At 33.2% G+C, this 144,179-nt stretch overlaps 1 protein-coding gene and 1 non-coding gene across 2 annotated transcripts; both read left to right on the top strand.

Moving 5' to 3' along the window:
• The first annotated feature begins 32,838 nt into the window (after positions 1 to 32,838).
• Positions 32,839 to 99,729, top strand: LOC124354902. The gene is made up of 7 exons (XM_046805703.1): positions 32,839 to 32,996; positions 33,196 to 33,354; positions 41,801 to 41,906; positions 44,738 to 44,880; positions 91,936 to 92,084; positions 92,941 to 93,098; positions 94,092 to 99,729. The coding sequence occupies exons 1-7, from the start codon at positions 32,839 to 32,841 to the stop codon at positions 94,518 to 94,520; spliced, it is 1,302 nt and encodes a 433-aa protein (XP_046661659.1). The 3' UTR covers positions 94,521 to 99,729.
• Positions 73,391 to 73,464, top strand: Trnai-aau. Its single transcript has one exon. It is a non-coding gene; the product is annotated as a tRNA-Ile (tRNA).
• Positions 99,730 to 144,179: the final 44,450 nt, after the last annotated feature.

Below are 144,179 nucleotides of genomic sequence, written 5' to 3'. Positions count from 1 at the left end.
AAATTATATACCAGAAAAATTACATAGTTAAAACATACAAACAAGTTTAAGGTTATCCTTGTGTCGACTACGCAAACTCTGATCGCTAGATCACAGGAGTGTTGTGTTTTACTGTGTTCTGGCGTCGCCGATATGACAACTTGCTGCTCCTCCCACAAGTTAAATTTACTGTTTACAAGAAAATACCTGTTTTTTATCATCCACCTGTTCTATCTATGAACCCTCCTCACTTTGTCCGCTTACATCGCACGACTCCGTTATCAGCTAGCAGGGATCACTTCTGGCTGGTTTCTACCTTTCAGTTTAACATACCACTCACTGGGCATAACAAAAACCAATGTGTCACGTTATGGATGTCCAGGAGGGGCACATCACTAACGATAATCACTAAGGGTAATTCGATAAGTCTAGTCTACTGCAGGAGATTACTGTTGGAGTTGGTGGGGTTCGTTCCCTAAGTGTCAAAGGTTCTTGCTAGCCTCAACAAGGGTGTGCTACCCTTTGCCTGTTTTAACTGGAGAGGCTGGTTCAGAGCTGGCTTCCCCTTCTTCCGTGGGGACATGACTAAAATTAGTGGCCTAAATTCTTCTTCATGGATCTCGGTAGTAGGCGTCTTCTACCCTCAACCTAACCCATCCAGAATATCATGTCACTCCGGAAGAAGCGCAAGGTCCTTTTAGGACTAAGAATGATTTCTTGTCCTAAAAGAACAAAACATGCATTAGAGTTACAATAAAAAGTGTGGAAATACTCATAAATTAACCTTACAACAACATTAGATGTAGCATGTTTGTTAGTTTGTTTATCAGGGCGAAAAATACTAACAATTTGAAATAAGTTTGTTAGTAAAAAAGTAAAAGAAATATTAAAAAAATTAGTATAGGGTCCGAGCATTCACAAACTAAACCCACGCTGCGTATTTGGTAGTTTTTCGAACGAGCTGAAGTGAAATTTAAAACAATTCTGGCTGTGTGCTTAATACTATATACAGATAACGAGTTTACATTTGATCTAATCAGCAGAGTATAATTCTAACAGTTTTACTATAGAAAAAGTTAAGAGTAGGTCTCAATTTCCAAGAGACATATTTTTAAGGGTCTAAATAGTACACAAATAGTTTAGCCTGCTGAATAACAGAAATATGCAATTTGGTAGCAATGCTGCGTGCAGATTGTCATAATATATTTGTAAAATTAAAACACTGAGCTCATTATAAAATCTTGTCTAGGGGACCCTATCCAATCCAACTTAAACACCACCCTAATCTTTATACTTTACTTTCTATTCTTTCTTCACCAACTTAGACTCGGAAGATAAGCTGAATTCACTAATGTTGAAGTAATTATATGTTATTGTCAGATAATAAAAATGAATCAGAATATGATGGTTTCTAATGTAAAATGCTTCTGATGAATCGAAAAGGAAACTCTCAATTCTCTTCTCAAGAGAATCAATACAAAATCATCAACTTTCTGCAAACGCTAGTAAGACCCAGATCTTATCTGTGACCAGTATCAGTACTATCAACCTTGTATTGTAGGACTTGTTCCTCTTGCTTCTACGTAGTAAGATGAACAGCCGTGAGAACAGTAGGAATGGGGCTAATGATAAAAATAATCCGTCTTTAAACATCCACAACAAAAAAACTGTAATGGTTCAAAAAAAAAAAAAAAAAAAAAAAAAAAAAAAAAAAAAAAAAAAAAAAAAAAAAAAAAAGAAAGAAATCGTAACATATTTCTTTCATTTCCAAATGAATATGGGAGACACACAAGGATGACACATGAGGGTGGTGTAAATGGATAAGACCAATTAAAAGATATGGAAATCCGACAATTTTCAGAAAAATATAACTCACATGTCCTGCAAACAATGAATTGCCTATTGAAATTTGAAACTTTTATCAATCCTTGCATGTGTAGATTGAAAATTTACCCAATTCTAAGTTTAAAACTGCATAATTTGATGTAGTTTGTTATTTGATCACATAAAATATTTGTATTCCTTTAGTCAGACCAAGAAGAGAAAGAGTTCGGAGACCCGCAACTCATGTGGGGGATCGTCTTATCCACTATCAACCTTCACTACATGGACAGAGCGTGATGTCTGAGAGCAACTTGGCTTATGATAGTTCTAATTTTTGACTGAGTGTTTATAAACCAGTACCTCGGGGACACAACTTCCATTTTCAGCAATTTTAATATACGTACAGTAAGTATCTCACAGTACCCTGAGTGAAGCTATGTTCCAATGTTCCCTAGCCGATTAGTAAATCTCTCAAAGCTCCAAAATTATATAATTCGGCCACTGAACTGAGCCATTGTATTTTTATTACAACAACAACCAAACTTAGCCATTAGTAACAGACCATAGCATTCTGTAACGAGTGACACCTGTACCACATCATAAAGTCCTTACTTTTGAGGGCCCACAATTCTCTTTTGAGGAAATTTTTCGAAAAGAAAAGGAGCTGTGGTTACGGCACCTCTCGGTCACCGAGTCCAGGGGGATGATGTAAGACCCCATAAGGAACCATGCTTCCTGCAGCATGTCTTCTGGCACCGGTAGTAGGGGCTGCATCATTTGTCTCTTCGCTTGGATCTTCGCTATTGTGTCATCTGATGTTCCCTGAAACATGAATTATTGAATTTCCTAATCCTTTTGAATCATTAATTCATTGCTGTGTCATGAGTCATGCTTTATCTTTACCACTATGTTAATAAAATTTCTACGTCATCTTGCTTTTTCTCTTTTTGGGAAACAATAGTTGTAAACATGTATATAGGAACAAATAAACATATTTATATGGCTACGAAGCGGATTGAAAAAACGGAAGATCACGAGAACATCTTTAGAACATCAGTCTATCCACAAACCGAAATGAAACGTTTGAAAAAACTCATAAAGAATGTATACAAACTGTAGATCATTTAAATTGTATAAAAGTGATTTAAAAATTGTTTTTGGCGTATTCATGAATGCTTATATATTAAAATTATAAAACAATTTACATGAATTAAATATAAATTAAATATAAATTGTATTTTAATGTTTTATTTTGGCCGTAAAATGTTAGAAATTGAGAATTAAATTACACTAATTACGTAACAATCTTTTGGTCCATGAGTTTTATTGGTATAATAAGTAGATCTTATCACCTGAAAAATAATTCCGTTAAGATTATGTAATCGGAACTTATGGGTTTATTACTGCACTAGTTATGTAAATAGTAAATACTTAGTTGGGATCAAAGTACAAACTAACAGGTCAACATTAATTGTGATAGGGATTTACAGGTCTCCCAGTGGAAATGAAGATAGTTTTTTTCAAAATTCGAAGCGTTACTCACTGACCTGACTAACCATCAATACGATTACGTCTTGATGGGAGATCTCAACGTGGATGCGATGGACAGCAACCATCCATCCACCAAGCGACTAGTCGATCTGCTGAGGTCATTTGGCCTTGAGCTGTTGGTCAAAACTCCAACGAGAGTGACGGCCACAACACAGTCGGCTATTGATAATATCATTACGAACATTGAAAATGTCACAGTGTCGGTGGTCAACACAGCTATCTCGGACCACTATGGCCAAGAGGCTGTCATTAGTGGAAAACAAATCGCGAGAGAGCCAAAAACTATCAAAACAATAAGAGACACAAGGCCAGAAAATATCGCTCTCCTCAACGCTTCCCTTTCAAAAGAAAAGTGGAATTTCTAAATTTGTCACATCCCGTAGAGCAGCAGTTCCAAACTTTCAATGAATGTTTGAGTTTCCACCTCAACACCTGTTGCCCTACAAAAACGGTTAAAGTTCGTCCAAAGAAGATAAAAAATACTTGGATCAAAGGTATTCTGGTTTCGAGAGAAAAACTCAAGTTTTTCTCCGAAATAAACAAAAATTCAGCCAATGAACAGTTCAAAATCTTTTTTCGAAAGTATAAAAAAAATTACAGAAAGGTGACCCAAGCTGCAAAAGCGTATGATGTCTCAAAATCAATTATTTCTTCAAAAAACATTTCCAAAAATGTATGGGGCATCATTAACAATAAACATCAAGAATTCAAGCAAATCACAGTCAAAATTGGGGACACACTTGTGAGTGATGCTTCTAGGGTTGCCGACGAGTTTAACGGCTTCTTTGCGTCTGTTGCTTGTGGACGGGGCCCTCTTCCATCAATGCCACAGGGGAACCCCACGCGTAGACAGAGTCCAATAGCCTCAATGGCTCTGACTCCCGTAGTTGAGGAAAAATCAAATGATCTAGAATTGAGGTCCATGTGGTTAATTAAAAAATGCTCAAGGCATATTGTAAAACCACTGACTCAATTAGACAATTTGTCTTTTAACTCAGGAGTTTTTCCCTCACTCCTAAAAATTGCAAAAGTGCATCCGATTTTCAAGAAAGAATACCCCTGTTCAATAAACTATCGGCCCGTCTCAATTTTCCTATTTTAAGCAAAATATTTGAAAAACTTTTTCTAGCGACAATGCTTTACTTCTTAAATAAAAACAACCAGCTTTCTGAACACCAATTTGGATTCAGGAAAAATAAATCGACAATAGACGCAGTGGTGAGTCTGGTTGATATGGTTGTAGAGGGGCTAGAACGTCAGGATCACACATTAAGTGTGTTCCTTGACCTATCTAAAGCATTCGACTGCGTTGACTATGAAATACTGCTTGGCAAACTACAATCTCATGGCATCAGAGGCGTGCCGCTCTTATGGCTTAAATCATTTTTAAGTCAGAGAGCTCAAGTGGTCCTATCTCAAACCAATTTTCCAAACCAATGCAACTGAGCTATGGAGTTCCCCAGGGATCTATACTCAGCCCAATCCTGTTTTTGTTGTATGTCAACGACGTACATTCATCGCTGCTGCATGGCAAAATCGTGCAGTATGCTGATGACACGACTCTCTGTTTCAGAGATAACTCACAAGAAGGTTTGGAACTACAAACATTTGTCGATATCAACAACTGTGTTCAATATTTCAACAGCCTCAACCTTCAAACAAATTCTTCTAAATCCAACGTGCTAAATTTCGCGCTGCGCCCAGTGGACTCCCAATGTGGGTCAGCTGTCATGTTGGCAGATTCCATATTGGAAGATGTCTACACCGCTAAATTCCTTGGAATACTCCTCGATCGAGGGTTGACATGGAACAACCACATTGACCATGTGTGTACCAAACTGTCCTCAGGAATATATGTTTTGAGGTCCTTGGCCCTGTATTGCCCCAGTCAGGTATTGATTGCGGCATATTATGGGCTAATTCACTCCCACCTTTCCTATGGGGTGGTGTTGTGGGGGCCTGTGCAGGCAACAATTTCCTGAGGGTGTTCAAATTACAAAAAAAAGCGATTCGTATTATCGCAAAGTTGAATTTCAGAGAGTCGTGCAGGACAGCATTCAAAAATTTGAAACTGTTGACTTTGCCCAGTCTCTACATTTTAGAAACATCTTTGTTCTGTTTGTCTAAATGTGCCCTTACCAGGGGACGTGACATACACGGGTATGAGACTAGAGGCAGAGATAACTACCGAACTGGAAGACACAGAACGGTAGTTTATGAGCACTTGCCTTCGCAGGCAGGTGTTCAATTCATCAACAGATTGCCAAATTCTATGAAAAACGCCCAAACGCCCAAGGCGTCAAAAACTCGTCTTAAGCGTTTTCTGGTGTCAAAGGCATTCTATGGCGTTGACGAGTTTCTGGCGTTTAACTGGGAGACCGCCCAATTCGATAACTGACTCCAGCGCTGTAAGTGGGTTGAAATTGGCGTAGGATGAAAGAGACTGGAATGTATGAAAATTATGTAAGTTTGAATGTAGTAGTTGTGTGGTATGAGAGTTTAAAAGTTAGAAATAATTATGACGTTTGCCATACAATGTGAAGAAATTGTTGCGAGCAATAAAAGATTTGATTTGAAATAGGAGTATTACATGATTGGAAGGGTGTCGATATTAGCATGTGAGATTGATCAGCTGAAAATTTCTCGAATAGGGTTATCTGGTCGGAACATATAGATTTATTACACTACTTTTGATGTAGACAGGAACATTACGATATAAGTAAGTACGATATATTAGCATGAGGTATTATGTGAAATTTTTGTTTTAAAATAACTGTGACTGCTTGTGTAAATATAGTGAACTCAAAGTTTACAGACAGAGTAAATAATTCAGAAGGTAATCTACTCTGTAAACTTGCGACACAATACACTCTCATTCAAACAGACTTTCACAATCGAGTGAATGTCGAAACTCATTCGTGTCTTTCCCTAGTGGAAAGTTACATTCTGAGAGTTAATCCCATATCACTTTGATCTATAGAGTGTTTTGTGTCACAAGTGTTTCACAGTAAATCTGCTATTTAATCCTGGAACACAAACACTCACTCACGTGCAAACATACTGTGCACAATCATTCTGTTCATTTATACATCGCGCATCCAACCTTTACTGTATTTACTTCGAGCAAGAAGGGTTATTTGAAAGCAGAAGTATTTACTTTACACTATCTGCTAATATGTCTCTTCCCACCAGTGTTGTAATGACCATCATTAAATTACCATTGAAGAAATTAACGTTTCGATTACATAAGCCTCAATGAACGTGCTTATCGGGTGACTTTTGAGCTGATGAAGCACACTTGTTACAATGAGAGCCTGTTACATGAGAATGAACCTACAGATTTATAATCTGACATCTGATGAGATTAACTGAGATAACGACTCAAACTTGGAATTGTCAAATCCGTTGATAATCTTGCTTTTAAAGTTGTCACAAAAGAAATTACGTTACCAGATATACACTCGAATCGATCATACTTCTTTAAGGTATTAATTCACAATTCCATTCAATTGTGACAGATATTCATAATAACAATCCGCAGATCATTTATCACTGGCATCTGAAGAAGGGTTCTAGAATCAATCCTTAGACAGCAGTCATATTTCCATTTAACAAAAATAAAAAACCTAGGGAGTGTCAAATGCCTTAGTTTTAATAGTGCTCACCTGTAAAGAATTATGTAATAATCACCCAGGATAAAATTTGGGGAGGAATGCCCACAAAGAAAACTTTTAAAGAGAGTAAAATCATCTCTTATAACATTTCAACGCGGGACTGAACATTCTATAGAAGCTACTGGTTGTAAGGGGCACCTCTGAACCAAAACGGATAAGACGTTATCAACCACAAAAAAATACATACATAAAATAGAGTCTTATGTGTTTCATATCAATTTTTGCAGAGGTGTACAGTATGAAATTGTTACATTTCTGGTTCTTAACTGGGAATTGAGAGATGCTTCACTTAAAAAATCAGCGTTAGTATTATCTGTTTAGTAAAATAACTGTTAATGGTTCAAAATAAGTGAATTAGTTTTCAACGATTTGTAGTTATCGTTCATAATAAATGCAGATATTAAGCAGTTTTTCTTCTATGTCTAGCAGATCATAAAGAAGTATGAAAAACCAAGAATGCTAAACTGGCAGGCGACATTCAGCTCACGGGTCGCGACGCGAAGGTTTGTTCAATCAGGAGTCGGTTCACCAATTTACCCGGCTCATTTCATCATATGATCTGACTGATCTTAAATCTTTTTGTGACCCGGATCAGACGCAGTTTCAGTCATGATCTGCACATCACTAACTTCAGTCGTTTAGAGTTGTCCTTCCATCATAAACCCGTGCTGATCACATTAAAAGTGAAATTTACCTACCTTTACTATAAAAATTGAATTGATACAAAGTGTAACTGGTTACTCAGGCTGATAGCCAACGGCCATTGTTAGTCACGTAACTCGAGTCTAATCGGCCGAATATGACGTCTAACCTCTTTTACACGCCTGTCTTAACGCCTTGTCCACCACGAACAGAAAAAATAATATTACGTATTAAATGATTGATTTTTGCGTTGTGCAGGAAAATTTAACTTTTTCCAAAAGGCGTGCCGAATCACTAAGAGTGCCCAACTATATGAGACCGGATTAATGGAATTTTACTGTACATACAAAAGACGTCCTCTTGACCGTCCCCGGATAAACCGTCTCTCGCCGTATCCGTCACCATTCCAGCAGATTTACTCACGTTTAATCTTAGTTGTACTCAGTGCAATAACAATGAGTAGGCCAGTGTAAGTAAAAATTTCTACTGCATTAGTTCTAAGTTCCATTTGTACAGAAAAATCGTGTACAATATTACTTATAGTTTGTTATGAACCTCTTGTACGAGTGAAGTGCATTGTGTTTTGTACAATTAAGTCATATGAGTGAGTTGACACGTAAAAGAGTTCTAGAGACTATGAAATAAATCTTATAATTAATATTAGGTTTAATATTTGATCTAATCTATTAGGCTTTGAAAACGTTTCGTTTCTGTTTAACTCTCTCTGTCATGATAATTATCAAACGAAATCAAACGAACATGTAGAGGCATGGACTTGAAATTTTGCAAGAAGCTTAATTTCCATGCAGAGAACATTGAGTGCGATGATGGTGCAAGTCGCTAGTGAATATTGTTACATTGGTATTAACGGCAACCGTAATGAGGACGATAAAATAATAGAATAAATCAATTTGTAACTCAGCTGATGTTTCATTTATATTCCATTTTAACTCGTGGTATTCGGAGGATGTATTGGTAAGACGCTCGTTGCAATCAATCGGGTCTTTCAGTAACTCTGTTGTACCCGTTTATTTGGATATAAAGTTCGAAGATGGTGCAGGTCTTCTCTATAAGATTTGGTTGTAATTCCTATATTACAGGGTAATATCTCGAAAATTAATTGAGTTGCAAACTCACCATTTTCTTTGTATTGTTTTAGCTAATCAGAATGGAACCTTTCCTACTTTTATTTAATAACATAAACAAAAAGTATATTCTTGGAGTATTTGTTTTTGAAATGTATTATATATTTTAAGGATTCTGTTAAAAATCCTTATCTGACTGTTTTCTGTCTATCTGCCTGTGTGTCTGATTTCTTTTAGATTCCTGAAGAAAGAATTGAACTATGGAGTTGAAATTTTGCATGCTATGTCATTTCGACATAGCCAAAGTAGTTTTTGATGACGTGAACGAGGTATAGTAGCTTGACAGATTTTCCCTTCTGTCTGTCTGGAGACTAAAAATTTCTTTCTGCCTGTCCAGAGGGCATCTCGAGAATAAAATACACTATAGACTAGAGTGAAGCTTATTACGCCACATTTAGTGTGGCTTTACTATTTCGGAATATTGTATAGAATAGTAATTTCAGAATTTTGAGTTTTGTCTCGATGGTGGTCAGTTGACGGAATCTACTGTGTATAAATATTTTTTAAAATACTGCTTATAAGTGGAATGGGTGTATTATAAATAAAAAACACAATACTCGAATTGTGCATCGTATTGTATTGCATAACACAGAACACTGTATTGTTTTGGATTAAATCACTGCAGATTATAACTGTATATTAAACTGAGCAATAACTCACGTGTTGAAGTCCGCTCTGACATTACAGTGCTCCACTCATGAGTAAATGATAGGGGCTGGGGCAGAACAATCATAGCACTAAAATACAATGTCCACCAATTCAAACCGAGGTTGTTTGTGGCACTGGAAACGTTATTTGATCGTGGTTCACAATTTCAGAAGCAACCATTGTTTAAATTGTGACCTTGCAATGAATTGAATAGATCAGATTTATTATTCAACTCAGCTTCAAATACCGCCAGGCGTAAAAGCTTTTGTGCCAACGAATGCCAGAGTCGTTACTTTTGTCAGCACCTCAAACTGCTTTTCTTATTTTATTCATATCATATTGAAACGGATTATGTTTTATATGATAACATCTCTTATATAAAATAGGGCACAACATTTGGAGACTGATTTTTCATGTAAGACTTGTTACGTTTGTATCTATTTTATGAGACTTTCGTAATTCGGTGTCCTTTATTCCTGGGAAATTGATAAGTGTTACATGGGATCAATTGTTTTCCTAATAACCTGTTAGTAAATAAATTTAAACAATTATTCGTCGTATAAAGAACCTTGAAAACAAAGAACAAAAATTGTATTTTAAACCCAGAAGAAAGCTCCTGGAAGGCTGTGTCGCATAGAACAAATATCGGTTTGCTATAAAGTACCGGTGGTGGGAAACAATATTGGTTTGCTAAGCTCTGATCTGAAATCAAATACTTCCTGAACCGGACCACTGGGTTTAGTTTTGTGATTGTTTATTTTGTATTATTATTTTGTATTTGCTATTGTGAAATGTAAAATACATTTTATTGAATTTTATAAAATATGGCTGAGCGTTAATAAAGCCTACCAATCGAGGGGCTGAAAAAATTAGTTTCTGTCTGTCTGTTCTGTCCGCGCAATATTTCAAACTTGAACTTACATAAATATAGACTTTTTTTATGAAGTTTCATTTTTATATAGGTAACACTGAGTTCGTGCATGTCATTCCCTGGGACTTTGCTGAGAGTTACCAAATATTTTTACATTCTTCTTATGACCTAACCACGATGGCAATTAATAGCAGAATAAATAATTGTTTAAATAAGCTGAGCACTGTTTGAGATTTTAACGTTTGCCATATTAAAAACATTTATCGTCTAATAGAATAGAACGTCAATGTTACAATTCAACAGCAATATTCTTGCGTTGTAGTGTATTTTAGAAAAATTCTAATTTTGTGCATTAAAAAGGATTAAAAGGTCGCCATGCTGGAATGAAAACCAGTATATATGTTATAACTCTTATATAAGTTATCATACATAGTTATATAAAATTATAACTCGATAAAAAATTGAGGTTTCTAATATTTTAAACATTAGTATAACTAATTCATCTTAAATATAAATATATAAAATAAATATAAATATAAACTTATTCATTCTAAATATCATATAGTTAGGAACGGTCTAAAATGAATTTAAAAAATAATATTTGGAGTGGTGGGGTTTCAAATCTTTCCTACAGATAATCCGTCTAATAGTTATTCTGATCTAACAGTAAGTTCAATCTCAGTAAAATCAAGGTAGAAATGGAGGATTGTTGATACAATAACCACACATAGCGCCTAATGTATTACAGGTTTAAAATATTGAAAGTCTGTCCTCAACCTAAACTAGAGAAGAAAGCAACGACAATGTAACAGATCTCTGAGACGGGAATGTCTCTGATTACAAGAGTACACGCGCGAGTGTTAGCCAGTAATTTATTCTTGCTGCCAGAACACGTTCTTTTACCACCTCACCTCTGACACTAATTTTCTTTTTACGATTCATTTACTTTTTATTCTAATTCATAATTATAAAGATAAGTGTTCTGTTGTATTTACAAACAATCATATGTTCTGAACTACGGGAACATTTTCAAACTAACAATAAAATTACGTTTTGATTAGTTCTACAACAGAGAACTGCCACCAAGCAATGAAAAGTAAAAGATTATAAAAGTTGATAAGATATGGTTACGGCATATAAGTGCTATTATAACATTTCACGCTTTTAAATTCGAGAACCAATCAAAATGTCTATTTCATATTAAATTTTATGGACTCTAATAAAAATGGTGGGCTTAGCACACCAAGAATGTGCTAAATGCTAATTTCCTTTTCTCAGAAATGAAAGCTTGAAAGACAGTAATTAAAAGCATGACACATTTCTCACAAGTTCTCCGAATACAGCAACTTAGGTGAATGAATTTCTAACATCGTTTCCAATCGGGCATCGTATACATTTTTGCCACCTTTTCACAAGAAATATGGCATTATAAAATATCTTCGTCTTGTAAAACCCATGATTTGAAATAGCGGTATATAATGTGACTCCATACCTACTTCTCAAAAGCTTTCTTACAGGCGGTGTGACGCCTTTCACGCCGCCTCTCACTGAGCGTCCATCCATCCACTGGATGGATTTTATGTCTTGGGACGTCCACAGGGTACTACACCGCAAACGTACATCCGATGGACGGTCGATTTTTTTGCATCTCGTTTTTCAGTTGAGTTGCGATCTCCGCCAGGGAAACATCGAAATTTGAAATTCAGTGTAGTGCCTTGGTGTAACAGTGAGTTTGTGCACCATGGACAGTTGCTGACAGTTCCATCACTGATGACGAAAATACAGACCTGATGTATTCAATTAGTAGACGAAAGGTTCATACGGTATTTTAGAATAATTAAAGAACATTATAAAGAAGTTTTAGTATTTATAGAGAATTTAAGTCTTTTGTGATGTGTCTGACGAAGATAGCCCTTGCTTGCTATCGAAAGGCCTCACAAAAATAAAAGTTTTCAATATTGGTTTACGTGTTTCAATGTAAATAAGTAGCCAGTACAAGCTCCATCTTCAAAAATTTATAGAGAATGATATAAATAGTTAAGACAAGAAGGCAAATGTCCGAAATCCTGTTATCCTTTATATCCTTACTGTTGCAGCGAATAGTTTCCTTTTTCAGGTAACCACTAAAACTTTGTTATACACACTAAAAATCCAACATACTTGTTATAAGAGAAACGCAAAAAAGGTATTTGTAATTCAAGTAAACATAAAAGTCAGTGTTGTTTTGTTTAAATCGCTTTTATCTACACCGTTTTATTTCTAATGTTTCTTGAAATATGGGCAGCAAAGTAAATCATGCCCCCACCAAAGTTCCCCTCTCAACTATAGATATCAACCACGCTGGTAACGGGGGTGGTAACATCCTATTTCATTATCACTATATAGTGCGTTTACCAAGAATAAAATAGCGTGAGGCTTTCAGTGTATGCTTAACCCTATTGGCTTCTGGACTAATTTAACTGGATGAGTTCATCAACCCTTAAAAGAAAGTTTTTTTTATATAATATAAATTCGTGTTGTTGCCCTGTTAAAAAAGTAAAATTAACTGTTTTTAAATCGTTAAAAATCATTTAGATTTTAAAAATTAAATTGTATTTTTAAATGTGTAAAAAGAACTTGGCGATATATTTTATTTATAAAATTAAACATAAATATCATAGAAACATAAGTAATGGTTACACCGATCGACTCCTCCTGCTGAACAATCCAACAGAACAAGCCAATAAGTTCGCAGTAAATATGACACAGAGCTGCAGGATTGTTGCCTATTGAAACCGTGTGCAGGCTAAAGGTCTGCTACCTAATCCACCGCGTCCTGTCTTCAAGAAACGTGGTACATGGTAGAGAGACTCCTGTACCGTGGCGAGGTTGAAGATCGCAGAACCCGGACAGGACGATAAATTAGGGAAGAGAGTCTTTTCGTACTTCTAGCCAAGCAAGACAAATTTTAGCGATTGACAATTAGGTTAGTTTCTTTATATTGTTTAAATTTAATTAAATAAATTTTCAATAGTTTTTAAATGACTGGAGTTGTTCTGCAACACTGCATGTTCAGAGAAACACTATACTACTAAAGGCATTTTTGATTTGATTTGATTCTAGGATTGTCAAAATATTTCCATTGTTTTTAACTGAGAGGCGAGTGAATTATTTTTTCGACGTATGCGGCAGCGTGATTATTATTAAATTCTTAAATGAGTTCACCAAAACAGTTTAATAATCGGCTTGCCCCGCAATTAGTACTTCAACCGGTTTGTTACAAATTAGGTTAATTAATATTCCTGTTTTGACATTACTAGATTCATGACTTCACATGACAAACGGTTTATTTTTCGGATTAGAAAAGTGAAATCTGTGGATGATAGAGGTATCTGAATTTTCAGATGATTTGTCTAAGTGTTATAAACAAAAATTCTGTTTAAAAAGTTCACAGTTACACAGGAGGGCTGGCCTCACCTCGCGTGGGTGTATTCCCTTTAGTGTGTCGAATATTGCATGAACTACCTGTCTCTTTTACAGGAACAACTTCGCATTTGTGTTGTGTTAAAAAATTTTATTTATTTATTGTATTATTTTCTCCCTGAAATCATGGTTACCCATAAGACTAATGAAAAACTATTCACTAATACTCAGCCAAATCCCATATAGAGACATTTCTGTTTTTGAAACGATTATTATATTATATATCGTACAGACAGACTAGTAGAAATATACATTTTTCAACTCAAGAGTGATAGGTTTCGCAAAAGCTCAAATTAAATACTTGAAATTGCTGTTTACAACATATCACACCCAATATAAAAACTAAAGAGCTCCATAAGTCAAATTCGAAATTGTTTGGTTAAGAATACCTTATATGAATAAGATGGTACCTTAACAAATAATTTTTTTTCATATAATTATACAAATATACATAGTACACATCTAAAAGTAAATTTTCAACTAGTTTTTTATACATATTTTGCTTTAATAAACACCACAAGTCTCCGGATTATAGATGTTCAATGTAAAAGTTTGCTTATTAAAGTGCCAAAAACTTTTCTTGATTTATCAACATAAACTAGAAGTTTAGTTTGTAAATTGTATGCTACATATTTCTAATTGCATAGGTAAATAAACCAAAAGTTAATATTATTCATTAAATTTCAAAGTTAGGTATCTAAACTTTAATGGGCCGTTGAAACAAGTAATATAAGGGATATTCGCGGTGTACAGATGTTCTTTTACAAGTCAACCTTGGTGTTCTATGACAAGTACAGCTATACCAATACTAAATTGGTCTTTGAGAACATCGGGATGCTATGACCGGTAGTCAGTATAACTGCCCTACTTTCGTTTTTACTTACTTAGTGAAAGATTAGATTTTTATAGGAAGCTATCATGAGAGGTTTAAAAGCGGTTTCCAAACTATTTTTGGAGGTACAGTTTCTAGTCTTTTCCCCTAGGCAAGATGTTTAAATGAGATTCTCATCTCAGAAACACTTGTTTTTACAAGTTGGTCCTGGAAGGGTACAAACCCTCCACCTAGCAAAAAGTGATGCCCCACTTATTTCCTAGGATCTTCGATGGTCTGAAAGCCCATCTCACTTCAAGATTCCATGCAAAACTGTAGGCAGTTAAATCACACACCCCTACACAAGTTCGAAGGACTTTTGCAAGAGTTTAACTGCTTTTGGCACCCCTTGTGTGTCTGAGAAGATAAAGTTGTAAAGTTATATGTAATATAATTATTATCAATTGCAGGTTTTTAACGTTCCTATAGGTTCCTTCGGATATCATGTCAACAAGTCTCAATTCCAATAAAACTCCGGTTTCAAACCACTTTGAAAATTTCTCATATAGGTGGGTAGATTCTCTATTCTTCTGCGGTCACTCAAAATCTTAGAAGACGCTAATAATAACCTACGTAACTTAGTGAGAAGTTATATTTGTGATCAAAATCAAATTGTATCGTTCAATCTGTACCTAAACATACAATCTGATGTAGTGATAAATATGTAATCTATGTTATGTGTCAACAGTTTATAGTCTGGAGACAGAATATTGACAGTTCGAGAGCCCGACAAGTGGCGCCGAGTTGCGGGGGCCGTCTGTTTTGTTTACGTTTGGAAATGTTGCCACCACAACAAACAGAAATATCCCAGAAAAAATATTAAAATGGGGTGGGGGGGGGGGGGGGTGGGGGGGGGGGGGGGTGGGGGGGGGGGGGGGTGGGGGGGGGGGGGGGTGGGGGGGGGGGGGGGTGGGGGGGGGGGGGGAACCTTTTTAAATAACATTGTTTTTTGGTAATATATAAATTACTGTGAGAAAATAATCGTCATAAGTGTCTACAGTGCTTTTTTGCTCTTATGCACGTAGATTTATTTTTTTATTTATTTCCAGCTGATAATGTTCTATATATCTAACCTGTATCATGTAATATATATTACTTTAACAGTATTGTTCGTAACTTCTTTTTGTGGTTTTTTCCCTTCGTTCGTTCTTTCTACAAGTAATATTGATAAATTAACAATTAACCCGAATCTTAATAACATATTAATGGGTTGTTTTAGGATAATACCGTTATCAGCTACAAATCAGAAAACATGAACAAATAGGAAATGTAACTGGGAAAAAAGGAACAGAGAAGATAAACAGGAAAAAATATGCACAGGAAAATGTAACTATGTATCTCAATTTTAGCCTAATTATACAGTTAAATAAGCTTTTAATAATCAACTCCATATGGGTTTCAAAGATATGGAATAATCAAACGAGAATATGATATCATACATTCATGGGCTTATTTTATCTATATATTTGTTTTTGTAGTACATGTATATCGTATAACTTGAGGTAATTTGTTTAAAGTTGTCTAGTAAAGCAATTTGCAGTATGAATATGTATCTACTGGTTTAAATTAAAAACATAGAAATATACTAAACGGTGGTACATGTTTCATTTGCTTTTTATCATAACTGTATAAACCAACAGAATAAAAAGATATTTAAAGGAATGGCCTAAAATTACGAAATCAGCCTTGGCGTAATTTTAAAATTTACTCAATTAGCCAGAGCTCTTTTGGGCGGTCTCCTTGTCAAAAGACATTCAAGAGCAATCAATTTGCTTCCATTGAAGATATTGTTTATGTAACTCCTCTTCAATTGTCCTCGCCCTTAATTTTTCCTCATATATTTTTATCGATTGTCTAAGGTAGTTTATAAATTCTGTGGACAATTTAGTTTTATTGTTTGGGGCCAAACATATTTTTCATCGATTATTAGCTATTTTAACATTTTCCTCCAACAAAACGATAATGTAATGGATTTATTGAATATATTGAATGAAATATATTGAATGAAATACAATCCAACACTTCATGAAACAACATGTGATCTTTTAGAATGGCCGAATGATCCACACACTTAGATGCACCACCCTATAGGTTAATTATTTGTTATTTTTGAGGGGATCTGTCTTATTAAATTCCACTGTTTATATGTAAATTAATAACGGTATTACACATTACTAAGTATTGCTTAGAGTTTTTAATTTCAAGGTTATACATTTAAAAATCAACTTACGACACTTTGTATAATTGATTCATTTTTATTTATTTATCTAAAAAAAAGACATTTTTAAATTTAGCATGTTATATAATATATAAAATATAATACAATATATTTGATTAAAATAGATCGTGTTTATATATCTATTTTGATGTTATAGCGATGTTAAAAAGCGATACTTTAATAATTTAGCTAAACATTATATGAAAGATGATTTATCGGAATATTGGAGTTAAAATGGTTTTTTTAACAAGTTTTAAATTATAACCTTTTAAACACGCTTATTTAAGTTTTTACAGTTATATATTTTGTTACGAAAAATAGAGGGAAATATTTATTGGCTGAGCATTAGCGAAGCCTATACTTAGAAAGGCTGAATAATTTGAACTCTGTACGATATCTCAAGAATGAAATGACTTTATAGAGTTGATATTTTTGAATGACGCTTTAATCTATTTATAGGTTCCAACGTGATGGTGTTTGTCCCTCCATACCGTTGAGTGTTAGTGACAATTTTTTACGTTGGTATCTGGAGGAACCATGATGTCAATAAGAAAATTAAGAGTAAAGAAATTTGTGAAAAGCTTCATAAAATCATATGACGTTTTAAAGTTTGACCTTGTAATACATGTCGCTGTAGACTTTACATTTTGTATGCAGCCTCATTCGAAGTCTGCTACGAAACATGTGTGCGGTTAACTCCTACCTTGTTTATTTTACAAAAGTTTTGACCGATGCAGTTCTTGCGTATATTCTAGAAGAAAAAAAAATTGGAAAGATGAGTGTAACGTTATCTGACAAACAACAGTACCACTTACAATCTCTGTCATGTTACTCTAATGCAAAGATCTCCAGAGACAGGGGCCAAGCTACTGTTACAGTGACAGGACAATAATCCATGTTGAAGTGAATTAGATCTTCTCTTATTATACTTATACAGCAGTCACCGCTTTTTTGTACTTTGGTTTATTATATTCCAACGTTTTATGATGCATTCCTTACCTTTATATTACTTATTTGAGAATTCTTGTTTCATATATATTTAGATCCTAAGTTATATCTGACGTTGATACAGTGTGCTTTAGATGTTGAAGGCAACAATATGAAAGAGAATATTACCACGAGTAAACTAGCTTATAATTATATTAGAGGGTTAAAATACTATTATAAAAAATAATAAAAGTGTTGTGGGCTTCCACAAGATTTCATATACAAAAACTAGATTAGGCACTTCATATTTTAGTACGCTTTATGTTTTTTATATTTTCATAATGTTATAGTACATAAAATGTAAAGATGAATATTATCTGGCAACATAGTATAATTAATACATAGATTCTCAAAACCGGAAAGCTTGTCGTTAGGAAACAGAAAAGATTCAACCATATATGTATACCTGTATTATTCATATTACTTATTTACGTTTATTTCTTTAATTTTTGATTATAGTTTGATAACAAATTATAGTTTTACGTGAAACGTACTTAAAAACAAATTACATTAAGTGTTTTTGTAAATGGTAAGCTCAACATTTACTTTTGTATCCAACACATTTTCATACAAAAAACTGATTCTCTCATATGAAGCAAACGTCAATTTAACGTTTGTCTTCGAAACGGCAAAGCGTCAAACAAGTCATTCTAATAATAAGTGACTAGAACAAAAAACGCTAGGCACCAAGACTAAAACCAAGATAGGACCACCCTTTTTTGTAATGTTTTCTCCAGTTTGCGGAATTTAAACCAGTTGTACTAAACGTTTTTGAGGGAAAAACGGTCCAACACCCTTAGAAAATATTTACATACCTCTCTGGGAATCGAACCCGTGACCTCTCGGTTAGATTCCCGGAGCCTTACCTCTGCGCTAAGTTGAAGGTCCTATCTGACTAGTTACTTCCCAAAGTAGCAAGTCCATTTTCGGTGTTATACACTTCCACATAAGGCCTTGGAAGAAAAATGACTAAGAGGTTTTTTTAATTACAGAATAAGATTATTTATTTTTAATCTATGAACACGTGTTTTTTTATAAGGTTTTGATTTGGATTTCTTTATAATTTTCTGAAACAATTTATTGGTCCTTTACTCATTTGGAATTAATTTTCAAATCCACGACATGAATAAACTGTATATTTCGAATACTCATTGGAATTTATAAATACATCGAATGAATGAAACACAAAACTCCGGTACTCAGAGCCGCTGCAAAGGTAAAAGAAGGTAAAAGGAGCGAGCGAGCCGAGCGTAACATGAACGGAAAATGATCAAAGTGAGATTTATTTTATTAGGCTTACATCAACGTTTCGGCGTGTCTTTGTAATTCGAAGCGCGGCGGAAACGATATTTTTCTGTCAGGACAGAGGTAGAAGAGGAGTAAATAATTATTCCAAGCTGTCATGTTTATTACTGAACATTTACAACTGATGTCTTGCATGTTGAAACGTGTCGCGGAATATTGGTCAGAGGTTCATGCCTGTTCATGCCTGAGAGTAATAATTATTCCAAGCTGTCATGTTTATTACTGAACATTTACAACTGATGTCTTGCATGTTGAAACGTGGTCGCGGAATATTGGTCAGAGGTTCATGCTGTTCATGCCTGAGAGTAATAATTATTCCAAGCTGTCATGTTTATTACTGAACATTTACAACTGATGTCTTGCATGTTGAAACGTGTCGCGGAAATTGGTCAGAGGTTCATGCCTGTTCATGCCTGAGAGTAATAATTATTCCAAGCTGTCATGTTTATTACTGAACATTTACAACTGATGTCTTGCATGTTGAAACGTGTCGCGGAATATTGGTCAGAGGTTCATGCCTGTTTCATGCCTGAGAGTAATAATTATTCCAAGCTGTCATGTTTATTACTGAACATTTACAAACTGATGTCTTGCATGTTGAAACGTGTCGCGGAATATTGGTCAGAGGTTCATGCCTGTTCATTGCCTGAGAGTAATAATTATTCCAAGCTGTCATGTTTATTACTGAACATTTACAACTGATGTCTTGCATGTGAAACGTGTCGCGGAATATTGGTCAGAGGTTCATGCCTGTTTCATGCCTGAGAGTAATAATTATATTCTCTAACCTCGACTACATTTCCACTCCACTGATAGAAGAGAGTAAATTGTGCGTGTGCGCCCATCATTGGATCGTTTGTGACGACTATATCTATATTTAGCCTTTTCAACATAACTCGATATAACGATGCTTACAGTTTTGATAAGGCAGGAGCATGTGTTACATAAAGGGCTTAGCTGAGATTGCAACCAAAGTTTCAAGTTTATAACATTTTTCTAGTAGGGTACATGCAATATTCTCGTTGCCATCATGGTTACCCAAAATAACAGAGTAATGATGTTCGATAACGCTTAGCCAAATAACTAAATTCGATGTTTTGCATATAGATGTGAAGTTTTTTGAAAATGCATCAGTTCGTTTAAAGATATCGAACGGACAGACAGACTGAAATGAAGTTTTTCTATCCCCACAAGCTTCATTAACGCTCAGATAACAACTTGTGAGATTTCCCACACATAAAAACTAACTAAACTTGTATTATAAGTTTGGTTTTGTAAGTTCACATTTACAGGAAGTATACTGCAAAGGTAAAGTAGGGTACATGCACGTACTTTTAAAAACAACCTTCTAAGTTAACCCTGACACTTTGGTTTTGAAGTTTATACAGCAGTTTGATACCTAATTCGGCCCAAGTTCTGCCAAAGTATTAAAATTTATTGTTTCTCAAGTAAAATGAATTACACTGACTTTAATTATACCAAGCTATTACAAATGTACCTAGCTGATTTTGGTGTCCGGTTTAAATATTCATAACAATATCATCCTAAAACTGGTACTTAAGTATCTATTGCCAATTAATACCGAAGTATTACAATCACTACCACTAAGAGACATGGATTTATACCGCACTCTTGTGGGATTTGTAGTTGAAAATCATCCGATTATTAAAACTTCGTTGTTATCAACTAATGCGAAAAGTATGCTATTTTAAATGACCAAAGAACGAATAAGATATTTCCGTTAATAAACACTGTAAATTTAAATATTTAAGGTTTCATTCTGAAATTTGAGCTGCAATTTACTCAATATTTTGTCTTATTTGTTATTACTACTAAAATTTAAAATAATTCAAGTCTGGTTATAAGTTTTCATAAGAGTGAGCAATTCCATCAAGCCATAGTATAATGTTGACAAAGTAAGTAAATTAGTTTGAAGAAAAGTGTTCTCATACAGCTTGGATTAGCTTAGGAGATAAATAACTCATACGGACGAGGTGCGGTGAGGTCCGTGGAGTTATTTCAGTTAGTTCTGAGGTCCGACACTAGGGCTGCGCCACGTATCTTTGATTGTCACCGTTCAAACGATTTACTAACTGACTTCTATTTCCATAGATTGCACTCCGAGCGCTCACTTTGGGCTTGTCTCAATTTATAACGTTGGATAAGTTATCACTTGATCTACTAGTGCAATAAAAGCTCATAATCTAGACACATTAACATATTGTGTATTCAATATGAAATACATTAACGCAAAAATGTCTTTTTTCTAAAAAAAAGGATACTTTGCAGTACAGCTCACTTAAACAAAATTACTATAGTTGTATTTAAGACATAATTCAATAATTTATCTAATCCATTCATTAAATTACTTAATAAATAATAACACTCAGAAAGGTTAAGACGGAAAAGAGTAATGATTAACTTCTGTAAACGATTTATAATTTTATCCTGATTAGAAACGTTAAGCATAAGATGGTTAAGGGGAAGCTTTAATGATGCAATTAGCTTCGGGTATTTAATTACTAATTAGCAAAGCTCTTTTGACGGTCCTCTTCAAATGACATTCAACAACGACATTGTGCTCTTTGAAATGTATTTTGAGCTTTCAATGAGAAATTGTTTAACAAAGCTCTTCAGGTCCTCTTTATGTTTCCTCATAACATTTACTCATAAAATTTTTTGTGATGTGTTTTCAATAGGCACTTTTACTCCAACAAAAGTTATATTATGGTTTTATTTAGTCTGCCCGACAATAGAGTGTAATCTTGGTAAAGCTTCAGAGCGCCACAACTCTGTTGCAGTGCCTGGGTTATTGCTAAGAGGATTTCTGTTATTAAATTGTCTAGTTTAATAAAAAATAGTAATAAACTACCATTTTTACGTTTTATTACAAAATCAAACAGACACTAACAATTTTTCAGTATTAGTTCTCTTTCAGTTTTTTACTGATTCATGAAATGTAAATTCGAAACTTTTTACTTTTTGTGTGATAGAGTAATACAGTTTGTATTATTGGTACAGTTATCAAACAATTCATAACAATTATCAAAGCATTTGCTGCTTTATAAGTAAAAATGGCAATGTAAAATAAGGTGCTTGTTCATTGTTTTTGTAACGTATTGTAGATATATACAAGAATATATATATACATATATATATATATATAATATATATATATATATATCATATATATATATATATCATACCCTATTCACTTCGGGTGATATAAAATGCAGAATTGCTCTATTTATATATATTATATATCTCGGTATATGATATTTCCTTTAATATTTTGGCATTTGCCGCTTTCAAAAATGTAGAATCAAATATAACACAGCAAACAAAATTAACATAAGTTATATTTTATTATACCTTTTTGAAAACGGCAAATGCTGAAATATTAAAGGAAATTTTATACCGAGAAGTCTAATAATTGTTATATACATATAGAATGGTTTTTTATCAAGTGCGGTAATAATTGCACAATAGTTAATGGCAACAAACATTTTCTAGGAAAGATAAGAGTAACTATTTGATCACTTAAAATCTTCTTCATGTTAGACAAATACAAAGATATAAAGATTGAGGAAGACAAACTACTGGTACAATGGCAGGACAATATCCATGTTGAAATAAATTAGATCCTCTCTATTTTACACACCAGTCAATCTCAGCTGTAGGATAATTTATTTCAGTGTAAAAGAATATATTCTTCATTTAAGTTAAAGTTTGTTATATATTTTTGGCCTTGTATAATTAACCAAATTAAATACGGTTTCACATTAATTTATAACTATGTTTTATACTAGTCCAATACAATGGACCCAAGTTTAAAAGACACATTTGAGGTTCGACAGTACAATGTAACTCAGAAGCTGAACTAAAATAGTAATATTTTATCATAATACATTAATTTATAACACAATTTCCAGAAAAAATTCAGACTGCCTTTATTATTTTCGTTACTTGATTCATTGGAATTGCTTAACTTTAAAGTTTATCTAACATAAGTAAGAATATTATTAGGTTTAGGTTTAAACAATAGTAGCTCTAGTAATAGCTTTCGACAGCTATATTTATATTTATCAAGATTTTAATTATTACTATTTGTAAGCGAATGTTCAGCTCAGCCCCATTTCATCGTTCGCTTAGTTTGATGATGTCAGTCTATTGGATTTGGTTGAGCGTTAGCGAACATGGGAGTTTCGGGTAACAGTTATGGCTACGAAAGAATCACACAATTTGTAAGAAAAGATTTGTGATTAGTAACATAATGTCCTATAAGACCTATAAGAATGAAATACGATATAAACATGAAATTTTAAATGCAACTTCAGCAAAACCTGTTACTCTACATGTGGTGTGGCGTACCCCTACCTTGTATTATATTGCAGAGTATGAAATGCAAAATTATTGTTCTTCTAGTGCTGTTGAAATCTTATGTAGTATTTAATAATTATTACCTGATTTTTGTTGTAAAATGAGCATTGTCTTTTTGAAATTAAATATTTGAATTTTAAACTTGAAATCAATAACTTTTAATATACTCTATGACTGTATTTTATACAAATCATAAATGATTCACGGTTTTTATTTTTTTGTCACGAGAATAGCTTCGTCTTTAAATCAAGTTGGGGAATTTCAAATTATTTATGCAGGTACAAATTATTTATGCTTCTCAATGAATACAGTAATTATAGTTTAGATTAATAATTCTTCTATGCTTATATCAAACGTATAAAGCATAAAAGTTCTGGCACACGAAGGTTGCTGTAGAGGGAAAATAAGGTAAAAGGAGTAAAAGAAGAGCGTGTAATATAGACGCAAAATGATCAAAGTGAGATGTATTTATTAGGTTTACAGCATGTTACGGCCTATCTGTAATCAAAGAACGGTGAAAAACCAATATTTTTTAAGGCCAGGAATAGAAATTCTTCATAATAATAATTGTGATGGTTGTAAAGAGTAGCTTGCATGTCATTAAAAGTTTATGATTAGGTTAAAATACGATGTCAGAGCATCTCCTTAAACTCATTATTAACATTTTAATATAATATAGAGTAATACAATATTTTATGGTGCTTAAAATAAATAATCACTAGAGTTGACACTAAATTTATACGAAGTTTTATTCAACAAACTAACCTTCTTTAGGTAACTACAACGAAATATTATGTCGGTTATAATAACAGTTACTCTCGATTGTCCTTATATATTTTAAGCGGTGATTGTTCAAATTCTGTGAAATAATTATTTATTTGAAAGACAGAAGTCCGAATAAAAGTAACATCTAAAATATTTCAGTCATTTACTGAAAGCAACAATCAGAGAACAATATTCACCTATTGAACAGTCTAGAGTAAATTTAGCTAAAGCAAATGTATAATACAGTTGACTGGTTTCATTCATTTAACCACCGAATAAAACAACTGATAGAACTAAATCAATCAACTTAAACTGCTTCCGCTCATATCCTAAAGCATTAAATAAAAAAATCAACCGATGGATAGAACTCTAACCAATCAAATCTACTTAATTAAACAATCGAATGAATGAATTGTTTTCAATCGGTTATTTATATTATTTATTAGGTACGAGTACCGGAATGGAACACGTATTAATTTGATTCTTAAGGTTGGACTGTTGTGTAGCCAGAAATTTTAAATCAATAATCGTAATATATATTTTTTTCCTTGATAATATAAAGTCTTTTCAGAAGTTGAATTCACAATTTACTAGAAGCGATGGTAATTTAAGTTATTATCAGGTGATATTACCTCGAAAAAGCATGTAGGAAACTGTGCTGGCGGGAGTTAGGTTTGTCAAATGAGCTGGAACACTGGAACTGGAGGAGGGTTGGCCAGAAACAAACACAGTTTAGTACACACAGTTTGCTGCTGAACATTATAACCTCATCAGATGTGCAGACCACGTTTAACAGATCATGCTACAACTCTCCTGTCGTCTCTGCTCCCTCAATTTGCGTTTGATTTCACAGTTTTCCTTATCCTGATGTTTATCTATTGCAATTGAATAATTAAGAACGCAAACTGTACTGGCGGGAGTTAATTGTTAAATGAGCTGGAACACTGGAAACTGGAAGAGGGGTTGGCCAGAAACAACCACGGTTTAGTACACAGAGATTGCTGCTGAACATTATAACCTCATCAGATGTGCAGACACGTTTAACAGATCCTGCGGCACTCTCCTGTCGTCTCTGCTTACTCAATTTGCGTTGCTTTCACAGTCTCCGTATCCTGATGTTTATCTATTGCAATTGAATAATTAAGAACGCAAACTGTACTGGTGGGAGTTAACTGTTAAAATGAGCTGGAAACACTGGAACTGGAGGAGGGTTGGCCAGAAACAAACACACGGTTTAGTACACACAGTTTGCTGCTGAACATTATAACCTCATCAGATGTGCAGACACGTTTAACAGATCCTGCGGCACTCTCCTGTCGTCATCTGCTCACTCAATTTGCGTTGCTTTCACAGTCTCCGTATCCTGATGTTCATCTTTTACAATTGAATAATTTGGAACGGACGTAATATTTCATGTATGATAATAAGTGCATATAATTCTAAGGAAAATGTTGACAGAATGAAATACTCTGATGATGTTTCAAGTATAAATTAATTGAGCATATTATCGTTTTACCAGGCATTTCCTTTATCAAATAACTGTAAAAGCTTCTCTTAGAGTGATATAAATTTGGCTCAAAATGTAATGGTTTAAACACTTATACTCATCCTTTCAATTTCCTATCAATACGGATTTTGAAGTTCATATTTTATTACTTTTACATTGAATGAAATATGGCTTTATTCTAACCGTGACTTGATTATTACGTTTTTCCTATTTTAATATAATTTTGTGGAATTATATTCTATTGTGTATAACATAATTATGGATATTAAATTTAACAATTTGTTTATATTCTGTTCTGCGTATAGTACGTTAATCTATATATAAAGTAGAATTAAATTATTTTGAAGTAGAACAAATCAATAATGCAATAACCACTATTTTTTATTATATGCCCATATAGTTAGATGGTCATCTTGGAAACGAAAGAAAATAAACATATAAATAAAGGAATGGAAACTGGATAGATAGGAAAATAGCATGCAAAGATTGTATGGCCGGGAAAAGAAACTATAGGTAATTCTTATAGTTAATTACATATTTACATTTGTGAGTTCAAGAGTTATTGGACATGCAATGAATAAATGAGAAATTTATTTAATGACATTCAGTTTGTTAAGTATGAGATTTACCAAACAAATTAAATGCAAAGGATTTCATGAGAAGCACTAAAGAAGGTAAATATGGATGTTTTATGACAGTTAATTTATATTTAAATTGAATTATTATCGTAAATTATTGTTTGGAAAACATGTGGAATATATTTCCTTCCCAGCTCATACATTTGCAAAGTATTAGAATAATCCCAGATATTATTAACCCTGGTAAATGACTAATAATTTTTTTAATGATTAGAAACGTTGCTGATAAGATGTTTAAAGGAAAGCTTAAATGACGTAATTAGCTTCGGGTATTTACTTACTAATTAGCAAAGCACTTTTGGCGGTCCTCTTCAAACGACAATCAACAGCGACATGGGGCTCTTTGAAATGTTTTGAGAGCTTTCAATTAGAAATTGTTTAAATAAACTCTTTAAGTCTTCTTCATGTTTCGTCATAACGTTTACTTAATCAATTTTGTAAAGGAGTGTCTGTATTCGTGAGTTTGTTAAAATGTTTTCTGCTTTCGATTTGTTGTGAGAATTTCTTCAGAGTTTTTAGCAAACATTTTCCTTCAATAAGGGTTTTATGGTTTTATGTATCCACTCCACCTACGATTCTGTAGCTTTCTACTGCACCTACTGGTAAATCGACGGAGCTTTAAAATGGATTGAAGCTATTTAGATTGGTATTGTTATTGTTGAGGGAACTTTTGTTATTTACTTCCCCATTTGACAAAAACAATTTTAGTAAATTATCATTTGGGAGTTTCACTACAGTGCCCAAAAAATAAACAGATAAAAAGCATGAAATATTGCTAAAATAATTTAATTTTTCATATGAGTAATGTTAATATCAAAACTTCAAAGTACTATCATAAAGCCTAATTTAGGAAACCGCTTTACAGACTTAATAACGTGTTTTTAATGTTTCGTAAATTTAGTAAAAATATAAAAATCTATTCCAATAACTAGCAATTTGGTTTTGAACAGGACATAATTTAAACTGACAGTTTGAGTTTTTAAAGGAGTACATAAAGAAACGTACTTTCCGTAAGGGCGAAGAAGGGAATTACTTATAGATTTTTAATACTGGTATTGTAATAATGAATATTAGTTTAAAATATCACAATACATTCTATAAGACAGAATAATATATCGCTCTGATTGATCACTGTAGTTTTTTTATAACCATGTGTTATTTTCAATCTTCATTTACGAAGAACTTAGACGGCAGATCTTCAATCGATCTTGTCAGCAGCGCTCCTCGTACATTTCTGGAAGATCGTCTGTGATTTCTGATCCTTGTGGCGCACTCTTAAGACCTACAGTGACAAAGCAATATCCGAGCTCAACCAGATTAGATGTGGATAGTTTGTATTGAATGTTTGTATCTTGAATAGTGCTCGTGAGTAATAGGTATGTCACACCACGTGACGCATAACAGGATACACTGAGACAGTTGGAGTAATTCGAAAGCTATAGCTCATTTTATTCAAGGAGATATTCTGCGGACAGATAGGCAGGGAGGCAATCATACAGAAAAAAGAAATGTTTATATCTCCCGGCTGATAAAAGAGGACATATGTCATTGGTAGGCTTTAATGACGTTCATCCATAATGGTTAGTTTTACATGCATCACCATAGTATCTGTTCTTGCACATGCGGGAATGAAGTTATATTCGAAATTCAGTGTCTGCAGGTTTTATGACAGATACATACATTAAAATTTTTATCATTGAGTTAGTTTAAAGTGCTGTCAAATAATAAAAGGTTCTGGTGAGCTAGAGAGGTACAACAATGCAAGAGTTCTCTGAATTAAATCTTGTGACCCAAATTTAACTTTGGCTTTCCACATTAGAATCTGATTGCACATATCATATGACTGTAATAAGCTTGTTTACAAATTTGTTTATTCTGCTGGTTTCTCGTTGCCATCATGTTTACCCATAAAACCAATGTAAAAATATTAACTAACGCTCAGCCAAATCTCAGTGAGGTGACATACGCCATCTTCAAAATTGATGTTGTCTATATAAAAATGAAACGTAAAAGAAAATGTCAAGTTTTTTGAAAATTCGTTTTTGAAATAAGGCAGGGACAGACAGGCAGACAGATTTGAAAATTTTCCAGCCCCTTGAGTTATAGGTTTTACCAATTACATATAAATAATAAAAGATGAAATGTTAAATTAACTTTATGAGGTAAGTTTATTTAAAAAAGTTATTTTTAGAATATCCAAAACCAAGTCCTATTTTTGGTTGTGTATTAAATAACTATTTAATAAATAAATAAATCTTTTAAACTATTTTCTGTGTTTAATTGGGGAACAAGGATGTGCTGTAAACTGCTGCTGGCCAATTGAAAGTAAGGACAACAAATATGTAGTTAAGTTCATGCACTTTTGAATTTGCATATTAGTAAATGTGAGATAACCTCACGTCATATATCTATAAAAAATGAAAGAAGCACGACACATTTCTTATTTAATTACCTCCAAAGTTATATATGTACATTTAATCTTTTATTTCAAGATGGTAGTTATTTCACATTCAACATGTGGTTACTACAATAGAACGCGCAATGTGTTATTAAGTAGAAAACTATCAGATGACTCAATTTATTATTTAATTGGTATAATAACAATGCTTACCTATCTTTGTGTATTGAAAGTAACGTAGGAATATGAACTCTTTGTCTGGTTTAAACACAATGGCGGCTTTCCCCAGATTAAAGCCACAGATGGTCACAATCAACTTCTTGAATAAACTTGGTTTTTGGTGGGAATAAATTGTCAAAGTCGTTGGAAGAGACAGAAACCTCATTTCAATAATTGCTTCGCGACAAATCTTCACGCATAGGTGCGCTTGATTTGATTAAATTTACTGTAAGATTTCACAAGAAACAAGAATTTCCGTTTAATTTATTACAATTGGTAAATAGGTCTTATTTGCGTTTAATTTAAATAATTTATATGTAAACTCATAAGTAATCTTTAACTTATGATACGAATAAAATTTGATTACCTGTTCAGCTCTCAGGAAATTAATGGCTATTATACAGTGATCCCGATGAGAAAACCTGAAATTAAAGCTGGTTAAGTTAAAAAAGTTAAGTTTGAATCTCACAATTCATGTATGTAACCAAAATAAAAGACTATGTTGTAGACAGGTATTCCCTATAAATAGTGGGCGAGGTAACTTAGTGAGCCTTCTATAAAAAGTGGCTTATATGTGAGGAACAAAATATCTAAGAGAGGGCAGGGATGTTTACAGCAGCAGTAGTTCTTATATAGTTATGGCACTTTATTTACTACTATTTTTATGATTAAAATTAGGAAAATAGTATTCGGACATTTGTTATTGTTATGTGCTAAAAGGATACAACGTAACGTTTCGAGTGCCGGTGTCTATATTCTTCTTCAGGTAGAAAAAGGATTCTACATTAATACATCTAAGATGTATGAATCTTTTACACCTGATGAAGGGCTAGTTTTTAAAACGTAGTGATCCTTCTAAGACATAACGATAAAAAATATTAGAAATCCTATTTTCTTTTCAAATCGACCATCGTACATAATTCATAATTAAGTAAGATTTATTATTACATCACTCTGAAAGAAATTGGGAAAGTTTGTCAAAATTCAGCTGATATTATTTTAAAAGAGTTTTGAAATTTTGTTTTATCCCAAGAAGGAACAAAGTTGGTCTGCGTATTCCCATCTCGTGTAACATGAAAATATAAACTTTGAGCAAATGAGGAAAACTTGGTATTTAAGTTTACCCAAAGTAGAGGATTAATACAGATGAGCGGTCTCTGCTACTTAGGGTGGGCTTAAATGTTATTAGACTCTACCATGTAATAACAAGAGCGTATGGTTGTGCAATTGTCGGAGATAATTTCTCATATGATTTCCAACATATCGAAATGTTTTGAGTACGTTTTTCTCTATAATATTATAAACTCATTGTTTCTGTGTGAATTAATTCCTCCTAAACTGTGATATGTCTAATAAATTATTTAAATAAATAAACTTTGATTATTTGTTTAAAGTTGGATCAAAAACATTTACCTGGATCTTTATCAGGGGAAATTTCATGATCTGTAATTGATAATTATACAGAGAATATTGAAAGGAGCGCTACGTAATTTTATAACTATAGCATACAAAAATATCTGTTATGGCAAAATCGAAAATAACAGCGATTCCTTGTGTGCTTGTTTTTTTTTTTAAATATAAAATTAATATTATATTATTAGCTTAATTGTACAAATGGGTACTTCTTTCAAATATAAGTTCAAATAGATTTTTCTTAAACATGTTCCTAAAGATGAATTTTACTAGCTGCTACAGTTCAAAATAAAAAAAAGTTATCAGGATGGCACTTTTATCCCTTTTGCATAAAGAAAAACCAACATAAATTAAACACCAAAGGTTTCATTGATGCCTATAAATTTTATTAATATCCAACAAATTGCCAGAAATGTATTTTCCAAACTAAAATTTAATTACATAAAAAGCATACAAATGAAATCACTAATGTGTCAATGGAAGCAATGACAGGTACGGTAATAGTTTTATAGCTTACTCATAAATATTTCTGCGTTGTGCACCCTTAAGGTGTACACTTCCGTTGTAATTACCGGATACGTCAGTTTCGCAGGAAATGACGTCATCAAGAGCCCACAGAGGAGGCTTTGTGGAGCTCTCATTACGTCAAGTAGCCGTTCTTCAGCGGCCGTGTTCACTTGAAGAAGTCTTTATGTGTTTTAATAGCCTCTTTGTAAACATTCCTCCTTCTTTAAGGACAGCCTGTTTGATCCATAGTCTAAAACACCTAGATCTTGATATTGAAACTGTGACTATTTTATCCGTACACTTTGATACTGTAACTAAGACATGTTTTATCCGCCCTCGTACACACCTACATCTTAATACTGAAGCCGCGACTGTTTTATCGATACCTATATTTTGATATTGTATCTGCTGCTGTTTATCCCTACTTGTATATAATACAATAACATCTTGATACTGTTACTGTTACTTTTTAACGTACTCGTACATAAGTATACCTAATAATGTAACTGTGATTGCTTTATTCATAATTTCATAACAAATCATCATTCAAAATAACATATAATTTTCTTAAATTAAAATTTGATATTTATAAAAAAATATTGTTATTTCTACAATACATACTATCACATAACCTACTAAATGTTTATTAATAAATAACAGATGGCAAAATTATATTTTTTAATCACTAATAAATTGGATCCTTGTTTTTAAATAACATAATTACTCGAGGGGTTAGTATATAATTTTAAAATGATAGTACTATTTATTATTAATTAAATTAATTAAATACATTGTTATGGTTTGTATTAGCAATCAATACGTATTATTATTATTATTATATAGTATGTAACAATGTAATTTCAATTTAGTAATAATAATTGTATGATTTTTATGTTTGTTTTATTTATAAAACACTTTTAAAGCGTTTATGGAAATAAAACTGAGATTTATTCCGTAATGGCTAGAGAAATGATTTGCTTTCTTTCTCTCTCTAAATGACGTTATCCATTTAATACGTTATTATTCCTGACTGGGTAATTTTACAGTAATTCTGTGATAGTTTCAAGAAAATGAGTTAGGAAATCGGGTTTCCCCACCTAACCCAATCAGGTTTTAGAGTTTTAAGTGAATTCACAAGTAGGTGCTTCCTTTCCAATTATTTATGTTTAATTAGTATTTTAGATTCTGTAAGTTATTCACATCGTAGAGTATTTTAGAATTAAATATATAAATAGGTACAGTAAGTCGTCGAATTAATGAAATGATTTTATTATATGTACAAAGAAACAACACCCTACTTATAATCAATTTTGGTTGTGAATATATTTTTTTTTCTATTAAGTTGATAGCTCTTTAAGGAAACTTACCTAGATGCAAAAGATGTGGAACACATTTTTTACCACTCACAAAATTAAAAATGTGAAACTTGTACAGTATGTGCATAAGTTATATTTAGGAAGTAATTTTTTTAAATATTAAACTAATTCCGTTAAGAATGAATATATTCACACACACACACACACACACACACACACACACACACACACACACACACACACACACACACACACACACACACACACACACACACACACACACACACACACACACACACACACACACACACACACACACACACACACACACACACACACACGCACGCACGCACGCACGCACGCACGCACACACACTCACACATCTGGGCGGATGCCCTTGAAGTCCAAGAGACAAGAAGAAAAGTCGCATCCATCTATCGACTAAGCGCCTTGAGAGTGTGCAGTGCCTTCCGCACAGTATCAGAAGAAGCGGCGGGCGGGCGTGCGTTATTGCCGGAATGCTGCCTGTCCGAGTGCTAGTCCAAGAAAGGCGAGCCCTCTATCAACGACGAAAATCATCTGCGTCGAGTATTGATGAACTTAGGACCGAAGAACGGCAGTATAGTATACGCCGTTGGCAAGCGCAGTGGGATGCCGCGGAGAAAGGTAGGTGGACGTACCGCCTAATACGACAACTGGATGCCTGGCTGAATAGAAGTCACGGAGAGGTCAATTACTATATGACACAAATACTATCAGGACACGGTTGCTTCCGAGCATAATCTCTATCGCTTTAAGCACGATAATTCGCCGGAGTGTCCGTCCTGTCCTGGAGTCTCCGAAGATGCAGAACACGTATTCTTTATGTGCCCTAGATTCAGTTTGCAGCGTGACAACCTGGAAACTATTCTTAACCGGACACTGCATCCAGAAACACTAGTAGAAGCTATGCTGTCATCGAAAGCTACATGGGACGCCACCAGCACATTCGCCATGGAGGTGCTGAAAGAACTAAGGTCTATTGAAAGACAGAGGTACAAACTCCGCAATAACTAGACGAGAAGAAATGACTTCAACCACCTGATGAAAGAGCAGAAATGCTAGATTCTCTCCCTGCGATGTAATGCCTAACGGCGGTTTCCACAGGGATTCAGAGACTGGAGTATAGGGGAAGTTATAGTCGGTATTAGCATTGGCTACAGTCACCAGCCAATGTTCGAGTCCGACATACCCAGGCAAAACGCCTAAGCCTGGCATGCGGAAATGCATTTTTTCACAACCCCTAAAAAAAAAAACACACACACACACATTACCAATGGTCTAATCTGCATACTTTAATCCCAGTACTTTAACGTGGAGTGATAAAAAATATTTTCCATATTTTTTTAATTCAGGGAAGTTATCTTAAAGTGCTGTAGAATGAACATGAAAAGTATTTACAAACACAAAATCGATTTAAACATATTATAATATGCACAACGCGACCTAAGACGCCAATAACATTCTTCGCGTGTACAAGACTCCTGTCATTGTAATGTTTCAAATCCTGAAAAATCATAAATATTAATATGGAATAAAAGACTTTCGGGAACAGCAGCAAAAGTAATTTTTGGTATAACATTTAATGGTTTTAAATATTACAAAAAATCACTGTTCTTCTACCAAAGGCTCACTTCTAAATAGAGAGAACTTCTAAGTATGGAGAAATGGACGAAACATTTTTATTGATGTATGACTCAGTTGATCAGTTGTTAAAAGAGTAAAATAATACAAATTACGATAAAATATTAAGAGGATTTTGTGACCTCACAATAAAGCTATAAAGACAATGTTATTGGCTTTTAATTTATGTTAAATTTTTGAAATATACCAAACAGAGAAATAACTGATACACATGTATGACTAAAACCCATAAAAATAAGAAATACAAAAAATATATTATAGGTCTATTTATAAAAAAGCAAATTCTATAGTTATAGTATTACTAATACGGTTAAAATATTTAATGTAGTTATAATTTGAACCGTAAGTATGAAAAACGGCTTTTAAAAGTAAGGGAATTTTGGGAACGAGTGTGATAGTGTTGAAAATATATAAAGTAAGTAAATGTAATTGTAATACATTACAATTATTTTAAAAACTTCAATACCTTTTAATATGAGTAATAAGTTAAAAGTAGCCAATAATAAAAGTTGCATATACGTATTACAAAATTAGTGCACCCCTATGTACGGTCAGGCTGCGCTCATACCGCTGTAGTGCTAGAGTTTACGATGTATAGGCGCTGATGACGTAGTCACTTAGCCCTCCCTGTGTCCACCACGCGGTAATCTCTCACCCTCACTCTCCCTCTTCGATTTACACAGATCATCATTTTGTGCCATGAAAATTGGTAATCTCTACGCTATAACTAAAATTGAGGGTAATAAGTTTGGTACTTTAACAGATAACACATTATATTTCATAAGTACATTCCATCTATCCATCTTAAAAAAATATTAAAAAATTACAGAATAAATTTCATATATTACCTATTGTTAAAGTACTGAAGACAGGGAACTGCTTAGTATAACTAAAATGAGTTAGGAATCGTATGAAAAATCTGGGATATTAATTTCTACCATATATCTCTGTTAATAGTACACGTTAATGTTATAATCACACATGACTTTTGTACGTATTTACAATATTACATGTTACTGAACTGTCCCATGGCATTCACGGTAAGAATGAAGTGAACGTATGGTAATGTGTAGCCTATGGTTTACGGTGAGGTTGGGAATTCTAGGAACTATGACAGAACTAAAGTTCTAAAAACATCCTCGTTGAAAGAATCGACTTTGACTTTTAATTCAGGAGGTACCGAGTTTTTTGTTTCGAAGACACTCACAACAAATGTTATAAGATTTATTTAACATGTTGGGTAAACTTATCCATACTTAGTTTGTCCGTAAATTGGGAGTTACTTTGGATAAGTATATATTAGTGTAAGTGGGACACTCAGAAGTAAAGTTTAAGGTGGTATTAAACTGTATAAGAGGAGTAAAACGTCTAGAAATGAGACCAGTACCAAATATATTACAACATAATATAAAAGTAGCCGTTAAGACTAGTGACGACCTACCTTAGCTGCCGAGGCGCTCAAACTAAATCTCTAAAACCATGTTTCATAAAAGTTTACGATGAACGGTAAGCACCGGATAGCCCGACCCGTAATGTCGACAGCATCGTCACAGAGCCTACTATCCGCTATCTGTAGCTGAGTGTACTCTGTAATATCAGGTAGTAACCCTGCTGAGTTACTGATTGTACATTCTATTCACAGAATTACTCTAGAAGTAAAATTGTATTTTATGCCATGAAAGTGAATGTTAGTGTTCAGAATAGAAATACTCATGCTCAGCATTCAATATTCTTTCAAGACTGTTTTATACATTACTAGCAGTTACCCGCGGCTTCACATGCAATTTAGTAGGCTTTGCAATTTTGAAAGAGATTTATTGATATCAACAAAGTATCTGATGGCACTGGATGCTTAATTAAGTTCACGTAAAATTCCTACCACAATCACTACCAATGAGGTTTTTCAATTTTTCCATTCTTTCTTTTGAAAACCTACCTCATGTAAGAAGGCTTAATCCAAGACTGCTGTCGGAGACCATATTTCTGATAATGAGTTCATTGATGGTTACATGTGACTGTATTTAATTCTCTTCTTTCCTCTTCACACCTGCATAGGCAGGTAATGTGCTTGCTAGCGTTATCAAGCACTGAGTCCAAGTATTTCAAGTTCCTCAAGTTATCTATTTTAAAGCACGTAAAATCTGCCACGAGCAGTTAGAAACCAAATTTGATATTGTCAGTAGTTTAGTTAACATCAAAATCTGCCATGAGCAGTTAGAAACCAGATTTGATATTGTCAGTGGTTTAGTTAACCTCAAAATCTGCCATGATCAGTTAGAAACCAGATTTGATATTGTCCATGATTTAGTTACAGAATTGGCTGACACGACACCATAATTGGTGAACATGTCACCCGAACTGAGAAACCCCAATAAGGCCATTAACAGCAGCTATATATTTTGTTGCTACCCTAATAAATTGATAATCGTAGAGATTTAATTGCAAATGTATTAAGTGTTACTAGTAACTGCTCATATTATAAACCAATAGTAATTTTGTTGAAGTAAAGTAAACTCCAACTTAATGATGTGGTAACCCAATGGAAATTTGACAGAAGGTAATATCTTGCTAATCAATCCATTGGTCATACAATATTACCTTTTATATCACCAAAGTCAGTAATGGAGTACTAGCAAAATAAGGAAATGTCATCAATACCGGCGATGACAATGTACAGGATCAACTATGAGTCATTTCAATCAACACCACCAAACATACATTTCTTAAAGCAACTGAAATTATCCGTACGAAATAACGTATATAACTTCAATCAATATTCATTAAAAAAACTTGTTTGTTTCTTTGAAATACGTCCTTCGAAAATACGTCCTTTATCTAGGCAAGTTGTAAACTGCAATGTTTTTATGTAGCAATTTCAACCCAGAGCCTTTAGTTGTAGTGTACTATACCTGTTTTACTTGTTATATAGAACTGGAAAATATATTTTAAAATTTATATTAAGACTCGAGAGGCTGCAAAAATTGAATTTATTTCACGTTTTTTTTTTGCCGTGGATTAGTAAACGACTCTGTCTTTTAAATTTGATAACGATCGTGACGTGATACAAATGATTGCAATGGCACTGTTTATAAAGCACGAGGGATCAAAGTGTTAACTGATTTTGGTTGTGACACCTTTAATCTGAACTGTCAGAAGGTAAATCAGCTGGGTTTTGCTGCTGTAATGATTACAGTAGCACTGTTTATAAAGCACGAGGGATCAAAGTGTTAACTGATTTTGGTTATGACACCTTTAATCTGAACTGTCAGAAGGCAAATCAGCTGGGTTTTGCTGCTGTAAAAGCTATTGACAGGGCGACATGTTTGAGTGGGACGATTCGATCATTAGAAACATCACGAAATATTTCGCAGCAAAATATCATGATGCTGGTAGACTGTGTGTGCCGATATTCCCCTAGTTAAGTGATTTGCATTTCATATGCAATCACAAACTGGTCTTACAGGCCGTAATTATAAAAAATACTCAAACATTAAGAAGGCACGCTTTATCTGACAAAAACAGTTTTGGTTTTTGACAAATCTTCCTCAAATCTAGATGGTGTCATTCAGATTCCATAAAAAATGTAATTATATAAATATGAACTAGGATATTTTGGATAAATAATAGAACTTTAGAAAATTAAATTTTAATGCCCAGTAATGTATTGTGTCTAAACTTATTTTCTTTCTAGTTTACGGTTGGTACTTTATTTTAACTGTGTACATTTTAAATATTCTAAGAACAGTATTTAGAATCCAATGAGGAACATTATCTTGCACATGTAGCAAAATAATAATAGTAAATTGTGTTACATTTCAGAAACAAGGAGACAATTACTATTACAATACCTACTAAATGAGGTTTGTGACATGTAAATAACTAACTGATCAGTTTTAGCGTATTCAAGTTCAAACTGCATAATTTTATTTTTGCTAAGTAACATAGCATGTTATTTAAATAAGCTGTACACGAAGGAAACACATACATCCACATATATACAGGGTGCAAATTTAGTCCTGATACGCCTGAATATATATCAGTTGTAGAGTATAAAACTTAAAAAAAAAAAACTAAATTTTAATTTTGTTGAATAACACAACATGCTCTATTAAAGAACATTGTAATAACGAATTTAATAATAAACACCACACACACACACACACACACACACACACACACACACACACACACACACACACACACACACACACACAAACACACACGTCCTTAAAGCAAAATTACTGACAGACATGGTGGCTATAATTAAGGCATTATTGTGTTTTAGAGATGATTCAGGAAGTATTCTTATAATCTTCTGACTACGCGAGGGTCGCCTTAATAACATGGAGTAATTATGGAAAATATCACATCAATCAGTCTATGGTTGTAGGACCGAAGAACACACGTTTCGTACGTGGCAATAGTTTTGAAATAAAGATTTCACTTTTTGGGTAAAAAAATCCTGTATAAATTGACATATCGGTATCAAGTAGAACTTGAATCTAGAAATTATGATAGAGGGGTTAACTCAGGGACCTTGTAATTTACTGGTATGTTCACGCTGTTGCCAGTAAAACCGAATTATAATAATGAATGGCTCTCCAAAACCCGATGAAATCCTGTTTTCAATACATGAATATTGTATGAAGTGTTATTACTTATAAGTGTATTACTTATTTACAAAGCATCTACTCCCTTTATGTAGGTGTAAAAGATTAATATGCTGAGTGTTCCGAAATTCTTTTGACCACCCAAGAAAAGAGTCTTTATTATAAGTGGCGGTAACTTTTTATGTCAACAGCATAAAAGTGACAAGTTCTACGACAAAGCACAAACAACAAGGTCCATATTTACGTCAAAAATGACTTTTGTAAACAAGTACAACACGACTAAAAGAACCCAATGTTAGGAGCTGTCACCTCTACTGTCACCTCTACTGTCATCTCATCTGGAGAGAGTATAGCGAAACACAGGCTCAACGTATGAAGGGTAGAACTAATACTGGCTATGCATGAGTTGTGAGAGAATATTCACTTTGTCTTGGTACACTCTGTTTAACCATCTCACTTTGGGCCGGTGTCAGTGATACTGAGTTGAGTCTGTCTGTGGCGGGATACATTTTATAGACAATATTGACTTATCTTGGTGTCAAAGCACTTCGCACAAAGAATTTCATTGTTTTCAATGTACTTTATTCTGAAATTATGTAAAACTTGAACAATTCTGTCGGTTTTAAATTTCTCTGAGTTTAAATATGTAGTAAAATGTATTGACACATATCAGACCGTCTAAATCCAGCACAATATGTCTCTAAGAATGTTAATGAAGCGCGGTGTCCTACAAGGACCTATACTCGGTCCGATCCTATTTTTTCTATATGTTAACTAATTAAATAAACCCATCTAAAAATATCTATTTGTGTAAGTAGATAACAAGACTCTCTCTGTGAGACAAAGATCAAAACTTATTAACCTGTCTCTGTTGCAAGCACCCGGAGAAATCAAAATTAAAAAAGTTTATAATAGTAGCAGTAAAACGCGTGTCTTCGCCGGATGGTTATCATCAATCCATTGTTGTTAGTTGGTTCGTTACTTTGACGTAACATCCCAAAAATACCAACTAGTATAAACATAACATTTGTTAGATCCGATTAGTAATATTCCTGGGAATGGATGTGTAGGAAGATTAGGACACGGTTTATACGTGATGGAAAACTGACCGTGTTGAATGGCATTAAATGTTTAATTAGAAATTCCTCAACAAAATGTCATGAAGGTTTTAAAATACTCTCATATTCCTTTTCGACTAGGTGAGCCCAAAAAATTATTAGCTTTCAAGTTTCAGGCCGGGCCATTGCCCATGCGCATTAAACATTAGAAAGTAGTTCAAAAAAATGGAGATCCTGGAATTGACCGGTCAAGAACGTTTAGAGGTTATTTCAAACCGAGTAAAATTAGTCTAATAATGCTGGAAGAGAATACCCCGTTATTTAATACGAACTCGCATGTAAACCGATAATGAAATTATAGACGAAGCTTTGAGAACTGATCAGACAAAGACGCTGGATTTCCTAATGAGCAAATAGAGCAACATTGTACGGCATCTATAAGCCGATCTTTGTTAGTAACTGTAATTTAGAATTTTCTGATGAATTAAAAAAATAAACTATATGGTATAATTAAACTAAATTAATGATTATAAAACCACTGATTTGATTATTTTTGAATTCTCAATTTTTAAGGTTAATAATTTAGGTAAAAAATTTTAATAGAAGAACTTTTGAGTATGTCAGAAAATTTTTATTTGTGGTAAGAAAATAAATCCGATGGAATGGTGATTATGCACTTTGCCAACAAGGCAGATTATAAATAAGGAAAATTTTATATCTACGATTGTTTCGTGCGATTTGAGCCCAATTTAAGCCGAAAGTATCAATAAAAGATAGTCCGGTGACAGACAGAGTATTTAACTCAGACATAAAAGCTGAAGTTTTGGAATTTAGACCATGCCAATAATCGGCCTAACTAATAAATCTAATTCGTTTTGGTTAGTCATGATTTTAGGAGGGCTACTAAATTAGTGAAAACTAATGTATTAGTATAGCATCTCTCTTGTACATGCAATGTTTTATTTTAAACGTAAAAAGCATCTTTAAAGGCAGTTTTCGATTTTATTTTGAATTTTACTAAATTAATGAATGTTTTTTGATTTGACATTTACATGTCAAACATAATTATGTTGGTAACTTAGAACTTAAAGTAAAACTTTAAATCTGAAAACAGGTAGCAATAGTCATTAATATCAAACAATTCAAAATCATAAATGTAATAACGTAACACGATATAACAGGACAAAGTGAGGTTCTTTCTTTGAATATTCACTCATCGCCCAGTCATAGCCAGGAGTGGCTTTATCCTTCATAAGCTGGGCCTGTGTTTGGCTAATCTCTCCAGGCGAGATGGCAGCAGAGTGGAGATCTCCTAACATTCTGTTTTTGTAATCGTTTTACTTGTTATGCGCGTGAAGGTTTTAGGGACATCCTACAGGAAAAACGATTATTGTGTAGGAAATATAGTAGTAATAATATCACCAGGGAAGATGTGTTGTGTACCGATGTAATAATTGTAGCCACAACATATTTCTTTATGAATTATCCTAATTAGTTCCTATCATTTTCGGATGTGAGTGAGACAAACCTTTGATTAAGCATTTAACCAAGCAGGGATGATCGATAATAATACAATATTCTTACACAAAATAAATTAAACTAAAAAGTTGAAACTTTGTACATTTATTTCTCACTTGAAGTCAGTATTATTAATATGATATGTTTCTTGATATTGACTGGCGAGTATTGTAAATAATCTTATAGAAAACCTGTAATTTTTATATTAATAAACATAATTTACTATAAAATTTTATTGCAAATAAAAAATACTTGGTAAAAATTAGATAATGAACAACGGATTATCGCCATTTAGCATTACGTCTTTTGTAAAAATCGCTAACCTGTGCTGAGTAGCAGTAATGTATCTTTAATGTGCTAATTGTGGAAACCAATTACTTAAAATACATAAAATCTGTGGATATTCTACAATAGCTCATTTTATATCTAAAATATTGCATTACTTTAACTATTTACATTGATCTTTATTTTCAATTCTTACCCTTTTAATTCTTTAATATTGATTTGTCATTATATTTTACATCAATACAATAATCATGAATTCAGAACAAAACATTTACAAACTCAGAACAGACTGATGTGTACCTGTATATTATTGACTTTTGCTTTAGATATGAAGATAAAGGACTGTGCCAAATCAAGTTCTGCCAGCTAACACAATGTCTGCAGCCATTTGTCAACGGTTCAGGGAGAGAAGACATTTACATCCACGGCAAGGTGAGAAATTCCAGACAACCTCTTACGATAACTAACTGTATGACTTTGAACAGTTTTGCTAGAATAAATGAGCAACCCCTTTCCAATGTAGCAGACGACGCCGATTACATTTTAATATAAGCAATCAATCAGTCAATCATCTGTCACTCTCGTTGACATGAGTTGAGTTACATGCATGGCGTGGATCCTTTTAAAATATATACATTATATGCAATAAATGTATTATAATGATCGAATAGTAAAGTAAAAGATTAAAAACAATAGAACACATTACCTGAAAAAATAGAATACAACGCACACATCCGAAAAAATAGTATCTTAAGGGGAATTAATTGTTTCACACCTGACTAGGAGGGTAAATTTTAGCCCTCGGAACGCCGTGTTATACATTTTGTAACATATAACTATGGCAAATGTCCGAAACAGTATTATACTATATAGTTCTTAATTAAGGCATACGTCATGTACTTTTCTTGACTAATAGTCTTGGAAGTCAACTTGTTAATATTCGCCCAAACATACGCAACTTTGTTTCCTATATGCTTCACAGAAAGCTTTCAAACTTTTAATTACTACTTCGATACCTGGGTGTAATAGCTAGGGCCAATTTTAAATGTGCCCCAACTTTTTAAAATGTCTTCAGAATTCGTCTCCGAACTTTGTATTTTTGCCTAAATAGTTTTTAACGGATTTAAAGAATGATTTATTGTTTGCTTGTTACCAGATTTCCAGTTGCATGCTGAATCAAATAGGGAATAACATATTTTTATATACGTGGTATTTATTATTAACTAAGAAGATGCCATACTCGTGTCAATTGCAATACGTGCAAATAACCATAAATAGAACACAGATAATATTCACTTTTAAAGATAACAAATTTATAGCCTATTGTAACAGTTCATAAACCAGAACCGCGCAATTGTAACTACCAGATGAAATAGTGCGGATGACATTTATTATCTTAAATTACGAGTAAGGAGATCAGTTTTACCACAACTATTATGCAAGCTATGAGGCTTCAACTACTCTTAGTTTTGTTTGTTTATTTCAGCAACTGCCAGATATACTTTGGTCCAGTATGCGTTTTTTGGACATTGCCCGTAAGTAGTTTTTATATAAACATGTTACGTTTAAAAATATATTTATATTCTGTATTTGTCTACTATAATAATTTTTATTTGCATTTGGAGTCTGTACTGTATAACTGATGACAGTTATTGATCACCAATACTTAAGTCTATATTATTGCACCAACAAGATGATCTTTAGTGAAACCACTAACAAAGGATTATCGAATGATCGTGTCCGTATGCCTGAATGTTTTGGGAACCGTTTGTAGTAGTGATGAAAACAGAACTTTGCTACTATGTGTTTTCCATATCATATAGAAATAGAGCCATACTTATATGTGTAGAGTGTCAATACACTCTATAGAATGTACACATCGTCAGATGGCTTTTATAGTATAGGAGCCGAGAGCGATTTTGCAGTATATAAACACACCATCTGGCTTTTTATGTTATCTGTAGATACATTTCTCCCTTCAAATACAACATAAATCATTGACTAAACAGGAGTCTTGCTTTAAACAGCTCTTCATGGCAATAAAAATGTAAAAAAATTCACCAGGAGAAATTAGGACTAAGAAGCTAGGGCCAACGACTTAAAGGTAAATTTCGAACTTCACCAATGGCCGCATGCATTATTAAGATTAGTTTATGTTTAAATCCAAATACCTAAATATCTCTAATAGACGTGGGAAATGGTCCAGCAGCCGAGAGCGACTTTCCCTAAGAGCCTGATTTTCGTGAAATCGATAGAAAGATATCCTATAAGACAGAAATCGGTTGTGAGTCGCGATAGTTTTGGCGGAGGTCGGATGGGGATGGCATCGAATGGGTTAAAATTACGAAACGATATTTTTTCTCATTCCATAATTTTCCAAACTTAACACACTTTACACCGATTGTTTAACACACAATTAATATGCCACTTTTATGTAATAATACAAAGAGACTTAAAGTTGCCACTTTAAAGATTTTTATATGGTTACCTAAAGCTCAATTAATATCAGCAATTTTTTTCATCGCCCCGTATATTAATGTTATACTTTTCAATGCAGCTGACATCTGCGAAAGTTATCGCTTCCTTCGTAGCTAGGTCAGCTGACTTTCCCTCTCCCAAAAATTACTTCCCTATGTCAACGATTCTTTCCCATTTTCAAACATCTCTTTTATTTTGACAGTCCTATGTTAAAACATATGAGTTTAAAACACCAAAATCAATTAAGCAATATTGTTAAGTTTCTTATTCAGGAATAAATTATTAAACTATGAAATGTTCTAAAATCTTTTAATAGATTTCCTGTACTTTTTTACATCGTGTTAAAAAGTATCGTTCAATAATCGTCTCTGAAGTTCTAGTGTGGGGCTAGAAATGAATGGGCTATTCTTTTGTCCTTAGAAATACAATATGATCGACGTACACTTCGTATATGAGAAATGGAATTTAATCTAAAATGTCCAGTCTATACTAGCTCGCCTTTGAGATATCCTCTTTTGCTAACGCTCTGCCGATTCCATGTATTATCATCGAACTTTATGTTGTCCTATAGAAATTAAACTTCATGCCAAATTTCAAATCTCTATCTTAATTAGTTTTGAAATATCGTGTGGACAAATAGACAGACAAACAGAAAGGAAAGTTTCCTAGTCTCTCGAGTCTTTCCAATGCTCTACCAAAGCCAAAAGGTCTTTACAGACAACCTTACTCATATCTTTAGACTCTACATTTATGAGTTAATGAGTAATTATTGATGAATTGTTCAGTGCAGACTGCCCGAGCTGCCGTGTTGTGGCTACTACCATTGTGTTGACGGTTTCTGTACCCACCCGGACTACGTGCCTCACGTCAAGTTTCCTGTCCCCACCAGGAATAGAACAGATGACAAACTGCGAAGAATATTTTACTGGTAAAAGAAATGTTTATAGTAAATTATCATGTTTGATACTAAATGCATGCTTTAATAAATTTATTAAATGGCTTTAAAGTACCTTTGGAGTCTTATTTTAAAAATAGGTTAAAAGTAGTATCATCAAGACGCTAGAATTGTACTGTGAGGCTGCAGCTGAAGTTAACTACCGCTATAAAGTCTTATAGCTCTGCCGCGAAATGTCCAGCAGGTACGTTTTAGTTATTATTGTTTATAATTTATAGCTTTTGTAAACCTGGAGACAATAAATATATGTTTTTTGGTTTTTGTATTGAAATTGATATAACAAAACGGGTTTAATTATCATATGTTGTAAAATTAAGTGAAGTCGTTATTTTTATCATAAAATAATCATTGAATGTAATCACTAAAAGGTGTAATTTATTGGTGAAAATTACATCTAACAATATTGTAAATTTAGTAAATCGTGGATCTAGAAAATTCAATAAAGTTTGTTTGGTTCCAAAAAAGTATTGTACTATTTTTATGATAAAAATATTTATTAAATTTCTTATGGAACATCATATAATCAAATGCATTGATTTGGAATTGAATTTTGTGGTTAAAAGTGTTATTAAAACATTGGAAGGAAAAACACTTACAAAAAAGGTGTAAGTCAATTACCGCTTCAAATAACATCTGTTTTGTTAAAATATGAGAAGACATCCCCTTTAATTGGTAAAGTTACAGCATTATAAAGTTATGTGATGCTCATTATGATTTAATGTATCAGTTAAAAATTAAATGAAATAATATGCAGGGTTAATATACTTATAATATGTTTTGGAAATGATATTACAAAAATACAGTAATCAATGATGGATTAAATGTAACATTTTACAGGTTTTTTTAAATCATATTAATGTAATTTAGATAACAGTTTGGTTTATTTTTATTTAAAAAGTAAATACCAATTTAGATGTTATATTATTTATTAGAATTTGACAAACATATAACATAATATTTTGCAAGTTTATTCCTCACGATTTTTATACTCTAAACTCTGTTTGGTTGCTGTTTTAGGGAAACTAGACCAAATATGTACTTTAAATATAAAACAGTGGTATTATGGCATTCTTTATTTGGAAGTGTAATTAGATTACTACGCAATAATACATTTACCAATCAAAAATATGGTAAAAAATCTTCTAAATAATAAATGGATGCTCTCAATACCAACACTGACATTGATGCATTTAACATTAATGTTCTAAAGTAATGAGCAAAATTAAACAGTTTGGACTTCATAATTTGAAATTTCATCGTATAAAGTAACATTTTACTTGTTCAACGGGAGGATGTTATAACAAAGCTGGGATAGCTCAGCTTTGGACACAAGCCGAGTGCGTTGTTATTTGAACTGTTTTACTTTACCACTTTTGTATTCTATTCATGAGTTGTGGGGTTTATTATTCTATTTAAGCATGAGAGGGAAATTTGCTCAGCGATAAAAAACAACATTTAATTAACAAAGTGTTTTACATTAAGACTTATGTATTTACCTAAAATAATGTTCAAAGTAGCCTATTAAGGGGTTCGGACACTCCTATGTTCCCCATGTTAGTTTTCAAATGTTCATGTACCTGTTTCTTAGGCCCTGTAAGAGCTATGATCATGAAATTTTGCACATATACTCATTAACTTATGTAGCGCTCACTGAGTATAAATGGAAAGAAAACAATAATTAGAAAGGAAAATAACATTTTTTTTACTTTTAAAGATTTTTTTAATTTGTACATAAAATTATGATTTTTTTGCAAACATGCAATACCTTTGCAACTTACTCAGATTTTTTATAGTACACACATGAAGATTTGGTAAAAATTTCAGCTTAATATCTCTTATAGTTATTGATAAATAGGTACATAAGTGTAGAATTTCGTTAATTATGTCTACCATTATGACTACCACTAGGTAGTCAATAAATGGTTGTGCAGAACTTCAATTAAATATTTTTTGACGTGACAATGTCTTAAATTAGGTTGCGGCTCGGAGTCACTCATGAAAAAGTGTAACGCCCGGTAACGTTACGATGCCCGTCCAGTGGGTCCGTCGCACGGGATCCGCACGGGATAAAGCAGATAACTGTGGGTCCGCCGCACGGGATAAAGCAGATAACTATGTTTATTCGTGAAAATGTGGAGTGCTTAGATTCGTCATTTACAACAACTACAACAATAAAGGTAAATAATTGTACACTGGTATTTCATTATCGTAAACTATGATTGATTGATTAATTGTTAGATTGACACAAAAGTTGAGAAACTGAGTTTATAGGTTATGTCATACTATTGACAAATGTTGATAGTGTTAAGTAAATTATTAGTTTGAATCACTCTGCAATCAATCGTAATTCAGTCGATTGAGAAGAAACAGCGCGTATTGCTAGTCAAACATTTAAAATAACAAATTATAACCTCTAACCTGTCATAACAGTGCGACCAAACAAACGAACTAAACCGACCAATCACCACGCGCGGAGTTAGAATTTAACTGTGTTTAGCAAGAATTTCAAATTCCAATTTTAGTAAATGCTTTATTCAACTTTACCATTTACAATAACAAATTTTAATTAATTTCAAATTATGTACAATGTTTTAGTAAACAAAATATATTTCTATAGTTAAAATTTGTGCAATTCTTATTTTCATTCAATTCCTTGTTCCTATTGTGCAATTTAATAATATTCATATCAATAAATATTCTACCGAGAAAAAGACGTTGTCACGTAAAATCTTCGCCCGTAAAACCGACTTTACAGGCAACCATAATTGTTTTTTAACAATGAAATATCTATAGAAGCTATACGTGTTATATATCAAATGAAAGAGAAAGAAACGTAGAATATAAATAGTTAAAAGAACGAAATTGGCAAAAATACAATTCTTTGCTGTCCGAACCCCCTTAAAAATACATACTGTAATTCTGTTCCTGCATTAAACTATTCCATTATTAGGACAATGTAATAAGGTACCACTAAAATTTAGTTAGATTGGTTTCTTAGTATGACCTAACCATACTTCATATATTATATATACTTTTTAATTCCAAAAGTATTTATTTGCCCTTTTCACTGATAGACCCTGAAGTGGCGTAACTGTTCTGCATTAAAGGGTCTTATAGGACAGAAAGATTTAATGCACTGGGTTAGGTAAGAATATAAATAACGATCGTTCGTGTATCAAATATTGTGCCTGTGTAGTTAAGGTGTTGCCTGGGAGGTAATAGAAGCCACTTGATATATTCGCAACCCCTTGAATTACCCTGGATCACAAATATGTCAATGCTCGACACTGATTTGAACTTACTTTATATATTAAAAGTAATTCATTGTTTAGTTCTTCTTTATTTCTGGCGATTTTTCTTAAAAACTGAACGCTTCTTCCATGCCTACTACGACATACGCTGTTTTGATTTCTAGCTTACCACAGATACCTTTTACCGTTCAATTTTCTACAGTCACATTTTTATCGCAGCCGAACTTTTTATACTGCTTTTAACCTAGGTTTGACGTAATGCTTGAGCTTGAGGAACGTGTTTATGTGATTTATTGAGTTTTTTTATGCTAACACGAAAAAGTAAATTAATTTGTATTTACTGTCATTTAACACATTGAAAACCAGAAAATAAATAAAAGCAAACAAAAATTTGTACAAGATACATTCTGCTTGAATGTTTCACCAAATGAAATTTGTGTTGATTTATTTTGTAGTTATTTCTTTAATATTCAACCTGTAACACAATGTGCAAAAACGCAAAACCACAATAATACATATATTCACTGTCATTATGTATTTAAAAAGTGTGTGTTGTTGAAATTCCATTGGGTGAAAGTAAAACCCTCTTTTATCCACACAATCACAAGAATCTCACATTAGACATTCTCTTTCCCCAGCTCTGAGCACCGCACACAAATCACTTTGGTCCCACAAGACAAAAGGGCCTTGGTTTGTTTTCCGCCGGCAATGTTTACCTACCAACCTAATTTGTTTCTCTGTTTCAGTGTCTGAAAATTTACATGTCAAGACTGAAAATGTGTCTCTGTCACAGTGTGATTAATCAGTCGTTATGAGTATATATGGTATGTATGGTTATTATGCATAATGACTAAATTGAATAGCCAAAGTGATAAATTATTAAAAAATAATAACTAAAACCATGTGGCTAAAGGCATGATCTGAGCTTGAGATAAGGAACTATATCGGGATGTTTTTTCTTCTTCACGCCAGAAATGAAGGTTGGGGTTTGTTCCGTGGCATTTATGTTCGGAATTTTCCGTTTCAAATCTTCTAACATGATCTGAGCATGGGAAAGTACTGATTGGAAATACCCCAGGCCAGAAGTGCGAGCTTCGGTGGAGCGATCGGCGAAAATTAAAACCATCCTTCAAGATACCACATACAGGTAAATTGTAGTAACACGTAACCACTACCGTACAAACAATGCAGACACCTATTAACTATCCAAACTAATAGTATAATGTCATTTTATCCTTTAAAAAGCAATGCGTCTTTATAATTAACAAGTACCGACAAAGTAATAAATAAAGCACAATTAATTACTTTGACCATCTTCAGTGAGATTATATGTGTAATGGTAGCATAAAGTAATAAATTAAGCATGATTAATCACTTTGAACATATTCAGTGAGATAATATGTATAATGGGTGGATGAAGTATTAAATAGAGCATTATTAATCACTTTGAGTAAAATCACTATATATTATACATAATGAATGGACATTATGTAGAATAGCTGAATTAATCAATTTGGCTGCAACATTTTCACAATAAAATGTTTTAAATTTAATTTCATAATACAAACACTTATACGTTTGCTATTTCTTATACCGTTGAAATTTTCTTCCTCATAACTTAATACCATACAATTATTAAAATTATATTATTTATTAAATTTATTATTGATTATATACTTATCAGAAATTTGTTATGATGAAATTAAGGCGGACTAACACTTTGTTATATAGTCTATAATTTTCTGTTAGTATTTAAATTTCATTAATCTATATCATAATTGTACAGTTTACAAACAAATTATAATAATATACAAACTTATAAAAGATAACAATTTTATTGTAAACTAGGTATTGTAGAAGTAGTTTCACTTATGTTCATTATTTCAGCAACATCATCAGCCAAAAATAAATTCGTGTAAAACAAAAATGTCATTTAAAAAGCATTTTGGTTTTCAAATGGAAGAAATGTTAGTTTTTAATTTACCCAGCTTGTACAGTATATGTAGTAAAACTTGTCACAACTACTGTACATCTAATAACAATAATATAGTACAGTGATGGTTAGGACTTTATAGTCCTAACTTCGCCTTTAATAAAGGCATTTAATTCATCTAATTTAATGTATAAGTAGTAGTAAGAAGTATAGATTCATTTCTAATAAAAAAAAGAAAACATCAATGTATATAAATAGTTAAAAAATACTTTTTTACAATTATTGCTTGTAAAATAAACATAAAATTTTTTGAATATTAAGAGTATGAAATGTTGAGATATACACATATGTATATTAGTAGTCTATACACAAAAGTAGGGAATTGTTTTTCCTTAAAGGTTTGCATTCATGTGATCTTAGGTTGCGTTCGATCGGTTGTTTGTATACAATACCTAATGTCAATATTTGGGCGAGTTTTAAAGTTTACAATATTTGTATTACAGGAATGAGTACAGTCACAACATTACAACATCAATACTTGGTGCGCATCCACGTGATGTTTGTTTTAGCGTGTGAGAGATTAGTGAGATCCAGCGACTGTAGCAACGACGGCCATCACAGTCAGAGAGTCATTAATGCCAACGTTACTACACTGGCCCTAGAAATGTGGCATGCTTTAGCCAAGTAATGACTAGTGTCATTACTTACACTGTGTACACAACGTAAATGGTGTCCATGTCGAGAGTAACAATGAGCCTTGAATAGTCACCAGTATATTATTTTCAAAATGTAACATTCAGCCGTCTATGAATCTCTAAATATTAGTGGGTTTTCAAAAGAAATTATTAGAAACAACATAATATTAAGTATTGTCCAAATAAAAAAAATAGTATTTATAATGCATTAAAACACGAGCTGCAGAAATAGTGATATTTTATTTTTGGAACGTACAAAAAGGCACATCCTCCCATTAGTTTTTACCACTCTTTATCTTTAATGAGTAATTAAGATGGGTTAGAATTAAAGATTAAAAAAATACGCAAGATTAACTCTATATTTTAAAGTTCTTAATAACATAAGGAGACTGGTATAATTGTTTTTGTTTCTAAGTGGAATGTAACGTAGCATTGAACTGAAGGTACAGTTTTTCAGTTATTTACTCAAATTTTACCAATTTGAAGGGTAAAAAAAGTTGTCTTTGCGTCGTTGGTTTTGCCACCTTTATTTCAAAGTCCTTAGTGAGATGTTATTTATCTCCTCTGATAATGTTTATGATCAAAACGCCAACTTATTGGGGTGAGTAACATGAGGAGGAAACACAACATTGAGTAAACGGCAGTTTCTAGGTCTTGTTTATAGCGCTATCATCTATGTTCCATTGAGACTTTTGCAATTTAAATGTTCTATGGGTGGAATTTTCTTCGAGCAGGTGATATTTATGTAAACACGTAGGTATTTTCAAATACATTTTTTAACAAGGATGCAACTGATGAGGGTCTACACGTGGAAGTCTCGTCCATACATGTAAACTCTGCAAAATTATCTGATTTTTAATTTTCGTAACTTACCTCAAAATTGACCGTCACATACCTCACCACTGAGTCATCCCTATTGACATACTGTTACTGTGAAACCTTCACCGACGAACTCATGGCCTACTAGGAGGTTCTTTTCTCAGCAGATAACACTGAAAGTAGGTTCTAACTCAACACTATACTCGTCTCTACAATAATTCCTCCCCTTTTCTAATCTATCATCCTTCTGGATGAGGTTTCACTTCTTTTCCAAAACACGTTTCATGTACATTGTACAAATTTGTAATGGATAGTTATAATTTGTTTCCAATGAAACAGAAACATGGTTTCTGTAATACGCTTTAATATTTCTCTGAAAACTATTTATAAATAATGTAGATTTCTTTTGGGTTTAATTCAATATTTCCAAAAGTCCAGTACGTATAATGTCATTTCGCCATTCTTCTTACAGTATTGAGAAAATAAGTATGTTTTATTTACTCCACCTTACACTTATTTATAGATAATACCAATATGAATTTTGTGGGAGTCTAATACTTTATTGTCTGAACGTTTAGCGAAGCCTCTCCCGCCCGTGGTTCATGGGGAAAGACGATTTCTGTCTGTGTGTACGCAAGATTAGTATCCAACCAGTTAACTTAGAGGGTTGAAATTTGTTGTGAAATTTCATCTCTACAACTTCTACATCGGTATTAAAAGTGGTAAACATTGGCCCTCCGAGAGTCTCTACTTTTGTACGCCAAAAAGCGACTCTAGTCTTGTAGGTAATGATGTCGACAACGAAGAAGCACAGAATAAACAATTTAGTAAACAAACAGAGTTTACTGATTGGTAAAATAACTTACATTCTACGGAAAGGAATACGTAATAAATTCTTCAAAAATTTTCCACCGCTTCTATAGTGTTTATTCAAGTAGCAATAGCGTCCAGTTTAATTTAATAAAATGCCCTTTTAAATTGAGCGTGTTCACCTAAAACATACTCCAGAAAACTACTGTGCGGATTTTTTTTAAACGGAGCTTATGGTGGGAAAAACATTACATTATTTTAATTGCTTTGGTCCTTTTGCCATTATTGAGACTTCTGCTTCTGAGCAGTCCAATTTTGGCTCCATCACCTGGCCATATTAAGGATTTAAGGACCCATACTAATCAGGATTAAATTATCTTTAGGGAACTAGAAATTTACACGTCCTAATTTATAATATAGGTCTACTTTACAAATCGTTTATGAACTTTCTCATAAATCTTTAAAAATCATTTAGTTCTATATATATATATATATATATGTTTTATATATACATAATTTCTTTTATATATATATATATATATATATATATATATATATATATATTACATGAACTTAATTCAACATTTCAGCATCCAGCTAAATTTTATTTCGTCATTCTTCTTTCACTATTAAGGAATTGGTTATGTCTTATTTACTCTTCCTTCCACTTATTAATGGATAATACCATTATACATTTTGGGAGAGTTAAGTAGTTTACTGTCTGATTTGGCTAATGTCCTCAAAAAGAGAGAAAGTTCTCCACTAAACATTCGAGTACTAAAATCGAAATAACTGAACTCGTGTGATGTGATATACACCACCTTAAAACCATTTATAAACACAACTCAACGGAAGTTTGAAGGCCTGGTACAAGTCCGGAACAAAACAGTCACAGATAAAATTATTAATAATTGTTTCCACCAGGGAAGTGATTAAGATCAGACAAACGATAATCTAACAGCTGTTAAACAGAAACAGTATTAAAGTTAAACAAACTTTGACACGTCTCGATCTTAGGATTGCTTTTAAAGTCTGGTTAACTTCATGAACTAAGATGTTCCCTGACTTCTCCTTGGAAAGTTGAGTTTTAAGCTTTGCTATTAGTATTTTACATAATTAAGAATTCTCTTAAAATGAGATTTTAAACTTGTAATGTGTGATTGCTGTTTTAATGGTTAGATTTTCTTTAAATTGTTAAATTAGAACACATATTAGATTAGTAATCATATTTTAAAGTTTTTTGCCGGAAATTTAAGAAAGCCATTCTCGGTATGGGTTTAGGTTAGGTTTAGTTTTGGAGGTTAAACATTTCTTTTATTTTGACTCTGCTTTAGAACGTGATAGGATAATGGCACAAGGAAACCCTCACTGTATAAAGTACTCTAAAGTTAAGAATTTTGATGTATTTTTTATATAAATATTCGGATTTTATGTATCCTGCTCGTTTTCGTTATGAAGAAAAACTCTATAAAAGGAACCATAAAATGTTCATATTTTACTGATAGACGTTTACTGTAAACTTCTTGAGATTGTATGAAATCTAGCATACTAAATGAGATGATTCTAAACCTTATTTCCAGATATGTTATCAACCTAAACCGTACAATATGATTTATAAGCATGAGCACTAAAATGCGAGCTCGCATAATGACGGGCAAATCAAGGTGAACAACAAATTAGAGCAGCTCACAATGCATCGTTGTCTCATGTAGTTCTAACACAATTGATCACTGTGCGATCAAGATGTTTGTTAGTAAATTGCAGTTTGTAACTTGCAGGCGGTGCCAGTGTCGCAGTACAATGGGAAATTGTTAGTCTTGATAGATTATCCTTACAGAGTCTGTGTTAGACTTAGTTCCAGTACAATATGTTATGTTTTTTAGAAAATATACTTTTATGCGTAGATTAAATTTTTACAGCTTAATGGTTTTATGAACGCTATTGAATGGTTTTTAAGTGTTTAACACAATTAATTATTATTTTTTGTAATTATTATAGAACTGAACTTTAAAATTTTATTTTATTTGAGATTTGTTATTGAAGGATAGATGTTTTAAAAGGTTGCTACGATTTTGATATTTGACATCGCTATGTAGCAAGTTCTTTGCCACACTTTTTGGTTTTACATTTTTTTGTGTTTGTCACAAGGTCTTTTACACCTAAGGACGAGAGAAGATTTTTTTACTCTAGAAATGTATTGTTTTATTATGTAACAATTGGTAAATGTCCGAAATCCTGTTATATTTTTAATATTTGCTTCATTATCTGAGAATGTGAAAAATTAATTTTTTTTAATACTATTTCCCTTTCCGTAGCAATTCGAAATGATAAATATGGAATCCAAATGCACACAGATGGAGTCATTCATCTATGCAGTAAACGATTTCCTTCATTATTGTTGTAATTCCTTATGCAAATTTAAATGGAAAATAAATATTTTTATAATAGATCTATATTTAATATTAACACAACATAAGCTTTTCACTTTTAACCACAGACAAAAAACTCATTTCAGTGACCTAAATAATAGTCAATACACGTAAAATATGACCCATGTCTACACACAGGGAATTGATCTCTTTAGTGAGCCATCCCTTTCCTTGTTGTTGTAATTCTTTATAAGAATTAAAATGGAAAATAAATTTGTTTGTATTTGGTGAGTTGTGGTACTGCCAAAAATAATGTTTAATATAGATCTAATTAAATTTAAAATGAATAATTAACTATTGTAATAGAGTACCAAAGGGGACGACGGGACGTAAAGGAAGTCTTTTTGACAAAGGGAACCTTAGCCGTTTACGTCTTTGAAGAAGACATTGCAAGTAAATAAAATGATCAATCTTATTATTGAACCAATACACCAACAAAAATCTTCATAACACGTGTTATGTCACACTTACTGAAAAATGTCATATGATACAACACTTAGTTTCGGTTGACCTTTGTAGTGAAAACTTTTCTTCCAGATGACCTTTTGAGCCAATCTCCAGTGTAGTCCTTTTCTAGACAAAAAGGAATCTTTGTAACAACTTTAAATTTTCTAGGACATTTCTGTCAAAAGGTATCGCAATTATTAATTATTCTCAATATCGGTGAAGCAATGCTTTTCATATTGGGCCTCTCAAAAATAACTTTCATATCTGTCTGTCTGCATGTCTGCACGCTATCTCAAGAATTAAATTCCCTGTATAATTGAAATTTTGCAAGAAGCTTCATTTCTATACAGGCGATATCGAGTGATATCGAGACGATGGTGCATGTCCATGGAATTGGGCTGAGCGTAGACGAAAGTCTTTCATTGGTCTTATGGATAACCATGATGGAAACATGCAAATCATAGAATTAAGAAATTTGCTTCGAAAAAAAATATAATCACATGAAATGGTGACAAATGTGACTACAAATCTGATAATGTTTGTACAACCTCAGCAATACCTGTTAGAAGACACGTTGCGTGGCGTACTCCTTGTTTTATTTACATAATTGAGCTGTCAACATTGATGGTACAATAATACCATATTCTGAAGGATGAATCACTTACATTGTAATGTATCTACATAGTTGTACCTTCTTACACTCTGCTACACGCTGTTGAAAGATCGTGGTTAACGTCAATAAATAGTTAGAGCAGGATAGAACACATGAGCCATGACGTCATAGCGATAAGGTTCACGGACACGAGGAGGGAAAGTTTGGTCGACTCCATTCTCTAATGGACCGCTGAGAATGTTCCGGGTAAACCAGAGCTGGGCTTTTATTTCCACAGTCACCTGTTCATTGTTTTCCACCTCAATCCACACTCCACACCTGTCGACCGAACGTATTTTGTATTGTGTTTAACAGGAAAAATATCATTTAGAACTTTGAAATGAATGTTATATCCACTTTCACTTGTAATTTAGTGAAAAAAGTACGTAATGGTACTTTATGTGATGCATTCACAATTAATTGACAGAGTCTGACAACCTATAGTAATGAATAATGGAATCAACTAGTTAAGTTGTATTGTTTTAATTGTTACAACATGAAGAATTGTATAGTTTATACAGTGTGTTTCAGACAAACCGTCTGAAATGGCTAATTTCAGAGGTTAAATTTTAACACTTTTTTTACTAAATCTACCCTAATCGTATGTGTTAAAAGATTTAATAAACTACCTAAGAAGAAATGATATTTAATGACCTATCCAATACAGCTTTTTATATATATATATATATATATATATATATATATATATAATTTAATAAAATTAAATGATATACGATTTTTAAATGTTCAATGGGTTAAAAAACACAACGCCCTTATTTATCTTACTAAAGAAAAATATATAATTCTTTATCATTGAAACTCCCTCATTTGAGGGGATGAATTCACACTGAAAGGTTATGGTTAGCTATCAAAAATCACCAGACACACAACATTCATAGGTATTGAGCTTCATAAATCGGCTACATAATAACGTTTTTATTAAGTTTGCATACAAAGTTTATAGCAACGATTATTGAGTGTGAAATATTTAAATAGACCATTGTGTCTTTTTATAAAACAATATGATTATATGATTTTAAACAAATATCTTAGTAAGATTCTGTGAGGTTTGAAGACAAACATTTGAGACAGCAGGACACACAAAAGCCGAGTATTCCATTGAGATCCTGAACAAACCTGGGAACCGTTTGTAATTTGTAATGATAATTTGGCCTCTTAATTTCCTATATAGGAGTACAATGTAAACTGTCGCAAGTTAACCATAAATAGAGTTTCCATCAGTCTCAGTTTTACATAGTGAGAGATGAAAAGAAATTTAAATGTAAATTATCCTTTAATTTTATACAGCTAACGCCCCCACTTCCAATTTTAAATTTTTATGGTTATGGTCATTTGACATTAAAACAGTAAATTTCACGGTGCTAGAATATTTTTGCAAAAATACGGTTATACAAGATGTCAGTTGAAACCTAGTGTCATAAAGTATCGATTTTATTGTGTGGGTTCGCACCACAAGAGTGGTAATAAAAAAATAACACCTGTTGACCACCATTTTAAAACGAATATAAGTTTTAATTGTTTCACCTCGCAAATGCTTTATGATAAAAATGCCTTTGACCCTTGCAGTTCATATCTGACTTGGTATAGCTGTGGGTAGCTCTGACTGAATCAGACACTATAGAATTATATGTCCAGACTATTAAACCATTGGCTGCCTCATATATACTAATGGATAACGTATTCATTATGAATCAAAGAGACCGGTGATATGTTGAAATGTGCTAAGGGTATATCAAACTATCGAGTACATAAAGGATATTGCATTTGAGTAATTATGCATCACTATTATCTAAATAAATTCGTATACCTTAAACTAGATTTCATTTTTCAAAATTTAAAATTGGCTTATACATATACTCGGTAATCCGATCGACTATGTAGGTCTAAATTTTACATAATTTTCTCTGTTTTTTTTTATACAAAGGTATCTTTTTGAATATTTATTATGAAACTATAAAAAGAGCGGGCCAAATCTCATAGATGATTTCAGTGTTTGCGATTTATATTTAAAGTCGCTTAGTGTAATTATATAGCATCAATAATAGGTAAAATAAATGACATACGTTAAAAACAATATTACAGTGAATAATTTGACTTTATGAATATCCAATTCATTCAAACTAGGTTACATCAGCAATGACAAATTCACCAGTGAAAGGTAATAGGTAATAGGCAAGTAAATAACAATGCAAATGGTAACACAAAGTAAGTATCGCATATGTTAAGCTGAACACAATGTTAATTACTCAGTGTTCTGTACTGTTCAATGATCCCACATAATCTGTTGTAATTGCGGTGAATATTCATTGTCTATTCTGTGTTTGTAAACTCAACAAATGGAGTAAAAACCGTTATTACACATTTAATTGTTTTGTTATTTGTTATAAATCCTTGCTTGCTGAAACGTAAATGTAAAAAATAATTTTAATACGATAAAAAAATACATATTGTTATAAATAAATGTATGCTGTTTTTATCGGCTGAGCGCTAGCGAAGCCTTTCAATTTAGGGGCTGGAATAATGTGTTTCTCTCAGTTCAAACGGTATTTCGAGAATGCACTTACCTACTAACTTGAAATTTTACATGGAGGTTCAGTTCTATATTAGCAACATCGAGTTTGATAATGGTGCAAGTCACTTCATGAGATTTGGCTGAGCGTTGGTGAAGCTGTTGTTTTGGTCTTATGAGCAATCATAATGGCAAACAGAAAATCGCACAGTGAATAAATTGTCGAACAAATTGAGTATAATCATATGAAATTTTAACATGTGACATAGTAGCTTAATTAATTAATGAGCTAAAGATAAAAATATTTGATGCAACTTCAACGAAGCCTGTTATGCGACACGTGGTGTGGCGTATCCCTACGTTGTTATCTTAATGAACGCGTGTGTAACCACTTGCATAAATAAAGAACAGGTTATGCATAATCAGTATATTTATAGGAGGAATTAAGAGAAATAGAGCTAATTTTGAATTTCAGACATTAGCACATATAGATTAAAGACATGAATTGCAACAAAAGTAATGGTAAACTTATCTCAGTATGCGTTACGACAGAGCAAAACAGTCAGCTCCCAGCAATAGGCAGAAGAGTCTTACAGACTCCCTCTCGGGGGCAGGCTTATAAGAAATACGAGAGTCAGGCACAATACACGTTAGAATGAAAGCCGAGCTTAAAGGTGGGAAAGGAATACACATTGAAATACATAACTGAAATATGCATAATGGTAGTTATGTATTTTACTGTATTGTATGGTATATTATGTATTGTCTTCTAAATCGATTTCTGTTAACTGTAACTGTGCAGCTTATAAGGTTAAATATAAAATGTTTATCATTGGAAAATTTTGAACATTTTAAATGTGACTTTAAAAGACGTTTACATTTTTAAAAACACATTATGACTTTTTGAGAATTTCTAAAACAGAGGAGATCCCTCTCGAAACTGAAATTAGTACAGGCGACACTTCTATTGACAGGTTTATGGACTTGTGGTACTTCATCTGTAAATACGAACCCCTAAAATCCAAGTGACGGAGGCAATAAAAGACGATTCCACTACTCAGAGAACTCTCGGCGGTTCATTAGTAAACGTAGTAGCCGACAGTTCATTTGTGTATGCACACACTTTATCTCTGTGAATTCAAAACCTCATTTGCCCGCTCTCATTTTACATTTTGCTTTATACAAATACAAGGGGAGGAAGTAGGGTATTGTTTTCGAGCAGAAATCATTTAGTTAGTTTGTATGTACTCGTCCACATGGTGTATTATACCACCCGTGCGTTAAACCAGTGTATTTATTTTGCAGGCAAACATTTACACCTAAGTCTTAGTTTTAAAATATTTTTCTGAGTAAAATAACTATAAAGATGAATTTTTTTATGTTTTCATCCATTTTTAGGTACAGATTGTTCCAAAAACCCAGGATAAATGATCCATTTCACAACAATTTAAAATGTAAAAATGGGTCAAGTTGTATATAAATTTAAAAGATCCTTTCTGTATAGTATATTGAAACGACGTTTTAAAACTATCCCTCTTCATTTCATGATGATTAGTAAAAATCTGTACTATTTATATTTTTATTTATATTATGTAGGTTTATATTTTTATGTTTTTTTAGTAACGAACAAACTAATGAGGGATATGTTTAGCAGGTGAACGGTTATATCTAAATCTTTGTTTTAAAATATATATACCCCACTAAATTAACAATAAAGATTATTTAAAAAATAATTTCATAATTTTGTAAGTAAAATATGCTCTATAAACCCTTTTAGAAGATGATAGGTAATTTTAAGTTTAAACATTGATGACGTTGTGCACAATTGTAAAGTTTTGTCGTACAAATTATAAAAATATTATAACCTCCCTTAATTATAGAATTGTGGATATAAACGTGTAGAAATTTGTACTTTTATGTTATTTAGTAACGAACATATCAACAGTTGTATAAAAACACAAAATAAAAAAGATTGTTAGTCATAAAAATGCTTTTAAAAAATACCATAAACAAATTTATAATGAAATATCTTAATCACTCCCAAAACATTTTTCTTGTACAAAATAAAACTCCCAAAATATAAAACTCTTAAATTACGTCAGGACATTTTATACACTGTAAGAAAGACATTGAAAAACTAGTTTTGATTTTAAGCTTTTGTTCCATCACATATGGTTTAAAATAGTCGTCGAAAAACTGAATTTGAAATAATAATAAATTATTTAATAATCTGTTCCTGTTATTATTATATTCCTGGTAAGTTGTGCCTTTTGACTATTTTCTATGTAATCTTATGATCTTTAAAACCTTTAAATTTTGGCAAAAAGAAAAATTTTATTGTAACAGTAATGAGCAATTTAGTATGATATATACCTATATAACACTGTACCACACCACATTCGGAGGGGAAAACTGTCGAGAAAGTCACCAGTAAAGTGCTGGACACAGATAAACGACGTGTTATACAGAGAAAGTTTCTCAAAGGATGTGATGTATTGGTCTAAAGCTAGCAATAAATCAGCCTTTTGTAGGTCACATCTTCTATACAATGTCAATATATATATAAACAGGTGTGGACGCACAAGTACTGTATAAGTTTAGTCAGTGAATATTTGTTATTAATACAGGTTATGAGTACATCTATACGGGTACTTTATTTGTTTTTATATTCTTAATCGTTTAAATTTCTTTTATTGTAATAATTTTATTGCTGCAAAATGACTCACTTACTGTTTATATTCTTTCAAATGCATTTAGATACTGTTCATTTCAGCTATAGCAGTTTATAATGTAATTGCTCTACGAATTTAGGAAGCATAAAGAAGAATGTTCTCACCTATTTCCACACCATCGAACATTTTCTCTAATAAATTAACTCAAATCTCTTACAATCGTATACCTAATATTTACCCAACTAGACATAATGCAACCACTTATAAATTTGAATGAATCAAGAAATCGTATCCAATTTACTCAAAAACTTTAATGGAATGAAATCCAAGGACCCATCTAAAGAATAAACTCAATATAATGGCCTGGCACGAATAATGTAGATGTGTTTGTATAAAAAGCGTATATTACTTAAAGAAATCTAAGTATAATTCCGTGTAGAATATATTTTCATATTCCTAAATATCAATAGTTCTTTTATTCGTAATAATAAAGTTTACTCATAACTCGCTTATTTGGACGAGAATTTCTTTGTTCGTTTCAGTCGTCGTGAATTTCTGACGAACACTTGGAATATATAAGTTCTAGGTCTTCAGAAGTTCGACTATCAGGGTGTACGAAGGTATGTCTTAGGAAGTATGAGTACTACTTGAATTAGGTAAGATGAATACGGAGAAGTGACTACCAGCGTGAAGAATGTAATTTTCTGGAAGACCACCTCAACAATCCAGTTTATTTAAATTATAACAAAACGTCCATGGTAGAACAGAAAAACTCTTGCCCAATGTAAAAATCATTTCCTAAACAAAAATAGTTTTGTGAAAACTCCAGAAAGGTATTTGAAGGGAATAAACACCATAATAATGTTTCTATAAACAGCTCGCGCGGCTTAATGAGGCAATTACATACATGGGACTAAGCTGTCATAAATATTACAAATAACTAATTAACATATAAATCTCCACTGTTGAACTCTCAATGTTAGGTGTACCTTGAATTTGAGAGCGGAATAAATTTTGTCTTAGTTTCGTGGTTGAAGAGATGCGGGTTTAATACATGGGCTTTAGCAGAAGTCCGAGTCGACCTTTCTTGAGAACCATTAATCTTGGTGAAGGTGGATTCGTTTGTGGAGGAGTGACTCATTTGGAAAAAGCAAACAAATCAGGGCTAGTAATTGGTCATTCCCATCAATGTTATAATACGCAAAAAAATCGAACCTAAGATGATGTAATCAGATTCTTCTTAAGAATTATTTTAAAATATTTAAAGATTCAGCTAAATTGCCCTGAAAAAAGAACATTTCTTAGTTACACTACGAAGAATTATAGATATTTAATCATAAAGCAGAAATGTTGAGTACTTTTATGATAAAATAAACAGCTAATTAATCACAGATAACATTTTGAATTGTTGTGATATGTTTATGTTGCCTAATATAACTTAAGTAGGTTTTATTTGTCGATGGCTTGTGAAAAATTCAAGATGGCAATCGTCAGTAAATTATCATTGAAGGAAAATTAAATCATATACTACTAAGAAATAAAATCTTTTTCGTAAAAACATCTCTATGGATCTGTCATACACATACTGCCAAAATTCATGGCTTTTTAGCCCTTTTTGGCCTTCTTTACTTTTTAGATTGGTAAACAGTTTTATTTTAATATTTGTGATAGGTTTGCAGCTATAGAATATTAAAGAATAAGAAATAGGGTACAGAAATTCATATATCACCATAAATACGTGTTTAAACTACTAACTCATACGAAGCACAAATACATAAGTCACAAACACATGTTGGAAGGACAAAACAATTAAAAAAAGGCGTTCTCGGTTTATGGCCAGGGTCATGTTGGCCGCTGCTTTGTTTCAATATTCAGCCCTTCACCAAGTACAAAGTGGCTTTATCTGGACACGATCCCCGCTTGTGTTTGGTTAATCTGCTTGCAAGCAATCAACAAGAGATCATCTCTAAGCTAAGCCTTTGGCAAAATCGATATGTGTTTGTGCTCTTTGTCAATAAGATCTAATTGGTATTGTGTTTAGTGCGAAGAGTTATATTCTTTCCATACCTTACAACTCTATCTTCTGGAGTATTTGTTTTTGAGAACTATGAAGTCGAGATTAACCTCTCTCAATTTTCGAGCTGACAAGATTTATAAACTTAGCTTGTGCTACTTGTTACATTGGAACTAACATTGCTGATCGTAGGTTATTGTGGTGGTTCGTTACAATCTTCAAGCTAGAGTTGATTTGGTCTGTCCCTTGGAGGATGGTTCTGTCCATAACATATAAATCCGAGTAAATAGCTAATCAGAGATAACATTTGCATTTTTGCAATACTAGCTTATATTAAGAAGTTGTTTTTTAATTACTATTTATCAAGTCCAAGAAATATATTTAATAAATATGTATTTCAAAACGATATATATAAGTGTATCGTTTATATATATATATAAGTGTATAAGTTATATATATATATATATATATATATATATATATATATATATATATATATATATATATACACTTCAGGTACTCTGCATTAACTGTAGTGTAATATATAAAAGTGCTGTTTGAAGATCACCGATAAGACAAGAAAAAAACGTCAATATTCTAAATTGAATTCATCAATATGCCTTTAGTGTTATGAGTATATTTTTCTGAGATAAAAGATCGCGTCTACTTTTCAAAGTTGAGATTTATTTGGTCAATCTTCCCTAATGCAGGATTATAAAGAAAAGGTTAATTTCAAAATTCTATATCCATAAATACTTTAAATAGTTGTCATGTTATTATCGGTCGAGATAATAAAATAATGTTCACAACAAATTCGAAATAAACCCTCTTGAATAATTCGAAAGCCATTTTAAGCGAAGAAAAAACAGTTTAAAATTAAGATTATATACAGGAAGTCGTTTTCAGCGGATGTAATAGAAAATTTAAAGGTCTGGGATGACTTCCACTTGCCGCTGCCAAAATCTCTTGAATGATTGAGGCTGGTGCTCAGAAGTGAGGTTAGCCATTCACGTAGACGACGTCACAGTTAACCGAGGCATTTTACTGTCACGGTCTTGAACTTTACTGAACTTTTAAAACATTCAGGATGTGTGTTAATAAATATTACATTTTATTACAATTTTTTGGTGTCAAATAGACTATATTATGTTTCAAACTATGTTCTTAGAAACAATAGGAAACTCAAATTAGGAACTATGAAACAAATGCAAAATGGCTCTTTCGATATACTTGGAGAATGTTACAATCCATGTCCGGTTATCATTTTAAATATGAGAATAAATGTGTAATATTAGGATTTTTTAGGACATTTGCCATCAGTCAGTGGTATAAGAAATCAGTAACACTAAGTTTCGAGATCTGCAATCTGATGTTAAAGATAAAGTATTAGTTCTACATATATTGGAATGTAGATCTTATATGACAACATTTTAGAGTCAAAGTTTCCACAAACACTTAAAAAACATTAAAACCTTCCATCTTGGAACATAAAACAATATTAGTGATATTAATTTATAGCTTCGGTGAGGAATTTAATTTCAAAGTTATTTAGAAATATAAAACTTTATTGATGGTTCAATCCATTCATCAGGGTAAGTATATGAACAAAAAGACGACTTATAGTCAGTTAAGTGTAGACATTCATAAACAAAAGTTAATCCAAAATAGTTAGAAATAAATAATAATTAACATTTCTAAACAAAATTAGAATTATTCTGATATATCTAAAATATTACTTTACAAAATTATTAATACTACAAAAATTTATTTGAAAATAACAAAAATAAAATATTATATAGTACATAACAGTAATAAAACATAAAAGGTACATAGAATATTAAAAGAGAGAAGGAAATAAATATAGAGTAGGTACCGTATTTTTCATGTCGAGACTTGAAACCCCCACCACCGACACTCCTTTGTTTTCTGTAGACGCCAGTGGTGGATCACCACTCCACCCACAGTTTAATTTGGACGTTACCGCGATTAGTGCGAGTTGAGGTTATCTTAGTGAATTATTGTGCGTGGCTGATTTTCAACTGTGACACTGTTTTGTTTAAAAGTGCAAAACGGAAAACTTTATCTTATCAAGATAAAGTTAAACTTATAGAGACTGTGGACGCCGGGAATACGAAAAAAAGTGACATTGCAAAGGAGTTTGGTATACCGGCGAATACTCTCTCGACCATATTGAAAAATATAGAAAAATATGAATGCCAAGGAACTTCGTGCAAGAGAATAAAAGGACCCGAATTCAAGGACGAAGATGAAAGTGTTTATCAGTGGTTAAAACAGTGCCGTGATAACAACCTTCCTGTAAGTGGCCCAATTTTAAAAGAAAAAAGCAGCACAGTTTGCTGCGCAATTAAATAAACCTGACTTTCGAGGAAGCAACGGTTGGCTCCAAAACTTTAAAAAAAGAAATGAAGTGATTTTCAAAAAGGTGACTGGCGAAAGTGCGAGTGTCGATGACAATGTTTGCACAGAATGGTCTCAAAAACTGCCTGATCTTGTCAAGGGATACAAACCTGACGATATTTTTAATGCCGACGAAACAGGTCCTTTTCCCCAGTGTCTTCCTGACAAAACTTTAACTTTTAAAGGTGACACTTGCCACGGAGGTAAGAATAGTAAACAAAGAGTTACATTGCTGCTTGGAACAAATCAAATTGGCACCGTGAAGCTTAAACCATTGATGATAGGAAAATCTAAAAATCCAAGGTGTTTCAAAGGGGTTCAAAGCTTTCCAATGGACTACACATCAAACAAAAAGTCATGGACGAACTCAGGGGTTTTTGAGAAATGGCTAACGGACTTGGACAGACAAATGAAGAAAAAGAAGAAAAAAATACTCTTGTTTATTGACAACGCTACTGCTCACGGTGACATCCCAAAAATGAAAAACGTAAAAATCGAGTTCTTACCTCCAAACACCACATCCAAGCTACAGCCATTGGATCAAGGAATAATTAAGAACTTTAAAGTTCATACCGGAAGGAAGTTGTACGCCTCTTCCTTCGTGACCTCGAGGACACGAACCCTACAAAAATAAGCATACTTGATGCAATGTGGATGGCTTCTAAGGCGTGGAACAATGTTACCGAAAATACTATAAAGAACTGCTTCAAGAAAAGTGGCTTTAAACAGCAAGTTGACGAAGAAGAGGAAAGTGTTGTAGAAGACTGATCAATTGTTGAAACGGATAACAGTGAACTTGCTAGTCCTGTACTGTGGAGACAAGTGACTCAGGCCCTTACTTTGGAAGGGCTGTCTTTCGAAGATTTTGTGGCCGTCGATGACGAGCTTGCTACTTAAGCGGCCAATTAAGCGATGCAGACATTATTGCATCCGTTTCCAAGGACACGAGTGTAGAAGACAGTGTAGTCGAGGACGGCGAGGATGATGACGACAACGAAGTCGAAACGCCTGACCCCACCCTTCGCGATGCCCGGTGTGCCATCAACACGTTGCGAAGTTTCCTCCAAAAGAAGACGTCTATGGATGACAAAATAATCCAGTCTTTATCCATTTTAGACGACGCGTTGGACAAAGTGACTTTCACAGGTAGACAAACTACAATTTCAGATTTTTTTTTAACAACAGTAAATAAGTTTTGCAAACCCTTTATAACATGTACGTAAGCCTACATTACAGTAGCATTTTAAACATTTAAAATACAGTACAGTAGAACCGTATTTCAGACTTGTGTATTTATACTGTACAACATAACTTTTTAAGACGTTACAGTATTTCATATTCATATTTATGTAATAATATTACTCTATACGTTTAGTTAAAAAATAAATAAATTTAAATTGATGTATGGTGTACTTGTTATAATTTCTTATTCACATTTCCCGATAAAGTAATATACGATTCTTAATTGTACTGTATTATTGTAGTGGGTGTGGACCTCTATATATCGAAGTCTGTCTGAGTTAACCTTGATATAATGAATAATACAACAACAGTTGTAAACCTCTATATTTCGAAGTCTGCCCCAAACAGCCTTGATATATCGAACCTCATTATGTCGAAATTCTTGATATATCGAAGTTTTGTAAATCCTCTTGAGGTTCGATATATCAAGGTCCTACTGTGTTATACAGGGTGCCCACATATTACTACATCAAACATGTTTTAGGTCAAAGTAAGTCAGAAACACCTTTTATAGCCCTCGTTTAATTTACAGTCTGCCTATCTCTTTATTTTGGAAAAATATTATATATTTGATTTATTTAATAATGGTATGACATTTAAGATCTTTAGTCTAATTAAGACCTGTTCTTGACGAACATTTTAAATAGAAGTTGATTTTGCTATGAAAATTAATATTAAAGTATAAAATGGAAGATCAAGCTATATTTTTAGTCTTGTTTCCAAATTAATTTTAGGGAAAAAGTTTTTAGGAAGCACATCGTATTTTGAAGATTTCCTTGATTATGTATGTTTCATATTTTGGGTTTGTGTTAATTAATCTACTCCATCTTAGTCTGAATGATCATGTATTCAAAACTTTACAACTTAATTAATAAATAAAGAGGTTTTTATGTTTTCCCGTTTCCTGTTGTCACCAGACCCTGAAGAAACGCCACTTACCGACAAGCAACCCGTCAACACTGGGAGCCCCGCGGGAAATCAGCCGAGAAACGAGTTGAGCCTAAATCAAATATCTTTTTACTTTTATCTTGTTCACTCGATTGGCTTAACGCATTTCATAAACCCTCATTCAGTGCTTTATACAATAAACATAACGGTTATCCTTGTCATGTTTTTCATTTGTACAACAGTTTTGTTAGATTATCTCTGATTTGTGAATGAAAGTTAATGATTAAGCTCACTACCACTCAATCAAAGGTAACACTCAGTTGCCTGCGATTATTCTTAGGGAAGCACGGTTTTAAATAATTAAAAATATAAAACCACTTCTAAGTACTATTACTATTAAACTAAATTCCATACAAAAACAGTAAACTTGTTACTGTCTTGTTTTACAAATTTAGTTTTAATCGAATCAAAAGTTTCCGAGTTGTGAGTTTCGAAAATTCATGACTGAATTTGCATTTTGATTGAAAAGGACGTAACAAACGGTAAACATTCAAGCTTGGGAATTTAAAACTTTTTCAAAGAAGAGTAGGTAGGTATTTAACAATACCATTTAATTAAGAATGTAATGTTTTCTTTGTAACTAGGATATAGCATTTTTACGTGGCCAAAAATGTGTAGAGTAATAATAACTTTTTTACCATACTAGACCGATACTATTTTTGGCTATTGGTTGAATTCAAGGAAACATTTAAAAAGTATGAAATGTATGTAAAAAGTTTCTGATTCAAACGGATGAAACTTTAACTGTTTAAAACTCCAAATCATTCGCCATACACACTACAGTACTTTCTCAGGTTGTAAGAAACAGAACCCCCTCCCACTTTCATTGTGAAAGAGGTGTTAAAGCCATATCTAACCACAATTAATATTCAACTCTTCACACAGCGCGAGCACTAATACACGCAATTCAGTGAGCTTTCCACAATTTACAATAACTTGACCTTGGAAACTGCTTGGTGGGAAATATGCATGCATAATTAGTTCGATCGAATTTTAAATAATGCTCGCGATTGACGCTTCTTGATGACATAGACAGTATAATGTTGTAATGGCAGAAAAACACATTTTAACCATGTATTATGCCTTTTTGAATGTTTTCTGAATAAAGTAATGATACAAGATAAAAAAAATCACCCATATTATGTGTTTTCTAACACGGTCACATCATAATTCCTCAAAATACCATTAGAAGTATTTCTATTCCAAACACTAGGACAACAAAACCTGAGTCCGAATATATCCGCATGGATGATTTACGTATGTTTAGGAGCATTGTCTCCACCCCCCCCCCTAACGGGCAACATGTTAGGGGGGTGGGGTGGAGAAAAAGCACCAGTAACAGGCAGGGATTGTCTCCAATTGTGCTCTTAGTTAACAATTGGTATTTCGTGGTACTACAATTTGAACTTAGCTCATAACATTATTATTTTATTATACATTTATAAAGTTTGGTTTCATTACAGAGTTTAATGTTCAATGACAAACAATCTAAATTTTAACCTTTATTTTACCAACACTTTTACATGACGAAATCGTTTTAATATAGTTCTGTCTCTCTCTCCGCACGATATTCTGAGAACGATCTGAACTATAAACTTCAAGTTCTGGATTAAGCATAATTTTATATAGAAAAAGTCGACTTCGACGATGGTAGATGTCGCTTCATATGATTTGGCTGAACATCCATTTTTACTCTGGTAAAAAATATTTTTATTTTACTAATTTATTACATAATACTTTTACTTTGGTATCATGGGTGATAAATTATGACAGCGCAGAGAAGATAATAAATAAATAAATCTGTAAAAAGAATTAGTATTGTCGTATAACAAGTTATAATGTGACTTAGTAAGATATGGAGCTTAATGATATGAGATATAGACATACATATAAAAACATGCAAGTCCAGCATACAACCTCAGTGTTGTCTGTTAAGCGACACGTAGTGTGATGTAATCCTATCTTTTTAATTATTGGATCAGTGTTAACAGCACTAGTTATTACAGTTTTTATATAATCCTTCAACTGGTTGTATGAAAGTAAAAGTTAGAAAATACACTACTGTTAACAAACAGAATAACGTCATGCAGAAGAATATTAATTAAACAAAGGAATCACTAACAGATATTCTAAAATTTACGATCGCAAAGAACATTTCTCACTTAAAGTGCATGCAGTCGTACTTGAATTAATATTGAACTTAATGAAAGTGCGAAATAGTGAATATTATAAGCCTTACCTTTGTGTGTTTTAAATTAAATTATTCACCCTCGGCGCCGTGTGACGTCTTTGTCACTGCATTTCCTGACATAAAGCGGATCTCTTGGGAATTCATTGCGCCTTTTGTAGCCCAAGTATCTCCCATGCCACCCTGCACCTCCTACCACTGCTTCAACCACATTTAAAATGCATAACCACTTCACTGAAAGCTTCCACAATTTTATACTCACTTATATCCAAGTACAAGACAGCAGTATTTTCTATGTCCAACCTGTGGGGAATGTTCTTACTTTCTTCTCTTTTAAAAGGTTTTCGTCCTGTATTTTTAAGGACGTACAATCATTGTTAGGTCAATCTATTCTAATTCAAAAGCATTTTAGAAACGGCTCTTAATTACACCATCCTGAGGGCAAAAACGGAATAAAAAAGTCTCCATTTTGTAGTTAGCCCTATTACAAATCGCCTAAATATAGGATATTTAAATATGTGTGTTATGTGTATGAAGGTTGAAGAATATAAATAGGTATATTACTTATGTTTGTTTATCAATGAGTTACGTACATTTTATTTTCGTCAAAAGTTACATTTTCTTTAATTAAATTTTTATCTTTAGCTTTTTTATAGAGCCCTGTTATAAAACTGCCTGAAGTTTATGCTTCAATTCCCTCTTTTAATTTCTTTTAAAGTGATAAAAATATCACGTTTTTCAGATCTCCACAGTAAATGTTGTTAAAAGTTGTTTTGTGTAATGTTCGAGAGAAGTAACTGCAATAGAAAACATATGGCAATGCACCAATTGCACTACCTTATCTCTCTCTATAGTTTTATCTCTGGTTATTTAAGTTCTATTGCTGAGTGAAAGTGAATTTTTCTCTGGAGGGGCTGGAAATACTTAATTTCTGCCTGTCTGTCTATAGAGGAAACATTTAAAAGTGTTAAACAGTATATGATGTAATTGGTTTATTTATGAAATTTGTAAATATACTAAAAATAAACAGTTTATGTTGTTTAGTAGCGTTTGGACGAAAATAATTTTCTTCCCGAAGGAAAATCTCTATAGATTTTTCTAAAAATAGGTTGTGGTCTAATACAATTCACATACTTAGTTTCTGCCATTCTTTAAAAAAAAAATGTATATAGATGTCATTGGTTTATTCATGAAATCTGTAAAAAGAAACAGTTTATGTTGTTTAGACAAGGACGACAATAGTTTTCTTCCTGAATGAAAATTCTCTATAGTTTGTTCTAAAAATAGGTTGTGGTCTTATACAATTCACATTGATTCTCAGATTCCAGACTCTTAAAGCAGAGTAAGCAGGTCGCGATGACCAGGCTTAGTGTATTAAAAAAATTACTCGGAGTGGAATTTCACAAACTGAACAATTGTATTTAGTGATTTCAAAGCAATAATCCGCAAGGAGCTTTTACTTTGCTTTCAAGACTCTACCTAGAGAATTAAAATAGAATGGGATTAGCATAATCTAATGAGATTAACAACTTTGGAATGGTTTGTAACTTTACAGATGTCAGGCGTATTTGAGATTTGTATTAAGCCTCTTAAGTCCCTTAAGCCTATTCATAATTAAATTGACAATAACCCTCTTAAAAATCCTTTGTTTACTGCAGGAGGCTATTTCATTCACTTCCACTTAGATTAGTTATGCACGACACTGCCTGTGCATAAAAATCAAACAGTGTCTCTTTTTCTCTATAATGAACTCAGTATAAATTATTTTTTGTACAGCTATGGATTAAAATAAGTTAATCCCTTGGGTCCCAATGACGTATATTGCCCGTGATCAATTAACGGTCATGCTAAGATCGTCGTAATTTTTGAATAGAAAAATATTCCCGATATCGATTAATTTGGCATTTTTCTGTACTATTATATCGATCGCTGTTAAAATATATCATGTTCGATTTCTCGTCGACTCTCTCGAAATCGATTGTTGTTTACCATTTCATCTGTCGATTGTTTTCATTAGTTGCCGACTGTAATGGTTGCGGTAAATTACGCCGTTCTTTTCCGAGAGATTCAATAACTGTATGGACAACATACTCAATGAAAATAAAAATGAAGTGAGTGATGGTAACTTTGTTGACGAAATTTTGAGTTAAAGTGGCGATGAAGAAATTAAAAAAAATATTTGACAAAGCCAACTTCAAACTTGGAGTGGCCAAGGAAAGCTAATGATCCACATAATTTTATTTTTAATGGTAGATACGGTTTAAGTCCAAATTGCTAGAAAAATAAACACTTCAAATATAAGATAGTAAAATACGATTTCAATAATTTTAAGTGGCCATACGAACCTACACAATAATTTCCATTGCACAATGAAAAAAATAATTCGGTACCTATGTGTAAAATGTTTGGGCTTTAATGGGTTAGTTCGTTGCCTGTAGTGTAGTTTAAACCGTGGACATCACCATTGCTAAAAAAATCTGTTAGAAAATACACTTCCTTGTTCACCGTAAATACTGAAACTCTGTTACAAATGATATGACAGAAGTAGCCTACCTTTGACTATGTATATATTTTCTTGTGATATCAATGGCACTTAGAGACTAACGAGAAGCTGTGTTTACAAAATAGGACTGGATCAGTTTCATGAGATACATCCCATGAAATGTTTTGAGATTAAAAGATAAAGACTGATCAAACATTGTAACTTTCTTCAATATTTCAGTCCAGCTTTCCAAAATAACTTTCGTAATCCATTAGTAATTTGTAACCCATTAGAACGCAGAATTCATTTTTTGTCCATCTGAAACGTCTCCTAAACTCTTGCTACTTTTCTGTCATACCGAGTTATTAAACCAATAAACAAGTTTCGGAATTCAAGGTTTTAAAATTCCCCAACGTTGCAATTGTGTCTACAAAATAATTAAAAGTCTCAAGTGCAATCTTGAGAAATATGTGGGCTACACCTAAATCATGGAATGGTCAGTAATTTTGTTATAGACTTTTAATGTTAAGTTAATCGTTTATCTATGAGCTTTTTATGGTTTTGAGGTATCTCACTCCACTATAGACCCTAAACATGTTTTTGAAAGTACGAAAATACGCTATTTGAATGTGCGTAGATAGACTAAGAGTTTTATTTAAGCTTTAATTGTTTAAGTGGAAAATTTCAGATCCCTTTTAAGAGTTAAGAAGATGATAATAAATAACATTAATCGTTAATGGTGGGTCGACAAGGCCACATTTTATATACTGTAGAAAATAAAGAACACGGGGCCTAATATAGATCCCTGTAGAAGACAAATTCAAATGTCTGTAGCCTTTTTACTGAGGCCAAGGCGAACTTACAATAATACCAAGCTAAGGAAAGTGTAGTAGCCTATGACAAAATGGATCTATGCAATGATAAAGAGAGTAACACAAGGTTTGTGAACTAACGGCCCATTAGCTCAGTTGGTTAGAGCGTCGTGCTAATAACGCGAAGGTCGCGGGTTCGATCCCCTCATGGGCCACTTTAATTTTTGTCACCTCTGTAACAATTGAACATTTGATGTGAGCATTTCATACTTATAATACTATAGTTATATTTTTTAAAATTTTATTTTCACCTTCAAAAGATCCAATATTTGTAAGAAAAATTATTTACAATACCGAGTTACAAATGTTAATCTATTTTATAACATAAAAGTCGGCTGTTGATTTGTACATACAAAACTACATATGGTAGAAATTGTTATTTAATATAAGGAGTTATTATTTAATATTTATCATTATCTAGTATTTCAGAATCTTTCCTGAGAATTTACTATTTAGAATTTTAGAAAGTTTTCATGTATAATTATTTTTAGTATTAACGTGAATAATTTATACATATACGTAATACATTAACATTTTTATATTAGAACATCAACTACTAAATTTTAAGGAAATAATTTATTTGTACCGCGTAAATAGATTGTAAATAGTGGATCAATAGCTCGGAGGCAGAAGAGACTTATAAAGCTTCATTTGGCAGAACCAAGAGAGAATACTTCAAACGGCAGCCAAGCGTAGCTGTTACGTAAGTATTAGTGCGCGCGCTCTGTTAGAAAAAAAGGAACCATTCTTGTCGATATCTTTCCTTTCCAAACTTTGCCAGTCCTAATAGTTTCTATCATTCTGACGTCAACTGAGAATTTCATAAGAACCAGTTGTAATGACTGTTTTAACGTATTCTAAACATGTATAAATTTAATTCATGCAGGACAAGAAATGTGCGGTATAAACTCGAGCTTCTTAAAAAAATTCAACATATCTAATTATAATTATGAGCCTATATAGTATAGCATTTTTAAATTGAGAGACGTGAAAAGTTGATATTTCTAAGAATAGCAGATATCTCCATAAGGTACTTTCATTAATCTAAGCGTAACTCAGTGATAATAATAAAAACTCTGACCTGGGTTTTCATAAAAGGCATACGTCTCCATGTTTGACACAAATTAAAAGTAGCAAACTTGGCTCTTTTGACCCAAATTGGATTACAAACAGTCTTAAACAGTTTTATAATAATAAAAATACTTCCTTAAATCCAAAAATGCCCTAAAACATATGGGACGAAAAATGTTTAACATTGAAAACCGAACTTCAGACCCGTGGCTTTTCCATACTCTGTACAAAATAATTTCTGAAAACATTTTCAAACTGTTCTCAAGAGTTTTTTTAATACAAAACCCGTTGATAACACTGTTCTACGATAACATGTACTCTCACAATCAACTTGATGCATCCATCCTATACGAAACGTAATGTAAATCCGCATTGACACTATCACAATGAAATCAATTTTTAGTTAAATTATTTTTTATGCCATTTTTAATTGTAATTCACTGTGTGGAGCCTACATTAAAGAATACTGTACATTTTATTGTATTAATGAGTTCATTATGATTTAATCGCATTCGACGTCATTAAATCTAGAAAGAAAAGAAAGACAAGAATTTCACTTCATTGGATTTTATTACAAACGCATGTTTACAAACAGGAAATTTAACTTTTAGATCCGTTTACTAAACACAATTGCAATCGGGTAGTTCTATCCAACCTTTTTTAATTTACCTTCTTTAAATTATAGTCATTTATGCTTAGATACATCATAAGACATTGACATAATTAAAGTATCATATTAATTAAGTATTGGATTCGTATTAATTTTCAAGTGATTTTAAACCGACAATGGAGTATAAAAATACCCGACAGAAAGTAACGAAGTCTTCCAACCGATCCAACGAATTAACTCCATCACATGTGTTACTATATTACATGATACTGTTTCATATATCGTACTCTGATTGTTATCTGTCGTACAAATTGGTTTATTCTGAGATTTTCTCGCTGTCATCATGGTTATACATTAAAGCAATGTACAGAGATATTCTTGGACCAAGGGAACCGTGTTCAAGTATCAAGCTTTTAGAATTTTTAAAAAAGAGATAATTAACTCAGTATGTTGTAAAACGTCACCACACCCGCACTGTATTTGGGTGTCAACTGGGTGACAACTAACTGTCTTCTAAAATTTAATGGATCTTATATTACCCGAATCTCCCGAACAGGTTTCCTATGAGGGTACTACTCCCCATTTATCCATCTATTAGAAAAACAATAAAAAACATACAGTATGTATGAATTTCTACTATAACACAATCTTGCCATGCTTCCTTACTGGAATAAGACAACAATTAAAAAGCACGTTTTTAAGAGGAAAATCTTTTATTTGGCAGATTGAAAGATTTAATTTAATGAACATTTAATCTGAGGGTGTGCCGTACATCCTCCCTCTTGAAAAAAAGTCCACCTAATCAGCTTTAACAGCAACCGGCGTTGAAGGGAGGGGAAGGATTTCAGTTGGAATCACAATAAATGATGAAATACACAAATACATGGCAAGGAATGAAAGTTAGGTATACCTCCTGTATATAGGAGTGACGAGTTTTGGCCTGACGCAGAATATGGCAAGTAGGAGGAAATTCGATTGTGTAACTCCTTTATTCTTTTATAAATAATGTAAGATGTAACGGACTTTTAAGTTTGAAGCGTACTTTAAAAATAAACATCTTTTATCTTAGACGCCATGAAACAAATCAGAAATAAACCCTTAAAAGGGGATTATTTTGGTATGAAATACTAAAACTGTGTAAGCAACGTTATAAATTAACTTTTTTATTACCAAAGATCATTTAGATTTAAATAAATTCAAAATTAATAATATAAATCTAAACATTTTCATTGCTGCTAAAACATTGCAATATATATTAAATTACGAATAGGGTTTACTATAGGAACAGTATTTAAAGTTTCTCTACTTATATTCTAGATTATTCAAGCTTATGACAAAAGGTGACATAGATGTAAATTAAAGGCTTACGAGTTAATTTGATTCATTTCATGAATTATTTTACTCCAAAGAACGGATCGGAGCGAGTTGGTTAGTTAAATTTCCCGACTGTTGATTATCGTGAAATATTGTCTCCATTATTATTCGCAGTAAACGGAGGTTCCACCCCAAACATAACGAGGGAGAGGGTTGGGCGGTTTTCGAATGAAAGGGAATTGTGTGGAGTCGATAATTGAGTTTGGGCCAGCGAGAGAGTCCTCTACTTGAATAATAACGGGCCTTTGAAACAAGCGCTTATTCTCCAGAGGGATTGTCCAATACAGCCCATGAGGGCTGGTTATTGTATAGTCTTTATAAATGTATCCGATGATAGTTATTATACAGCCATCTTTACACTCACTGTTTGTGCATCAGTAAAATAGACAATATTCCATTTTGTTTCTATTTGTTTGTGTTCTTCCTGAAAAATATCTTTATGTCTTTAAATTATATAAAATTAACCATATACCTTTCATTAGGAGATTGGATATTAGTAATTCAGGTTCAGTCGTGATCATAAAATATCATCCAAGAAGTGTAACGGACGTTTTAAGCAGAATTCCTCCTTAAATAGACAATTTACGCCGAATTTTGTAATCTAAATGTTCACTCCGAACAGGCTAAGTGTGACGATTGTATTGCCAGATTGCCACAGTTTCGTTACTGACGATGATTTAAAGATTAACAGAATTTCGGATATTACATGAATGGGAAGAAGTCCCTATTTTAAGATTTGGATATCTTTTTAAGGTAAATGTGAACATTTGGTATACACCGCTATAAAAGTCGAACGGTGGAAGCAACTATAATGGCGTCTGTTATGAGGTGTCTCTAGGTGCAGATACACTCTTAGGAGCTATGGTGTCAGCGGTGGCAACATTAAAAGCTAAAATCTTGGATTTGAGTAGAACGTTTCAAATAGGGTCATCTGGCATCATTTTGAACTGTCTCATCCTCAGTACAAAAATATAAAAAATATGTAACGTATCTTTATTTTTTTACATCTTTAGTCTTAAATTTTATCTAGTGTAAAGATTTCCGGTTAAAGTTTATTAAATCATCTTTAATAAAACAACAGAATTAACTTTTGTTTTCTTAAGAATAAAGCAGCTCAACATGATGTGCCTTATTAGCCAATACTTGTTTGACAAATTCTACCTACATCCAAGATGGTGGATTTCGAGATAGTCATCGATGTCATCATATATTCTAAAAAATTGGCCACCTACATATAGACCCCATACCAGGTATAATTGTAATTCCTGGTACCGTCCTAAATTTAAAGGGGTGTATCCAGAGTTTTGCCTTACCCTTTATATTCTCTATAACTGGCTTATAAAAAGTATACTTTAGAGCAAAGCGTTACTATTTTTCCATTTACTTTGCTTAGAGTATTCTTTATTGGTGGCAATTTTAAGGTTCATAACTCCAAGTATTTTCTGCGTTTAATGGACACTTCCCTCCATTATATCTACGATTTCCCGGAATACTGATACTGGCTGCCTAACGGTAGGTAACTATGGAAGTAAAACAGAATCAGAAACAAACTACTGAGTACACAGAGGTTGCTTCTGAATATTATTACCTCATCGGATGTGCAGGCACGTCCAGAAAATCCCACGTCTTCTTCTCACTCAATTTGCGCAACTTTCAGATCGTACTCTGATGTTCAAACTGCGTAATAGCTGTCGTGTATTTGGAATTAACACAATAGTTCGTGTACATGAATAAGGAGGAAACGAAGAATCTATTGACAGAATAGAATGTAATGTTGATGCTGAAATATAATTTCTTTAGAAAATATGCGTTTAAGGGGCTTTTGCTCTAAACAAGTATTTATTTTTGCCTTACAAAATAAATTGGGAACATACTATGTGAAAGTACTGTATTATAAGTTCATCTGTGGGTTTTTCGGTTTAAAAATGGATATGTAAATGCAATAAATTGTGTTTAACAGTTAAGAATTAAAACTACTTCCTACCTCACAATTAATTGGATTTTTTGTTCTGTTAAATACAATTGAAATTTCCAGTTATAATTGTGTCAACATCTAAAATGTATCATGTAGTATCACTTAAACAGTATAGTCTAACCTTTTTTGTGGTTTCCTCACTCGTTTTCTAGAAGTATTGTGAATAAATTAATTCAAGTCTATAACATATTATAGGTTATAGGAAAATAAGCTATTAGCTACACATCATGGCAAAGAAATTAACGGTGAAAATAGAATGGAGAAGATAACAGGAAAACACGCACAGGAAATATAACTCGTATCCATTTAGCTAAATAAGTATTTAATAATTTACCTATATGGGTTCAATATTGAATAAACAACGAAATATGGCATGTATACATACATGAACTTATTTTACTACATTTATTTTTGTGCACGTGTATATCGTACAACTGGGTATTATTAAGTGTCTGAGAATTTTGCATTATGTTTTTAGTTAGTTGATCAAAACAAGAAATAACTAACGTTGATACGTCATAATTCATGCTTTTCTCATTACCGTAATTATACAATACAAGACAATTATTAAAGGAAGCCCTAAAATACGAAATCAGCTTGGCGTATTAAATTACTAATTAGCAGAGCTCTTTTGGCGGTCTCTTGTCAAAAGACATTCAAGAGCATCAATTTGCTTCCATTGAGAAACTGTTTATGTAACCTCTTCATGTATCCCTTAATTTTCCTCATAATGAGTAATTTATCGAGTGTCTAAGGCAGATTCTACATTTGTGACAGTTAGTTTTATTGTTTTGGCAACATATTGTTAGTATTTCAACATTTTCCTCCAACTAAAGATAATCTAATGGTTTATCGAATATATTGAGTGAAATTTCAATCAAGCAAATAATAATTAATTTTATAATAATTTTTATAATAGATTTTTTAAATTTGTGATCTAAAAATGCAAATACTCAAATTTAGTATGTTTTGCATTATATTTCATTACAATAGATCTAAATAGGTAGTTAGTCGCATATTTGAGCGATGTAAAAAAGCCTTCTTTATTATTTTTGAATTTAATTATTAATTACTCTATAAATATTTACAAAAGATGTATTAATGAATTACTAACTATAAGTATATTAAAAATCAACTATTAAGTTATAAATTTTTAAACATGATCAGTTAAGTTTTCCAAGATTGAAAAATCAACATATTATTATAATGAAATCTACTTAAAATATAAAGATGTAGAGGGAAATATTTATTGGCTGAGTCTTAGCGAAGCCTATCCCTCGATAGGCCGAACGATTTCAACTCTGTCTGCCTGTATCGATAACGAACTGACCTATAGACTTGATACTGATATTTATTTTAGAAAAGTTTTGACTGATGGCTGATTTTACACAGTTATTGCGTATATTCTAAGACAAAAGCGTTTGGTAAGATGATTGTAACTTTATCTGACAAACAATTATCAGAAGCCAACTAACCTAATACATAAGACTAATAGCTAATAAAGCTAAAGCTAGCTAATAAAGCTAATACATAAGCTAGACGAATGAAGACGTATTGTGACCTGTATTCCGTAGTTCAGTTTTAATGATTAGTGTTTTGTATGGTTTTTTATTAAGTGCATGTTTATAGAGTTAGTGAAGTTGACATACAACATGTAGGTTGTGATTCCTGACTTAGGCGTGCCACAACGCTTTGGTAAGATTTGTTTATTTTAACCTAGTTTGTAATATTCTGTATTACGTTAATTCTTTACCTGAAGAAGAGATCAGATTGCAGATCTCGAAACGTAGTGTTACTGATTTATTGTTTCACTGAACGATGGCAAATGTCCGGAAAAAATCCTGTTCCCTTCACAATCCTTCCATCGTCAAAAATAAGCTGAAGTGAATTAGATCCTATCTATATTACACAACAGTCGCTTACCATCTCTGTCTTCTTACTCTAATGCAAAGGTCTCCAGAGACAGGACGCCAAGCTACTAGTACAGTGACAGGGCAGTATCCATGCTGAAGTGAATTAGATCCTCTCTATATTACACAACTGTCGATTACCATCTCTGTCTTCTTACTCTAATGCAAAGATCTCCAGAGACAGGACGCCAAGCTACTAGTACAGTGACAGGGCAGTATTCATGCTGAAGTGAATTAGATCCTCTCTATATTACACAACAGTCGATTACAATCTCTGTCTTCAAACTCTAATGCAAAGAGCTCCAGATACAGGACGCCAAGCTACTAGTACAGTGACAGGGCAGTATCCATGCTGAAGTGAATTAGATCCTCTCTATAATACACAACAGTCGCTTACAATCTCTGTCTTCTTACTCTAATGCAAAGATCTCCAGAGACAGGACGCCAAGCTACTAGTACAGTGACAGGGCAGTATCCATGCTGAAGTGAATTAGATCCTATCTATATTACACAATTGTCGCTTACCATCTCTGTCTTTCTTACTCTAATGCAAAGATCTCCAGAGACAGGACGCCAAGCTACTAGTACAGTGACAGGGCAGTATCCATGTTGAAGTGAATTAGATCCTATCTATATTACACAACAGTCGCTTACAATCTCTGTCTTCTTACTCTAATGCAAAGATCTCCAGAGACAGGACGCCAAGCAACTAGTACAGTGACAGGGCAGTATCCATGCTGAGGTGAATTAGATCCTATCTATATTACACAATTGTCGCTTACCATCTCTGTCTTCTTACTCTAATGCAAAGATCTCCAGAGACAGGACGCCAAGCAACTAGTACAGTGACAGGGTTAGGGCAGTATCCATGCTGAAGTGAATTAGATCCTATCTATATTACACAACAGTCGCTTACAATCTCTGTCTTCTTACTCTAATGCAAAGATCTCCAGAGACAGGACGCCAAGCAACTAGTACAGTGACAGGGCAGTATCCATGCTGAGGTGAATTAGATCCTATCTATATTACACAACAGTCGCTTACAATCTCTGTCTTCTTACTCTAATGCAAAGATCTCCAGAGACAGGACGCCAAGCAACTAGTACAGTGACAAGGCAGTATCCATGCTGAGGTGAATTAGATCCTAACTATATTACACAACAGTCGCTTACAATCTCTGTCTTCTTACTCTAATGCAAAGATCTCCAGAGACAGGACGCCAAGCAACTAGTACAGTGACAGGGCAGTATCCATGCTGAAGTGAATTAGATCCTATCTATATTACACAACAGTCGCTTACAATCTCTGTCTTCTTACTCTAATGCAAAGATCTCCAGAGACAGGACGCCAAGCAACTAGTACAGTGACAGTGCAGTATCCATGCTGAGGTGAATTAGATCCTATCTATATTACACAACAGTCGCTTACAATCTCTGTCTTCTTACTCTAATGCAAAGATCTCCAGAGACAGGACGCCAAGCTACTAGTACAGTGACAGGGCAGTATCCATGCTGAGGTGAATTAGATCCTATCTATATTACACAATTGTCGCTTACCATCTCTGTCTTCTTACTCTAATGCAAAGATCTCCAGAGACAGGACGCCAAGCTACTAGTACAGTGACAGGGCAGTATCCATGCTGAAGTGAATTAGATCCTCTCTATAATACACAACAGTCGCTTACAATCTCTGTCTTCTTACTCTAATGCAAAGATCTCCAGAGACAGGACGCCAAGCTACTAGTACAGTGACAGGGCAGTATCCATGCTGAGGTGAATTAGATCCTATCTATATTACACAATTGTCGCTTACCATCTCTGTCTTCTTACTCTAATGCAAAGATCTCCAGAGACAGGACGCCAAGCAACTAGTACAGTGACAGGGCAGTATCCATGCTGAAGTGAATTAGATCCTCTCTATATTACACAACAGTCGCTTACAATCTCTGTCTTCTTACTCTAATGCAAAGATCTCCAGAGACAGGACGCCAAGCTACTAGTACAGTGACAGGGCAGTATCCATGCTGAGGTGAATTAGATCCTATCTATATTACACAATTGTCGCTTACCATCTCTGTCTTCTTACTCTAATGCAAAGATCTCCAGAGACAGGACGCCAAGCTACTAGTACAGTGACAGGGCAGTATCCATGCTGAAGTGAATTAGATCCTCTCTATATTACACAACAGTCGCTTACAATCTCTGTCTTCTTACTCTAATGCAAAGATCTCCAGAGACAGGACGCCAAGCAACTAGTACAGTGACAGGGCAGTATCCATGCTGAAGTGAATTAGATCCTATCTATATTACACAACAGTCGCTTACAATCTCTGTCTTCTTACTCTAATGCAAAGATCTCCAGAGACAGGACGCCAAGCTACTAGTACAGTGACAGGGCAGTATCCATGCTGAAGTGAATTAGATCCTATCTATATTACACAATTGTCGCTTACCATCTCTGTCTTCTTACTCTAATGCAAAGATCTCCAGAGACAGGACGCCAAGCTACTAGTACAGTGACAGGGCAGTATCCATGCTGAAGTGAATTAGATCCTCTCTATATTACACAACAGTCGCTTACAATCTCTGTCTTCTTACTCTAATGCAAAGATCTCCAGAGACAGGACGCCAAGCTACTAGTACAGTGACAGGGCAGTATCCATGCTGAAGTGAATTAGATCCTATCTATATTACACAACAGTCCGCTTACCATCTCTGTCTTCTTACTCTAATGCAAAGATCTCCAGAGACAGGACGCCAAGCTACTAGTACAGTGACAGGGCAGTATCCATGCTGAAGTGAATTAGATCCTATCTATATTACACAACAGTCGCTTACAATCTCTGTCTTCTTACTCTAATGCAAAGATCTCCAGAGACAGGACGCCAAGCTACTAGTACAGTGACAGGGCAGTATCCATGCTGAAGTGAATTAGATCCTCTCTATATTACACAACAGTCGCTTACAATCTCTGTCTTCTTACTCTAATGCAAAGATCTCCAGAGACAGGACGCCAAGCAACTAGTACAGTGACAGGGCAGTATCCATGCTGAAGTGAATTAGATCCTATCTATATTACACAACAGTCGCTTACCATCTCTGTCTTCTTACTCTAATGCAAAGATCTCCAGAGACAGGACGCCAAGCTACTAGTAACAGTGACAGGGCAGTATCCATGCTGAAGTGAATTAGATCCTATCTATATTACACAACAGTCGCTTACAATCTCTGTCTTCTTACTCTAATGCAAAGATCTCCAGAGACAGGACGCCAAGCTACTAGTACAGTGACAGGGCAGTATCCATGCTGAAGTGAATTAGATCCTCTCTATATTACACAACAGTCGCTTACAATCTCTGTCTTCTTACTCTAATGCAAAGATCTCCAGAGACAGGACGCCAAGCAACTAGTACAGTGACAGGGCAGTATCCATGCTGAAGTGAATTAGATCCTATCTATATTACACAACAGTCGCTTACCATCTCTGTCTTCTTACTCTAATGCAAAGATCTCCAGAGACAGGACGCCAAGCTACTAGTACAGTGACAGGGCAGTATCCATGCTGAAGTGAATTAGATCCTCTCTATATTACACAACTGTCGCTTACCATCTCTGTCTTCTTACTCTAATGCAAAGATCTCCAGAGACAGGACGCCAAGCTACTAGTACAGTGACAGGGCAGTATCCATGCTGAAGTGAATTAGATCCTCTCTATATTACACAACAGTCGCTTACAATCTCTGTCTTCTTACTCTAATGCAAAGATCTCCAGAGACAGGACGCCAAGCTACTAGTACAGTGACAGGGCAGTATCCATGCTGAAGTGAATTAGATCCTATCTATATTACACAACAGTCGCTTACCATCTCTGTCTTCTTACTCTAATGCAAAGATCTCCAGAGACAGGACGCCAAGCTACTAGTACAGTGACAGGGCAGTATCCATGCTGAAGTGAATTAGATCCTCTCTATATTACACAACAGTCGCTTACAATCTCTGTCTTCTTACTCTAATGCAAAGATCTCCAGAGACAGGACGCCAAGCTACTAGTACAGTGACAGGGCAGTATCCATGCTGAAGTGAATTAGATCCTATCTATATTACACAATTGTCGCTTACCAATCTCTGTCTTCTTACTCTAATGCAAAGATCTCCAGAGACAGGACGCCAAGCTAACTAGTACAGTGACAGGGCAGTATCCATGCTGAAGTGAATTAGATCCTATCTATATTACACAATTGTCGCTTACCATCTCTGTCTTCTTACTCTAATGCAAAGATCTCCAGAGACAGGACGCCAAGCAACTAGTACAGTGACAGGGCAGTATCCATGCTGAAGTGAATTAGATCCTATCTATATTACACAACAGTCGCTTACAATCTCTGTCTTCTTACTCTAATGCAAAGATCTCCAGAGACAGGACGCCAAGCAACTAGTACAGTGACAGGGCAGTATCCATGCTGAAGTGAATTAGATCCTATCTATATTACACAACAGTCGCTTACAATCTCTGTCTTCTTACTCTAATGCAAAGATCTCCAGAGACAGGACGCCAAGCAACTAGTACAGTGACAGGGCAGTATCCATGCTGAAGTGAATTAGATCCTATCTATATTACACAACAGTCGCTTACCATCTCTGTCTTCTTACTCTAATGCAAAGATCTCCAGAGACAGGACGCCAAGCTACTAGTACAGTGACAGGGCAGTATCCATGCTGAAGTGAATTAGATCCTCTCTATATTACACAACAGTCGCTTACAATCTCTGTCTTCTTACTCTAATGCAAAGATCTCCAGAGACAGGACGCCAAGCTACTAGTACAGTGACAGGGCAGTATCCATGCTGAAGTGAATTAGATCCTCTCTATATTACACAACAGTCGCTTACCATCTCTGTCTTCTTACTCTAATGCAAAGATCTCCAGAGACAGGACGCCAAGCTACTAGTACAGTGACAGGGCAGTATCCATGCTGAAGTGAATTAGATCCTCTCTATATTACACAACAGTCGCTTACCATCTCTGTCTTCTTACTCTAATGCAAAGATCTCCAGAGACAGGACGCCAAGCTACTAGTACAGTGACAGGGCAGTATCCATGCTGAAGTGAATTAGATCCTATCTATATTACACAATTGTCGCTTACCATCTCTGTCTTCTTACTCTAATGCAAAGATCTCCAGAGACAGGACGCCAAGCTACTAGTACAGTGACAGGGCAGTATCCATGCTGAAGTGAATTAGATCCTCTCTATATTACACAACAGTCGCTTACAATCTCTGTCTTCTTACTCTAATGCAAAGATCTCCAGAGACAGGACGCCAAGCAACTAGTACAGTGACAGGGCAGTATTCCATGCTGAAGTGAATTAGATCCTCTCTATATTACACAACAGTCGCTTACCATCTCTGTCCTTCTTACTCTAATGCAAAGATCTCCAGAGACAGGACGCCAAGCTACTAGTACAGTGACAGGGCAGTATCCATGCTGAAGTGAATTAGATCCTCTCTATAATTACACAAACAGTCGCTTACAATCTCTGTCTTCTTACTCTAATGCAAAGATCTCCAGAGACAGGACGCCAAGCTACTAGTACAGTGACAGGGCAGTATCCATGCTGAAGGTGAATTAGATCCTATCTATATTACACAATTGTCGCTTACCATCTCTGTCTTCTTACTCTAATGCAAAGATCTCCAGAGACAGGACGCCAAGCTACTAGTACAGTGACAGGGCAGTATCCATGCTGAAGTGAATTAGATCCTCTCTATATTACACAACAGTCGCTTACCATCTCTGTCTTCTTACTCTAATGCAAAGATCTCCAGAGACAGGACGCCAAGCTACTAGTACAGTGACAGGGCAGTATCCATGCTGAAGTGAATTAGATCCTCTCTATATTACACAACAGTCGCTTACAATCTCTGTCTTCTTACTCTAATGCAAAGATCTCCAGAGACAGGACGCCAAGCTACTAGTACAGTGACAGGGCAGTATTCATGCTGAAGTGAATTAGATCCTATCTATATTACACAACAGTCGCTTACAATCTCTGTCTTCTTACTCTAATGCAAAGATCTCCAGAGACAGGACGCCAAGCAACTAGTACAGTGACAGGGCAGTATCCATGCTGAAGTGAATTAGATCCTATCTATATTACACAATTGTCGCTTACCATCTCTGTCTTCTTACTCTAATGCAAAGATCTCCAGAGACAGGACGCCAAGCTACTAGTACAGTGACAGGGCAGTATTCATGCTGAAGTGAATTAGATCCTCTCTATATTACACAACTGTCGCTTACAATCTCTGTCTTCTTACTCTAATGCAAAGATCTCCAGAGACAGGACGCCAAGCAACTAGTACAGTGACAGGGCAGTATCCATGCTGAAATGAATTAGATCCTCTCTATATTACACAACTGTCGCTTACCATCTCTGTCCTTTCTTACTCTAATGCAAAGATCTCCAGATACAGGACGCCAAGCTACTAGTACAGTGACAGGGCAGTATCCATGCTGAAGTGAATTAGATCCTCTCTATATTACACAACAACTGTCGCTTACCATCTTCTGTCTTCTTACTTTAATGCAAAGATCTCCAGAGACAGGACGCCAAGCTACTAGTACAGTGACAGGGCAGTATTCATGCTGAAGTGAATTAGATCCTCTCTATATTACACAACTGTCGCTTACAATCTCTGTCTTCAAACTCTAATGCAAAGATCTCCAGATACAGGACGCCAAGCTACTAGTACAGTGACAGGGCAGTAATCCATGCTGAGGTGAATTAGATCCTCTCTATATTACACAACAGTCACTTACAATCTCTGTCATGTTACTCTTATGCAAAGATCTCCAGAGACAGGGGCCAAGCTACTGTTACAGTGACAGGACAGTCTCCATGTTGAAGTGAATTAGATACTCTCTATATTACACAACAGTCACTTACAATCTCTGTCATGTTACTCTAATGCAAAGATCTCCAGAGACAGGGGCCAAGCTACTGTTACAGTGACAGGACAGTCTCCATGTTTAAGTGAATTAGATCCTCTCTTATTATACTTGTACACCCAGTCACCGTTTGTTGTACATTGGTTTATTATAATTCCAAAGTTTTATGATATCTTCCTTAAGTTTACATTACTTAGTTAAGAATAATGTTTTCATATTTATTCAGATCCAAGTTTTATATGATGTTAATACACTGTGCTTTAGATGTTGAAGACAACACTGAGAAAGATAATATCCCACGAGTAACGTTGCTTATGATATTAAAAGGCTAATACACTAATATTAGATAATAATGAAATATTTGTGGCTTACAAGATATCAAGGAATGAAACCAGATTAGCCACTTCATATTTTAGTACGCTTAGTGTTTTTATATTTTCTTAGTGTTCATAAAATAAATAATTACAATTTAAAATGTTATTATCTGGAACATGTTATAACAATACATAGATTCTCAAAATATGAAAGCTTGTCCTAAGATAATAGAAAATATCCAACCATGTAAGATATTTTTATTATATTTCAATGTCTTATTTACGCTTAATACTGGATAATAAAAATTGATATGATTATAGTTTGATACAAAATTATAGTTTACGTGAACGTACATGAAAACAAATTATATTAGGTGTTTTTTTTAAATGGTAAGTTCAAAATTTAGTTTTAGGTCCAATACATTTTTATAACAAAAACTCTGATCCTCTCAAATGTCAGCCAAGCAAATCGGTAATTTAATGTATGCCTTCGAAATGGCTAAGCTACAAATTATTGATTCTTATAATAAGTGACTAGAACACAAATCGCCAGGCGCGAAGACCGAAACCAAGACAGGACATCTAGGGCTTCCACCCTTTTTGTAAGAGTTTCTCAATAGCGGAATTTCAACCAGTTGTACTAAAATTTTTTGAGGGAGAACGGTCCAACACGTTTAGAAAATATTTACATACCTCCCTGGGAATCGAACCTCTCGGTTAGAGAGCCTCAGAATTACCTCTTCGCTACGGAGAAGGTCATATCTGATTAAGTAACTTCCCTAAGTAGCAAGTCCATTTACGGTGTTGGACACTTCTAAAGAACTCCTATGAGGAAAACTGACTAAAAGAGTTTTTGTTATTTCAGAAAAAGATTATTTAATTTAAACTATGAAAACGTGTTTTTTAGAAGGTTTGCTTTGGATTTCTGTATAGTTTGCTAAAATAAATTATGTGATTTTTAGAATTTGGAACTAATTTTTAAATTTACATTTGATGGTCACAATTTCTTATACATAAATGATTTGTTATATTGGTTGAAGGTGAAATACATAGGCACCGCTTTAAATTTACCGAGCTATGAACTATACAATTATATAGAAATAATTATTAGTATACACATATCACTCGTACAACTCGTGTGTTATATTTTTGTTCCCGCTCTATAAGTCATCCGTACAAACCGAATAAAAAAAACCGAATAGGGAAGTATCAAGTAATTTATAAGGCACTGAGCTATCCACGACATGAATAAACTGTATATTCGATTACTCGTGGAATTATAAATATATCGAATGAATGAAACACAAAACTCCGGTACTGAGAGCCGCTGAAAAGGCAAAAGAAAGTAAAAGGAGCGAGCGAGCCGAGCGTAACGTGAACGGAAAATGATCAAAGTGAGAGATTTATTTATTAAGGCTTACATCAATGTTTCGGCGTGTCTTTGTAATTCGAAGCGCGGCGAAAACGATATTTTTCTGTTAAGGTAAAGATAGAAGGGAAGTAAATAATTATTCCAAGCTGTCATGTTTGTTACTGAACATTAACAACTGATGTCTTGCATGTTGAAACGTGTCGCGGAATATTGGTCAGAGGTTCATGCCTGTTCATGCCTGAGAGTAATAATTATTCCAAGCTGTCATGTTTTATTACTGAACATTTTACAACTGATGTCTTGCATGTTGAAAACGTGTCGCGGAATATTGGTCAGAGGTTCATGCCTGTTCATGCCTGAGAGTAATAATTATATTCTCTACTCGACTACACTTCCGCTCCACTGATAGAAGGGAGGAAATTGTGCGTGACCACCCATCGTTGGATCGTTTGTGACGACTATAACTATATTTAGCCTTTTCATCATAACTCGATATAACGAATGCTTACAATATTGACTAGGTAGGTTATACCATACCATGCGTAGCTTAACGAACTTTGCTGAGGTTGCAAGCAAATAAAAGTGAAAAATATTCGACAACGCTTAGCCAAATAATCAAATTTGATGTTTTGTATATAGATGTGAAGTTTCATGTAAAAATTTCAATTGTATTGATCAATTCGTTTTAAAGATATCGAGCGGACAGTCAGACTAAAATGAAGTTTTTTCTATTTCCCACAAGTGATGAGCTTCACTAACAACTGGTGAGATTTAACTAATAAACCTGTGTTATTAGTTTTGTTTTGTGAAAGTTATTATTTACCAGGAAAGTATGCTGCAAAGGTTAAAGAAGGGTACTTGGCACCTACTTTTACATACACCTTCTTCTAACATAACCCTGATACTTCTGGAAGTTTTCATTTTAAGTTAAATAGTTTTTTTTTAATTTTTAATTTTTTAATTCTACCAGGCTATTAAAAACATACTTAGCTGATTTTGGTGTCCGGTTTTAAATATTCAATAAACAACATCATCCTACAACTGGTACTGAAGTACCTATTGCCAATTAATGGGCGTAGCATTACAGTCAATACCACTAAGGGACATGGATTCATACCGTATTTCTTGCGGGATTTGGAGGTGAAAATTATCCAATTATTACCACCTAATTATTGTCAACTAATACAAAAAATTATGACATTTTAAATGAGCAAAAACGAATAATATATATTTCCTTCAATACACGACATATTGAAAGGTGCCATTCAGAAATTTGAGCTGCAACTTACACGATATTTTGTATTTATATTTGTAATTACTACTAAAATATTAATATGATTATTAGGAATCTGGTCACAAATTTTAGTGTGTAATTCCACCAAGCCATTGAACTAGTATATGACAAAGTAAGTAACTAGTTTGAAGAAAAGTGTTCTCGTACAGCTTGGGTTAGATTAGGAGGCAAATAACTCATACGGTGTGGTGAGATCCGCGGGGTTATTTCAGTTAGTTCTGAGGTTCCGACACTAGGGCTGCGCCACGTATCTTTGATTGTCACCGTTCAAATATTTGCTACCTGAGCTTCTCACTCCAAAGATTGCACTGCGAGCGCTCACTTTTGCCTTGTCTCAATTTATAACGTTGGATAAGTTATCACTTGTGCGTCTAGTGCCAATCAAAGATGACAGTCTTAGAAATAATAGGCTACAACATATTAAATATAGTGCATCCAATATGGATAAAATCAACGCAAAATTATTTCTTTTTACATAGAACACTGGGAAAATTAAGCAGTACAATTCACTTAGACAACTTTGCTATAGTTCTGTATTAGACAATCTTCAATAATTTATTTACTCCATTTATCAATTTATATTACAAATAAATAAATAAAAGAAACGCTTAAAGACGGAAAAGATAAATTATTACTGTAACTTCTGTAAACGATTTATAATTTTATCATGATTAGAAACGTTAAGCATAAGATGGTTAAAGGGAAGCTTCAATGACGCAATTAGCTTCGGGTATTTAATTACTAATTAGCAAAGCTCTTTTGGCGGTCCTCTTCAAATGACATCCAACAGCGACATTGGGCTCTTTGAAATGGTATTTTGAGCTTTCAATGAGAAATTGTTTAACAAATCTCTTCAGGTCCTCTTTAAGTTTCCTCATAACGTTTTACTCATAAAATTTTTTGTGATTTGTTTTCCAATAGGCACTTTTCTCCAACAAAATGTTATATTATGGTTTTATTTTAGTCCTGCACGACAATAGAGTGTAATCTTGGTAAAGCCTCAGAGCGCCACAACTCGGTGGCTGTGCCTGGGTTATTGCTAAGAGGATCTCTGTTATTAAATTGTCCACTTTAATAAAAAATAGTAATAAACTACCATTTTTTTACGTTTTATTACAAAATCAAACAGATACTAAAATTTTTTTCAGTATTAGTTCTCTTTCAGTTTTTACTGACTCATGAAATGTAAATTCGAAACTTATTACATTTTGTGTGATATAGTAATAACAGTTTTGTATTATAGTTATGGCTTCATAACAATTATTAAAGCATTTGCTGCTTTATAAGTGAAAATGGCAATGTAAAATGAGGGTGCTTGTTCATTGTTCTCGTAAAGTATTGTATATATATATATATTATATATATATATATATATATATATATATATATAGATATCTATATCTCTATATATATATTTAGAATGGTGTTGTTCAGCTCAGCCCAATTTCATCGTTCGCTTAGTTTGATGATGTCAGTCTGTTGGATTTGGTTGAGCGTTAGCGAACATTTTTTTACATGGGTCTTTCGGGTAAAAGTTATGGCTACGAAAGAATTAAACAATTTGTAAAAAGTACTAAACAGTAACCTAATAATTATTACCTGATTTTTGCTGTAAAATGAGCGTTGTCTTTTTGAAATAAAATATTTGAATTGTAAAACTTGAAATCAAATACTTTTAATATACCGGACTCTATGACTTTATTTTGCACAACTCATAAATGATTCACGGTGTTTGATTTTTTTTGTCACGAGAATAGCTTTGTCTTCAAGACAAGCCTCTGGTTTTACAGCCAGTGTATCTCTCGAGTGCCAATCACCACCTGCGCCTTCTTGGCCATAATAGATAAACCCGTCCAGTTCTTCCTATTCTGCGCTGTCTATGGACCCTGCGCACTCATATTGTTAGGTAATGTCGTTGAACATGCTCTGCAAGTTTGATTTGATCTATTGAACTTGATGGTCTATTGCAACTCCCTCTTGAAATTGCAAAAAGCCAAAGTTTCATCTCAATTTAGTCATTGAGTGGAGATGAATCTAAAATGCTAGAAATCAATTGTTGAAGATTGACTAAATTTCGACTTTAGCAGCATTTAGGTCCATGACCATTTGAATACTGGGAGAGAACAATGATAGATGAAAAAATTTATGCATCATATCAATGTTCTTTTCTCCGCTATTTTAGATATGTTTAGACCAAAACATACACCTGTAACAGTTAAAAGTGTTCTTCTCAATACATTGAGTTTAAACTTGATGGCTTATTTCAATTTCCACTCGGAATTACAAAAAGCCAAAGTTTTATCTTAATTTAGTAATTGAGTAGAGATAAATCTAAAAGGCTAGAAATGAATTATTAAAGATTACTAAATTTTGACTTGGTACCATTTAGGTCCAAGACCATTTGAATACTGGGAGAGAAAAATGATAGTTGAACAAATTTCTCTATCCTTTTCAATGTTCAATGTTCTTTTCTCCGCTGTTTCAGATGTGTTTGTACACAATGGAAACAGCGGAATTGTTTTTTATTTTGGGTTGTTTCTTCCCAATATAAAAAAATTCCTATTCATTTCATTATTATGCAGCAATAAAACTAGATTGTAGATGTCAAAAGACATTCTGTGTAAACTTATTTTCCGGAATTGAGATTTCATTTCCCAAGAGAAGATCATCACTAATATTCATATCATAATTGAGAGGAACTTTATCTCTTGGTAGCTCTAGTTGTTTCTACTTTGTACTACTATGTTTCACTGTTCTCCCAGGGTGCTACTGCTACATATATGTGGTGGCGAGGTACCATGCACGTGCCATCTACACAGTGGAACTGTCGCTACGACAACAAGACTACTCGCACACGCGCTACGGCCAGACGTTGGCCATCACAGTCGGGCTCTTCATCTGTCTTTGGATGCCCTTCCAGGTGGGAGATCGTCGGAAAGATAATGATAAATTTAAAATTGAAATTTAGTTAATAAAACTTTGAGTTTCGTATACTCTTCTACTGCACATTATGGGTTACAAGACAGTCATGCGTTTTAATGGTATTTTTAATTATAATCTTTGGAGGAGCTTTTCATAGTATTGTTCCAATTTATAAGAGCACGTCTAGTGCTGCAATATCTGATAAATATAACAGAAATTTCCAAACTTATGAATGATCTCTAGCAAAACGAAAACACTCTCAAAAGTTAATGCTTGAAAAAGCTATACGGTAACCGTCTCATAGTTGTGAGGTATAGAGTGCCCTGACTGCCTTTTTCAAATCATCTATTGCTTGTTGATGATTTTCTTCACAACATATGTTCGGAAAGATAATGATAAATGAAAATTCAAATTTAGTTAATAAAACTTTAAGTTTCGTATACTCTTCTACTGCACATTATGGGTTACAAGACAGCCATGCGTTTAATGGTATTTTTAATGATAATCTTTGGAGGAGCTTTTCATAGTATTGCTCCAGTTTATAAGAGCACGTCTAGTCGTATAACTGAAATTTCCAAACGTATGAATGGTCTCTAGCAAAACGAAACCACTCTCAAAAGTGAATGCTTGACAAAGCTAGACGGTAACCGTCTCTTAGTTGTGAGGTATACAGTGCCCTGACTGCCTTTTTCAAATCATCTATTGCTTGTTGATGATTTTCTTCACAGCATATGTTCTTAGTGCAATACAAAATAGCAATTTTGTTGTTGTAATACTACGTGTTTGATTCATTTAATGGCATAAATAATGGTATAAACCGTAATGTTTATGGCAGGTTTATTAGGTACGGTAATTGGTATATGAACTGTTGAAGTTGATTTGAATGTTCCTATTTCCGACAGATCTTGATGCTGGTTGACATCTTGATGCTTGGTATGGTAATGGGTATATGAATTGTTGAAGTCGATTTCAATGTTCCGATTTTCGACAGATCTTGATGCTGGTCGACATCGTGAACGGCTCGTCGACGCTATCGGGATGGACCGCCATCTTCCTGGCGCTGCCGATCTTCGCGAGCAGCGCCGTCAACCCCTGGGTGTACGGCTACCGCAACAGTGAGGTAAGGAGCGCCGTGCAGCGGGTGCTGGAGGAACTACTGGGCTGTATTGGGTTCGAGTCGCCGCAGTACGTCTGTCCAGAGCTGCTCGGAGTCAATGTACACGGGGATCACGCCGAGTTGAACAGTTTCGCCTCCCACGTGCGACTCTGCGCTGTTTCCCCCATGCGGTGTACATCCCTGCTCCTTCCACCCGGCGGCCGCACTGAAGTCACAGAACTCACCAACAGGGATGCTGAGATCGCTGAGGACATCCCGGCCGACCTCACGGTCATCCTGCAGGAACTAAATGATAAAGAATAAGAACAACAGATTTCGTCAAGCTCTCATTTTCTCATTGTCTCATTTACTTATACAGTAATACAATCCGGTGAACTAGCGTGCTATATAATTGTTAAATAAAGATTAGTTTAGTAGAAATTGTCCAAACAGTTGAAACTTTCTACGGTTGAGTAAATTCTGAGAACGAGCAATTTAAGTGTGTTGCTTACAATAAACTCTCAGATAATCTAAAATAAGTAATCGCTGCCATCTTGGTAGCTCTTTTTGGAAAATGTATTGTTCAGATGTGTTCAATATAATTTATAGTAGTTTTACAGCATGTCCCACAAATTAGCCTCTGTTTGATGTTTTAGATGAGTAGATTTTGTTGAATAACAAGAAACATTCTTAAAGAAATGAATGGCTATCTTTATATAGTGCCGTTTCCCTTTAAAACATTGTTTAAGTATAACCGCCCGACTTATACATTATTTACCTTGAATTGATTACTCCAGATTTCTCCAATATCTGTTTAAAATACGTTATCATATTTAGTGAAATTGTAATTGGTTACAGTGGTTATCGAAGTCTCGAGGATCTCATATAAAAATATTGCACCACTAAAAAAATCCGAAACATATTTGATTTCGTGGTATTGCACCTCGATTTTTTGTTACGAAGCTTTATAAAATCGCAATCAATTTCAACTGATAAATTAATAAAAAACACTTAATCAGTCGGTTTAAGTTAATAAATATTATTATTATTAAGTACATTTATTAATAATAATAATAAGCCTTCACTATAATAAGTATACATTCACTGTGTTAAAAAATAGTACTAGAAACAAAATTACTGCAGCAAATAACTAACATTGTGGGATATGTTAGCATTATTATATGTTTACATCGTGTTCACATTACGTTTTTTACGGTTTTCATTTTGACATTTAACAACACCAAATTATGGTATGATCTTGACTATTCTTTTAAGATAGATTCAGGAATTTACAGGGTAGAGCTTATAAACGATAATGCAATTTTCTTGTACATAAATGCTTGTATAACTTTTTATCTTAGATTATTTATTTTTCGTTATTACAGTGATAGTATTGAATATTTTTCTACATCGATATTAATAAGAGGTTATAATGACTTAAAGTATTAGTTATGTTGTAAATATTTACTGAATAAGTTAACTGCAGTTATTAAATGATGCATTTTATTGACATTACCCAATTTCTTTGAAATGGTCATCATTTTTGTTACAAATTTTGAAAGAAAATTACAGATAATCGGTAGTATTGTTTTAGTCATTGTTTTAATCATCGCATTTTGTATGCGACAAGGATTAAAACGATGAGATTAAAAATTGAACAAAAATTACATACGAGTGTTCTCATACAGAACTTCAATACTAAGGTATTGTGTATATAATAACTTCATGCTCTGTCTAATTGATCTCGTCACATACCATTTACTCTCCTACGTTTGTATTTTTGATTGTGAAATAAATTTGGATCCAGATTATAAAGTCATAATTTGAGTTTATTGTTATCAAAATCCAAAATTTCAGGCTATTTGTATAGCATCTCCCAACTTTATGCCATCCTCCAAAGAGGTTCTTTACACAACCATGACAAACCAAGACAGTATTTTACATCATTCTTAGTGCTTATGTAGTTATTTTCTTCCCTTTCTAGGTAAGAAGGCTAGTTAAGGAGTGTTGCAGGTAAAATTCTTAAATTTTAACCTCGCCTTTTTCTTAGAAGTTTAATTTGCTCCATCCTTTAAGCTGCATGGAAGTAAGAGATTGGCCATACACCGAACTGGTGTTGGTTTCCAGTCTGATTTTGGACATCCTTAACAAATCAATTGCTTTACGAAAACTTTCTCTTGATGCACAACGTATCTAAATTTTGCTCAAATTTTTGAATTTAACAGGTGTAGTTGATAAATATCCTTATTTACTTTAATTTAACTTCTAAACTTCCTTCATTCTAATTTTATCTCACGAAGTGCGTTTGTGTGCAGGAAAGCAATAAACTTCAAACGTATAGATGTTCCATGGAACATTTAATTTGGCAAGCGCAGTTGGAACTATGGGGTAAGCCATTTTGGCCATCGACCACACGATTGTTCGTATTGTCGTCGGCTAGCAAAAGCGACACCTATCTCTTGGAATTTTGTTACTAACAATTCTTCATACAATATTAAAGCGACTGCACCTTGTGATATCTTTGTGGCCTCAACTATTTTGCACACTTTGATTCCTCGATCATTCAAAATCATCTCCCGGATTTTTCAATCATTTCGATAGTAGACACTTCCACTGGCCTTCCCAATCGTTGTTCATCATTTGTCGATAAACGACCACGTTTGAACTCGTGTATCCAATTATGTTGCAAACACAGGAGCAGATGTGCCAGGAACTGCATTTTATTCAAATTTAATTTCTTTCGGCGATAAGCCTTTCAAATAAAAATGTTTTGTCTCGTCCATTATTATAAACAAACAAATGATGTTCACTTCAATCGTCAACAGCAACAAAACTACGTGATAGATCGAGCCGAAATTTTGACAGCTGTCTAGTCAATAATGCTGCTTACAAACAAATTATTTTCAATCCTACAAGCAACATAACTAGGTTTTATAAAGACTTATTGAACTACAACTCGTATTGTTATAATATATTTCAAAGTAACATGCAATAGTTGGAACTAAAACGAATCATTAACTCATTAGTTAGAGGCTATTTCCTCAACTATCCGTGCCAGTAAAGATGCCGTGAGCTGGATGTTGCCGGTAAACATTGTGTAACTGATGGTGGTTACACGCCAGCAAGACTGTCAAAACGTAAGATCGTCCTTTTGATGATAGTCTTTGATGAAAACTTTTTGTACGACAAACTTGAATAAGGGGAAACGAAATCTGTAATAATCCAATGATGTTATTGCAACTTTCTTTTTCACTTGCTAATCGCTAACATTGGTTTGCAGCGTAGAGAGAAAAAAAAATTATAGATTGATGTGGTTACATTTAAACAGTTGTCTTATTTTCAGTAATAACAATTGTAATATGAATTTAAATTTTATGTGCAGAAGAAGATTTTTATGTTTTTCTCACTTTTGGCTTTATGTTCTGGTTGTAAACATAAAATCAGTCAATTGTATCATTTGTGTGATAATATAACATAGCTGGAGCTACCTATTACATATGAATACATAACTTTTAAACTCTTTCAATTGAAATTCAATCGAACTCTGCTCCTGATACGTTTCAATTTTCCTTAGTTTTTTTATGGCTGTGTATTACTTATCTAAGGTGATCGATTATAGTAATTATTGATAATGTTACAACTTGGCGAGTTTTTTATATCGTAACAAATTAATTATGTCAACCCAACTTTTGTAATGATTCGTTTATCGTTTAAGTAATAAATAATTAGTTGAAATAACAGTGTATTTCAGCTATTAAATAACGGTTCAAAATAGATTTAGTTTGTGACATACCTTCATAATATATTTTTTTAGAAATGTTTTTTATTTTGAAATACAGTCAGTACAAACCTTATACCTCCCCATGTAAATTTTGTAAATAGTTTTTATACACGCTTTTATAGAAGATAACTAAAAGTGCATATGTGCTATTTTTAGACTATTGCTTTGAATTTGAATTTAAATTCAGTATTGTATAATAAAGTAAAATCCAACTCTTTTTCACCTTTCGTCGTAACTAATATATGGATATTTTTGAAATAAATATTGTACATTCTTTCAAAATGTCCGATTTCAATCTTGGAAATTTGAAAGTGTATATGCTTTATATACAATTTTTCATGTTGTAGAATATATTAAAAATATCTGAAGATTAAACAGGTAGGTCTTAAGGAACTTGGTGTGTCTTTCTAAATTGTTTAATTTAAGCCTTGTATCTTGTATTACGAATGCACCAAGAAACCAAGCATTTAATGTAACATTCTTTGCAAAGAATGTAAATTTTCGATTTTTAATCCCAAAAAAATTTGTATTGTGTATTAATTGTATTAATTTGACTTTAGACTGCTAAATAAACTTGCTTACCAACAACTATAACAGTTGCTATACATTTTTGAGTCTTGCAGGACAAAAATAGTTATGAATCTGAAGAATTCCGTTGTATTGTTTTGCGCAAAACAAAAGAAATGTTACTAAATTAAACACAGTCATAATGAAAAGTAAAATCTTTATTAAAACGAGAGTATAAACTGATTAATTATAAATTATATCTTGAAAGGTTTGTGACTTTTATGGAAAGAATATAACTGTTGTATTGTTTGGTTGTGATGTTGTACCGTTCTGTCGCTCTTATAAGTTACATGGCCTAACAATAGAATTTGTACATAGATTAGACACTATAGTTTTTTAGTGCGCTTAGATTTCGAACTATTAACACTGTAAGAAATAGACCTAACTCTAGCTCTTAGGCTTACGAGGCTGATCTCATCATTATCATTTGTTTTCCACTTCACACAGTGTTGAAGCATGTGTCTATATATTAAACTGACATGGATACTCGCTACAGAGTCAGAGATTCTCAAGATTGCAATTTTGTTAGCAATGTTTCTACGTGGTGTGAATTTGAAAATATACATGATTTAACTATAGTAGGGGCCACGAAAAAGTGCCGTTGACACAAATCGTCAACTGCCGCCTGACACGACGCGCTGCAATTTACACAGACCGTTATCACAGGGTTGAACTGTACAAACCCCAACTAACTACTTAATTAGCTCAGTCCTTATTGGCTGCTCCAAGGTCACGCGCCAATAGGCTCCTCCCTCAACTGCACTCTTTCTGTGGTCTCTACTGTAGTTTACTTTCTATGGTTGTGTTAGGACAAAGGTTACCAACTCATTGTTAGTTTTATGATATGTTTATTACTTGTATTCTAGGTACAATCGGTAAAATATACTTTGATTGGGAGAGCCGATGGTCTATCGGTCTAAGACGTCAGACTTTCAATCTTCAGCACGACGTCCACTGCGACCGGCCCAGCACCGCTCACTGCGACCGGCTCGATCTACCCCATCCCGACCTGTCCGGCCTATCCGGCCTCAGTCGGCTCTTGGGGCGACTGTGCCTGTGCACGAGCTCCTCCCGTTTGTTTTCAATGGGGTGATCGTGACAGGCGGAGAGAAAGAGTGGGGGCAGAGCCGAGCAGTACCGATAAATCCCCGAACATTCCTGACAAACCCTGTACATGCGGCTGATAGCGACCTCAGTTCGGAACGGTTCTGATTTCTATTATCTTACGAATTAATGAGTCGTTTTATATCCGAAATTAATGAGTCGTTTTATATCCGAATTAATGAGTCGTTTTATATCCGAACATAGGCCTATCTGCAAAACATAGAAATTATATCGAATTAATTATATTAATATTGAACTTTCTTTATAACTCCAAAGATACTTTACAAAATGTGGAGATGGTGCACAACGAATAAAATGTCATAATCTAGAATAGAATAGAAAAATTATTTATTTTCTTGAAAAATATGTACAATAGTAAAATTATATAAACATCATTTATACCTTAAGCACAAACACAAACATTGCTCCTTAGTTGTAGACACAATTGACATGAGAATAAAAATAAAACAATGTTACTTTTTATTAAAGAAATATGAACATGTCTTTTTTTATTTTAATACAGCTAGGGTACATCAATAAACAAAATTCAAGAAAACAAAATAGGACCTCAAAAGGCAAGGAACTGCCTGTGTAGAGGCTCCAACTTTCTTAGAAAAACAAAAGAAAAACAACACTCAAGCAAATGAAATTAACAAATAAATTCAAATACGATAAATCTACCCATTTAAACTAAGCTTTAATAAAACAAATTTGAATAAAAAAACACATTATATAATATTTTTCAAGGTCTAAAAGCTAATTCAGTATACATAAATGCCATAAAATTTAAATTATAACCATATCCAGTTATCTTTTTGTGATATTGGAATATATTCAAATTAATAGGACAAATAGGTTGCAGTATTGGTTTGACTCATATCTCCTTTCTGTGGCATGTCCTTTGATATCTTATCGTATTTTCTTTTGAGAACTTTAGTATTTGAAACACTTTGTTAAGTATTCATATTTTAATAACCTCAAATTATTACGATCAAGTTTTAAACTTCTAGCAATAGCAATATATTTCTCTGTCTGTTTGTTGGATATATAGAGAATGAGAAATAAGCTATAGACTTGAAATTGTGCATGCAACTTCGACCAAGCCTGATAAGTGTCATTTTGTGTCGTCTGGCGTACGCGATTATAATGCTGATCTGATTCTATAGTACATGGAAATTATCGAATAATTTCTAACTAATGGTAAATGTAACCTACAAATTATATTTATTTGATTAAGGCAGTTGGAAAAATGCAATGAACCAAATATAATGTTACGAAAACAATTTTATTGGTTTACATTTTAATACGAAAGATGCAATTAAAAAACTCAACATAATTGTTGATTTTGTGTTTGGAGACCTGAAGATAAATTCTTTAACTACTATGCTAAGTAGGGCTCTTTTTAATCCTCTGGATGTTTAATCCACCCTCGAATGTTTTATAGCTACGCCACTGAATGTAACGAAGTTACTTTGTTACATTAGACTTCCTTACGTCTTTTTTGGTATTTCGATACTCCGTTGTATTGGTTTATTTGTATGTAGACAAGAGTAATTGCCTGCCATTAATTACGTTGTAAAAATCACGGTTCAATGAAATAAATTTAATTGCGCTGCATCCTGCAGCATCCAGCTTTGAAAATGTAATATATATATTACATTTATACATATACATACATATAACATATTACACCACCAGGCTCTATTAAATTCAGAGGAGTTGCAGAGCGAGAACGCGCGGACTGCTTATTCCACTATTCTAATAAGCGGGCTATCTCTAGTTGGCAGGAGGGGCCCCTCCATCCCCACTTTTTCTCTCCGCCTGTCACGATCACCCCATTGAAAACAAACGGGAGGAGCTCGTGTGCCTGTGCCGCGTGGGTTCTTTCGGACAAGGCTGGGCTGCTTGCAGTAGAGGGGAGGGGATTTCCATTGTATTGCATGAATTTCGATAGTGTAAAAAAGGCTGGTCAGGCTGGACTGGACCGGGCCGGTCGCAGTGGAAGGGTGTCCATGTCCATTTGTTTACGTGAACATTGACATGCTACAAATGTGCAATGTACAAATGGCGCCGAGCTTTAGAGATACCGAGGGTTCGAATCCAGTCTTTGATCCGTTGCAATTTTTTATCTTATCAGTACTGCCAACCTTGTATTGTATCGACTCTCCCCCTTATTCTGTTTAATAAGATCCTCGCACAGGTTAGTGGCCCATGAGGACTGGCAGAATAAAAAATGACCCTTGTTCTTGACACTGAGGGAGCCGCATTGGTAATTATTTGACTTTTTCTTTCAGACAAAAGAATGTTCGTTATACTCTATTAAAGTAAAATAAATGAAACCATTAAAAATATTATTGATGCAGAAAATCAATTAAATTCATGTGTCTCATTAGAGTATATTATTAAGAAAAAGGAATTATAAGTCACCCACCACACATTTTACGTGCCAAGCTAACAAAATACAATACTATAAATTATATATTAATAAATTATTTACATTAACACTCTTTCTGTTAAAGCTTTATCTTACGAAACCTCAGTGTGTGATTTATATAAAATTATAGTTTTTATATTTCGTTATAGTTTGTGCCAAAGAGGATTTGAGAAACTTGGCTTATAGTTAGAAATATATTTTTCGTTATAGTGCGGATAAAACATATTGTTTTCATCATGCCTCAATGTAAAGTGTTTTGTGAATAAACTCATTGCTATTGTAATAAGTATAATTGTCTTTCATTTACATCTTTATTCATTTTATTTAGCGCTCATAATATGAAGATTTCAAAGAATTTGTTGAAATAATAAGGATAAGTTCCAAATCCAGTACATGAGGTTTTTATTGGAAGGGTAAATTTATGGAAAACTGAATTTTGCTCTTGAATAAAAATTGAATTTTAACCAGTCAATACCCTAAAAGTGATTGGTACAATATTGGTTCAATTCTGGATGTGGACATGACTTGAAAAACTTTCACACTGCATTTTACTATTTTTTATTCTTTTACTTATTTGTGGAAGCTATTGACAATGATAATTAAAAAAAACCAAAATATAAGTTTTATATAATAAAACCTTTCCAATATAAAATTGTTTCTTGTTTTATTTTAATATTTAATTTTTTTATTAAAATAAGTGATACTTATGTGACTATGAATTTTTTAATCATAAAGTATTACATGAGGTGCAGGCGTAAAGTATCAGTATTCCGTGCATGCGCACTAGTTTCTTTAGTTGACCAACTTTACATTGATTCCATCAAGGTTGATTACCTTCGTAGTTTCTGTTTACAGTGACCGATCGAAATGTTTAAAATATTGACAATACCATCCATGGTTAGTTTGGTTTGTTATTCGGTTTCTGAATGCACAGAATCGCAAGGCAGCTAAAACCCACCGTCAAATTGCGTAAATGTACGGTGTGAATAAAGAAAATTGTAAGAAAGTGCAATGCAGGACGGGGCAAATACTCATTGAATGATGACTTGCGCAGGAGAGTCAACGCCAAATTAGAGAGAACGGATTACTCACAGTGACGGTAATTCCAGATGAGTTTCAAGTACTGTTTTGCATGAGATGGTAAAGGACCACTTAGACAGCAAGCATTTCCACTTGGTGCAAAAATGCTCTAAGGCTAATTGAACATTTCGGCCTGCTTTATACATTCCCTTTACTGTCTAGGCCTCAAGCTTGGCACTAAGCGATGCAAACGTGATATCGACATGGAAACGGACTGCATCATCTAAATACTTAAACGATAGTGTGGACTATGTTAAAAATAGGTTGAGGTATGATATTTCATGTAAAAGAATGTTTTAGGTCCTTATATAAAAATAATAATCTCGTTGTACTTAGGACTTTTTAATTTGGATGTATGATATTCTGAACGTCTTTAGGGTCGTCAGTCTGATGAGAGAAAGACGAAGATAGAGATTGAGTGAGTGAAAGAGAGAGATAGAGAGCGTTAGAGACTGGGCGCCGAGTTACGGAAGGACAACTTCTTGTGTACTTAAATGTCCTTCCCCGCCACAAACAAGTCAGTCTGACTCCTGCCACCGCTGCACGCTCGACGCCAAAATCGATCGATATTCCGATACAAAATGGCCAAGGCTAACGATGTTTATTGCTCATAACCTTGAACTGAATTGAAACCATCACCCTGACTCGATAAATTCAAACAACTACGGTGATATATTGTTTTATGCCATCATGTATTGTATTCATCAATTTAGTTCTATACAACTTATGATCATGTGACATAACAATTTTAAATAAATGCTATTACATGTATTATGTCACATATTATGGCGGTTATAAACATAGAAAATGTATATACTCACGGAGTTGCGTAGCCATGATGATAGGCGGAGATTTTGCCAGGGGTTTGTACATTCGTAAAGCAGTAACCATAGCAAAACAGATTATTGTGAGTTATACCAAGAATAAATTAATCGTCGCTGCAACTACTTCTAGAATTGCTTGCAAAGTGGTTAATTTTTCCAGCATTTCTCTTCCATTAAACTTATGTTTACCACATTAAACCTTGTTAACTGCAAGACTCACGCCACTGCACTCATCCTGAATTGATTTTAATTCCAAACACAATTAAGGAATATAATCATTTCAAATCGGACTAGATACCTTTTCAAAATTATTCTTAAACTAAAATGTTGTGTTGTTGAAACAAAAAAAAAAATTAAATACAAACTATTTTGTATTATACCTAATTCTCAAATTAACTAAAAACAAACTCTGAATTAGTTTCGAAATAATTAATGATTTTAACAAGAATACATTTTCTCATGGTTTAGAACATAATAAAATTGTCATAAAGCCATAAATAGGTCACTACTTTTCACTATAAGCATAAGCGTTCACACGGAATGAATAGGTTCAAAGACAATATATAATCCTTCGTACATTATAATTTAAAGACAAATATTTATTAGGAGGAAATTAATAGAAAGAAATTGAAGCACACAGTACTTACAATGCAACATTTACAAAAACTAAGACATTAGTCAATCAGTGAGCAGAGATTAAAATGTACACTGAGCACTTAATTACGTAAAGGGATGATTAACATTTTAAAGTATACCCATCAGAGTCATTCTAGAATATAAATTTTCAATGTGAGCCACTAATACGGTGTCATGTTTATTTTTAGAATAATTTCATTATCATGTCCAGTAAATGAATAAAAGTTCTCCTGAATATACTTTTATTTCGTTTAAAACCAATACGAAAATTCATATTATCAAATATAAAATTAATCTATCACATATATTGATCCTGTAACAACCTCTAAGATTACATTAGTGCTTTGACATAAACATAAATTGTTAATTCAGTTGTGCATCTGATGAGACAAAGAGAACACTCTTCATCTAAATTAACTGGATTTCTGCTGGTCTCTTTTGCAGCCACACGGATTTCTGTTGCTCTTTTGGATTTGTGCCAACCAGACAGAGACATTTAGCAGCCAGTAGGGTTATAAGTTTTATGCCAACACGAAAACACCTAAGAACTCATCGTGTTGCTTAGATCATATTTTGAAAACTGAATTAATGGCAAATACTAAATAGTGTTGCAAAGTTACTCTAATGGTTCGGGCTTGATGAATTTCTTCAGAAAGACGTAGACTTCCGATTATAGGAAACAAATCTGTGACAGTGTCAGATCTTAGACGAGGCACAAAGCAGAAGGTGAAACGATACAAAACTTAAGGTTTGTACTGAGTCAATCAACCCTTCTCACCATAGTTTTAATATGTGTACGACTGTATTTCCTCTGAAACTATTTAGTGGATTTCAAGAAACCTTTTTTTCAATCCTACAAACGCGCGTATTCAAGCAAGAAACATTTTATTTATTTAATGCTTTTTTGTTTTATGTTCGTTCAATTAATTTAAGAGACCGTACGAAAATATTTTATTCAGTTTGTTATTAGTAGACATTATAGAGTTTTGATAATAATCGTAGTTTGACTGGTTACAATATTTTCATAATTACGTGATATAAAATAAGAGTTCTTAAATCTCAACAAACATTAGAAAGGTTTTCTTGATTATTTAATATAACCTTAAACAAAAATAAATGTTTAATTATAATTATTATTTGTATTATCTGGTTATTACGGTGTTACAGGTGTACAGCGATGAGTAAATAAGCTATACGTACATACACCCTTTTTCCATAAAAGTTAGACAAATAAATGTTTGTTTTGTTTTCCCACTGGATAGAATATTGGATGTTGTGTTATGATACAAGATTGCACCAACAAACATGCGAAAGGAAAGGAACTTTCAGTATCATTCATATTTACAAAATATTTTACTACTGATGGTAATTGAATGTGAGTTAAATAGTGAATCTGATAAAACCAATTGCAAAGTTAACGTTAAACAATAGTTACTGCTGTTTTTTAGTTAAGTAGTTTCAGTGTTGTTTTTACTGTCACAATCCAACTCTGTTTTGAGGGAGAAGAAATTATTTATAATAGTTCCATAATATTCTATTCTTGTACATTACTTCGAAGTGGAATCCTTCTTGTTGTAATGTCAGGTCAGATGGGCTCGTTACGTGAATTATTTCTCAGTACACAATGTTCACTAGCTACATCCTTACTGTTTGTAGTGAACATTTTCCTTCTTGAGTTGACTACTAAAACTTTGTTAGAAACACGAACAATTCTATACGCTTGTTATAAGAGAAATTAAACAATATCATATTGCATTCACGTAGGAATACGAGAACGTTTTGCAATTAAGTTTTGAACAGTTTTCCAAAAATTTGTTCTCAAAGTTTAAAACAAGCAAACATTCAAAATTATGTATTTATATTAATAATGTCTTATATTTATGATGAAACACATTCTTTGTCAGAATAGAGAGTAAAAGATGGGTTGTTAGTAAAGGTTCCATAGTTAACCCTTTTAGTACAACCTTTATTATTTAGTTTTAGATAGTAAAACTACGGTTAAATTTCTACTTAATTTTGAAACTAATGCTACAAAGTGGATGTATATTTGAAAGATTCACCAGACGCTACAATTAGAAAATTAAGGTTTCGGGCGCATTATAAAGCCAACGATAAACGATAAACAGCTGATTCAAACTAGCGGACATTTTTCCAAATCAATACAAAAATCTCCCAATAATTTAATAAAATCATATGTTTTTCAAAATTCGATTGCTAAAAAAAATACTGAAAAAAACTTATTTTATATCACTTCATATGAATACAATATTCAATATTAGTAGTCTGTATGTTTCAATTTTTTTGTTCAGGACATTTACCAAATGGTAAATCAAGCCTGTGTCACAAGACATAGAAATTGTGATTCGCGATCAAAGGAAAATCGCCATGCTTTCATCTTTATGTAAATCTAAATGTCAAATGACAGACATTTACCATAATTTAGTGATAAAAGAAATCGATATCACAACGTTTCTAAGTGGCCCAAACTGACCTCTTCCTCACGTGGATAAATGACCTTAATCGTAACAACAATCTAGGTTAAAGTAAACAAAACATACTAGTACATTGTAACACGATTAAGTCAGGAATCACAACAATCACGTTTGTCAACTCCATCCACACTTTCTAAAACACATCTCTAAAAAATGCACTTAGTGAAAACAAACACAATTATTAATACGGAAGTAAAGAAAACAGGATAAGCCAGCACTAAACGACAGATGACGGTAAAGTAGGATACTGGAGTGGTCCTTTTGTATTATTGGTTTGGTCTTGTTCTTCACAACGCTAGATATAACTTTTTCTAATAACCTTTTCGAAACTACAGTTTTGTATTTACCGAATCGCTTTAGTCATAATACTTTATCCCAAACAGTTCTTGAGATGAAGGTGTCTAACTAGATGCCCCCACACATTTTTTCGCCCTAACTAGGGAGTAGTGATGGGGGAATCGAATATGGTGTATTCAAAAACACCCTTGTATTAGATTACAAGTATCGAATACTTTATCTGCGTTAAATATTTCTAAAAAATAAGTCTAGACTTGTCTTACTTCCTTCCCGTATTGTTTCTTAGTTATTTGGGAATTCCGTATCAAAGATGTGGGAAAATCCTTTGCCTTTTTATGTTTCCTACAAACATGTCATACCCATGACTTATGAATTTCAGAAAAATAAATTTGTTTATTTGCTACTTCATTCCCAAGTGAAACATTGTTTTCTATGGCAGTTTTTCTCACCAGTGACCGTAGAAATAGATTGAAGCCGAAAACCTCAATCATATTTTGTTTGTACACAACAACATGAAAAAACCATTCAATACATTTCAAATACATTTTGTTTTTATTCTTTATTACAAATGTATTTATTAATTGAATATTTATACAATTATAAATTTTTTCAAGTTTGAAAATTCTTAATTACTTATTCTTATGTATTATATATGTGTGTGTGTGTGTGTGTGTGTGTGTGTGTGTGTGTGTGTTCAAAAAAAAAAAAACAGTTCAAAAAATCTTTAACAGTTCAAAAAATCTTTATTTGGCAATAATTTTACAGGCATTTTGAATTTTCATTCCCATGTGCTTCAAGTAGCACGCGTGGGAAAAACAGTTACGATATTATACCATATACACAGCCCTCAATCATAGTTATACTATACTATCATGACATATATAATAAAAGATAATATGCCTTATTTTTACATTTTATGTGCTTATTATTTACAATTTTTATTACACCTATAAATTTTACATGAAAGACCGTTAACATTATTCTTCTGTTGATTTTCATAGAAATTTTCAAATTATATAAGTAAAGAATAACAATAATATAGACTATATAAATATAATATAACAGCAAATATAACAAAATACATCCAGTAAAGCTTTGCATAAAACTTTTCTAGAAATCTCTTATAGTAAATAAAAGGCATAACAATTGACAAATGCAAATAAACAGTTGACAGCATATGAGTACATTTGATTCTGATGGTAAGTGAACGATCTAAATACTATGAGCAAGACAAAAAATAATCAACAATACTTAAGTAACAATGATAACAAATATATATGCTTAAAATATTACACAAAATACATTAACAAACACAAAAAATAAATAAATAAATATTATATTAAGATGGCATATATGATTACATAGATGTATACACATAAAATATCAGTGGTTCTGACGGTTTACAAAATCTAAGGCAGAATTCTTAATTTTATTCTTATTCTCTATAAGTATATTATTTCCCTTGAATATGATTAAAACCTGTTAAACAGAGTAGGCCCCAAATAGCAATATTGATGTTTACTAATTTCTTTATTACATCGTGGAAACCATTAAAGCAAGATTTTCAGCAGATCGTGTTATCCTTTCCTTTGTAATATAGTAAAATTATTTAGGTATGTATGCGTTGTACATTATTAAGCATATTCATGCAATTGTTGAAATGTTAAAAGGTTTCTGTTCTTTAAAAATATGGCTTACTCTGTCAAAACGCTTTAAATTACTAATGGTTCGAACTGCATTTTCTCTGGCACACTATGACAGGTTTTAATATCGTTGGGTAAGTTCCTCCAAAATGAATTATACCATACCTCAACTTACTTTCAAACCATGAAATATATAATTGTATTAAATATTCTTGTCTTATATAGTCTCTTATATAGTATAGGGAGTAATTAATGTTTCTTAGCTTTTTGACTAGATAATTAATATGATGATTCCACTTTAAATGCTGATCCACGTAAACACCCAGATATTTAACAGACTCGACTATTTCTATACTAGAACATTTGCATTCATATTTACATTGATGCTGATGACAATAAAAATCGAAGACTTCTTTCAACTGTGATTTTTCTTTGTTACAATCAAAAAACATGATGCATTTAGTTTTGGATATATTAATCAGCAATCTATTATTTACTAGCCACTCTGAAACCTTTACTAAGTCATTATTTACTTTTAGTTTTAGTGACTGTCGATTGTAGGCTGAGCACACAAGTGCCGTGTCATCGGCATAGGCAAAAACAGTCGAATTAAAATTAATATCTAACAGGTCGTTTTATATACACAAGAAACATTAAAGGACAAGAACCCGCCTTGAGCTGTACCATACTTCAGATCCTGGACCTCGCTTAAAGTATTATTTATTTTTACAGCTTGACGCTGCCTTTAAAAAAAGAAATCAACCAAGACAGGGCCATACCACCAATACCATACTTCTTAAATTTATTAATCAATACATTTACATCTAAAATATCGAAAGCTTTCTGCAAATCTAAATATATTGCAAGGGTATTATTTGTGCTGGTCAATTGCCGATGCTATCGTACTGATGTTCTTTTCTATTGCCAAGTCCGTGCCCCTGCCAGGGAGGAAACCATACTGATTATTAGACAAAATAAAATTGCTTTGGAAATATAGAAGAAGTTTATTTTTTATTATTCTTTCAAAAATCTTAGCTATAGTATTAATTAATGAAATTGGACGATATGAGGCCACCTCATGAACACTGCCAGACTTAAATATAGGCACTACAACAGCTGTTTTAAAAATCACTGGGAAACAAGCCTTGCTCGACAGATTTTTTAAAAATGTAACTTAAGAGTGGAGTAAACACATCCATATTTTCTTTAATGTCGCAAATACTTTATCCCATCTATCCCCCTGCTATTTTTGTTTCTCATATTTCTAACAACATCTATAATTTCGTTATCTGCTACCTCAAATTTACTTAAAACTACATTGTTGTGCACCTGCTCATCATAAAACAAATCACAACCAAAGGAAACTGTTGCGTAGCGCAGACACAACCCGAGTATAATAGTCGTTGAAAGTATTTCCAATCAAAAATTTATTGCCACTAACTTGAAGCAAGGATCCATTAACATTTATTTTATTTAAGTGATTTTTTCTTTGATTTTACTATTTTTTTTTAACAACATCCAATACTGTTTTGAATCACCATTACTGTTTTCAATAAGTGAAGAGTAATAACTGAGTTTTTCTCTTCTAATTTGTTTGCACACCAATTTTGACAAATTATTATATTCATTTCTAAGGACCATGTTATTTCTATTCTTAATTAGGCGTTTTTACATTTTATTCTTGCGATTTATTAGTTCTATAAGATTGTCAGATATCCATTCATTCCGTTTTCTATTTTTACTGTTTAATTTTTTTAATGAACATGAAGCTGTATAGCATTCATTATAAATTTCATAAAATTTTGAAACACAAAGATTAACATTATTGCTATTTAGAACATCACTCCAATCCCTTGACAGAAGTTGTCTTCTTTAATATACTATAGTTTACAACTCTACAATATTTATTTTCTATTTGAATCCTTGACAAGACCTGACAAAACAACATTTATTCCATAATGGTCAGATATATCCAATGGTACAACATCACAAACAAACTGTAAAGATTAGAATTTCTTATAAACACATGATCCAAACATGCCTCTGAATTATTAAAGACTCTAGTTGGAGTGTTAATATGGCTTTCAAAAACCATAAGAGCTTAATAAACTTAAATAATCCTTGGCAGAATTACTCTGTTTTAAAATACAAATATTGCCATCTCCAACAATTATTGTTGGATCACATGTTAGTTTTAAAATATTCTCTAAGTGAGGTTTAAATTGGGAAAAAAGTTTGTTTACATTGTCTGTATATTCCGAATAGTGAAAGTTTATGAGAAATATTGTTCTGAAGTCGAATATCAATGTTCACATGAATGATCTCCGCAGTTGGCAGCAGAATAGGACGATATGAATATGTTAGGGCAGAGTCCAAGTAGATAACAACTCCACCAGCCTGACCAACAGGTCGAGGCTGAAACAACATGTTATATCCAGGTAGTTGGTATCTCTCCTCCTCCCCCTCCTTCACCCAGACCTCAGTCAAAAACAATAATGTTGTATGAAGTTGTCAGACTGTTTAAATAAATCACCAATTCATCGTAATGCTTTCTGAGACTGCGTATATTTAAGCAAAACAATTTTAGACTGTATGTATCCATACAAGTTCATGTATGCCCCAAACAAACAAAACTTCTCAAAGGTTTCTTACGCTACACTTGCATCTGTTCAATGTTTCCACCCACCAGTTTGTTTAGATCATTAATTGATCTTATTTGAATCCTTGATGTATCTGTAGACTTTCTAACAAAAATTTTTCCCTCTGAGGGCCAAACATATGTGTAGCCCAACTTCTTCAATTTCTTTGCTTGAAACAATAAATTTTTATTAAACTGCGTGAGATGCTCATTCACATACACACTAACAGATGGTACGTTTGGCGAAAAGATAGTGGATGTTAATTTTGCTGTTTTAGACTTTTTGAGCACAGAAACCGCTTCTTCCTGTTGGAAAATTGAATTATAATTGGGTTTGGGGCCTTTAGCACGTTTTGTGGGAATTCTTGTGTGTGTGTGTGTGTGTGTGTGTGTGTGTGTGTGTGTGTGTGTGTGTGTGTGTGTGTGTGTGTGTGTGTGTGTGTGTGTGTGTGTGTGTGTGTGTGTGTGTGTGTGTGTGTGTGTGTGTGTAGTATTCATCTAAAACCCCCCAATGAATATTTGTATATAAATACGAATACGTCTCTTGTGCGTTTTATTTGAATACTATTAGTCCAAACAAATTAATACTGAATGTTTCAATTCGATTCTTCCAGCGAAAGTTTATTTACTTCAAAAGTACTCGAATTCATTTTGAGGTATTCGAATATGTGAATGCCCGGGCTGTATTTGAATACTATTGGATTCTCCAATCACTACTGGGGGGCGACAACATTGTGTTTCATAATTGATATAGTGTGTTCACCAATAATCGAGAATAAAATTGCGATTGTCAACTCAAAAACCTAGTTTTTTTTTAATATTACGTAAATTCGTACAAAAAACATATTTTAAATTGCCATCGACCAGGGTTTTACTATAAAATTGAACATCAAAATTGTATAAAAGAACTTTGGGACATTTTATATTAAATAAGCACTGATATCGTACATATAAATAAATAATGATTACATTGTATTTCGACCAATGAATAATTTCGCACCTATTGAAGAATCCATCGCAACTTGGAAGCCAATTAGTTCATAGCAAATAAGTTAGGGAGCACACTCTAAGATTGTCAAAAGATAATTATTTTTTACTGTGAGACGAGTTATTTATTTCTTTAATAACGTATTTGGCAGCGTCCTCATCATTGTAAAGATAAATGAGTTCATCCAAATAATTCATAATTGGATTGCTCTACATTCAGTACTTCAATAACTTCGTTACAAATTGTGTTTATTAATGTACTATACATTTTAACATTAATAGAAGTTTCACATCACAATGACAAAGTTATTATTGTTATTGATCAGATTTTTAAAGCATAATTTAGTGGTAGTAAAGATTTTTGCATTTTTACAAAATTTGTGTAGGTGTTATAAACAAACATACTGTTGAAAGGTTTCTCAGTTAGACAGGAGGAGGGCTAACCTCCCCTCACGTTGGTGTATTCCCTGTAGTGTGTCGAATATTACATGAACATCCTGTCCCTTGTACAGGAGCAACTTCACAAATGTATATGTGTTATAAAACCAAAACAAAATATTTTGGAAAAATAGTTTTTTTAAGTGCTACATCAATAACAGTTATTTTTGCAAGAATATTTAATAAGATTTATTATCAATAACATTACTCATATTTCCTGTTAATACTTCAGTAACGTATATTAATATTTGTTAACCCGCTGTGGTTCGCGCGTAAAGGACAAATCTAACATTTAAGCAACTGAATATGACTCGCTAAATTGTAAAGTGATAAAAAAAACACAACTGTATTATTTTGATTGAAAACAGTTTCTAAATACAAATATGAAAAATTTTAGCTTTAGAATACAAGAATGGCCAAAAATACATGATCTGGGAGAAGTCAGCTGAGCAGCTCCTGTATCTAAATCAGAAATCTTTACAACGGCAGTGCCCAGAACTGTTAAGTATTTCTCAACAGAATGGCGTTTTCCTGTTGTCCCTCTTACCCGGCTTATTAATATTTGTACTGGTCCGTACGTCTTGAGATGAATATAAGATAGGTACTTGAAGTGTCGAATGATGCCGTACTGAAGAATTTGCAAGGATGTGTGTTCTTGATCGTAGCTTCTTCCCGAACCGTCTGCATGGGTTCTCTACTGTAAGAATGCTCCCTTTGTGTGTCTTCTTCACGATTCTCAAAATCAGCGTCCGTGTGGAACTCAATCCCTTGCTTATAAAAGCAACGTCCATTAGAACGTTCTTCCAACATCCAAATAATACTCTCGTTGATGTCGTTCTTCGTGAAATAAAACTATACAAAAAGACTTTATATTCACTCACAAACAAATAAAAACTAAAATAATTCACGTACAATACAGTTACGCGGTTTTTCATACCGTTAAATTACTTCTAACACTGCGCCCATGCGGTGGATCGCGCTGTTAGACGCAAACTAACATTTTACGACCAGTCCAAATTCCCCCCTCTCCCCTCCCCATACATCATCACGTTCAGAACTTGATTTGTACAGAAACGTTGCTAAATATACCATAATAAACATAATTATAATATTTGGTTCATGAGACAAGAAATCAAAACATTCTTCAGAAAATTGTAAATGTTAGATTTGAACTCATAGCGCGTCCCATCGCTTGCTTAAATGAAAAGAGATTGTTTGGTTGTTGTATATTGCTTCGATTCAATCCTTTTAGCCGAAGTAATAACATACAAATATCCGGCTACAAGACCACAAATATTTTGTTTTGCTCCAGTTCCGGTCTATTTCTGTGTCGTATTGTTTTCCATAGGCGACAGCCCAATTCTCGCACACCACGTACTTGTGTTTGATACACATTTCAGTCTTGTCCTAGACTTTCCAGATTTTCTCTAGATGACAGATTTTATAAAAACAGTTCATCGTAACCTTTTTGTAATTTTAGTTTATAATGAACACAATATAATTATTGCAAACATTACAATAATATATTGTTTTCTAAAAGGCAAAAATTGTATAAAAGCTCTAAGATATAACTCAAGTGTTTTTCCCCCAAAGAGGGATTCAGTGAAACCTACTAACGCAAGAAATAAACACTACTAGCCTTATCGTTGAAGCAAACAGGCGCTGCGCCGTCCGCGGTTATTTAACGAAGCCTGCTCAATTAAATCCGTGTTAAAAAAGTAGGGCTACACCATGTATCGCAACAGACTTCGCTGATGTTGCATGGAAAATTTCAAATCTATAGCTCATTTTATCCTCGGGATGTGTCATGAACTGACAGACAGACAATCATAAAAAAATTTCCACAAAATTACTCAGCACAGCACTCAATCGTGTAGAAATGAAGGTTAATGCAAAATTTAAAGTATATGTACAAAACAATATGTTTCGACATAATACATTCACACTTATGTTCATTACATGTCGAATAATGTTGTATGTTTTAGGTTAGTCAGGCTGTAGTTAAAATGTTACATATCGTTTAGCTCTACTTGTCCCTTGTATTATAATATGATATGTACCATTGTTTCCTCTGTTAGCATATAAGACATACAGGGATTCCATTAAAAAGGTTGATTTAGGGCACTGTTTCCAGAAGGTGCCATGAACGGTACTCAATCCAACTGCTCTACTCAGTTTCTTCTTCCTTCATGAAAGGTGTGATTTATTTAGGAAGGTAACACGAGGAAGGTTGATTAGAGGTTTCCAAGTTATTTTTGGAGGTACAACCGCCAGTGTTCTCCCCTAGCAAGATGTTTAACTGAGATTCTTATGTCAGAAACACTTGTACTACAAGTTGGTCCTGGCTCAGCCTTGTACACTCCACTTAGTAAATGTGTTTCTCCACTTATTTCCTAGGATCTTTGATGAGGTCTGGAGCCTTCCTCAGTTCAAGACGGCCACTCCATGCAAGCTGTAGCAGAAATTGCTAACACTCCACAACAAGTTTGGAGGAACTTTACAAGAGTTTAACTTCTCTTAGCATGGCTTGTTTATCTGAAAATATAAAGTTACGCTTATCTTCTCAGAACCTCTCAATATTCCTAGTTGGGGATAATTGAGAATCTCTGGTTGTAAGATGATGCTCAGAGTTCAAAGACTCCCACTATCGTTCATATCTGACCAACAACGCCGAATCAAACAAATCTTGAGCTCCTGTTTTTATTTTCCTGTACAATACTATTTGACTAGGCGGAGTTATCATTGTCTTTGTTCTTGAGCCAGTTGTATTTATATTCAATGAGAGATTACAAGGGATAGAACAAATAATACTCTGTCGGTATATCTAATATAATTATTATAACTTTTAGATTTGCTAAAGTTGACATAGCTTCCTAAGGATGTCAGGTAAAAACAGTCCTAATTCAAACTCTGGTTTGAAACCACTTTGAAAATTTCTCATTTAAGTAGGTGGATTATCCATTCCTCTGCAGTCAAAGCAGATCTTAGAAGACGCTAATAATAACCTACGTAACTTAGTAAGAAGTTATTATTTGTGATCAAATCAAATTGTATCGTTCAATCTGTATCTAAACATACAATCTGATGTAGTGATAAATATGTAATCTATGTTATGTGTCAACAGTTTATAGTCTGGAGACAGAATATTGACGATTCGAGAGCTCGACAAGTGGCGCCGAGTTGCGGAGGCCGTCGGTTTGTTTACGTTTGGAAATGTTGCCACCACAACAAACAGAAATATCCCAGAAACGTTTTATTATTAGTCCACAAATTAATGTAATATTTAACACTACGCATATTGAAATGTATAAGGTATACTTATAATACTTAAAACAAATTATTTACAGAAAATGCTTATGGTTACTATGAATTCAAGTTTATTACAAGTATAATCGTTAAACGTGGACTTAAGTGTTAATTAAGTTATCTTTATATAAATTATATCTATAATAAGACATTTCTATTTAAAACATTAGTGAAGAAATATGGCGGTTTTTCCATTCACTAGATGTATTCAAACATTTCTTCACCCACCATACAGTTCCTAAATGTCCATTTTAACACTGTTTAAAATAAATTACAATTTCATTTTAACACAAATTCGAAATTTATACAAGTAATTTAAAGATAGTTTACTACAGATGTGGCCTTTTCCATGTTTACCAATAAAACAGTTTATACAAATCAAATATTCTAGAGCGTTTAAAAACTCATTTATATTTAACAGATTTGTAGCTTCTGATTAAACGTATTTATCAGTAAGTGAACTCTCATTGGAACCATCCATTACTAGCTTAGAGAAAGCCAGCATTATCTAAACTAATATTGCTTCTTACCACCAATAAAGTTGACTATCTTAGCAAAATAAAATCTATTTCCAATACTGGATCAAAATAGTAATGTTAGTCTTACTTTTAAATACTTAATTTGATATATTAGTAAAATTATAGACAGTTGTATGTCGTTACAATTTATTTTCTGGTTTAAGAATTATTAGAATGTTAGTTAACTTATGATCAGTCGCTAAATTTGTTGTACTGGTTCAAGAAGTATTAGAATAATAATAAGCTTATAAACGGTATAAAGTTATAGAAAACAAACAGGTGTTTACGTTTTGTGATTTAAATACCGTTTAATTCAAAGTATTTTTTGAATGAAAGCATGCTACACAAAAATAATAATGATTTTGCGTATTAAGAGAATAATTTAACATCAATGTTGCAGAAAATAAATAACTTGCTGATGAGGTGTAATTATCTTTATGATTGCACCCATTTAAAAATCAATACATAATAAATTTGTGTTGATCTCTTTCTGTATCGATATTTTCTACGGATCGATATAAGTACTCAACGGATTTTGATACGGGTTTCACAGTCGGATTGTTTTATGAACTAGGGCAGGTGTCTCGGTATGATTCATACATTTTTAATCATAGAAAGTAGAAAACTTTGTATAATGAAAAATCTATATTTATGAGCGCTATCGTTGTTAAAACTGCCTGAACGGCTCGCCATATTTGGCTAATTTTGATTTTGAAATATTTTGAAAAGTCCAAAGAAGTTTTAAAAGTAAGAAACAAGTAAAACTGTTCATAATATTTTTATAATTATATAAAATAATTATAATATATACGTAACGTAGTCGAAAGTTAAGGGACCCTAAAAAGCTTTTGACACTTTTAGTTGAAGTTTACCAAAGTTGCAGAAACATATGTTTACATTTAAATTTTAGAAAATATTGAAAAAGTATACAGTGCTTGATCAGTAGAGCTATGCAGATTGCAAAGATAAAGTTACTATCTAATTTGTTATTGCAGATTGCACCAGTTACAGATACACCATCTCTAATTGAAAATAATATGTAAACGGTTTTCTAAAACCCAACTTGATAAACAAAGATGTGAATGTTTTGCATATAAGGTTATCGAAACTGGTTGTCTCCCTTAAAAATTTTACTGTAAAGATTAAGCAAAGTGATAGCACACTCTTCCTTTATATAAGAAGCAGAATAGAAGAGACGCGACGGAAGTAGGATGCATTTTTACTAAAGTAGTCTGTTAAGCTTACGTATGTACCTACTTTCTTGATCAGGGTAAAATCAATATTACTTATAGCACCACAAACATCGAACACCGCAAATAACGTTTTTAAATCTAAATTGGATTCCAAAACCCACATATATGTTTATATTCATGATCAGTGCAGCAACATAAACTCACCTGCGGAACCGTAAATAAATTAGAACGGAAGTGAATTTAATCGGTCGTATCTCACTCATTTGGGACGCAGTAACTTTTCAGTCTTTTGTTTTATATCGGGACCCAAAACCAAGCTATCACTAAGGCACTCGAAAAATTTTAGACAGGAAGTAAATTAAAAGAGTAAAAATTAGACGCTTTTAAATCGAAGTTGGTTTTTGTTGGTATATATGTCCTTGATCGGGGCACAATTCTGGCACTATGGCACCTGAATATCTTTATATATAAAATAATTAAAACTAAATACATGGAAGTTGACACTTTTTCACCAAATTATTTATGCTTTCTAAACTTATATGTGTTTATAAAAAAAAGAACGTCAAGATTTTATTTACATTTTTAATCACTCAACTATGGGTACTGAATTAAACGTGTACTGTGTACCCGATATGTCTACTTATGATTTAAAAACAACTTCAGGGCACCATAACATTACATCATAAATGCTTTAACTAAGAAAGCTAAAGCATGGTTTTTGATTTATAAAATGCTTGCGAAGCCGTGGGTAACTGCTAGTTTATAGTACACTTATTGTGGCTTTTAAAATATAATAGATTCAACACTTGGATCACTAAAATAACTAAGTGATTTATCTAGTTTGGGTTTCCCCTAGAAAGTAATGGCTCTTTTTGTGTTATTCATCGTCACGAAAGCTTTTACGTCTGATGGCATTTGAAGCTGAGTTGAATAATAAATCAGATAACTTCGACTGTAAAGTTACTTTTAAACAATGGTTACTTCCAACAACAACTTTGACACAGTTTCAAATGGTTTCCACTGCCGAAAGGCTGCACTCAGCTTGAATTAATTGATGGTTATTATTTAATGGCGTGATTATTCAGCCTTAGTCTCTATCATTTACTCTACAGTGGATCTTAACTGTGACGTCAGAGCAAACCTCAACATGTGAATGAATGCATAGCAAACAATATGAAGTCACACACCGCTGTAGGTATATATTCTAAAAAAATGTATTGCATATGAGTGTATTGTCCTATTTTCAATATTGGATTTACAGAAAAAAATAACCGTAAATAACCGTGGCTTCGTTAAAAAAATAAATCTCTAGATATATAACAGCATATACTTAATGCTAGAGTACTTAATGCTTAATAATTCTAAAAAAATATTACGATACAATGAAATATAACTTGAGAAAAATTATATTAACCCTTTGATACCCGATCATTTCGATCTCCAGCAAAACTAGCGTGGTTAACGATTGATTTATTTCTTAAGAGAAATTTCGTATAAGTATCAAGTGAAACCAAGTTCAAGTGCGATGCTTATACACTGCAAATTTTCACTTGTTTCTTAGACTATTACAACATTAAGTCACAACTTACATAAAACTCAGGTATACAAACATTAAAAGAAGTCAATAAGATAAAAGTGAAACATTTTACAGTATGAAAGATATGAAAATAAATGAAATTATAAAAGAAAGCACTTACCAGATTAATTTAATATCGCTAAGCAAAAGTAACTGTATTGTAAAGCGAAATGGAGCGGAAAACCTGCTACGTATTCAATGCTTGAATTCAATACTTTTAGCCGAAGCAATAGCGGACAGAAATGTGGCTACAAGTCTATAAAGATTTTGTTGCTCCAGGTCCAGTGTCTGTCTGTGTCATATTGATTTCCATTTGGCGACAGTCCAAGTCTCGCACACAACGTACTTATGTCTGTTACTTTTCATATTTTTGGTGTCATTCATATCCCATCCTTACTTTTCAGAGATCAAATTTTAAATGTTAAATTTTACATTAACACCATTTTATAATAATTTTCAGAATCCCAGCCTTCGCTTTAGATATATATTCATGTTTTTAAAGCCAAGAAACTGTAGTTTAAAGACAATGTTCGCTTTTGTAGAGTTGTTACAGGCGATGGGACTTTCGTCCTGAAACATGTAATGAAAAGTATACAAAAGCGAATTTTGAAACAGTTAAAAATTTAAAGTACCATATATTTGTACTATTGTAACAGTGAAACAAGTCTATTAAACAAATAACGCAGCTATGGTGGGAAGGGTTGAATCAATTTTAATGTTGAGTTTAGCTCCACTCCATCTTCATTTTATTGTACCGTCTGGTATCTGACACATACGTGAGTCCTGGAATCTGGAGTCATATCCTTCGAAGAGTCGGTGACGACTAAAAAAAAGATTACATAGTTTCGACATCAGATAGAATACATCCAGAATACAAAATCTGGTGTACAACTGAGTGCACTACGATGGTTTAGACACGATCTCTAAGCACAGTTTCTACATAATTTATTCTATACAATAATATTTTCAAAGCCTTTACACCAGCCTCTTGTAGCGAAAGATCGCAAAAAGATTATCACATTCGGTGGATCGTGATAGGTTACACCAGTTACGAGCAACTCACGAGTCATAATTTGTTTTCAGGATTACAGCCGTAGATGGGCAAGATATCCCTCCAATGCATTAATTAAATTATATTAATTATACAGGGTGAGGCAGTTGAAATTTTGAACTATCGCCAATAATTATTTTACAAAAAAAGATAATTTTTATAGTGTACATCAATAGAAATTAAAACCATTAGTTTTTGAATATAGTGTCAGTAAGTCCTTTCCTTGTTTGAAGGTTATTTTTAAAGATGGATGGATTGTGAAGGAAACAGGATTTTTCGGACATTTGCCATCGTTCAGTGAAACAAGAAATCAGTAACACTACGTTTCGAGATCTGCAATCTGATCTCTTCTTCAGGTAAAGAACTAACCTAATACATAATTACAAACTAGGTTAAAATTTAAAAAAATCTTACCAAAGCGTTGTGGCATGCCTAAGTCAGGAATCACAACCACCATGTTGTTTGTCAACTTCACTAACTTTACTAACTCTCGTTGTGAAACGTAGTGTTACTGATTTCTTGTTTTACTGAACGATGGCAAATGTCCGAAAAAATCCTGTTTCCTTCGTGTCAGTAAGGTTTAGTCCTTTGTTTTGCACACATTGTCGGAGTTTGAGATATAGACGGACTCCATGAAGTTATGTAGCGTCTGCAACTGAATGTCGACAATTTCATGCATAATTCGCTCCTTCGGATCTTCTTTTGTTCTTGGTGGATTTTCCCGGAATACCTTTCACCCGAATACCTTTCACTTAAGATATTCCAAAATAATAAAGTCTGGAGCGGTCTAATTTGGTGAATGGACATGCCAAGGGATTTCACCATTCCTGTTGATAAGACGTCCTGGAAATGCGAGTCTAAACTATTTTCAGGATGGCTAAAAAATAGTCTAAAAAATTAAATCATTTGCAGGATGGCTTGCATCATCTAAAACGGAAGATTGTTTTCTTCATCTGGATCATAATTGATTTAACTCAGACCAAACATGTCAGCGTAACGTTGAGAGTCTGCCGTTACCGTGGTTACCATGTTCATTTTCAAAATAATACGTTCCTACGATAACACAAACCAAACTATAATTTTCTCTGAATGTAGAGATTGTTCATGAAGTTCGTGTGGATTATTTTCGGACCCACTCAGGTGGAAGTAGGGTTCATCAATCATCCATAACTTGTGCATTCTTTCTCCCTTTCTTCCAATTATTTCTATCATTATGTGCTAGGGCTTGCACTATCAGTATTTTTTATGGATGATAGTGTAGGTTATCCTTCAAAATCCGTCTCACTGATTGATAGCTGAGATCAAGTTATGCGCTGTGCCGTCTCGGTGATTTTCGTGTTCAAATGCTTCGCGCACACGATCAATGTTCTCTGGGTTCCGGATTGTTTTTTTTTTTTCACTTCCACCTTTTTTCTTTGTCGTTCTTGCAGTGGTTTCAAGGTTATTCTTCCAAAGGACAGGTTTCCTTGATGAAACAGGAGCCCGTGGCAGTAGTTTAAATTCACGATGGAAAGCGCGCTGATCACTAATCACACCTTTTCAGCAAACGCACGTCGTGAACTCATCCTTCGCTCCATGGTTACTAAAATTTCCAGTTGTCTAGACTCTAAAGGATGTTTAGTCGCTCTCATAACCCTCCACCACGTCCCTCAGCCGGAGTTGAAATTATTCCGTTTCACTGCCTAATAATGAATAATATTGTATTTTATTTCAAGTCCATTATTTGAGTTATACAGCTATTAGCTAATTATTGAATATTTAAAATCAATAATTATAATAATTTCATTTGTAAATAATTGAATATTTGTTATGATGAAAGTTAATTGAATTATATAAACAATTCTAATTAATTATTTATAAATGATATATAATTAACTATATATAATATAAAATATATTTATGGATATTATTGTGTTTAATCTGCATGATTTCATCCGTAGTTCTGTGTAGATCTAATCTGATCAAGTTTCGTAGGATATTTTAAAGAACAATAATCATCCAAGGATTAAAAAAACATGTGCTTTAAATAATTACCAGCAATACCATTAATTAAACCACCACCAAATTGAGGATTAGTTTCTTAAGAAATATATTAAATTTCTTTACAAGACTGCACGACTCCATATTTTATACTTTGACTTCCATATAATCTTGGAAGATAATTGCTCGTTTAATTAAAAGAGGGTTGTTTACCAAGTTACTAATGAAAACACAAATTACCACTTTTGTGTTCTTCGTCAATACAAAATAGATTAAACTTTTTAAATATTTCATAAAATAATTAAATTAAAAGTGCTTTTTCAAAATTATCTAAAAGTACATACCCTTTATAGGTAAATTTACAACACTTATTCTGTTTTTAACTAAATAAAGTCTTCTTTCTCTTATAAATTGGTTAATTAAGTTTAGTTGAATAAATAGAAATAATTTTTGTTATAATATAATTTTATTTATGTCCAAAACTTACCTCTTTAGATCATTTGTTGTAATTAACGAAATAAAAATGATGGATTAAATGTGCACATTTCATCACCAATTTCTACCATAGTTACGTTATTTAATATCTGAACATATTACATTTTATAACTGATGTAACGAACTCATCTTTAAATTCAATTGAAGTGGGATATTTTAACGAACAAAAGAATTTAATAGACCAAGGAGACGCCACTGTAATGGATGGTGGATGTATAATAGCTTGAGTCGGAGTTTAATGTCGATCAACGGTTTGAAGCGATAACTGGAATAAAGAAATTTTCCATTGTTGTGTTACAATAGAAGAAAAGCGCTTCGTACTGGCCATATCAATTCCGATAGAAAAAATGAAAACATTTGGTGGCAGTAATGTTTAGCGTGGAGTTTCGGAAGTATTGAGAGATCGTAGAGGTTATATTGCATATGTTGAGAAATGCAATAGTTATAATACTTGATACACTAAAACACATACAGATACAGGTGCATGGTAACCCTGATATATACGGACACAACAATTGACACAAATAGTTACAATTAACGGTAACTGGTGGCTGATGACGGAATAGTTACAGTCATAAATACGAAGGTGATAATAATCAATTCGTTCAGAATTTGGAACGATATATTAATACCTCCCCGGCTGCACATAGTCCATTGTTGTCTCCTACTATAGGTTTCCTACTATATCCAATAACTTTCTAAATGTTATCTACTAACAGATAGCTAGTTAAAAAAAGCTGTTATTCAAACATAACAGTGAAATTTTCTTGCAACCTAACCGTAGTTGCTGATTAAGTCTGATTTCTGTCTGTCTGTGCGGATGAAAGTGGGACTTGAGGGTTGAAATCTGCTATGAAGTTTTACATTACTCTGCATCCCAATTTAAAATAGTAAATATTTTTCTATTGAAAGTTGTGTTTTCTAATTTTCAAAAAGTAACATTGGTCTTATGTGTGACCACGTTTAGCGCAGTCTCTCACTCTGATTGAGGACGAAAACAAGTTTATGTTTGTGTTCACGATACAATTTGAACTTGGGGGATGCAATGAGGTTTGAAACTGTACATCCAGAGCAGCTCTCCGGGCCGGGATGTTGTCTGCTGTGGAGCAAAAGCAAAGTCTGAACTCTAGCTAGTGTTTAACTTGTTAATAGTATTTTTTATTTATTCCTTATTACCATATGACAGGGGCATGTCCAAACTAAGATTCGAACCCGATTCCGTGGAGTGATAGGCTGAGATGCCAACAACTTGTAGACTCAATCAGAAGATTATTGTTGAAACGGTATCTTATGGCAATGATTTCAAATTTATGTTCAAAAATTAATACTTAACTTAACTTAATAAAATTATGATATATGTCAATGTACGTTCTGTTTCTTAATATATTGGTTAAAACAGTTTCATCCTTTTTATTTACACTTGATGTGGGTATCTGGTTTTCATTTTATCAGCTCTCTTCAATCTAGACCGTACAGAATAGAGAAATGAAAGAAAGCTTTGCTATGAATAAAAAATTATTATGACCTAGGGTTTATCAAATTTTTGCCATTATTATAACAATGAGAACAATACAAATGTTATCGGTAGTACATTTGTGTGTTTACGCTTTGAAGTAACACATTATCTCGTTACAAAGACATAACAAAGTAATCTATTGCTGAATAAAAGTTTGATGAAAACAATTGTGTACAAAGTTTAAACTGATGATGCTGGGAAATAAACTATTATTTCCAGGATTTTTATTTATAACGGAGTATGTTGTGTACACTAATAAATAAACCTTAACCTTTAGAACTGATAATCGTGATTAATTTTAACACTCAAAGTGTGTCGTGTACTAATAACGTATGTTTTTGGGGAAGAAATTTACCCTTTTGGGCTGATTGAATCTTTTAAATTGACTCCTAATTATTTGGAAAAACACAGTCTTAATAGCGCCAATCCGGAACACTTGAGATCGCAAAGTAACCAAAGTAACTTAATAATAATACCCACAATAAATGTACTTCTATTAAACTGGAAACTGAATCTTGGCTTTACGGATACTGATAACCATGAAAGCTGGTAACCACGAAATAATTTTGACTGTAAAAAAAGCGGCCACAACATATTTTTGCCACGAAATTTCACAAACATGTTAACCAATAATCCATCTAAAACAGTCCCAAATTAATCAGGTTTAATCCGATAGAATCATTAATAAAATTAAAAAAAACTGCTTTACAAGAAAAGCTTAGCGTTTTAGAATGAGGTTTAGTTATAAAAAACAAAAAGGTACGAACTGATTTAATTTTATTAGTATTTACTGTATTATTCAGTAAGATTGAAATTTTTAAAGTTCTCGGCTTAGTAATCATTGTCATACGCAAAATTAATACATAATAATTGAGATAGATCAATTTGTCTAATGGATATTACCACACCAATACCGGCAGTGGGTGTAAAATCAGCCACGTTTAAAAATATCGGAAGCTAACGCTTCTTTTATAGCTAGTAAATTACGATTGTCTTATTGAATAGTTCTATATTATAATTCATTATAATTAATATAAATACTATACAATGAGAGCCATTCGTTAAACTGGGTAAAAACACAAACATTTAACTTGTTAACCAAACTGTATCCTGTTAGTACAGGTTGGAGGAGAGGCTGGGAGTTTCTGTGCTCAGGAGTCTAGGCGGGTATTGTTGGCACCCTCAGGGAATCGGTAAACTTAACATCGTAACAGAGCAAAGTTGGTAACATTGTCTGGATAACTTTTCTCTAGTAAAAATTCTCCTGCACAAATAAAAAGAACCTGCAATCGTTCAGTTAATAGTTAGTATTAAATAGTTACTTAGTATATAAAAATAATGCTGAGTATCATTCTATACCTAACCAATGTTGATATACAGTTTGGTATCAACATTTATTTATGTATGAACATTAATTCTAATAACCTTAGTAATGCTTCTATTTTCGTAATTATAAGTAGTAAATTACTACAATAAACATAAAAGTAATGTATTCCATCCAAACAATTGGAAATAGTAGTTAGAAAGGTTATACTGTCAATACGTAACATTAAATACATGGAAATAGATAAAAATCACTAATAGACAAAACATTAATATAATAGAAAATTAAAAGACTTTAAACTTAAACATAACTTCTATAACTAAGCAAAAGTTGTAGAAATACTACGCCACAAAATCACCAACTGCGTAAAAAACCTACTCTTGTTTTGTTGGCACCCTGAGGTAGGCTAATCGGTAAACTTAACATCGTAACAGAGAAAAGTTGGTAACATTGTCTGAAACTTTGTCTAGTCAATGTTTCTCCTTAACAAATCAAGAGAGTCTGCAATAATTCTGTTAATAGTTAATTGTATCAAAATGTTACCTAGTATAAAAGTAATGCTGAATCTCATGTAGAAATGTATGTAGAAATTAAGTTTCACGCAAAATGTTAAGCACGCAAATAAAATATTTGTCCAGATATCTTGCACATAGTAAGGCTACATTTTTTACTACGTTACAGGTTAAAATTTCAGATTATTACACTCAAGAGGCTTACAAATTGATAAATTCTGCGATTTTCTCGTTGTGATCATGGTTACCCATAAGACTGATGTAATAATGTTTGCCAAACGCTCTATGAGATCCCTTGGAGTGGAATGGAAGATCATAAATGTAGTTCCTCCATAATTTCAAATTATAGGTTAGTTTTTTATCAAAATGTCGTGTGAACAGACGGACAGGAATGAAATGTTTCCATCCCATCGAGTGATTGGCTTTCCTAAATCTCAGCCAATTATTAGTCATCATATTAAGGTAAGAAATGATCATATGATGTTAAATATCGCAGAAAGGGATCAGTAACCTAGAGTAGGCGTCGCAAGACGCAGCACAGACTGGATTGATGTAATGCTAACGCGGTTCCAATCCAGTCCCCCCCGTACCATATACGGAGCGAGGGGAGAGGAATATTTTTTTTAGTGGGTATGTCTGCCAGTCTGGCTGGAATCCCACACTACCCCCCACGTATATCTGCCGGAAGATGGACAATGGAGTTTAGCGATGGCGGTGTCTTTGGAAGATCTTTTTTCAGACCTCTATAAAAATATAAAAAAAATGTGGTGCACGGCGCACTTAATCTATCATGTATTTTCTTTATGAGTTGATAATTTGTATAAATCCACTGATCCGTGTAATGTAGAAACATCAAATAAAAGGACTTTATTGTGTATCCAACCCAATTAGAGGTAAACCAAATTGATTCATAAGCTCAGGAATGTATTAACCTGTCACCAACGGTGGGCCGCTACGAGGTAATGTAATGAACTTAATTAATATTCTGTAAAATTCAATACCGATTGACAAATTGCATTCCAAGCAAAGACACAAATTTACGTTGATACTACTTCGGTTTTGGTAAAATCATTTCTATCATTTAATTATTTTTGATTTCATAACTAACAACTTTTTCAATCTCTATATTTTAATCCCATTTTTCATTTACATGATTTAAAATGATCGAAAAAGATACCTTAGTAGTGCTCAATCGATAATAATCATCGATGTTTATTACTAATAGACTTCATTCATTCATTAGATTGCGTCATATTGACACAGGTCGGCGTTGAGTTATGTGACAATCGATATCGATCTACCAGTGTCAACTCTCCTGACCGCACTGAACTGGCAAACATCCGGTACTTCCAAACCGTTCTTTTTTTATAGTTCAGGTGGGCAAGTACAATAAGTTGCTAAACACTGCATGGTTTGGTGTTCTGTAATATGAGAATCGATATTTAACCAGAGTCAATACTCTCAGTGGAGTGCTGAGTGGTACACACATAAATTACAATCCTTACAAACTGTCCACATTCTCTTGTTTAATTTTGACAATGCGCTAAACACAATAATCGGACAGATTTAGATTTGTCACAAAACGTTAACAGGTTTGATATAAAGGGTGCCCCTCTCTGGACAAAGGTATATCAAGTTATTGCTCAGGTCAAGACAAATAATTTCACCATATGAGATTGCATGACAAGTTCTATGCAGCTTCACTTGTCGGAAACCTAAAAACTCATCGATATTAACAAAAAGTATTTTTGCGTCAATTTGCAATACTAATTTGAAGTTCCAAATTAAATGTAAAACGTCCTAAAACGTCCGACATTGATCGAAGTTAAACAGCACATGTTCAGATACTTGTCTGTGATCGCGTAGCATTTTTTATAAATACGAGTACTATCAACTTGCACTGTATCGACTCTCTCCCTTATTCTGTTTGATAAGTAAGATACTCGCAGATAGGCCTGTAGTCCCAGAGTGTGGCCTTAAACACAAAACATACAATACACTACAATACACAATTTTCAATGCTAAATTGTTTCAGCTGGATTGTCTTGCCTGTAATTATTTAATAAATATTAAATATATAAGTTACTCATGAATTATTCATAGTATATTAATGAAAAATCTTTTAATATTTACTTCATGCAATCAGCTGTTTTATGGCAGTATAAAACGACAAGTTTCAACGATACTTGAGGGAATGCACCGCTCAATACAGCGTCACGTTAATGACAGTATATCCCTCGCAACAAAGGCTCAGAGAGAAATAAATGTGCTCGCCTCAGTTTGTCGATTACTGCCTCATTACTACACTCCTCTGAGTTGCTCGAAAAGGTTTAAAAAACTTTAAATTCCGCTAATATTCTCTGGCGCCCTCATTAACAATGATACAGGTTATTCTTTTCTTCTCAGTGTTTAAATCAGTCCTCTGATGAGAATATTTTGTGTGTGTGTGTTGTGTGTGTGTGTGTGTGTGTTTTTTTTTTGGTAATTTATAGCCTGAAAATGCTTATAGATTTGACATTAAAATGTAAATTTTATATTATTCGTGCGTTTTAATTTAAAATATGTGTATACAGATAAATATTGAAGCAATATTTTGAACATTCCAATATCTCAAGTGATAACAATTTTTATTATTTCCGTAACTTTATTATTTTAATGATAATATTTTTCCTTTGTAAATAATGACAAATTCGATTTATTTGCAAGTACTAAACCACACCCGGGAGCAGCAAAGAATACAGTATGAGTCCGGCCAATAGTTTGAAAGGATAATGGCATCTCGGAACTTTTCCACCGTTATATATTTCTACATTTTGTAACATGTAACGATTAAATTTCTCAAATCCCATATTACCTTAAAGCTGCTGTTATAGGATATTGGTACCCTCTCGCAATATTTTCAACTTGGACGGAGTGGTACATGTGTTATCCATGTGAATTACTTCTTAAAAGCAGATTTAGAAAGATCGTGGGTGGATATTTCTTTGAAGAAACGTAGCTCATCTCGTCATAATAATTTTTGATTGAAAGATTAATTTTGCTACTTTCACAAATACTTTACTTTACACGATATGATAAATCATATGATACCTTACTTTTAAAATTAAATACAAATATTTTACCATTATCATGAATTACAACTGTATTTAAATATTGTGTATTGTGCTTCACAATAGCCTTCACAAAATAAAATAAATCATAAGAAATATCGGCATATGTGAAATGTTTTCTTTTATTACTATTTATTTAGCAATTAAGAAAAAGATCATAAATAATTGGAATAATTAATAATTACTATTTGGTTTTTTATATAATTAAATTCAATATAATAATATTAAAGGCCTTAAAACTTCATTGGAGTACAGCTCATGTAATTTTGCGTAATCTTTGTATAGTAATAATACGAAATTAAAAATTCATAACAAATATAAGAATATTATTTTAATATTTTTACAGAACTCAAGTCTGTTAGTGCGAGATGAAACATAAAGGAGGAAAGTTATTATACGTTTTACATAAAAATATAGAGTGATTCATTCATTATCTTAATGTTTGGTCTAATGTTTGGATACATTAAATTTTACCAAAACATACATCTTTTCAGTTCTTATTTTCTTACTTATCATCTGATTAAGAACAGTTCTCATATTTTTCGGAGCGCTAAAACGTAGATAAAGTACGTGTTCGTCTGGTAATTCTGATTGTGGCGGATTGTCAATGGTTAGGTTTCAAATCTCCTTTTAAAAACATTCAACGTTCACTGCAACGGGGGTTATTTCTTTTTTTTGCACATTATGAAAACTTCTGAAACATTCCTGAAATTTGTTTTATTTAATAGTTGAACTATACTTATTCTGCCGGGGTAACTGTAGAATAGTAAAAGTGGTACCTGTGAACCAATATCGCAGGCTCACAATACTTGTCCAAGGACAATGGATCAATCAATCGGGATACCATTAAATAAAACTATAACTCCGTGAGTAGGTAATGGAGCAATTTATCCATAAAATCAAGAGATTTTTTAATATAACAGTAAGATTATTCATTCAATTAAGCTTTTTGATCCAAACAATGCAAATTTTTGCTTACACATTTATTCTCTTTTACTTCATGTGTATGAAATATTACTTTCTCTCCCCTTGTTTTAAAATGATGAAATGATACTTTTCATTAACGCTCTAAGGAAGAAATGACAGTTTGTTATTAACGAAGAGGGTATTTATGAAGTCACATCAATTAGTCAACGTCGAACTTACGGTTCCTTGCTGTAGAAATCTTGAAAGAAAAGTTCCTTTTGGAAGTTCTACGAGTTGATAGTTCCCCTCAAAACTTATGCGGTGTCAGAAATAGGTGATAATCTATAAATTTTCAAAGTCAGAATTCCGAATTTCTAATCAATCGAATAACGTGTTGTTCACACATACCGTTAAATTGCGGATTTCGATACTGTTTTTTTTTCGATACAGATGTTTTATGAACTAGAGCATGTTTCTAGGTATGATACGCCAATTTTAATTATAGCAAGTAGAAAAACCATTGTATGATGCAAAATATTGATATTTTTGAGCGCTTCCGTTGTTTAAACTGGCTGAACGGCTGGACTGATTTGGATAATTTTGATTGTGAAATATTTATAGTCCAAAGAAGGTTTAAAAGGCGAAAAAAGTTGGAAAGGTTTTTTTGAATATTTAATAATTCTATAAAATAACTATAATATTTACTACACGTAGTCCAAAGTTAACTGACCCTAAACAGCTGTTGACACTTTAGCTGAAGTTTACCAAAATGGCAGAGACATTTGTTTACATGTAAATTTTAGAAAATATTGAGTAATTATAAAGTGATTGATCAGTAGTGCCATGAAGATTCCAAAAACAAAGTTACCATCTCATTTTTATTCTAAATTGAACCCGTGACGAATATACCATTTAATGCAATGAAAATAATATTTAAACGTTGTTCTAAAACCCAACTTGATGAACAAAGTTGTGAATGTTTTGCACATAAGGTTATCGAAACTTTTCGTCTCTGTTAGCAATTTCACTGTATGGTAAAGGGATGTCAAAATCTTCCCCTTATGTCAGAAGCAGAATAAAAGTGACATAAGTAGATGCATTTTTAATAAAGTAGTCTTTTTAAGCTTACGTATGCACATATTTTCTTGGGGTAAAAATCAATATTAATTGTAGAACCAAAACATCGCAGACCGCGAAATAACGTTGTTAAATCTAAATTGGATTCTTAAACCCGCATATGTGTTTATTTTCTTGGTCAGTGCAGAAACATAAACTAAACTGTGGAACCGAAAATAAATTAGAACGAAAAGGAATTTAATTGGTCGTATCTGACTCTTTTAGGACGCAGTAACTTTTCAGTCGTACGTAAGTTATAGATTTTCTTTATCGGGACAAAAAAGCAAACTATCACCAAGGCTAGTAAAGTAAAACAGTTTAAAGTAGACTCTTTTTAATCATAGTTGGTTTTTGTTGGTATATATTTTTCTTAGTCGGGGCACAAATCAAACTCAACTATGGCACTTGAAATGCCTTAGATACAAAATAAAACTGAACACGGCACTTGACACTTTTTCACCAAATTATGTTTTCTAAACTTATATGTATATATTTATCTATGCAAAAAAACTCAAAATAGAACGTCAAGATTTTATTTACATTTTGAAACACTCAACTATGGATACTGAAATAATATGTACGTGATATGCACACTTATATTTAAAAACAATGTAGGGATCCATCATATTACATCATAAATGTTTGAACTAAGAAAGCTGAAGCATGGTCTTTGGTTTAGAAAATTACGTGTGAAGTCGCGGGTAACTACTAGTTTATAATAAATGTATTGTGCCTTTTAAAATATAATCTAATTCAACACTGGGCTCACTAAAATAACAAAGTAATTTATGTAGTATGGGGTGCCCTAAAAGTCAACGCTTTCTATGTGATTCATCGTCACGAAAGCTTTTACATCTGATGGTATTTGAAGGTGAGTTGAATAATAAATTAGATAAATTCGACTGTAAAGTTACTTTTAAACTATGTTTTACTTCCGACAACAAGTTTTGAGACAGTTTCAAATGGTTTCCACTGCCAAAAAGCTGCACTCAACTTGAATTAATTGATGGTCATTTTAATTAATGGTGTGATTATTCTGCCTTGGTCTCAATCATTTACTCTACGGTGGATCTTAACTGTGACGTCAGAGCGAACCACAACATGTAAATTAATGCACAGCATACAATATGGAGTCATACACACTGGTTTCGTTCGTTATTATAAAACAATATATTGCAGATAAGAGTATTTACATATTTTAAATATTGGATTTACATTACATTCCGTTTTGTAAAAGTAAATATCTAAATATGTAACAACACTATAAGAGTAGTTAATGCATAATGATTCTAAAAAATTGCCACGATAAAATCAAATATCATGTTTAACCCTTTTGATAACCTATCATTTTGACCTCCAGCAAAACTAGCGTGGTTAATCTAATTCTTAGGAAAAATGTTAGTATTAATATCAAGTGAAACCAAGTTCAATGCTTTTACACTGCAAATTGTCACTTGTTTCTTAGCCTATTACAACATTAAGTCACAAAATACATAAAACTCGGTTATAAACTAGCATTAAAAGAACTCAATAAGATAGAAGTGAAACATTTTACAATATGAAAGCTATGGAAATAAATGAAATTATCAAAGAAAGCACTTACCAGATTAATTTAATATCGCTAAGCAAAAGTAACTGTATTGTAAAACGAAATGGAGCGGAAAAACCTGCTATGTATTCAATGCTTGAATTCAATACTTTTAGCCGAAGCAATAGCGGACAGAAATGCGACTACAAGTCTATAAACATTTTGTTGCTCCAGGTCCTGGCTCTGTCTGTGTCATATTGATTTCCATTTGGCGACAGTCCAAGTTTCGCACACCACGTACTTGTGTCTGTGTCTTTCTTTTTTTGACGTCGTTCAATCCCATCCTAACTTTCAAAGATCAAATTTAAAATCTTACAGTAACACCTAATTTACCTAATTAATATGCTTCTAACAAACTTATAACATAACAGTTATAAATGTATTCTAATCGCACTAAAATAATGCAATTATTGGATTTAGAAAGGAATTTATTTAAATCTACCCATTGTAATCTCTTGACCATTACAATATAACAAGGAGTTATCAACATGACAAATTTTCATAGTTTCTAAAACACTCCAAACTTGGCATGGAACTCGTTTTAAATTTGACCCGTTATTTATAGAAGCTGTACTCTTCACAGATTTTTCCTCAGCTATACTACACAAACAATAAGTAAAATATGTTGTAAGAACTTATTAAGTGTAAGTATTACATGTCTTAACTCATTAAGTTCTTCCGGCACTGAAAGTGGGTATACACTGTATACACTGTTTTTAAATACAGTAAAGTCACTCTCGAAGTGTCACGTGATATCCATAGAACATCATTTCCGGAATCCCAAACTTCGCTTTACAAATATCCATGTTTGTAATAGCCAAGAAACTGTAGTTAAAGACAAAAGTTCGCTTTTGTAGAGTTGTTACAGACGATGGGACTTTCGTCTTGAAACATGTAATGAAAAGTATACAAAAGCGAATTTTGAAACAGTTAACAATTTAAAGTACCATAAATTTTTACTTGTAACAGAAAAAAGTCTATTAAATACATAACGCAGCTATGGTGGGAAGGGTTGAATAAATTTTAATGTTGGGCTTAGCTCCAGTCCATCTTCCTCTTATTGTATCGTCTGGAACCTGGCGTGTTACAAACTTGACTCCTGGAATCTGGAGTCATATCCTTCGAAGAGTCTGTGACGAGTAAAACAAAAACAAAATACATAGTTTCCACATGAGAGACATCCAGAATACAAAATTTGGTGTGCCCAATTGAGTGAACTACGATTGTTTAAACACGATCCCTAAGCACAGTTCCTACATAATTTATTGTATACATAATATTTTCAAAACTTTAACACCAGCCTCTTGTAGCGAAAGATCTCAATAAGATTATCACATTCGGGAGATCGTGATAAGTTAGACCAGTTACGAGCAACTCACGAGTCATATTATTTTTAGGATTACATCTGTAAGTGGGCAAAATATCCATTCAATGAATATTAAATAATATAGAATAATGTTTTATTATTCAGGGCGAGGCAGTGAAGATTTTGAACTGTCACCAATAATTATTTTACGGAAAAGGATAATTTCTTTAAGTGTAAATCAACTGAAACTAATATTATACCTTTAAAACAATCAGTTTTTGAATATAGTGTCAGTAAGGTGGTTTCCTTGGTTTTGCACACATTGCCGGAGTTTGAGATGTAGTCCGTCCATAACTTTTTGTAGCGTCTACAACGGAATGTTGCTTATTTCATGCCGACTTCGCTCCTTCAGTTTTTCTTTTGTTTTTAGTGGATTTTCCCCGAACGCCTTTCACTTAAGATAGTCCCAAATAAAAAAGTCTGGAGCGGTCGAATTTGGTAACCAGGTAAGCCAAGGGATTTCACCATTCCTGCTGATAAGACGTCCTGAAAATGCGAGACCAAGCAAATCCATTTAATCATTAGCAGTAAGGCTTGTATCTTACTGGAGGATTGTGTCTTCATCTGGATCATAATGACTGATTTCAGACATACCAAATGGTGCTAACATGTCAGCATAACGCTTAGAGTGTGCCGAAATTGTGTTACAATATTTATTTTAAAAATAATAGGGTCCTACAATGCACACCAAACTATTACTTTTTCAAAATGGAGAGGTTTTTATGAATTTAATATTGGTTATTTCAGGACCCCCTCAGGTGAAAGTCCTATTGCTCTCGCACACGATCAATGTTTTCTGGGGTCCGGATTGTTTTGTCACTAACACCTCTTTTCTTTGTCGTGCTTGCAGTGGCTTCATTTTATTCAACCAACGGACAGTTTTCCTTTCTGTAACGGGCCAAAGATAATTATTTCCTCGAAGGTTTAATTTTTTTTTTAATTAGAAACAAGTCTTTATTTTTAAAGGCAAATATCAAGCCTTCCAGAATGTATATACTAGGAAAAGTAAGTAAATTATTTTCTCTAAAAACACCTTTATATGATTGAGATCGGCTAAGTCCAAAAATGGCATGTATGGCCCTCTTTTGAAGAATCAATAGGAATTTAGTCTTGGAGGATTCATAAACCCAAATGATTAATCCATAATTCAAGTACGTGTAGAAGCAACCGTAATATGCTATTTACTCGCGATACCTTTTGAATGAGTTAACTAACTTGGAGGGATGCAATGTGGCTTGCAATTGCACATCCAGAACAGCTATCTGGGACAGTATGTTGTCTGCTGCTTAGCTAAAGCAAAGTCTGAACTCTAACGAGCATATAAACTGATGATGGTATTTGTGATTCATTCATCTATGTTATATTGCACTCAAAGTAGTGAGTAGAATGGAATATAACGAGGAACTTGATAAGAATCTGTTTTGATTTCATTCATATAAAATTTCAATCACGTTAGAGAATTTCATTGGATGAAACACAAGCTGCAAATCTATAATTATCTGTAGTTCTACATAATGGTGATCATAATTAATTATGCAACTTCTTTTAAGCTGTTATGTTTCAGATAAATATTCCATAAACTTATTATATATGTCAATGTACGTTCTGTTTCTTAACTATATTTGTTAAAACAGTTACATTCCTTTTTATTTACACTTGATGTGGATATCTGGTTTTAATTTTATCAGCTCTCTTCAATCTATACCGTATAGAATAGAGACATGAAAGATAGCTTTGCTATGAATAAAAAACTTATTATGACCTAGGATTTACCAAGTTTTTGGCATTATTATAACAATGAGAACAATATAAATGTTATCGGTAGTACATTTGTGTGTTTACGCTTTGAAGTAACACATTATCTCGTTACAAAGACATAACAAAGTAATCTATTGCTGAATAAAAGTTTGATGAAAACAATTGTGTACAAAGTTTAAACTGATGATGCTGGGAAATAAACTATTATTTCCAGCATTCCTATTTATAACGAAGTACGGTGTGTACACTAATGACTAAGCCTTAACCTTCATAACGGATATTCATTATTATTTATAATACTCAATGTGTGTTGTTTATTAACACCATTTTCTGGGCAGAATCTTATCTTTTTGGTAATTTGACTCTTTTAAATTGACTCGTAATTATTGGAAAACACAGTCTTAATAGCTCTAACCCAAAAATAACTTTAACAATAAAAGTACTTCTCCTCAACTGGACAATTATCTTGGTTTCACGAATACAGATGAACATGAAAGCTGGTAACCACGAAATAATCTTGACTGCGAAAAGACGCCACAAAATGTTTCCACCACGAAACTTTGCGAACATGTTAACCACGAATCCACCTAAAAAAGTCCCAAGTTAATTAGCTTTAAGCCTATAGAATCATTAATAAAACAAAAACTGCTTCACCTTTACCAGAAATGTTAGAACGTGAGAGTTAGGTTAAACTATAAAAATCAGATAGGTATGAACTAATTCATTTTATTAGTAATTACTGCATTATTCAGTAACATTAATATTTTCGAAGTTCTAGACTTAGTGATTATTGTCATACACAAAATTAATACTTACGGATAGATCTCATACGAATTCGTCTTATTGGTTTAGACAGACCAATTTTTCTAACGGATATCACCACACTTATACCGTAAGTGGGTGTGAAATCAACCTCGTTTAAAAATATCAGAAGCGTTCATTACGATTGTTTTATTGAATTATATTATAATTCATTATAATTAGTGTAAATATTATACAAAAAGTTCCATGTCTTACACTGGGTAAAAACACAAACATTTAACTTGTTAACCAATGTTAACTGTATCCTGTTACTACAGGTTGGAGGAGAGGCTGCGAGTTTCTGTGCTCAGGAGTCTAGGCGGGTATTGTTGGCACCCTCAGGGAATCGGTAAACTTAACATCGTAACAGAGCAAAGTTGGTAACATTGTCTGGACTTTTCTCAAGTAAAACTTTCTCCTGCACAAATAAAGAGAACCTGCAATCGTTCAGTTAATAGTATTTAATTGTTACCTAGTATAAAATAATGCTGAATATTATTCTAGACCTATCCAATTATAATATAATTATAAAAATTATTTCTTCGTTAACAGTTTAAATTATTTCTATTAACCTTAGTAATGTTTATAATTTCGTTAATTTTAATTTGTAAATTACAACAACAAACATAAAAGTAATGTATTCCATGCAAACAATTGGAAATAATCGTTAGACAGTTTTTACTGTCCATACGTTTAATTAAACACATAGAAAGAGATAGAACATTACTAATTCACTAAAGTACAAAATATTAATATAATATAAAATTAAAAGTCTGTAAACTTAAACATTCTTCTATAATTGATAAAATTTATAGACAAATAACGCCTCCAAATCACCAACTGCGTAAAGAAATCCTGTTTTATTTTGTTGCCATTCTTTGGTAGGCTAATCGGCAAACTTAACATCGTAACAGAGCAAATTTGGTAACATTGTCTAACAAGTAAAGTGGGTCCGGAGTAGTTCTGTTAATAGTTAATTGTATTAAATAATACCTAGTATAAAATGAATGCTGAGCCTCGTGTAGAAATGTATGTAGAAATTAAGTTTCACGCAAAATTGTAAGTGTGCAAATAAAATATTTCTCGAGATATCTTGCAGATAGTAAGGCTACATTTGTTCCAGGTTAAAGTCAGATGATTTTACTCAAGAGGTTTACACATTAATAAATTCTGCTAATTTCTCGTTGCCATCATGATTACCCATAAGTGTAATGCAATAATGTTTCCAAATACTCATTGAAATCCCATGTAGTGGAATGGAAGGTCATAGACACAATGTTGTCTGTACATCAATGTAGTTTCGTGGATAATTTCAAATTAGGGGTTAGTTTGTTATCAAAACATCGTGCGAACAGACAAGAATGAAAAGTTTCCAGCCCCTCGAGTAACAGGCTTTGCTAACTCTCAGCCAATTATTATTCGTCATATTAAAGTAAGAAATAATATGATGTTAAAGCAGTGATGCGCGTCGCAATCAATCTATCTACTTTTCTTCATGAAGTAAAAATGTCCATAAATCCAATGATCCGTGTAATGTAGAAACATCAAATTAAAGGACTTTATTGTGTATCCAACCCAATTAGAGGTAAACCAAATTGATTCATAAGCTCAGGAATGTATTAACCTGTCACCAAAGGTGGACCGATATGAGGTAATGTAATGTACTTAATTAATATTCTGTAAAATTAAATACCGATTGACAAATTGCAGAGCAAGCAATGACTATTTCGATTTATTAAAATTATTTAATTATTGTTAATTTTTGTTACTAACACCTTTTTCAATCTCTTAATCGTTTATCCCATATTTTTATCAAATCGTTTAAAATAATCGAAAAAGACCCATTTATAGTGCTCAATCGATTCTCTAACCATCGATGTTTATTACTAATAGACTTCGTTCATTCATTAGATTGCGTCATATTGACACAGGTCGGCGTTGAGTTATGTGACAATCGATATCGATCTACCAGTGTCAACTCTCCTGACCGCACTGAACTAGCAAATATATCCGGTTCTTCAAAACCGTTCTTCTTTTTTTATTGTCCCGGTGGGCAAGTACAGTAAGTTGCAAAAAACTGCATAGGTTTGTTATGTAATATAAGAATAGATATTGAATCAGAGTCAATACTCTCACTGGGGTTTTGAGTGGTAAACAAATAAATTACAATCCTTACAAACTGTTCACATTCTCTTGTTTCATTTTCACAAGTAGGTTAGACAGATTTAGGTTTGTTGCAAAAAGTTAACAGATTTGATATACAAGGTGTCCCGTAACTCTCTGGACTAAGGTATACCACGTTATTACTCAGGTCAATTCAAACATATTTCTGTCTGTATTTGTTTTTATTACAAAATTAATATATGAAAAACGAACAAATTAAATTATACTAAATGTGGTTCAAATGTTTATGATAACAAAGCCAGTTACTGAAAGCAAAATCATGAAATTATATTTAGTATTTTCAAAATTGCAGACATAAGAACTTTAAAAAATATCTTAAATATCTTTAGAAACCAGTATACTACTGGAATATCTTAAAAACCAGTAGTTTTTCTCAAGAAATAATAGTAATTAGAATAGCTGCAATTTTGAAAGTACGAAAGATAATTTAATTAAATTTTTATACGTTTTGATTTGAGCAATAACGTCGTATACCTTTGTTCAGAGAGTTCCGGGACACCATATATATACTGACACCATTTGGTCCTGTGTCAACTTTATGTTAGCCATGTTAGTGGTAAGCGTCTAAGTAAACACGTAATTTAAACTTAACGCTCATCATCTAAAGCAATTATTCTTTGACTTTTGGTAAAGCTAAGTAATTCTTTAATGGTGAAGCTATCATTAAATGTATCATGTTATCCATAAGGCCAATTGTAATAGGCTGATCTTGTAAAAAAACTACGTAAAAAGAAGTTCCTGTTTGTTGTTTTAAACTATTCAAATACTGAACAAAAAATAATATAACAGAACTTTTAAAGATTTTAGAGTGTGCTATCATAATATAGTTTGATAGTTTCGATAGTCATAATGCTCAGCTGTGAGTTATAATATGGGAGTGACAATCGATATCGATCGATTTAGTGTCAACTCTCCAGGAATATATTTTGTCCTTCCAAATAAGTCTCGTTATTTATTGTTTGGATGTACAATTATGTATGAAAATACTGTTCATTTACAATACGGGAGTAGCAATCGATATCGATCTAGTGTCAACTCTCCGGGAGCACTTCAAGAGTTAAACACACAAAGTTCAGCCCCAAACAGGTTCGTTGTGACTATTGATATCGACTGATCTAGTGTGAACTCTCCGGGAGGACTTTCAAGCGCTAAACACACAAACTTCAGCCCCAAACAGGTTCGTTGTGACTATTGATATCGACTGATCTAGTGTGAACTCTCCGGGAGGACTTTCAAGCGTTAAACACACAAACTTCAGTCTGATACAGATTCGTTGTGATAATCTTTCCCGTTTTCTGCTTGATAAGTAAGATACTCGCATAGGCCAGTAGTCCAATAGTGTATTTTTATTGCTAAATCGTTTCAGCCAGATTGTCTTGCCTGTATTTATTTACTGAAATTTATTCAATATAAATTACTGAAGGTAAATCGTAGTATATTAATGTTAAAATATTTAATATTAACTTCATGCGATCAGCTGTTTTATGGCAGTATAAAACGACAAGTTTCAACGAAACTAGAGAATGCACCGCTCAATACAGCGTCACGTTAATGACAGTATATCCCGCGCAACAAAGGCTCGGAGAGAAATAAATGTGCTCGCCTCAGTTTGTCGATTACTGCCTCATTACTACACTCCTCTGAGTTGCTCGAAAACGTTGAAAAAAAACATTAAATTCCGCTAATATTCTTTGGCGCCCTAATAAACAATAATGCAAGTTTTTCTTTTCTTTAAAGTGTTTGAACCATTCCTCTAATGAGAATATTCTGTGCGTGTTATTTATATTTTTGTATTTATTGCTTGTAAATGCATAACGTAAATTCTATATTATTCATGCGTTTTCATTCAAACAGTTTTGTTTACATGGATAAATATTGGAACAATATTTGAAAATTCTAGTATTTTATTTGTTAACAATTTTTTTTGTAACTGGATTACTTTAATTATTATTTTTCTTTGTAAATAATGACAAATTTGATTTATTTGCAAGTACTAAACTACACTCGGGAGCAGCAAGAAGACACTGTGGGTCCAGCCAATAGTAGCGCGGTGCGATGTCGCTGTTGTCATATTGCCGCACGCCTTGGGTTTCTGTATAATCCATTACGGCACAAGTATTGCTGATATATATCGTAATTTCCCTTATATAGGATAGATTACAAAGTCGTTAAAGGATTTTTTTCAGTAATTTGCAATTCAAATTCCAATCAGTAACACAGTATAGTGTTAATGATTTTTTGTTTCACTGAACGATGGCAAATGTTCGGAAAATTCCTGTTTCCTTCACAATCCTTCCATCATCAAAAATAAATTTCAATGAAAGTCGTAACTTTAATTCATATTTACCTATACGATGAATTATAATTAAAATTATATTATTATATTTTATAATTTTTAAATGATAAATAATCTTATCAACTCATTTTTTGCATATCATATGATTAAGAACAGCTTTCATATTTTTCGGGAGCACTAAAGTTAAAGATTGATACCATCACTAATCAATCTCTACGTCTGTCCGCAGGGTGGGCAGTTTGGCAAAAGGCAGCATGTGTCATGATTGGATGAGGCTAAGGGGCGAGCCATAGGGGCCACGCCCTCAACTATCTTCTCTGGTGCACTCTCGTGTATTAAGTAGGTTAAGTACGTGTTAGTCTTTTAATTCTGGTTTTGGGTTGTCAATGGTTATGTTTCGAATGTCCCTTTCAAAACTTTCAACGTTCACTGCAACATGGGTTTTTCTTTTTCACACTATAAAAACTTTACATAATGTATCAACAACAATTACAATTGCATTAATTTAAAGACACGTGCGTTTTTAAAGGTGTCACATTCCTGACATTTTTTTATAAAATCGTTCTACTGTATTCAATCTGCCAGGGTTACTGTAGCACAGGAAAAATGGTACGTGTGAACCAATATCGCAGGCTCACAATACTTGACCGAGGACAATGGATGAATCACCCCGGATACCATAAAATAATTACCCCGTGAGTAGGTAGTATAATCGGACAATGCATCCTTAAAATCAAGAGCTTTTTCATTATAACAGTAAGATTATTAGTTTAATTAAGCTTTTTGAGTCAAACAATACAATTTTTACTTATTACTTATTGTTTTTCACTTCATGTGTATGAAATATTACTTTCTTTTCCCCCTTGCTTTAAAATGATGAAATGATACTTGCGCTGTAGGGAAGAAATGACAGTTTGTTATTAACGAAGAGGGTATTTATGAAGTCACATCAATTAGTCAACGTCAAACTTGCAGCTCCTTGCTGTAGAAAACTTGAAAGAAAAGTTCCTTTTGGAAGTTCTACGAGTTTATAATTCCCGTCAAAACTTATGTGGTGTAAAAATTTTTGACAATCTATACTTGCAAAAATCAGAATTCGGCTGTTAGAGATAACTATTGATTATTTCTTGTAGCTTCTAGACAACCGATTGTCATATTGTTCCCACACATCGTTGAATTGCAGCCTTGGTAAAGAGATTTGATACAGAAAACATTGTATTTGAGTTTTATTCGAATATCTCGATAACATCGATATATTCATTCTGTGACTGTTGTAGCTGAAATTGTTTTGAACCTACACAAACTTCTAATCTTAAAAGGCGGATTGAAGCTAAAACAGGCCACAACACAAAGTCGACAAGAGCTTATTTTCACAGTTTTGTTTGCAGCAATAATCGGCGAAACGCGGTTTGGTCAAAGGTACTTCAGTTACGGATCCCAAAAGGGTAACTGATCTCTTTGTGCAAAGACCTTCTCTCGAAACAACTACGTTCAAGCAAAGTTGAATAAAATTACTGAATTAGTTTTCGTGTCAGTTTTCCTTCTTTCGGGACTCACCAGCATGAATAAGAAGCCATGGAACTTAGAAAACTGCAATTTGCAGCTGTAATGGTCTACATCTTTGTAAACTGGTAGGTGTTCACCAAGTCAAGAACACCATTAGATAGAAATACATTGAGAGGTCAACCTTAAGATTAGTAACGGGAAGCGAGAGAGATCCGTATTTATAAACACAAAGTCACCCAGAGCTTAAAGATTCCGACGGTGCTTTTGACGCTACTTTGATTCGAACAAAAGTGAGATAAATTTTAATCGATCAGTTGGAGGAGTCACACTTCTAGATCCTTTACTTTCTGTTGCAACAGTTATTTTCACCATGGTTTCAAAAGCCTCAGGTAGTCAATTGGGAGAGATGCTCTCCTCCTCACTTTGTCCAGAGGCGGAATTGAGAATCTGCAGCCCATGGGCAATAGAGATATAGTGCTCCCTCACCTACAGATGACCGCCGCACCGCCCTCCCTCCAGGGTACAATATTTGATAATGTAATAGTCTATGAGAGTATACGATATAAAACGCTAAAACATACCGCCACCCAAAAAAATAAGGTAGCAAACTATGTAACTATGGCAAACGGAATAAACGGAAAAGATAAATCTATTACAGAAAATATCAATCATGTTATTAAACTCTCCCCTTAAGTACGGGCTCTGCACTCTCCTTTAAAATTCAAAGCTGCTACTAATTTCTCTAAAGTTACGTTATATAACACTGTAGCGTAGTGAGTTGATGATGTCGATCACGTGATATTAAATAGAACTACGTAGACTGCGCCGCAGAGGGGCGGGTTACGGCTACCAGAACTGTGGCCTTAGGCCCCCCCAGAATATGCGATCATCGTAGAGATCGTTCACATATTTCACAAATTTCCGAAATCTGGGCGGTGATCACATTGTGCAGAGGAGTAA

Source organism: Homalodisca vitripennis, chromosome 1 (assembly GCF_021130785.1).
Source record: "Homalodisca vitripennis isolate AUS2020 chromosome 1, UT_GWSS_2.1, whole genome shotgun sequence".
Lineage (NCBI taxonomy): Eukaryota > Metazoa > Arthropoda > Insecta > Hemiptera > Cicadellidae > Homalodisca > Homalodisca vitripennis.
Note: the sequence above shows the minus strand (reverse complement) of the source record. Positions and strands in the feature narration are given on the sequence as shown.

What these genes read in the sequence shown, in the direction of transcription:
- LOC124354902 (XM_046805703.1), top strand. Translation starts at nt 32,839, where the DNA reads ATGCTGCCTGTCCGAGTGCTAGTCCAAGAAAGGCGAGCCCTCTATCAA. An exon ending in GCGGAGAAAGGTAGGTGGAC is followed by an intron (nt 32,997 to 33,195) that starts GTACCGCCTAAT and finishes TATGTGCCCTAG; the next exon opens with ATTCAGTTTGCAGCGTGACA. An exon ending in AGGTCTATTGAAAGACAGAG is followed by an intron (nt 33,355 to 41,800) that starts GTACAAACTCCG and finishes CTTTTGCTTTAG; the next exon opens with ATATGAAGATAAAGGACTGT.